Genomic DNA, 127,711 nt, shown 5'->3' with positions numbered 1-127,711 from the left:
CCAGGAGAGCTTCTACTGCTAAGGGTGTGTACTCCTGCAGATGCGTGTGAATGCCATTGTCACGCATCTCGCGTTCCCAAACCAAAGCCAGGAATCTCAGGCTCTGCTCCATAGCTAGGCTGACTCCATAGGGACGTATGGGTGACCGGCCCAGCCTTCTCGCCAGAGTAGGTAGCGCCTCACGCTACTGTCGACAATAGGTGTAGGAGCTATATCGATCTCAGGGATCGCCGTCCTGGATAGAATGCGTAAAAGAGATGCTGCTTGCATAGAAAGTAGATCTTTTCCGGATTTCTGAAGAGACAAGCTTATTCCTCGTATTCTTTGCCCTGATGCACCAGGAGCGGGGTGAACAACTTGTAGGGTTTGGCATCCAGTCAGGATATCAGAGTGACTCCTTTCGGGAGGGCAGCATGCTGAAGGGGTGTCTGGAATTACTAGCCAGGATGGAGGCATTAGCAAGTGTGCCCACTCCTGACTCCCACAGAGGAGTGCCACCCGGGCAGAGCTATAGCACGCCAGGGTAGGGAGCCATGGCTGAATCCAAGGTAACATGATCGGGGTGGCAGCAGCTGTCACGATCCCTAGTGTCTAAAGATAAACTCAAACATTTAGGGGCATATTTCCAAGCCTCTAACGCCACCAGAATGGAAAGGGGGGGCTCTTGGCCCCCCCGCCTGCATGGCGGTGCGGCGACCTCCCCCGGACCTCTCGGTGGTGGGGGCGTGTCCACTGGGGCGCGCCCCACCACCGATTGGCTGTTTACGTGACCCGGATGTCGCTAATCGACATCCGGGTCGGAGGGGAGGGGGGGCGAGCCACTGGGGTGGGATAAAGAGGTGGGGAGCGCCCAGGTGACCCCCTTGTTGCCTGGACGCTCCCACACACACCGGACGTGCCCCGTCCCGCCTTCCAAAGATACCACGTCTATGTGCTGTGTACGGGGGTGGTGCGGTTACAGGGGGAGGGTGGTAGCCAGTCACTGACCATGCGTCCCTTTTTTGACATTGTGATGGTGATACGGGCTTCGGCTCATTTACAAGGCAGCGTGAGGCCACTTAATGTGGCTTAACGCTGCATTGTAAATACGGTGCAGCACGGTGCCCCTTCCTGCACAGAAACTATAATTCTAAAAATGACGAGTTGCAACTTCTAGGTCTGCTGCACAAAGAAGCACACAGAGAAGTTACAAATCACCATTTAGGATTGTTTGCAGGAAGGGACACCTTCCTGCACATAAACAATTGTTAGAGTCGGGGATCTCTGGTTGGCGCAAGGTTGCCCTTGTGTCAAGCAGGAACCCTCTCCTCCACGTCAGGGCGCAGGATAACCCCTCGCGAATGACCCTTGCTCACCCTCTAGGTGCGTGGCGTGAGCAGCCAAGGCGATTCCTCAGGCGTTGTTGGTTAAGCACTTACAATCATACACACAGTAAATACATCAATCCCCCCAGAAACGGACACCAGACTGGGATATGTAGAAAAATACGCTTCTTTATGTAAAAATAGGTATATATATCTCAGCAGACTTATCACAAGACCAATAACGTTTTCGCTATGCCACCTGGTTGTAAAGCAGGCAAATGTTCTTTGTTCGTAGATTCAAATGGAGACCTTGTAGTCTCTTGCAAATGTTACTTGTGGTTCCAGTACTCACAGAGATCGACTCCTGCGAACGGGGAAATAAGGCGTTGCGGGCCCCGAGCCCGATGCTGGAACTTCTTTCGTGATGTGGAGAGTCGGCACAGGTCGGTGCGACTCTCAGCTTGGGAAGTGTTCTTGGGTCCTCAACTTTGTTGAGACATCTGCCGTTACTGCAACCATGCCTAGCTCACTCTCCGCTGGAAGAGCACTCTCTGTGATTTCTGGAATAGATGAGGTGGATTGGGAGAGACTGGAAGGCTACACGATGGAGCAATTGAAAGGCTACAGTGTAAAATTCAGAGTCCCCCATGCTGGATTCAAGAGGAAGACCCAGTACACCAAGGCGTTGAGAGCCTGGAAGGAGTCACGAGACCCACGGAATGCGGGGGACATCGTTCCACCCGACAACCTTGTGGAGCCCAGCAGAGTCCTGTCCCCAGAGGAGCTGGCAGACAGGGCAGCAGACAGGGCGCATGCAATGGAGATGGCAAAGTTGGCAGGACAAATGGAAATGGAGAAGCAGAAGTTGGCCTTGGAGGCACAACGACGCCAAATGGATCATGATCTAAAAATGAGGGAGTTGGATCGCAAGATCAAGAGTTTAGACCGCTCTCCCTCTGGTGGCAGCAATATTGAGTTTTACAGTGCTGAGAGAGTAGTACGCACACCCAGAGATGTGGCGCCTGACTTGAAGGAGGGGGTTAACATACACCAGGAGGATCAAGGGCATGAGGTAGCTCCAGTAGTGCGCAGTATCCCTGAGGGGAATAGGGTAACTGGCGCAGGGGTTCATAGTCCTAGTGGAGGGAGGGACACTCTACTGACTCTAGCTGAGAGGTACAGGGAGAGGGGTTCCCCCAAAATTGAAGTCCTGGTGGGTGAATGTGAAGACCGCCCAGAAGAGTGTGGGTTGTGGGACAGAGACAGTCCGATACTGTCTTGCCAGTCTCAGGAGAGTGGTGTGGAGTACGTGTGTGAGGCACTGGATGGTAAGGTGAAGGATAGTTTGGTTAACCCTGCTAGGGGGCTGTGTGATCCAATTGTGGGAGAGCATATTTTAAGTCCCTGTTTTCCAGAGCTATGCCAACACCTGTTGGAGAGTGAGTTCTCTGACCGCAGGGAGCTCACATTGGAGGCAGACCTTTTGGTGGAGTCCGGAGGGTCTGGAAAGGCATTGGGGAGTGATCCCACGATGAGTGGTCCAGGTATCTTCAAACCCAGTGTGGTGGAAGTGGCTCAGAGTAGCCCAGCTAGGTCCTGTAATAGTGAGAGGGGTGTAGGGCCTCACGTCCTGTCTGTAAGGGGAAGGAGTGAGAATGGGTTATGTCCCGGTAGTGCCCAACCTCAGTCTCAGAGCTTGGATGGTTCTTTGAGGGAACACCAGGTGGGGAGCCTAGTCTGTCCTGAGGGGCTGCCCGTCGTGCGGGATCCCCTAGTGTCTGGTGAGCTAGGAGTGTCTGTAATCAGACCTCCATCAGTTCTGGTGTCTGGCAGTACCGCTCCATTTGGGAGGGTGCAGAGGTCCAGATTGAGGGGTGAGAGGGGGAAAGAGTCCCCAGTGGAAGAACCAGTGGGTCAGGGGCCAGCCAGAAGGGCTGCGTCGCCGGTGAATGACCATGGTGACACCACTTCTGTCCTGGGGAATCTTCAGGCACTGTCGGATGGACAGGGGTCGGGAGATCAGCACCAGGCAGACTGTCACGCGACACAGGAGTTCTGTGTCACCCTCAGGGGGGGCATGCGTGCTCCCCGGGAAGTCCTGGTGCGCCAGGCGAGCGTTCAGCCGCATGGGTTGGTCCCAGGGTTGGGAAGCCAGGTTCAGGTGTTGTCTGACCTGGAGGGTGGGACCACTGTAATCAGTGTCCTGACCCATGTTGCTTCTGGGGGTACCACACCAATTGGGGGTGGGCAGTACTCTGGAAGGGGGTGCAGAGGGAGGGAGTCCTCACCTCTGACCCCGGCTCAACTGAAGGGTTTAGACCCTAGGTTGGAGGGTCAGGTTCAGGGTGTCCCCCCTGACCTGGACGCCCAGTTGCAGGATAGAACACCTGAACTGGTGGGCGAATTGCGCAGGACACCTGCCCCAGGTGCCCTGGCAATTCTGGAAGGGGGTACCACTCCAGGTGGGAGGGTACAGAGCCCCAAGGAGGAGAACCAGGTGTGGGAGAGACCACCCCAGTCTTTGGTCCAGCCGCCGGGTACAGTCCCGGGGCTGGTGGGTCAGTGCCAGGATGTCATACCTGACCTGACAAGGGGGAGAATGGACAAAGGGTGCCAAGCACCTGGGGCTACTGCCCCCCGCTCCCTGGCGCCACAGAGGATTGAGAGCCCTGAGAGGCATACGGCCTGGGTCTCATCCCTGACTACTGTCAGTGGCCACTGTAGCATTTTGCTGTCTGTCTGTTGGGACACACCTGTGGGCCAGTTAAGGTTAGGTGCTGCACAGGTGGTGTCCACAGGTGAGGAGAAGGGTTCCCCATGGATTGGCTTGGTGGGCCCTGAGAGTATGGACAGAGGGAGTCCGATAGGTTCAGATTGGCGTAGAAATGGAGTCTGCCCCTGCAGTTGCGGGCCAGGTCCTTGTTCTATCGCCCCAACCAGGGAAGACCATCACGGTGGTGATTGGTCTACCCTGCGTTTTGGCTGGAAGGGGGTTGTGTTGGACTTGGCCCTTTTTGCAGGGTCATCCCCAAACTTTTTGCCTTCCTCCTGTATTTTTTCTGACCTGTTGTTGGCTGTTTTATGACTCTGGGCACCTTACCACTGCTGACCAGTGCTAAGGTGCATATGCTCTCCCTATGGTAAAATGTATACATTGATTGGTGTCCATGTTTGGCTTATTCGGTTTACTATCAGCCCCTAGTAAAGTGCACCAGGAGTGCCAGGGCTTGTAAATACGAATGCTGCTGGTGGGCTTGCAGCACTGGTTGTGCCACCCACAGAAGCGGCCTAGTAAAATGTGTCTAAGGTCTGCCACTGCAGAACCTGCGTGCAGTCTGGTACTGTCATGCTGGCTGGGCAAGTGCACACACTTGCCAGCCTCCAAACCTTCCCTTACCTACATATTAGCCACCCCTCTGGTAGGCCCAAGGGCAGGGTGCATTGTAGGCATAAGGTAGGACATGCCCTGATGTGTGTGGCATGTCTTAGTAGTGAATTACAGCCATTTTCGTTTTTAGGTCGAGGACTACCGGTCTGCCGAAGGCAGAACCGGAAGTCGAGATTTAATGTTTCCTAGAGTGGCTCCTTAGCCCGCCTCTCTTTTTGCCTCTCCTCCATTGGCTGGCTTCCTAAACGGAGGCCAGGCATTGGAGGAGAGAGCCGTCCCTCCAAATAGACTCCGTCTTTTTCAGAATCGGGGGCGTGTTCCTTGCTGTTCTTTCCACTTTTTAGCCACGCCCTTTTAAAACAGCATGAACACGCCCCCGAATCCGAAAAAGTTACGATTCTTCCATCCGCCATTTTTTTGCTGTCCTCCGGCCGTGAGGATCTTCTTGCTGTTGTGCGTATAGGTAAGGCATTTTGCCTGTTTGTTCGTCCTTGCTCTTTTGTTGTTTGCCATGACCTTCTACGTTCGATGGGTATGCGTGGATTTTTGGACTATTGACTTGTCTCCTTTCTAGAGCTGTTTGTTGTCAGGTGAAAGAGAAATCAGACGTCCTGACAATCCAATTAGTTATTCCCTTCTCTGCTTTGATTTCCAACAAGTAATTGTTTCCACTTTGCACCTACTCTTTAATAACTATAGACGCACAAGACAGCGCAATACCAACTCAATACGCAAACGTGTTTTTTTTACAAAATTAGAAAGAGAAATAAATTGCACTCCGTTATATTGCGCATGCGTAGAATTTAAAGCACTAGCAAGCGCATGTGTAACACGTAGAACGACAGTTGTATCGTGAAGATAAAACTACATTTCTCCGCTCGTGCGCCTAACAGGCGTTCTGCAGGGGTGCGCACGCGCTTCGTGCCTTGACTTTTCTCCTGCATGCTTTAGAACTGCACTCAGATCTCTGCTCTGACGGCAGGGTGAAATCTGCACGCTGCATAGAGGACATAAACAGGGTGTTGTGATGGCCGCACTGCTCTCCGGCAGCATCGGGACTCTGTTGAGAGCCTTTGGGGGGCTAAGCTGCGGACAAGAAGCTCTAAGGTGAAAGCAGCGAGTGTGCCCTAGCTGGTGACGCGCGAGTCAGGGTTCAGAGCTGCAATTATATCACAAACTGTAAGAGGCACACACCTGTGCACTAGAGGGCTTGAGGTGCATGTGGTTGTCGAGGAGGAGACAGCGCAATACCAACTCAATACGCAAACGTGTTTTTTTTACAAAATTAGAAAGAGAAATAAATTGCACTCCGTTATATTGCGCATGCGTAGAATTTAAAGCACTAGCAAGCGCATGTGTAACACGTAGAACGACAGTTGTATCGTGAAGATAAAACTACATTTCTCCGCTCATGCGCCGAACAGGCGTTCTGCAGGGGTGCGCACGCGCTTCGTGCCTTGACTTTTCTCCTGCATGCTTTAGAACTGCACTCAGATCTCTGCTCTGACGGCAGGGTGAAATCTGCACGCTGCATAGAGGACATAAACAGGGTGTTGTGATGGCCGCACTGCTCTCCGGCAGCATCGGGACTCTGTTGAGAGCCTTTGGGGGGCTAAGCTGCGGACAAGAAGCTCTAAGGTGAAAGCAGCGAGTGTGCCCTAGCTGGTGACGCGCGAGTCAGGGTTCAGAGCTGCAATTATATCACAAACTGTAAGAGGCACACACCTGTGCACTAGAGGGCTTGAGATGCATGTGGTTGTCGAGGAGGACAGCTTTGCCAGAATGCACTTCTTTGGTCCCACTGTTTTGGTCTAATGAGAAATATAACCGCCTGTTTACCACCGTCCGACCTCTATACACCCAGTGCACCTTTTATTTCAACATTCCTTTTTTACAACTGTGCAATTAAACCGGCGCCTTTGTACTGTGACCCTTCCCCTTATGTGTACCCATGCTTTTCATACTTCCCTTGCGGTCTCATGATTCCTTCGCTCACTCTTTGATTTTGTTCATTGCCTTTTTTTGGGTGCCCTTGCAGTACTGCGCCGCTCCCCCTGCCACATAAATAACTTTAAACTGAAGAGGTCTTGAACGAAGAAGCGCTGTTCTCTGCGAACACTTCAAGAATGTTCTTTGGCGCTATACATGCAGATACGTGAACTCAGATGACGTGCTCTACAATACTGATTAAGTCGTCAACAACTACGTTAAAAATCCTTATGGCCATCTAAGTCCACGCTACAGGTCCCGTTTATATTTATCTTCACCTTAGATAATTTGTGTTTTCCATAACTCTCTCTACCTCACTACTCCACTCTATCTCACTACCTCACTATCTCACAACTTCTCTCTCTCAAAACATCCCTACCTCACTCTCTAGCTCACAACCTCACAACTTCACTCTCTCTCACTCACTACCTCAATCACTCTCTATCTCACTACCTCACTCTTTCTATCTCACTAACTCACTTTCACTCTCTCTTTCACTACCTCTCTCTATCTCACTACATCACAACATCACTCTATGCTTATATATCACTACCTCACAACATCCCTCTACCTCACTCCCTCACTACCTCACTCTCTCTATCTCACTACCTCACTCTCTATCTCACTACCTCACTCTCTATCTACCTCACTCTCACTACCTCACTCTCTATTTCAATACCTCACTCTCTCTCTCTATCTCACTACCTCACTCTCTCTGCTAATGCAATAGGTATCACATATGCAAAAAAAAAACTAATGCCAATAGAAATGACAATGCCATTTATTTAGGGATACAAAAATGACAAAAAAATAATGAGCAATACCAATAGCTCTACCTATAATATTGCCGAGACCATTGCATTGTAAATGCTTGTTCACTATTGAAGGCTACCTGCTCTCCATAGGCCAGAATGGGCTGCTGGAGTCACTACACGCTGTGACCCCAGTGGACTCAGAGAGCATGGTAGAATGTCAAGTTTAGTATGCCTGAGCTCAGAATAATAAAATACTTCTTGTAGTCAAGTTTATTTTAATATCCTGGGTTTGTAAATACTACTGTTAGAAAGTTAGTATTTACTGACCTGACCATTTCAGTCCGCCTCTGCTGTGTGTGTGTGTTCTGCCTAGCAACAGTAAGGAGCAGGGTTGGGGAATCCCCAGAGACAGGTTGGCTGCCAGGTGGTGGGTAGAGAGGTGACACCTGGATGGGTGGGAGGAGTACACCTTGACTCTTGAATAGCCCTGTGCTCTGCCACCACAAAGCCGGCGCCGCCCCCTGTGGAGCGGCTGATGTCTCTGCCCTGCTGCTGAAAGGAAAGAGCAGAGTCACCATAACAAAGTGCTCCAGAACTGGACTGAGCCAGGCCTAGGCCCCCTGGCGCTAAAGAACAAAAGAATCATGGTATAAAAGTAGGAGCCTGGCTCCTAAGAAATCAGAATCCTGTTTACCACAAAGAACCTCTGCCCGACTAGAGGGAGAAGAAGACGCCGGAGGAGCTGGCCTGCTGCTTGCCTTGCTGAGAAAGGAGAGGAAGAGACTTACTAAAAAGACTTTGCTACTTTGTGCTTAAACATTCTCCAAGGGCTTGATCTGAGCTTGCCCCCTGAACTGAACCCCAGGACCAGTGGGTTCTCTGTGCTTCTTGCTCATCCTCCAATTCGAGCCGTGTGTGCATCCCGCTGGAAAAGAGACTGCGCCCCTCATCGCCCCTCCTAGGGCCGTGACACTCAGAAGCTCGCCTGCCTCAAACCCGTGAGAGCCCCGCTCCGTCCCGAGCCGCTCTCTGTCCCCGGGCCAGGCCGCCTGCATCCCTGTCACCGCCTGCTACTGGAGCGCGCTGACCGGGCTATCACTGCTCCCGCCGGAAGCCGTCCGACGACTGTGATCTACGCCGGGTCATCCAGCTGCACTGACCGTGCCCTGCGACCCCGCTTCGCTATCCCCGGACATCTCAGGCCGCGCCGCCCCCGCTGTGGAGACCCCCCCTGCACCGCCGTGCTAAAGGGTCGCGGGCCGCGCCTGCCTACTTGCCCACACCTGCTGATTGAGGACCCAAGAACACTTCCCAAGCTGAGAGTCGCACCGACCTGTGCCGACTCTCCACATCACGAAAGAAGTTCCAGCATCGGGCTCGGGGCCCGCAACGCCTTATTTCCCCGTTCGCAGGAGTCGATCTCTGTGAGTACTGGAACCACAAGTAACATTTGCAAGAGACTACAAGGTCTCCATTTGAAGCTACGAACAAAGAACATTTGCCTGCTTTACAACCAGGTGGCATAGCGAAAACGTTATTTGTCTTGTGATAAGTCTGCTGAGATATATATACCTATTTTTACATAAAGAAGCGTATTTTTCTACATATCCCAGTCTGGTGTCCGTTTCTGGGGGGATTGATGTATTTACTGTGTGTATGATTGTAAGTGCTTAACCAACAACGCCTGAGGAATCGCCTTGGCTGCTCACGCCACGCACCTAGAGGGTGAGCAAGGGTCATTCGCGAGGGGTTATCCTGCGCCCTGACGTGGAGGAGAGGGTTCCTGCTTGACACAAGGGCAACCTTGCGCCAACCAGAGATCCCCGACTCTAACAATTGTTTATGTGCAGGAAGGTGTCCCTTCCTGCAAACAATCCTAAATGGTGATTTGTAACTTCTCTGTGTGCTTCTTTGTGCAGCAGACCTAGAAGTTGCAACTCGTCATTTTTAGAATTATAGTTTCTGTGCAGGAAGGGGCACCGTGCTGCACCGTATTTACAATGCAGCGTTAAGCCACATTAAGTGGCCTCACGCTGCCTTGTAAATGAGCCGAAGCCCGTATCACCATCACAATGTCAAAAAAGGGACGCATGGTCAGTGACTGGCTACCACCCTCCCCCTGTAACCGCACCACCCCCGTACACAGCACATAGACGTGGTATCTTTGGAAGGCGGGACGGGGCACGTCCGGTGTGTGTGGGAGCGTCCAGGCAACAAGGGGGTCACCTGGGCGCTCCCCACCTCTTTATCCCACCCCAGTGGCTCGCCCCCCCTCCCCTCCGACCCGGATGTCGATTAGCGACATCCGGGTCACGTAAACAGCCAATCGGTGGTGGGGCGCGCCCCAGTGGACACGCCCCCACCACCGAGAGGTCCGGGGGAGGTCGCCGCACCGCCATGCAGGCGGGGGGGCCAAGAGCCCCCCCTTTCCATTCTGGTGGCGTTAGAGGCTTGGAAATATGCCCCTAAATGTTTGAGTTTATCTTTAGACACTAGGGATCGTGACAGCTGCTGCCACCCCGATCATGTTACCTTGGATTCAGCCCTGGCTCCCTACCCTGGCGTGCTATAGCTCTGCCCGGGTGGCACTCCTCTGTGGGAGTCAGGAGTGGGCACACTTGCTAATGCCTCCATCCTGGCTAGTAATTCCAGACACCCCTTCAGCATGCTGCCCTCCCGAAAGGAGTCACTCTGATATCCTGACTGGATGCCAAACCCTACAAGTTGTTCACCCCGCTCCTGGTGCATCAGGGCAAAGAATACGAGGAATAAGCTTGTCTCTTCAGAAATCCGGAAAAGATCTACTTTCTATGCAAGCAGCATCTCTTTTACGCATTCTATCCAGGACGGCGATCCCTGAGATCGATATAGCTCCTACACCTATTGTCGACAGTAGCGTGAGGCGCTACCTACTCTGGCGAGAAGGCTGGGGCGGTCACCCATACGTCCCTATGGAGTCAGCCTAGCTATGGAGCAGAGCCTGAGATGCCTGGCTTTGGTTTGGGAACGCGAGATGCGTGACAATGGCATTCACACGCATCTGCAGGAGTACACACCCTTAGCAGTAGAAGCTCTCCTGGTGCCCTGTGCCCCACTGGAAGTACTGGCAGCCTTTAGTGGGGAGTCACCGTGTGCCACCGCCTTGGCACTCATGATGGAAGTGTGGGGCTTGGTCTTTCCTACTGGGCTGGGGACCGTGGTCTAACAGAGTCCCTTTCTGCGGTAATGATGTCACCGCCATGCCATACAAGCCGGACCTGGGAACCAAGACCACTGCATGGTATTTCTGGAGATAAGCTTTATTATCAGAGGGCTAAATGCGAAATGAACACTCTTAAACCGGTCCCTAGAGGACAGTAATGGTGACACAGTGTCTATGCTGGGTGCCCTTTGTGCTTAGATATGAGTCACATGTCAGCTGATATCTGTACATCCTCTGGCGACTGAGACACCAGCCTTCCACGGACGGCTCTTTCTTTGTCTGGACTTCTGTCCAGCCTGAAAGGAGCTGAGGGATCTGTTGTTGCTTGAGGACGCCTTGACGTCATTGAACCCTTGCACAGCACCTGTGAGGGGCTTGAATGTATGCAGGGGGCGCCTACACAGGTGTGATGCTTCACAGCAGTCTCTGAATGCACAGCCTTGACGCGCCTCCTTCATACACATCAAACATCATGAATTCCCCGTGAGGCTGTATAAAACGCTGGTGCGGTGCCAATGCAAACCAACACTCTGATAACATTCTTGGCATCTGTTCATAGAAATGCACCTGCTCCTATACATGATTCTAAATGCCAAATGCCATCTTCACTTCTCATAGGGTTTGTTTAACTTTCCATTGGCATAAACCTCGCGCACAGTCATGGTCACAGCAGAGCAGATCTTTCGATCACTTCATTTGCATCGGGCCTCCCGGCCTTATATAGGCGCAGCTCAGCTTCTGAGTGAAGCTCCCAGAGCCATGGCTGCCCTCACTCTGCTCTGCTCCCTGGCCCTGGTCAGCGCTGCCCTCGGTAAGTGAGGACAACACTTCAACACTGCATGACTGTGGCGAGCTTTCCCAACTGCCTGAGATCAGACACAATGATGGGATCCTTTGTGGAGAGATGGGAGGCCCTTCATTCAAAGTCCAGGGCGAAGGGTCCCCGCGCCTTTCGATGATGACAAACTCGATCATCTTTCTCTCTGATCAGGAGACCAGGCATGAACGCTGCCACCTCCACCCCTGGCCCTTCAGGGAATTCCCATCCATGATCCCAACTTGAAGTATGTAGAGTGTTGTCTTAGGCAAATTTCGATTAAAATGTACAACATCTGCCATCCACTTGGCAGCCAGAGAGCACCCCAAGGAAGGCGTTTCATTCTGTCTCAGTTTAAACAAATACTAAATGCACACACTGAGAGGACGTGGACATGGAAGCGAGGCGAAGGGAATAGGATTTGTGTACCTTTTAGCAAAACCCTTGAGAAGCACCCATGTTCCACATTGATGGCATTCACACCCTAAACACACCTTGCACATACAAAGCATTCCTCAGTAGAGCCGATGAACATTCACAGACTGCGAGGAGGACCCCGTGTGATAGCAGAAGACCACGAGCGACCTATAGGACAGTGAATATCCAGAAGAGCTTCCGCCAGACACATCTGTGAAGACTGAAGCAGGAAAGTAATTCAAGACTCTCTGGGGGCATAGGGGGGAACTGGTGGCAGAACACAAAATGATATCTCCCTCCCATGCAGAATGTGATGAGGGGCTCCTAACTCGCCCATATCTCAGATATTTACTGACCCTGGGTGGAATGGGGTCCCCCTGAAGGGTTGGGATCCCACTTGCACCCCAGGGGTTCAGCAGTCTGGATTACCCTCCCATTGCTTACTTATGATACTGAGGAGATGGGTGTTTGTCTGCTTGATTAGTTTGTCTTTCTGTTTACTGGTGCAGTCTCTCTTTTGATATTTATTCATTATCAATACATTATTCTTAATCCAGCTTTGAGAGCTTTAAACCGCTCCTATCCGTCTACCAGCCCTGGACATTGTCTCTTTTACTTGTCGTTTTGTATCTAAAGAACAACAGACGTCTTTATCTGTCACAATAAAGAGCATCGATGACCTCCTCTCCTCCCACAGCTAGAAGACAGCTCAACTGAGAAAGATGAAATATTTCAGCAGAACCCCCCCTCCAAGACCCCCCTTCAAACCTTTGAGAGTTAAAATCTTTTCCATGTTTCTAATGAATGCACTACTTAACAGTAACTCTCTGGTTTACTTTTATTGAGGAACCGCTCTTTTTCTTCCCCTTATCTCCATAACAGGATGCTCCTCTCTAGCTCCTCTCTAGCTCCCCTCTAGCTCCTCTCTAGCTCCTCTCTAGCTCCTCCCTAGCTCCTCCCTAGCTCCTCTCTGGCTCCTCTCTGGCTCCTCTCTAGCTCCCCTCTAGCTCCTCTCTGGCTCTTCTCTGGCTCCTCTCTAGCTCCTCCCTAGCTCCTCTCTGGCTCCACTCTGGCCCCTCTCTGGCTCCTCTCTAGCTCCCCTCTGGCTCCCCTCTGGCTCCTCTCTGGCTCCTCTCTGGCTCCTCTCTAGCTCCTCTCTGGCTCCTCTCTGGCTCCTCTCTAGCCCCTCTCTAGCTCCTCTCTAGCTCCTCTCTCGCTCCTCTCTGGCTCCTCTCTAGCTCCTCTCTGGCTCCTCTCTGGTTCCTCTCTCGCTCCTCTCTGGCTCCTCTCTAGTTCCTCTCTGGCTCCTCTCTGGCTCCTCTCTAGCTCCTCTCTAGCTCCTCTCTAGCTCCCCTCTAGCTCCTCTCTAGCTCCTCTCTAGCTCCCCTCTAGCTCCCCTATAGCTCCTCTCTAGCTCCTCTCTAGCCCCTCACTGGCTCCTCTCTAGCTCTTCTCTAGCTCCTCTCTCGCTCCTCTCTAGCTCCCCTCTAGCTCCTCTCTAGCTCCTCTCTAGCTCCTCTCCGGCTCCTCTCTAGCTCCTCTCTGGCTCCTCTCTGGCTCCTCTCTGGCTCCTCTCTAGCTCCTCTCTAGCTCCTCTCTCGCTCCTCTCTAGCTCCTCTCTAGCTCCTCTCCGGCTCCTCTCTCGCTCCTCTCTAGCTCCTCTCTGGCTCCTCTCTAGTTCCTCTCTGGCTCCTCTCTGGCTCCTCTCCGGCTCCTCTCTGGCTCCTCTCTGGCTCCTCTCCGGCTCCTCTCCGGCTCCTCTCTGGCTCCTCTCTGGCTCCTCTCTAGCTCCTCTCCGGCTCCTCTCTCGCTCCTCTCTAGCTCCTCTCTGGCTCCTCTCTAGTTCCGCTCTGGCTCCTCTCTGGCTCCTCTCTAGTTCCTCTCCGGCTCCTCTCTAGCTCCTCTCTGGCTCCTCTCTCGCTCATCTCTGGCTCCTCTCTGGCTCCTCTCTGGCTCCTCTCTGGCTCCTCTCTCGCTCCTCTCTAGCTCCTCTCTGGCTCCTCTCTGGCTCCTCTCTGGCTCCTCTCCGGCTCCTCTCTGGCTCCTCTCTGGCTCCTCTCTGGCTCCTCTCTAGCTCCCCTCTAGCTCCTCTCTGGCTCCTCTCTGGCTCCTCTCTAGCTCCTCTCTGGCTCCTATCTGGCTCCTCTCTAGCTCTTCTCTAGCTCCTCTCTGGCTCCTCTCTAGCACCTCTCTAGCTCCTCTCTAGCTCCTCTCTAGCTCCTCTCTAGCTCCTCTCTGGCTCCTCTCTGGCTCCTCTCTAACAGGCTGCTTTATTGCGTTCCAGGCTGTGGTGACCCAGACATCTATCCAGTCCTCAGCGACTTCGCAAGACTCACAAATGGAGAAGAGGCCGTCCCCGGGTCATGGCCGTGGCAGGTCTCCATACAGGTACCAGCTTCAAACAGTGCCCTGGCCCCACTGGTGCAATGTGCAGACAAGCATCAGAAGGATGAACTCTCGCGTGACTGTGGGCAGATGATGCTCATGCCGGATTCCCATCTGGAGCCTTTAGAAGGAAATGGAGCTCGCGCGGACGGTGGCTTTAAGGATTCAATAGAAAAACGCAATTGTCAAACTATCATTATTCAGGAGGGTGACGTCACCATCTTCCCTCCCCTGTGTCAACCTCATACATAGCGGTGAATGGATCATTTCGCCCCTGTCTGTCTTCCAACCATTCATTACAACGCAGGCCTTTTGAGAAGTCTGAGGACACGGCAAGGTCTACAAGGCTTAAAGGTCTCAGTTCACTCAATGCCAATATTGCGCAATCTCCTGGCGGATGGCCCACTCCCAGGCCTTGGATCCCCGAGGCTCTGCTGGCATTATGGGATAGCGCTGCTCAATCCCATAGGAATCTCCCCCCCCCCCATAGTATTAGTGACAGACCTTGAGAAAGATAATGGGCCCGATTCAGAGAACTAACTTAAGACAAAATCCTAAACTTACTACTATTTTGGCATTCACAGAAGGCACTTACTCATTTTGGTATTCACAGAAGGCACTTACTCATTTCGGTATTCACAGAAGTTAGGAGTCCTAACTTTAGGACTCCTAAATGCCTTCTGTGAAAACCGAAAGTCTTAAAATTAGGATTTTTCTCAATTTAGGAGTCCTAAAGTTAGGACTCCTAACTTTACTAATACTAAACTGAGAAAAATCCTAATTTTAAGGCTTTTGGTATTCACAGAAGGCATTTAGGAGTCCTAAAGTGGCAGTTCGGGCTGGACTGTTCCCATGAGGCACAGGGTCAGACTGATTTGCATATGGCCATGCCTGAACTGGGGTGGCAGAGTGGGCTAAAGAACGGTGATGGATCAAACCCAGATCTGTTGACTGGGTGTGAGTGTTTGAGGTTCTGATGCCCCGTCCATCACCACCCCCTTTTGTACTGCATGCAGCAGTAAGGCTACGTCACCACAGTAGGTTCATGACTCGTGGAAACTCTGCTGCATGCAGCAGTAAGGCTACGTCACCACAGTAGGTACATGACTTGTGGAAACACTGCTGGGTGCAGCAGTAAGGCTACGTCACCACAGTAGTTACATGACTTGTGAAACTCTGCTGCATGCAACAGTAAGGCTACGTCACCACAGTAGATACATGACTCGTGGAAACTCTGCCGCATGCAGCAGTAAGGCCACATCACCACAGTAGGTTCATGACTCGTAGAAACACTGCTGATGGAGCAGTAAGGCTACGTCACCACAGTAGGTACATGACTTATGGAAACACTGCTGGGTGCAGCAGTAAGGCTACGTCACCACAGTAGTTACATGACTTGTGAAACTCTGCTGCATGCAGCAGTAAGGCTACGTCACCACAGTAGGTACATGACTCGTGGAAACTCTGCTGCATGCAGCAGTAAGGCTACATCACCACAGTAGGTTCATGACTCGTGGAAACACTGCTGCATGGAGCAGTAAGGCTACATCACCACAGTAGGTACATGACTTGTGAAACTCTGCTGCATGCAGCAGTAAGGCTACGTCACCAAAATAGGTACATGACGTGTGAAACTCTGCTGCTTGCAGCAGTAAGGCTACGTCACCACAGTAGGTACATGACTCGTGGAAACTCTGCTGCATGCAGCAGTAAGGCTACGTCACCACAGTAGGTACATGACTCGTGGAAACTCTGCTGCAAGCAGCAGTAAGGCTACGTCACCACAGTAGGTACATGACTCGTGGAAACACTGCTGGGTGCAGCAGTAAGGCTACATCACCACAGTAGGTTCATGACTCGTGGAAACACTGCTGCATGGAGCAGTAAGGCTACGTCACCACAGTAGGTACATGACTTGTGGAAACACTGCTGGGTGCAGTAGTAAGGCTACATCACCACAGTAGGTACATGACTCGTGGAAACTCTGCTGCATGCAGCAGTAAGGCTACGTCACCACAGTAGGTACATGACTCGTGGAAACTCTGCTGCATGCAGCAGTAAGGCTACGTCACCACAGTAGTTACATGACTTGAGAAACTCTGCTGCATGCAGCAGTAAGGCTACATCACCACAGTAGGTACATGACTTGAGAAACTCTGCTGCAAGCAGCAGTAAGGGTACGTCACCACAGTAGTTACATGACTTGAGAAACTCTGCTGAGTGCAGCAGCAAGGCTACGTCACCACAGTAGGTACATGACTTGTGGAAACTCTGCTGGGTGCAGCAGTAAGGCTACGTCACCACAGTAGGTACATGACTTGTGGAAACACTGCTGGGTGCAGCAGTAAGGCTACGTCACCACAGTAGGTACATGACTCGTGGAAACTCTGCTGGGTGCAGCAGTAAGGCTACATTACCACAGTAGGTACATGACTCGTGGAAACTCTGCTGCAAGCAGCAATAAGGCTACGTCACCACAGTAGGTACATGACTTGTGAAACTCTGCTGCAAGCAGCAATACGGCTACGTCACCACAGTAGGTACATGACTCGTGGAAACACTGCTGCATGGAGCAGTAATGCTACATCACCACAGTAGGTACATGACTTGTGAAACTCTGCTGCATGCAGCAGTAAGGCTACATCACCACAGTAGGTACATGACTCGTGGAAACACTGCTGCAAGCAGCAGTAAGGCTACGTCACCACAGTAGGTACATGATTTGTGAAACTCTGCTGAGTACAGCAGTAAGGCTACATCACCACAGTAGGTACATGACTTGTGGAAACTCTGCAGCATGCAGCAGTAAGGCTACATCACCACAGTAGGTACATGACTTGTGAAACTGCTGCATGCAGCAGTAAGGCTACGTCACCACAGTATGTACATGATTTGTGAAACTCTGCTGAGTGCAGCAGTAAGGCTACATCACCACAGTAGGTACATGACTTGTGGAAACACTGCTGCATGGAGCAGTAAGGCTATATCACCACAGTAGGTACATGACTTGTGAAACTCTGCTGCATGCAGCAGTAAGGCTACATCACCACAGTAGGTACATGACTCGTGGAAACTCTGCTGCAAGCAGCAGTAAGGCTACATCGCCACAGTAGGTACATGACTTGTGGAAACTCTGCTGCAAGCAGCAGTAAGGCTACGTCACCACAGTAGGTACATGACTTGTGGAAACTCTGCTGCATGCAAAAGTAAGGCTACGTCACCACAGTAGGTACATGATTTGTGAAACACTGCTGGGTGCAGCAGTAAGGCTACATCACCACAGTAGGTACATGACTTGTGAAACTCTGCTGCAAGCAGCAATACGGCTACGTCACCACAGTAGGTACATGGCTCGTGGAAACACTGCTGCATGGAGCAGTAATGCTACATCACCACAGTAGGTACATGACTTGTGAAACTCTGCTGCATGCAGCAGTAAGGCTACATCACCACAGTAGGTACATGACTCGTGGAAACACTGCTGCAAGCAGCAGTAAGGCTACGTCACCACAGTAGGTACATGATTTGTGAAACTGCTGAGTACAGCAGTAAGGCTACATCACCACAGTAGGTACATGACTTGTGGAAACTCTGCTGCATGCAGCAGTAAGGCTACATCACCACAGTAGGTACATGACTTGTGGAAACACTGCTGCATGGAGCAGTAAGGCTACGTCACCACAGTAGGTACATGACTTGTGGAAACACTGCTGGGTGCAGTAGTAAGGCTACATCACCACAGTAGGTACATGACTCGTGGAAACTCTGCTGCATGCAGCAGTAAGGCTACATCACCACAGTAGGTACATGACTCGTGGAAACTCTGCTGCATGCAGCAGTAAGGCTACGTCACCACAGTAGTTACATGACTTGAGAAACTCTGCTGCATGCAGCAGTAAGGCTACATCACCACAGTAGGTACATGACTTGAGAAACTCTGCTGCAAGCAGCAGTAAGGGTACGTCACCACAGTAGTTACATGACTTGTGAAACTCTGCTGAGTGCAGCAGCAAGGCTACGTCACCACAGTAGGTACATGACTTGTGGAAACTCTGCTGGGTGCAGCAGTAAGGCTACGTCACCACAGTAGGTACATGACTTGTGGAAACACTGCTGGGTGCAGCAGTAAGGCTACGTCACCACAGTAGGTACATGACTCGTGGAAACTCTGCTGGGTGCAGCAGTAAGGCTACATTACCACAGTAGGTACATGACTCGTTGAAACTCTGCTGCAAGCAGCAATAAGGCTACGTCACCACAGTAGGTACATGACTTGTGAAACTCTGCTGCAAGCAGCAATACGGCTACGTCACCACAGTAGGTACATGACTCGTGGAAACACTGCTGCATGGAGCAGTAATGCTACATCACCACAGTAGTTACATGACTTGAGAAACTCTGCTGCATGCAGCAGTAAGGCTACATCACCACAGTAGGTACATGACTTGAGAAACTCTGCTGCAAGCAGCAGTAAGGGTACGTCACCACAGTAGTTACATGACTTGTGAAACTCTGCTGAGTGCAGCAGCAAGGCTACGTCACCACAGTAGGTACATGACTTGTGGAAACTCTGCTGGGTGCAGCAGTAAGGCTACGTCACCACAGTAGGTACATGACTTGTGGAAACACTGCTGGGTGCAGCAGTAAGGCTACGTCACCACAGTAGGTACATGACTCGTGGAAACTCTGCTGGGTGCAGCAGTAAGGCTACATTACCACAGTAGGTACATGACTCGTGGAAACTCTGCTGCAAGCAGCAATAAGGCTACGTCACCACAGTAGGTACATGACTTGTGAAACTCTGCTGCAAGCAGCAATACGGCTACGTCACCACAGTAGGTACATGACTCGTGGAAACACTGCTGCATGGAGCAGTAATGCTACATCACCACAGTAGGTACATGACTCGTGGAAACACTGCTGCAAGCAGCAGTAAGGCTACGTCACCACAGTAGGTACATGATTTGTGAAACTCTGCTGAGTGCAGCAGTAAGGCTACATCACCACAGTAGGTACATGACTCGTGGAAACTCTGCTGCAAGCAGCAGTAAGGCTACATCGCCACAGTAGGTACATGACTTGTGGAAACTCTGCTGCGCGCAGCAGTAAGGCTACGTCACCACAGTAGGTGCATGACTCGTGGAAACTCTGCTGCATGCAGCAGTAAGGCTACGTCATCACAGTAGGTACATGACTCGTGGAAACTCTGCTGCGTGCAGCAGTAAGGCTACGTCACCACAGTAGGTACATGACTTGTGAAACTCTGCTGCAAGCAGCAATACGGCTACGTCACCACAGTAGGTACATGACTCGTGGAAACACTGCTGCATGGAGCAGTAATGCTACATCACCACAGTAGGTACATGACTTGTGAAACTCTGCTGCATGCAGCAGTAAGGCTACATCACCACAGTAGGTACATGACTCGTGGAAACACTGCTGCAAGCAGCAGTAAGGCTACGTCACCACAGTAGGTACATGATTTGTGAAACTCTGGTGAGTACAGCAGTAAGGCTACATTACCACAGTAGGTACATGACTTGTGAAACTCTGCTGCAAGCAGCAGTAAGGCTACGTCACCACAGTAGGTACATGACTTGTGAAACTCTGCTGCAAGCAGCAGTAAGGCTACGTCACCACAGTAGGTACATGACTCGTGGAAACTCTGCTGCGTGCAGCAGTAAGGCTACGTCACCACAGTAGGTACATGACTCGTGGAAACTCTGCTGCGTGCAGCAGTAAGGCTACGTCACCACAGTAGGTACATGACTAGTGGAAACTCTGCTGCGTGCAGCAGTAAGACTACGTCACCACAGTAGGTACATGACGTGTGAAACTCTGCTGCATGCAGCAGTAAGGCTACGTCACCACAGCAGGTACATTACTTGTGGAAACACTGCTGCGTGCAGCAGTAAGACTACGTCACCACAGTAGGTACATGACTTGTGAAACTCTGCTGCAAGCAGCAGTAAGGCTACGTCACCACAGTAGGTACATGACTCGTGGAAACTCTGCTGCGTGCAGCAGTAAGGCTACATCACCACAGTAGGTACATGACTCGTGGAAACTCTGCTGCAAGCAGCAGTAAGGCTACATCGCCACAGTAGGTACATGACTTGTGGAAACTCTGCTGCAAGCAGCAGTAAGGCTACGTCACCACAGTAGGTACATGACTTGTGGAAACTCTGCTGCATGCAAAAGTAAGGCTACGTCACCACAGTAGGTACATGATTTGTGAAACACTGCTGGGTGCAGCAGTAAGGCTACATCACCACAGTAGGTACATGACTTGTGAAACTCTGCTGCAAGCAGCAATACGGCTACGTCACCACAGTAGGTACATGGCTCGTGGAAACACTGCTGCATGGAGCAGTAATGCTACATCACCACAGTAGGTACATGACTTGTGAAACTCTGCTGCATGCAGCAGTAAGGCTACATCACCACAGTAGGTACATGACTCGTGGAAACACTGCTGCAAGCAGCAGTAAGGCTACGTCACCACAGTAGGTACATGATTTGTGAAACTGCTGAGTACAGCAGTAAGGCTACATCACCACAGTAGGTACATGACTTGTGGAAACTCTGCTGCATGCAGCAGTAAGGCTACATCACCACAGTAGGTACATGACTTGTGGAAACACTGCTGCATGGAGCAGTAAGGCTACGTCACCACAGTAGGTACATGACTTGTGGAAACACTGCTGGGTGCAGTAGTAAGGCTACATCACCACAGTAGGTACATGACTCGTGGAAACTCTGCTGCATGCAGCAGTAAGGCTACGTCACCACAGTAGGTACATGACTCGTGGAAACTCTGCTGCATGCAGCAGTAAGGCTACGTCACCACAGTAGTTACATGACTTGAGAAACTCTGCTGCATGCAGCAGTAAGGCTACATCACCACAGTAGGTACATGACTTGAGAAACTCTGCTGCAAGCAGCAGTAAGGGTACGTCACCACAGTAGTTACATGACTTGTGAAACTCTGCTGAGTGCAGCAGCAAGGCTACGTCACCACAGTAGGTACATGACTTGTGGAAACTCTGCTGGGTGCAGCAGTAAGGCTACGTCACCACAGTAGGTACATGACTTGTGGAAACACTGCTGGGTGCAGCAGTAAGGCTACGTCACCACAGTAGGTACATGACTCGTGGAAACTCTGCTGGGTGCAGCAGTAAGGCTACATTACCACAGTAGGTACATGACTCGTGGAAACTCTGCTGCAAGCAGCAATAAGGCTACGTCACCACAGTAGGTACATGACTTGTGAAACTCTGCTGCAAGCAGCAATACGGCTACGTCACCACAGTAGGTACATGACTCGTGGAAACACTGCTGCATGGAGCAGTAATGCTACATCACCACAGTAGGTACATGACTTGTGAAACTCTGCTGCATGCAGCAGTAAGGCTACATCACCACAGTAGGTACATGACTCGTGGAAACACTGCTGCAAGCAGCAGTAAGGCTACGTCACCACAGTAGGTACATGATTTGTGAAACTCTGCTGAGTGCAGCAGTAAGGCTACATCACCACAGTAGGTACATGACTCGTGGAAACTCTGCTGCAAGCAGCAGTAAGGCTACATCGCCACAGTAGGTACATGACTTGTGGAAACTCTGCTGCGCGCAGCAGTAAGGCTACGTCACCACAGTAGGTACATGACTCGTGGAAACTCTGCTGCATGCAGCAGTAAGGCTACGTCACCACAGTAGGTACATGACTCGTGGAAACTCTGCTGCGTGCAGCAGTAAGGCTACGTCACCACAGTAGGTACATGACTTGTGAAACTCTGCTGCAAGCAGCAATACGGCTACGTCACCACAGTAGGTACATGACTCGTGGAAACACTGCTGCATGGAGCAGTAATGCTACATCACCACAGTAGGTACATGACTTGTGAAACTCTGCTGCATGCAGCAGTAAGGCTACATCACCACAGTAGGTACATGACTCGTGGAAACACTGCTGCAAGCAGCAGTAAGGCTACGTCACCACAGTAGGTACATGATTTGTGAAACTCTGGTGAGTACAGCAGTAAGGCTACATCACCACAGTAGGTACATGACTTGTGAAACTCTGCTGCAAGCAGCAGTAAGGCTACGTCACCACAGTAGGTACATGACTTGTGAAACTCTGCTGTAAGCAGCAGTAAGGCTACGTCACCACAGTAGGTACATGACTCGTGGAAACTCTGCTGCGTGCAGCAGTAAGGCTACGTCACCACAGTAGGTACATGACTCGTGGAAACTCTGCTGCGTGCAGCAGTAAGGCTACGTCACCACAGTAGGTACATGACTAGTGGAAACTCTGCTGCGTGCAGCAGTAAGACTACGTCACCACAGTAGGTACATGACGTGTGAAACTCTGCTGCATGCAGCAGTAAGGCTACGTCACCACAGCAGGTACATTACTTGTGGAAACACTGCTGCGTGCAGCAGTAAGACTACGTCACCACAGTAGGTACATGACTTGTGAAACTCTGCTGCAAGCAGCAGTAAGGCTACGTCACCACAGTAGGTACATGACTCGTGGAAACTCTGCTGCGTGCAGCAGTAAGGCTACGTCACCACAGTAGGTATATGACTCGTGGAAACTCTGCTGCATGCAGCAGTAAGGCTACGTCACCACAGTAGGTTCATGACTCGTGGAAACTCTGCTGCATGCAGCAGTAAGGCTACATTACCACAGTAGGTACATGACGTGTGAAACTCTGCTGCTTGCAGCAGTAAGGCTACGTCACCACAGTAGGTACATGACTCGTGGAAACTCTGCTGCGTGCAGCAGTAAGGCTACGTCACCACAGTAGGTATATGACTCGTGGAAACACTGCTGCATGCAGCAGTAAGGCTACGTCACCACAGTAGGTACATGACTCGTGGAAACTCTGCTGCATGCAGCAGTAAGGCTACGTCACCACAGTAGGTACATGACTAGTGGAAACTCTGCTGCGTGCAGCAGTAAGTCTACGTCACCACAGTAGGTACATGACTCGTGGAAACACTGCTGCATGGAGCAGTAATGCTACATCACCACAGTAGGTACATGACTTGTGAAACTCTGCTGCATGCAGCAGTAAGGCTACATCACCACAGTAGGTACATGACTCGTGGAAACACTGCTGCAAGCAGCAGTAAGGCTACGTCACCACAGTAGGTACATGATTTGTGAAACTCTGCTGAGTACAGCAGTAAGGCTACATGACCACAGTAGGTACATGACTTGTGGAAACTCTGCAGCATGCAGCAGTAAGGCTACATCACCACAGTAGGTACATGACTTGTGAAACTGCTGCATGCAGCAGTAAGGCTACGTCACCACAGTAGGTACATGATTTGTGAAACTCTGCTGAGTGCAGCAGTAAGGCTACATCACCACAGTAGGTACATGACTTGTGGAAACACTGCTGCATGGAGCAGTAAGGCTACATCACCACAGTAGGTACATGACTTGTGAAACTCTGCTGCATGCAGCAGTAAGGCTACATCACCACAGTAGGTACATGACTCGTGGAAACTCTGCTGCAAGCAGCAGTAAGGCTACATCGCCACAGTAGGTACATGACTTGTGGAAACTCTGCTGCAAGCAGCAGTAAGTCTACGTCACCACAGTAGGTACATGACTTGTGGAAACTCTGCTGCATGCAAAAGTAAGGCTACGTCACCACAGTAGGTACATGATTTGTGAAACACTGCTGGGTGCAGCAGTAAGGCTACATCACCACAGTATGTACATGACTTGTGAAACTCTGCTGCAAGCAGCAATACGGCTACGTCACCACAGTAGGTACATGACTCGTGGAAACACTGCTGCATGGAGCAGTAATGCTACATCACCACAGTAGGTACATGACTTGTGAAACTCTGCTGCATGCAGCAGTAAGGCTACATCACCACAGTAGGTACATGACTCGTGGAAACACTGCTGCAAGCAGCAGTAAGGCTACGTCACCACAGTAGGTACATGATTTGTGAAACTCTGGTGAGTACAGCAGTAAGGCTACATCACCACAGTAGGTACATGACTTGTGAAACTCTGCTGCAAGCAGCAGTAAGGCTACGTCACCACAGTAGGTACATGACTTGTGAAACTCTGCTGCAAGCAGCAGTAAGGCTACGTCACCACAGTAGGTACATGACTCGTGGAAACTCTGCTGCGTGCAGCAGTAAGGCTACGTCACCACAGTAGGTACATGACTCGTGGAAACTCTGCTGCGTGCAGCAGTAAGGCTACGTCACCACAGTAGGTACATGACTAGTGGAAACTCTGCTGCGTGCAGCAGTAAGACTACGTCACCACAGTAGGTACATGACGTGTGAAACTCTGCTGCATGCAGCAGTAAGGCTACGTCACCACAGCAGGTACATTACTTGTGGAAACACTGCTGCGTGCAGCAGTAAGACTACGTCACCACAGTAGGTACATGACTTGTGAAACTCTGCTGCAAGCAGCAGTAAGGCTACGTCACCACAGTAGGTACATGACTCGTGGAAACTCTGCTGCGTGCAGCAGTAAGGCTACATCACCACAGTAGGTACATGACTCGTGGAAACTCTGCTGCAAGCAGCAGTAAGGCTACATCGCCACAGTAGGTACATGACTTGTGGAAACTCTGCTGCAAGCAGCAGTAAGGCTACGTCACCACAGTAGGTACATGACTTGTGGAAACTCTGCTGCATGCAAAAGTAAGGCTACGTCACCACAGTAGGTACATGATTTGTGAAACACTGCTGGGTGCAGCAGTAAGGCTACATCACCACAGTAGGTACATGACTTGTGAAACTCTGCTGCAAGCAGCAATACGGCTACGTCACCACAGTAGGTACATGGCTCGTGGAAACACTGCTGCATGGAGCAGTAATGCTACATCACCACAGTAGGTACATGACTTGTGAAACTCTGCTGCATGCAGCAGTAAGGCTACATCACCACAGTAGGTACATGACTCGTGGAAACACTGCTGCAAGCAGCAGTAAGGCTACGTCACCACAGTAGGTACATGATTTGTGAAACTGCTGAGTACAGCAGTAAGGCTACATCACCACAGTAGGTACATGACTTGTGGAAACTCTGCTGCATGCAGCAGTAAGGCTACATCACCACAGTAGGTACATGACTTGTGGAAACACTGCTGCATGGAGCAGTAAGGCTACGTCACCACAGTAGGTACATGACTTGTGGAAACACTGCTGGGTGCAGTAGTAAGGCTACATCACCACAGTAGGTACATGACTCGTGGAAACTCTGCTGCATGCAGCAGTAAGGCTACGTCACCACAGTAGGTACATGACTCGTGGAAACTCTGCTGCATGCAGCAGTAAGGCTACGTCACCACAGTAGTTACATGACTTGTGAAACTCTGCTGAGTGCAGCAGCAAGGCTACGTCACCACAGTAGGTGCATGACTTGTGGAAACTCTGCTGGGTGCAGCAGTAAGGCTACGTCACCACAGTAGGTACATGACTTGTGGAAACACTGCTGGGTGCAGCAGTAAGGCTACGTCACCACAGTAGGTACATGACTCGTGGAAACTCTGCTGGGTGCAGCAGTAAGGCTACATTACCACAGTAGGTACATGACTCGTGGAAACTCTGCTGCAAGCAGCAATAAGGCTACGTCACCACAGTAGGTACATGACTTGTGAAACTCTGCTGCAAGCAGCAATACGGCTACGTCACCACAGTAGGTACATGACTCGTGGAAACACTGCTGCATGGAGCAGTAATGCTACATCACCACAGTAGGTACATGACTTGTGAAACTCTGCTGCATGCAGCAGTAAGGCTACATCACCACAGTAGGTACATGACTCGTGGAAACACTGCTGCAAGCAGCAGTAAGGCTACGTCACCACAGTAGGTACATGATTTGTGAAACTCTGCTGAGTGCAGCAGTAAGGCTACATCACCACAGTAGGTACATGACTCGTGGAAACTCTGCTGCAAGCAGCAGTAAGGCTACATCGCCACAGTAGGTACATGACTTGTGGAAACTCTGCTGCGCGCAGCAGTAAGGCTACGTCACCACAGTAGGTACATGACTCGTGGAAACTCTGCTGCATGCAGCAGTAAGGCTACGTCACCACAGTAGGTACATGACTCGTGGAAACTCTGCTGCGTGCAGCAGTAAGGCTACGTCACCACAGTAGGTACATGACTTGTGAAACTCTGCTGCAAGCAGCAATACGGCTACGTCACCACAGTAGGTACATGACTCGTGGAAACACTGCTGCATGGAGCAGTAATGCTACATCACCACAGTAGGTACATGACTTGTGAAACTCTGCTGCATGCAGCAGTAAGGCTACATCACCACAGTAGGTACATGACTCGTGGAAACACTGCTGCAAGCAGCAGTAAGGCTACGTCACCACAGTAGGTACATGATTTGTGAAACTCTGGTGAGTACAGCAGTAAGGCTACATCACCACAGTAGGTACATGACTTGTGAAACTCTGCTGCAAGCAGCAGTAAGGCTACGTCACCACAGTAGGTACATGACTTGTGAAACTCTGCTGTAAGCAGCAGTAAGGCTACGTCACCACAGTAGGTACATGACTCGTGGAAACTCTGCTGCGTGCAGCAGTAAGGCTACGTCACCACAGTAGGTACATGACTCGTGGAAACTCTGCTGCGTGCAGCAGTAAGGCTACGTCACCACAGTAGGTACATGACTAGTGGAAACTCTGCTGCGTGCAGCAGTAAGACTACGTCACCACAGTAGGTACATGACGTGTGAAACTCTGCTGCATGCAGCAGTAAGGCTACGTCACCACAGCAGGTACATTACTTGTGGAAACACTGCTGCGTGCAGCAGTAAGACTACGTCACCACAGTAGGTACATGACTTGTGAAACTCTGCTGCAAGCAGCAGTAAGGCTACGTCACCACAGTAGGTACATGACTCGTGGAAACTCTGCTGCGTGCAGCAGTAAGGCTACGTCACCACAGTAGGTATATGACTCGTGGAAACTCTGCTGCATGCAGCAGTAAGGCTACGTCACCACAGTAGGTTCATGACTCGTGGAAACTCTGCTGCATGCAGCAGTAAGGCTACATTACCACAGTAGGTACATGACGTGTGAAACTCTGCTGCTTGCAGCAGTAAGGCTACGTCACCACAGTAGGTACATGACTCGTGGAAACTCTGCTGCGTGCAGCAGTAAGGCTACGTCACCACAGTAGGTATATGACTCGTGGAAACACTGCTGCATGCAGCAGTAAGGCTACGTCACCACAGTAGGTACATGACTCGTGGAAACTCTGCTGCATGCAGCAGTAAGGCTACGTCACCACAGTAGGTACATGACTAGTGGAAACTCTGCTGCGTGCAGCAGTAAGTCTACGTCACCACAGTAGGTACATGACTCGTGGAAACACTGCTGCATGGAGCAGTAATGCTACATCACCACAGTAGGTACATGACTTGTGAAACTCTGCTGCATGCAGCAGTAAGGCTACATCACCACAGTAGGTACATGACTCGTGGAAACACTGCTGCAAGCAGCAGTAAGGCTACGTCACCACAGTAGGTACATGATTTGTGAAACTCTGCTGAGTACAGCAGTAAGGCTACATGACCACAGTAGGTACATGACTTGTGGAAACTCTGCAGCATGCAGCAGTAAGGCTACATCACCACAGTAGGTACATGACTTGTGAAACTGCTGCATGCAGCAGTAAGGCTACGTCACCACAGTAGGTACATGATTTGTGAAACTCTGCTGAGTGCAGCAGTAAGGCTACATCACCACAGTAGGTACATGACTTGTGGAAACACTGCTGCATGGAGCAGTAAGGCTACATCACCACAGTAGGTACATGACTTGTGAAACTCTGCTGCATGCAGCAGTAAGGCTACATCACCACAGTAGGTACATGACTCGTGGAAACTCTGCTGCAAGCAGCAGTAAGGCTACATCGCCACAGTAGGTACATGACTTGTGGAAACTCTGCTGCAAGCAGCAGTAAGTCTACGTCACCACAGTAGGTACATGACTTGTGGAAACTCTGCTGCATGCAAAAGTAAGGCTACGTCACCACAGTAGGTACATGATTTGTGAAACACTGCTGGGTGCAGCAGTAAGGCTACATCACCACAGTATGTACATGACTTGTGAAACTCTGCTGCAAGCAGCAATACGGCTACGTCACCACAGTAGGTACATGACTCGTGGAAACACTGCTGCATGGAGCAGTAATGCTACATCACCACAGTAGGTACATGACTTGTGAAACCCTGCTGCATGCAGCAGTAAGGCTACATCACCACAGTAGGTACATGACTCATGGAAACACTGCTGCAAGCAGCAGTAAGGCTACGTCACCACAGTAGGTACATGATTTGTGAAACTCTGCTGAGTACAGCAGTAAGGCTACATCACCACAGTAGGTACATGACTTGTGGAAACTCTGCTGCATGCAGCAGTAAGGCTACATCACCACAGTAGGTACATGACTTGTGAAACTGCTGCATGCAGCAGTAAGGCTACGTCACCACAGTAGGTACATGATTTGTGAAACTCTGCTGAGTGCAGCAGTAAGGCTACATCACCACAGTAGGTACATGACTCGTGGAAACTCTGCTGCAAGCAGCAGTAAGGCTACATCGCCACAGTAGGTACATGACTTGTGGAAACTCTGCTGCGCGCAGCAGTAAGGCTACGTCACCACAGTAGGTACATGACTCGTGGAAACTCTGCTGCATGCAGCAGTAAGGCTACGTCACCACAGTAGGTACATGACTCGTGGAAACTCTGCTGCGTGCAGCAGTAAGGCTACGTCACCACAGTAGGTACATGACTTGTGAAACTCTGCTGCAAGCAGCAATACGGCTACGTCACCACAGTAGGTACATGACTCGTGGAAACACTGCTGCATGGAGCAGTAATGCTACATCACCACAGTAGGTACATGACTTGTGAAACTCTGCTGCATGCAGCAGTAAGGCTACATCACCACAGTAGGTACATGACTCGTGGAAACACTGCTGCAAGCAGCAGTAAGGCTACGTCACCACAGTAGGTACATGATTTGTGAAACTCTGGTGAGTACAGCAGTAAGGCTACATCACCACAGTAGGTACATGACTTGTGAAACTCTGCTGCAAGCAGCAGTAAGGCTACGTCACCACAGTAGGTACATGACTTGTGAAACTCTGCTGCAAGCAGCAGTAAGGCTACGTCACCACAGTAGGTACATGACTCGTGGAAACTCTGCTGCGTGCAGCAGTAAGGCTACGTCACCACAGTAGGTACATGACTCGTGGAAACTCTGCTGCGTGCAGCAGTAAGGCTACGTCACCACAGTAGGTACATGACTAGTGGAAACTCTGCTGCGTGCAGCAGTAAGACTACGTGACCACAGTAGGTACATGACGTGTGAAACTCTGCTGCATGCAGCAGTAAGGCTACGTCACCACAGCAGGTACATTACTTGTGGAAACACTGCTGCGTGCAGCAGTAAGACTACGTCACCACAGTAGGTACATGACTTGGGAAACTCTGCTGCAAGCAGCAGTAAGGCTACGTCACCACAGTAGGTACATGACTAGTGGAAACTCTGCTGCGTGCAGCAGTAAGGCTACGTCACCACAGTAGGTAAATGACTCGTGGAAACTCTGCTGCATGCAGCAGTAAGGCTACGTCACCACAGTAGGTTCATGACTCGTTGAAACTCTACTGCATGCAGCAGTAAGGCTACATTACCACAGTAGGTACATGACGTGTGAAACTCTGCTGCTTGCAGCAGTAAGGCTACGTCACCACAGTAGGTACATGACTCGTGGAAACTCTGCTGCGTGCAGCAGTAAGGCTACGTCACCACAGTAGGTATATGACTCGTGGAAACTCTGCTGCATGCAGCAGTAAGGCTACGTCACCACAGTAGGTACATGACTCGTGGAAACTCTGCTGCATGCAGCAGTAAGGCTACGTCACCACAGTAGGTACATGACTAGTGGAAACTCTGCTGCGTGCAGCAGTAAGTCTACGTCACCACAGTAGGTACATGACTAGTGGAAACTCTGCTGGGTGCAGCAGTAAGGCTACATCACCACAGTAGGTACATGACTTGTGAAACTCTGCTGCAAGCAGCATTAAGGCTACGTCACCACAGTAGGTACATGACTCGTGGAAACTCTGCTGCGTGCAGCAGTAAGGCTACGTCACCACAGTAGGTACATGACTCGTGGAAACTCTGCTGCGTGCAGCAGTAAGGCTACGTCACCACAGTAGGTACATGACTCGTGGAAACTCTGCTGCATGCAGCAGTAAGGCTACTTCACCACAGTAGGTACATGACATGTGAAACTCTGCTGCATGCAGCAGTAAGGCTACGTCGCCACAGTAGGTACATGACTCGTGGAAACTCTGCTGCATGCAGCAGTAAGGCTACCTCACCACAGTAGGTACATGACTCGTGGAAACTCTGCTGCATACAGCAGTAAGGCTACGTCTCCACAGTAGGTACATGACATGTGAAACTCTGCTGCATGCAGCAGTAAGGCTACGTCACCACAGTAGGTACATGACTCGTGGACACTCTGCTGCATGCAGCAGTAAGGCTACGTCACCACAGTAGGTACATGACTCGTGGAAACTCTGCTGCGTGCAGCAGTAAGGCTATATCACCACAGTAGGTACGTGACTCGTGGAAACTCTGCTGCATGCAGCAGTAAGGCTGCGTCACCACAGTAGGTACATGACTCGTGGAAACTCTGCTGCATGCAGCAGTAAGGCTACCTCACCACAGTAGGTACATGACTCGTGGAAACTCTGCTGCATGCAGCAGTAAGGCTACGTCACCACAGTAGGTACATGACTCGTGGAAACTCTGCTGCATGCAGCAGTAAGGCTACGTCACCACAGTAGGTTCATGACTAGTGGAAACTCTGCTGCATGCAGCAGTAAGGCTACGTCACCACAGTAGGTACATGACTCGTGGAAACTCTGCTGCATGCAGCAGTAAGGCTACGTCACCACAGTAGGTACATGACTCGTGGAAACACTGCTGCATGCAGCAGTAAGGCTACGTCACCACAGTAGGTACATGACTTGTGGAAACACTGCTGGGTGCAGCAGTAAGGCTACGTCACCACAGTAGGTACATGACTCGTGGAAACACTGCTGCATGGAGCAGTAAGGCTACGTCACCACAGTAGGTACATGACTCATGGAAACTCTGCTGCATGCAGCAGTAAGGCTACGTCACCACAGTAGGTACATGACTCGTGGAAACTCTGCTGCGTGCAGCAGTAAGGCTACATCGCCACAGTAGGTACATGACTCGTGGAAACTCTGCTGCGTGCAGCAGTAAGGCTACATCACCACAGTAGGTACATGACTCGTGGAAACTCTGCTGCATGCAGCAGTAAGGCTACGTCACCACAGTAGGTACATGACTCGTGGAAACTCTGCTGCAAGCAGCAGTAAGGCTACGTCACCACAGTAGGTACATGACTCGTGGAAACTCTGCTGCAAGCAGCAGTAAGGCTACGTCACCACAGTAGGTACATGACTCGTGGAAACTCTGCTGCATGCAGCAGTAAGGCTACGTCACCACAGTAGGTTCATGACTAGTGGAAACTCTGTTAACTTGTCTCTGGAAAAAAGAACAGAAACAATGATATAAATATAATATCTCTGTGGGAGGAGAGGCTGATGAAAGATACAGCGAACAATCGCCCTGATTAGAAAGCTAAGGTTCGGGTTTTAATTACCCATTATTAAGGAAAGGTGGATTAATCAATGGACAGCGCTAATGCTTTTGGGTCTGTTATTATTATGATAACACCTACATGTCACAAGCACCAGTGAAATAGCTTCGATATCTTCCTTGTCAGGGCTACAGTGCAACAAAACAGGACCACATTGTACAGCAGGTTTATTTAGAATTTGTGGCAAGAAATGCAAATTATATGGCATATTGTGTGGCACTATTCTTTTCATCGATATGTGAGGGAAACAACATTTTTAGTGAAATCTACAAATTATGAGAATTACTTGACAAATTATGTGGCAAATGTGGTAAATGCATAATTATGCTGTAAATGCTGCAGTCATAGACCCACATAAATACTCCAGCTCTCACCATTGTGTGTTGATTTATTAATAATTCATTTATGAAACTTAAACAGAACCTTAAGCGTATCCTTCCAGTCAGTGCGCATTGATAGCTGCGCCTTGAAGAAACCATCTTATATATAGCTGCCTCGATGAAGGAATGTTGTTCCACCAAACCTGTCTTGTGACCAAGAGATCATGGAGGGGGCGATGAGCAGGTATTGTCTACTACACTCGGATTGCCTTTAGATGTGGTGTTGAAGCTCCCTGTATTCTGTTTGCATTTGCAGGAGATGGATGGATGGCATATCTGTGGTGGGACTCTCATCAGCGCCAAGTGGGTCATCACCTCTATTACGTGTTCAGTGACGTAAGTGGCCACCAACCGCAGTAATAAACATTATACCAATACAAATATGTTCTTGAAGTTGCACATATTTTGTGTCTGCCCTATCTTTGTAGTCCATACATATGCTATACGCCAGCTTTGAGGTCCTTTCTTATCAGATTGAGATCAGTCGCTATAGCTGTCACTTCTGGACTCCAGGGATGCTCTGCATTCTCAAAAGCTTCAAGAACGTGATCTAATGTGTCGGGGTCTGCCATTGTAGGGCCCTTGGGTCTGGTGTCTGACTTCTCCTGAGTGCCGCGGAGCCGCCATTGTAGGGCCCTTGGGTCTGGTGTCTGACTTCTCCTGAGTGCCGTGGATCCGCCATTGTAGGGCCCTTGGGTCTGGTGTCTGACTTCTCCTGAGTGCCGCGGAGCCGCCATTGTAGGGCCCTTGGGTCTGGTGTCTGACTTCAATTGAGTGCTGCGGAGCCGCCATTGTAGGGCCATGGGTCTGGTGTCTGACTTCTCCTGAGTGCCGCGGAGCCGCCATTGTACGGCCCTTGGGTCTGGTGTCTGACTTCTCCTGAGTGCCGCGGAGCCGCCATTGTAGGGCCCTTGGGTCTGGTGTCTGACTTCTCCTGAGTGCCGCGGAGCCGCCATTGTAGGGCCCTTGGGTCTGGTGTCTGACTTCTCCTGAGTGCCGCGGAGCCGCCATTGTAGGGCCCTTGGGTCTGGTGTCAGACTTCTCCTGAATGCCGATGAGTCCTCCGGTTGTACCTGTCTTGTTCTCCCATTTGTGCTATTTTCCGTCAGTTGCACGTGCCTATGATGAATTAGAAGGGATCAGAGATGCTCGACAGTGGTCCATTGTAGAGCCCTTGGGTCTGGTGTCTGACTTCTCCGGAGTGCCGCGGAGCCGCCATTGTAGGGCCCTTGGGTCTGGTGTCTGACTTCTCCTGATTGCCGCGGAGCCACCATTGTAGGGCCCTTGGGTCTGGTGTCTGACTTCTCCTGAGTGCCGCGGACCCGCCTTTGTAGGGGCCATGGGTCTGTTGTCTGACTTCTCCTGAGTGCCGCGGAGCCGCCATTGTAGGGTTCTTGGGTCTGGTGTCTGACTTCTCCTGAGTGCCGCGGAGCCGCCATTGTAGGGTCCTTGGGTCTGGTGTCTGACTTCTCCTGAGTGCCGCGGAGCTGCCATTGTAGGGCCCTTGGGTCTGGTGTCTGACTTCTCTGGAGTGCCGCGGAGCCACCATTGTAGGGCCCTTGGGTCTGGTGTCTGACCTCTCCTGAGTGCCGCGGAGCCGCCATTGTAGGGGCCATGGGTCTGGTGTCTGACTTCTCCTGAGTGCCGCGGAGCCGCCATTGTAGGGTCCTTGGGTCTGGTGTCTGACTTCTCCTGAGTGCCGCGGAGCCGCCATTATAGGGCCCTTGGGTCTGGTGTCTGACTTCTCCGGAGTGCTGCGGAGTCCTCCAGTTGTACCTGTCTTGTTCTCCCATTGGTGCTGTTTTCCGTCAGGTGCACGCGCCTATGATGAATTAGACGGGATCTGAGATGCTCGACACGGCTTCAAGTTCAGTAAAGTGTGTGACGGTCCTCTTGGTCACAGTGCCCTTGTGTAATGATGACATGATAGGCCAAATATCTCTGAGGAGAGGAGGCGGAGCAGTTCCCGCCCCTGTACTGGTGGTGCCTGGCCTGCACTGGGACTCCCCGGCCGCGGGCAGCGCAGGGCCGCACAAGCCATCCTAGGTCCGAATCGCTAGCTCTCAGTGAGGGTCTGTGTTGAAGCAGCCAGGGGCATTCATTCACGGCTACAGTAACAGTGTGGCATGTACCCATTGATCGGGCTGAGCAGTCAAATAAAAGTCAGGCTTACTACCCACCTGCAGACAAGTGGGGTATCCCCGGAGAACCAGATTGGACGACACAAGAGCTTGAGAGGGGACACACCTCCAAGATGGTGGTTCCCAGTGGGTGCAGTTGAGTGGTTACAGATGGTCATCATTTCAGGGTGAGGAGAAGGCCCCGCAGTGGGACCCGCACTGCCACAAGGATCTTCCGTTTCTAGGTGTGCCGCAATCTAATCAGCTCAGCCACAGGAGAGCCTCCCCTCGGTTCAAGTTCCCAGTCAGCAAGGGACAGGTCAGGCACAATCCCATCCCGAGGCTCGCTCGGAGGCAGCCATTAGCCCCCAAGTTGAGTCTCCCCAGGACCACCACGCCTTTCTCTCAACCCTGGGAAGTCCTGTTCAGGGTCCTCTCTGGGTTCAAGGCTCACCCAAGCTCAGGGCCACTCGATCTCAGCATCTCTGGTGCACCACCCACTCTGTCCAGTCCACACCCAATGAATGCTGCTGATCGCTGGCAGTGACTCTAAAGATGGGGCGGTCAGTGCCACAGATCACCGGCACAATCTCCAACCCCTGGCTCATGGTTGTGGTCAGGATCACCGGGCATTGGAGGCCGGAGCTTTGCTATTTCACGTCTGCTATGTTTAGCCACACCCCTTCCTCTAACGCACCTTGACGCCTCTTGGTGATGCAATGCTATCTAATGACCCTAACTAGACTTGATGAATGAATAGATTCAATTTGCAGGTTCCTTCCTGTCCACACTTTGGGCAGTCGAGCTTCCTGCGTAGAGTTCTCTGTGTAGGACTGTCCTGCAGTGCAGCCGATCTCAAGTGGACCGATCCCTTGATTTATTCCGCGGCGCTGTGTGGGGGTTTTCTTTGCGCGTCCCACAGTCCTCAATACCACCTAAACCCCAAGGGCTGAGGAGAAGATCAACATTCTCCAATAGATTTCAGTGAAAAACAATTCTTCCACGAGACCCACTTCTCCTCACACGGAACATCGTGTCCTGTGAGAAAGGACTTCTCCGGGGCATATCATCAAGGTCCCGAAATAAAATATTCGCCCCTTTAGCGTCCGTTTTCGGATGAAAAGCGGAGATAATTTTATCGCACTATCAGCAAGGACACGCTAACACGTGTTCCCATGCCTTAGCGCCCTTTCCCTTAACGTCCAGCTTTGCATCTCTAATGAGATGCAAAGTGGGTGTTCCTGACCAAAATAACGTGAGAAATGTCGCTGACCAACATTGCTCCACTTATCAAGCTGCACGCTAACCTGCATAGCGATGAGAAAAGTAGCGCTAACCGTGCTTATCGCTACTTTTCTTACGCCTGCTTTCCATCTGAGTTAGCCATGATATCCAATGGAAGGTGGATATTATGGCTGAGTCTGCCCTGCCCTATCAACAAGCTATCGCCTATGTTTGTGTGATAATCGCTGGATTTCCAGCGATAATCGCATATTTTGGAGCTAGCGCTTGGATTTTTAATCGCATTGGAGATAAGCGTTGCTGATAGCATGCTATCTCTGCGATAAAATCCAGCGGTAGCCGGCGATAATTATCCTCGCGCTAAGCACGCTTAGCGATAATTATCACAGGCCCTTGCTGATATGCCCCTCCATTCTTTGTGTTGTCGCTATTTCTTCAGTCCAATCAGAGAGTGCAGGACGTCCCACTTCGAAAGGCCTCTTTTTCTAGAGCCTGGGATGTAATTCACCGGACCAGGAGTCCGTTAAGATTGAATTCTCAGCATGTGGGAGTAGTAGAACTACCCCTGCAACGCCATATCTAACAAAGGGGTACTGAACATTTTCTAGAACATGGGGGCATATTAGCAAGGACATACGATGATTATCGCAAATGGCGCTTAGCGCGATTTACATTAGTCACCGTCTATTGCTGGATTCCTGCGCCAGGTTAGCGGCGTATTATCAACGCCTTTCACCGAGGCGATGTGAAATCCAGCGATAGAGGGTGTGAACCTGCATTAACGTGTGAAAAGCAGCGATAATTATCCTGTGGTCACAAAATCCTTGATGATAGGCAGGTGTGGACCTAGCCTTGCAATCCACCTCCCATCTCACAGCTAGCTAAGTAGAAAATGTAGCAGGAGTAAAAATCCAGCGTTAAGGGGCATTAGCGCAACTTTTATCGTCGCTTCGCGGATCTGGGGCATCCATCGATGCTGTGCTAGCGATGTTTTACAAGGATATTATGTGAGGAACGCCTACTTTGCATCTAATTAGCGATGCAAGGTGAGGCGTTCGGAAAACGGTAGCTAACATGCGCTAATGCATGTTCGCGCCGCCTTGATGATTGAGCGATATTAACATCGACACTTTTTCGGCGCTATGTGCCGGAAAAGCGGTGATATGTGTCTTGATAATATGCCCCATGGACTTTTGAACCATATCCTGCAGAAATATATTGGAATGATTTTTACTTGATAAGACTTGCACCCGTAATATGTAGACGAATGCTGCTAAAAGTAATCAGCTTTGTCGCAATAACAGGCGACACACTGCACTCCAGGAAAACAGAATAACCCAGTCCTGTTTTTAATAAAGGGGCCGGGTGAGCCTGTAACTATAGACCAACGTGCTTGGTATATTTGTCTGCATTATTATTATTAGCGGGAGCATTACCACATCAAACGGAGGAGTCGAAGAGGTGGCGGCAGGTAGGACTAGGAGTCCTGCAGCAGTGTATGCAACGGTCTGTTGAAGAAACAAACCTTGCCCAGCACAGACAGATTTTGCCTGCTATGGTATTTGTGAAGAAGATGACCTCCTTTACTTTGGAGATAGTGGTACATTATGGTCAGCCCTGAAGGGCGAGGGATAGATTCAGCTGCTTGGGGTCCAGCCCAGCTGCCTTTGTTAATTAAAAATTCAGAAAATAATTTTCAAATATGATTGCATTTGAAATTGACAAACATGCACAGAGTTTTTGAAGCATTCTGAGTACAGCACCTCTAGTACTGATATTCAGATATTCAGGGGCATATCATCAAGGGGCCTATCTTCGTTTTATTGGCTTAAAAGTGGAGATAAAACTATCCCCCTATTTACAAGCGGGTGCTAAGATGCATTAGCGCATGTTAGCACCCGTGTTCCCGACGCCTCGATTTGCATCTCTAATGAGATGCAAAGTGGGCGTCACTGGGCAGTACTGCTTTTAAATTATCGCTGATGTGCACATCGCGATATTTTCAAGGAGGCCCATGCATTGTAGCAGACGTTAGTGTTGGGCGAAAACTACGGTTTTCACCAAAAACTAACGTCTGCTAAAATGCTGACTTGCCTATACTTTGCATTGGGGTGGATTCTGCTGATACGACCACAGGGTCGTATCAGCAAGGTTATCGCCATTTTCCATGGAACATCGCTGGAAAACCAACAATGTTCCATGGAAAACACAGCTGTCGCTGGAACAATTATCGCCATTGCGCTATGCATTCTTACGACAGCGCTAGCATGGCGATAATTTCCAGCGATAGCCGGCGATAACAAATCTCACGCTAAGCGCGGCCAGCGATAAATATCGCTGCCGCTTGATAATACGCCGCTACATTTCTAGGAGGAGGTCCTTTCTCTCAAAATCCAAACCAAATGAGTAAACTGCAGAACAAACATAGATTCTATATGGAAAGAGACAGAACACATATTTCAACAGTACGGCTTTAGACTGTCAGCAATGTCCAAAGCTGGATGTAATTCTAGATCAATTTCCGAGGTAAGGAAGCAGATATAAGAAACCATACCGACGTACTTGAGAGACCTTAAGACATGTATAGAATATAAGACAGAACAAAAGAAAAAGAGGAAAGGAGAAGAAATGGGGACGGGAATAGATCACCATAAATAAAGAAACATATAGAATTGGCTAACATAAGAGCGTTTTAGTGATTTTTTTCAAAATTCAAACAGAAAAATCTCTCACACAATTCCTCGGAGACATTGCAGAGGACCGCGAGTTTGCTTAAGTATCCTGTACAGTGACATACACGTGACCAAGTTATTGCTACCTAATGTATATGTTGGCGGAGAGGAAACTCCATCATAATGGCGACAAACGTTCTCTCCCACCCATATAATGATTCGCCCTCCGGGTTTAGGGTTGGGTGGACATCACTTGACAATGGCAGAAACTATTTAGTCTCCGCAATGGTCAAACTCCATTAAGGGCCTGGCAGAGTAAGGGCTGTCTTGGTCAAACCCCTCTGACGGCCCGACAGAGTAAGGGCCATCAGTGGTTTGGCTATATGTCAGACCACTTGGTTTTGATGAACAGACATAGTCAATTTTCATTGAGCGTCACTAACAGGAGAAACCTGGCAGTGAGGGGTATTGAAAAGTTCTCAATGCCGCCCTCACCATGAAAGGAAACTTCCCATGGTGAAGGGGGGCATTGTTTATTTTTATTTCAATACTCAAATCCCGCTTTGAGATTTTTTTTTATAGGTTTATTTATTGACACATTAATACAATACCAAATATCAACGGCTGTAACAATCACAAATACAACAGTTGATGGACAGAATGCAGAACAATGTCATACATTCACCCCAGTACAGAGATCTGGGCCTAAATCCATCGTTTTTTTGCTCACCATGCCGCTCCGGTTTGAACCCAGCCATATGCATATCAGTCTTGACCCTGTGCCTCATGGGAACAGTCCAGCCCGAACTGCCAAGCCAGGTCCTCCCTGGACTGGAAACAAGCATCCTAGGACCGGTTTCGGGGTTTCACCCCTCTTCAGCCAGGATAGCTTGATTCCAGTGGCATGGAGAGCACGGGACCCACGTCTGGGCATACTCGTCCCACTCGGGGAGACAAATGCAAACACAACAGTTGATGGACAGAATGCAGAACAATGTCATACGTTCACCCCAGTACAGAGATCTGGGCCTAAATCCATCGTTGTTGTGCTCACCATGCCATTCCAGTTTGGACCCAGCCATATGCAAATCAGTCTTGACCCTGCATTCCGTCCATCATTTGTTTGCTGTAACAATCACAGCATGCAAGGAAATAGCCACAGTTATCTGTATGTACATCATTGGTTTCACCCTCCATCACCGACTAGCCCCCTAGATTGTAAGTTTACCCCTCTTGTGAACTGACCCCAGCTCTCCTGTGGCATCCTAGGTCCCTCCTTCATCCTCATTGTCATTTCTCACCCTTCCAGCGAGAGAGGTTTGCAGCAGGTCCCAAATGTTTTTAGGGCAGAACCCCCGCAGGCGTACCTATATTTTTGAGTTTGTGCTCAGGTCGCTAGGTCTGTAGCCAATTGTCTAATGTGGCTCGTGCACCCCTTCCCCACATGACAGCCACTCAATGCTTACCCAAGATCAGGGCGAGTCCAACAAATTTCCTACTGCATTTGAGTACACGTTTGACATAACCCAGTAATGCCCTCAGGGCCTCAGGCTGCAGTCTCAGGCCCACAATGTTGGTTATGGGGGCGGTGGAACAGCCCACTCAAGTATTCAGCAATCGCCTTCCATTCCCATGACCGATGTAAAAACCATCCTCAAGAGGTGCATCTTTCACATGTACTGCTGTCCCTCCCCTCGTATCTATACAGTCCGGCTGGAGTTTAGTAGACCTGGTGGAGAAACTTTTAATGCATCAGTCTATGTCTTCAGTTCATGGAAACTTCTTTTGTATACCGACAGCAGCATTCCCGTTGCGTGTCTGTAAGGTGTGTACCCAGCACCATCATCCATCTAGCTCTGTAATGATGCCCCCCCTTGGGCATGTCTCCTAGGGTTGTAGTGTACTTTGTGGTGATTCTTTTTGTACTTAATGCACCAGTTGCACCAAGGCCCAACAACCTACGACCCACTGGCTCCTGAGGATGATTAGGAAATGCCTTTCTTACCGCCACACAGAGCCTGGCATAGAGTTACATCACTAGTGGTGTGGAGCGGCCTTTTGATAGATATCCCTCAAGGGTCAGGAGTCTCCTCCCACATACAAATCTCCCAGTGTCCAGATTTGGCTGTCCTGTAGGTGCTGTCCCCTCAATGGCTCACTAGGAATTGTCAGTTTAGGGTTGTGGGACAGTGTAATACGCGGGGAGTATACAATTTCTATGCCAGTAAATCTAGCTCGTCGTTGCCATGTTGTGCATTGCACTACCTGAATTTCAGGCCCTGGTCTCATTAGAGGTTGCATGACAGCAGTATGAAGCTTGTAGGGATTTGCCAAGCCCATTTCTAAGTTTAGTTGTGGTACTTGTCGGACATTACGAAACCAGTGTGCGGCAAACCACGTTTGATCTATGTAGTAGTATATTTGTAAATGTGGTACGGCAAACCTCCCTTGATCATACGGTCCCCCTAGTAGTTAGTGAGTGTGAGAAGTTGGCCTGATGTATGATGTCACTAGTTCTAGTGTACACCTTATATCAGTCCAAATACCCTTATGGTGATTGGTTGTAAAGTCAACCTTATAGACCAGCTATCCTAGTGGTAGCATGGACAAGAGCAGTCTTAGGCTAAACTCTGAATGGCATGTGAAGCCAGCTGTGATACCATATATAATCCCTTGAATACCAAATGAAAGGACACCACAACAGATATATATATAAAATAAAGTGTATTTATTCTAGTCAAACCCTCAGCACTCTTTATGAGATTAGAGGTAAGTAAAACACAGTCTTATTTAAGCATACATTAAGTCACACAGGTAAGTAATACAGTTAGGCCCTAGGGGCCACGCAAACCATATACTAAGTAAGTGGTATAAGAACCACTGTCACGGAAATAGAATAGGCCTAGGCCTAGGGAATCGCTGGGGCTACACTACACTAGCGTTAGTTAGGAAGTGGGAGGCCCACGGGATTCGTGTGCAGAGTGGAAACACTCACGCGTAATGCGTAAAAGTCAATAGCAATAGTACAGTTTAGAAAACGGTAGATTTAGGACACTTCCGGAGTAGCTAGGAGGTTGAGACTTGAAAACTAGACCCTAGGATAGTCACTATCCTGATGAGCACCGGAGTACCCAAGTTACCTAGCCCACAGGCTGCGGGTGCATAGGGGTGAAGATGCATCGTTTTCGTCGTCGACTCCTATGGATGCCTGAAGAAAGATGCTGACAGGCAGTCAGTGAAGACCCAAGGCTGGGATCAAGAAGAGAGGAAACCTGCAAGCAGAAGGGACAGAGTCAAGGTCACTAGCCAGTGACCACGTGGAACCAGGAAGGAACCAGGCGATGTCGTGAAGATTGCAGGTGAAGGTGAAGCTTGTCGCTGCAGCCAGGAGGACCAGGAAGCGTCGAGGACGACCAGGACCAGGAGGCGAGCTGTCCCATGAAGGCTCTTGCTGTCGGCGGCGTCGAAGTTGGACTAGGACTCACCAAGCCTTGGCAAGCGGAACCCACGAAGAACGGAGGACTTGCTTCTGGTGCAGACCAGGAAGGTCTGGGGTGCTTCTTCTTTGCAGAGAAGCGGGAGCCAGTCTGGAGGAGCCAAACCAGCGCAGAAGATTTCAGGGTGCGTCGTCACAAAGGCCACTAGCCAGCGGGCAAGCAACCAGACAGACGCGGCAAGCAGGAAAATGCTGAAGGGCCCCACGCAGGACTCGTGGAGTGTGGGGGGCTGATCTTCGGTGCAGATGGTGCTTGGGGTTGGGGCTTCTCAATCCCCGGTGCACAACTTCGAGGGTACCTCAGAAGCTGCGCTTTAAGTTACTAGCCACTTTTTCCAGGTAGCCGGTCGCTCGTCGCCTCCACGGATCTCAGCTCTGCTGTAGATGTGGATCAGGGTCGGAGAAGTCTGGAAGTCAAGGCTCTGGTCAGGCTCTGCAGTCGGTTCCTCGTAGAACGTGGGCAAAGCAAAGGGTAGTCTCTTGATGGTGACTGTTTGCACAGGGTAGCCACTCCTTGGCTACAAGGGAGATTCTTCAGTCTTCTTCTTTCGTCGAATGTCGAAGGTCCAGAGTTTCTGTTCAGTTTTGCAGGTTCAGGATAATCTAAAGTCTTGAGGCCCAACTCCCAATCTTATACTAATCTGGGGGGCTGGGATACCTGCTAGGTCACGCCTTATGGGTGGGACCTGGGAGGGGGTGGTTACACCCACTTCCCTTTGTCCAGTTTCGCGCCAGAGCTGGGGCTGGAGTGCCCCAGCGCCGGTTTGAACTGGACTATGCAAGGAACACGTTGTGTGCCCCAGGCATGTCTCATTCCTTTCAGCCCACCCTGCCCCAATACACTAAAGGCTGTCTGGGGAGGTGCTAGCACCTCCCCAAGCAGGAAACCTATTGTCCAGGCCTCCCTGGCTGGGATCACTCCCAGCTGCAGGAGGTCAGACTTGTGTCGTGGCAGTAGCATCCATTTTGTGATGCTGAGGCTTTGGTCAGAGGCTAACAGTTGAAGTATGATTTTAACATGTCTTTCCCTCTAGAAGGGGGGAATAATATTCTCATGTCCAGAAATGGCATGGGGGTATTATTCCACAGTGTTAGACACCTTACACAACATGTTTCAATAAAGCCAAACCATAGTTACCATAACCGTCTAAGATTATAAGGCACTTTAAGAGTATATGGTAGGCTATATCATAGAACAGCTATAAGGACAAGGTTCCGAAAGCTGCAGACAGGCTCAGCTCATGCTAGAGCACCATCTCACATGTTACCAAGCACTCTGCCTCCAGGATTGTTAAGGCCTGCCATAGGAGTGACTGATAGGTACACATGTGTCTATATGTAAGTTAGGTATAGGAATACTACACCTAAGCAAGGGGTGATTACACGACCTTGCCCCAGCTGAGTGATCAGCCAGTTGTGTCAAAATGGAAGGCCAGGCCAGGGGTGGCATAATACATGCTGCAGCCCCTGGTAGGCCTAGGGTACACCTATGCCCTGGGTACCTAGGGTACACTGTACAGGGGCCAATAAGGTGATTCTATCCAAATGGGTTATGCACCTAAAGTACATAGTATTAATTTAGAGAGAGAACAGCAGGGCTGTGGGTCTGATTAGCAGGCCCACAGCCATATCTAAGTCGAAAACCAGTAAAGCAAAAGCAAAAAGTGGGGGTGAACATAGAAAGCAGACCCTACTCTCCTACAGTGAGGATTGTAAATGGTTAAAAACACTCTGGTTCAGCAGTATCAGGATATCTTGGAAAAGGTTTAGAGCTGGGGTAGTATCACCCTTTGATCATCGCAATGTTGCCTGTCGCTGTTATGGGCAGTTCAATCCATTCGTCAACATTGGGTTCCATTTTAGTCTGTAAAGTACCATAGTTCTCCCTCAGGGTCACTCTTAGGGCTTCATGGATCAGGATCCCAGGGTACCAGTTGTGGTCCTCCTGCCATTGCCATGGACACCTCAGATGTCTGTGAGCTGCATCATAAGGGGCTTGGACCAGTTTATGGCAAGACCTGACCAGCATCCCAATTTGGTGATCTCGTAAAGGATGGGGTCCAAGTTAGTGTTGGGGTCCTCACCAACAGCAGAATGCCGTTAGCATATAGCAATGCCAGCATCCTGTGTGGCCCAGACTGGAAGCCTTTGTTGTCGTGTATTTGCGGAGCTTGCTAACTAAAGGTTCCAATGTTAAGGCAAAAATTATCAGAGACAATGGGCAACCGTGCTTCGTCCTGCGTTGCATAGAGGGAGGGTTAGAGAGTTAGCCATTCAATCGGATGATGCCATCAGGTTAGTATAGAGCAGGTTGGTCCATTTGGTCACTGGGGCGCCCAGCCCCATTCTTCCCAACACTGCTCATAAGTATGGCCATTCTATGGAATCAAACACCTTGGTGGTGTAAAGAAACACCACTGCTGCCTTCAATCAGGAACAATTTGATGGAGAGCAGCAAACAGCGTGCGAAGATTGTCAGCAGTAGAGCGCTGTGGTATGAACCCCGGTTATTCCAGCAAATTGAGGCCTTGTAATAGTGGTACTAGTCGGGCTACTAAGATTTTTGCCAAGATTTTATTATCACTGTTTATGGAGGATAGCAGTCTATAGGAAGCACATTCCTGAAAAGACTTTCCAGGTTTAAGGAGCGTGATAACCACCACCACCGCCTGCACCGTGGCGGGACATTGCCCTTCTGAAGGGCTTCATCATATATGTAGAGGAGGTATGCGGCCAGGAGCTCACCATACTCTCTATAGAACTCACCCGGCCACCGCTAACCTGCACCTTGCCTTATGTGAGGTCCTTAACAGCACAGAAAACATCCTCTGTGGCAATTGGGGAGCAAAACAATTCCCACACTGCCACCTCCACCCATGTCAGTGTGACCTGCTCTGAATGTTCTGTGAGCCCCTCATCATCGGCTCAGTGTGTAGTGGTTTATAAAGTATGGTAGTACGACATACATTTGGCAAGAATATATAACAAATAGGCTTTCTTCTGGCCCTGTTTGTCATTATTAGGGCAATATGATTTGCAGCCCATTTGGGTTTCAGTAGTCTGGCTAATGTGCGCCCGGTCACTCTCGTTCCACGCATTTACCTAAGTATTTGAATCCTCCTCGCCATGGAACTTGCGGATTGTCAGCTGGATCGGTCTGTACACCACAGGATCATGATCTGAGCTGTATCAAGTAATTTTAATTTGTCTTCCAGTTGAGTAAGAGTGCCTCTAATCGGTTTGAGAAGGCTGTTCCTCCACAATATGCATTCTCCTTGTATTACAGCTTTAAAGGTCTCCCTCACTTTTCCATGTCCCTGCGCTGAGTCCTTATTCATAACAAAATATGTCACTACGGCCTGTCTAATTTCTTCCCTAAAAAAGAAGTGACGTTGCATGGTCGGCTGCAGGTGCCACATTCGATGCATCTCGCCCGCCTCCAGCAGGTGTAGTGTAATGGTTACCAGGGATTGGTCCAACACTATGTGGGGCATATGTGTGATGTCATTTGTCTGCTCCTGAACATCCCTGGCCCCTAGTCAAAAATCCAGCCCAGAGGCTGATCTGTGGACCACAGAGCAACGCATGTATTCCCACTTGGTACCAGAGCGTGTTGTCCGGATGTTAATCTAAGTCTGCATTATATCTAGTAGCACAGTTCAAGCAGCACCATGTTGTTTTAATCTAATATTCGAGCTAGAAGAGCCAAGAGAGTGGGACTTGAATGAACCAGATGGAATTTGACGTCTCACACAGGGATCTCGGAGTCCCTCACCCACTAGTGTATTCCGGTGGCATATTTCTTCACCACTGGAGTGCTCTAGTGGCATTTTTCACCATGTGGTCCAAACCCGAACACCTGGTGTTGGAATCGGTGATTAGGCCTTATAAGTATGGCAAGCTCCCTGGAGTAGTTTGAGTATGTAACAAACATTGTATGTGAGCTCCATTGTTTAGCCACATGCTGGCTTCTGTTGGGCAAGAGATGGTTTCCCTTCGATAGGAGAACATCAATCCAATGTTGCGGGGCATAAGCTAATACCTGGTGTATTTATTTGGGATTGGTTAGGCCTTGTACATTCCACATCATGAAGTTCACCAGAGGTGGCTTAGAGTCAGACTCTATGGTGGTAGTTGTATGCACTAGGCTAAGTTCTATGTAGGGCTTATCGTACACAAAGCGGTCACATACAGAAATGCATAGTGGCTTTACCCCATTATTTCCCCAGCCCACCTGCCCTCCGACGCCGAATCGTATCTGGTCAGTTACATTCCAACCCCCACCCTCCCCCTCTAATGCAACCATCCCCATTTCTCTCAGCAATATCCCCATAGTTCAGGCGGCTTGTGCCTGTGGGTGGCTAGTAGAAAACAGTATGAACTATAACAAGCATTATATGGAAAAAGCAAAAAGCTAATTTTATACTGCCCTTTTGTGTGTTTGTATGTAGCCATAAGAAAAAACACTGGGGCTCATTTATGAGTCCTTGCGTCACTTTTGCGCCGCCGGTGCGTCACTTTTTGTGACTCATCAGCGGCGTAAAAACTGGATCTTGTTGCACCATATTGACAAAGTGACGCATCTAGGTAGATGCGTCACTTTGTAAACCCCTGCGCTACATTATACCTGCGTCAGGTATAATGTAGGCAGGTTGGGCGGTCCCACGTAAGCAAGCATCGTAGAAGTAACGCAGTAAAATCTATGGGGCAGATTTATGTTCCCTGGCGCATCCCTGCAAATCAGCAGGGATGCGCCAGGGAAGATGCGTCACACAAGTTTGCCCTTGCGCCACCACAGATGCGCCATATTTACAATGTGGTGCATCGTGGCGCAAGGACAAGCAGATACGTGACGCATCTGCCGGCGTAAGGTTGGCGCAGTGCTGAAGTTGCGTCGCAAGCGCGACGCAACTCCAGCACTGTTCCAACCTACCCTATCCCTAACATGGTGCGTCAAGCCTTACGCCTGCTTCAAGCAGGCGCAGGGTTTTGACGCATCAGCGTTGGGAAAGTGACTCAGTGAAATCTTATAGATTTCACTGAGTCACTTTTCAGGGGCGTTCCTGCGACGGAACGCCCTCCCTGAGTAGAAACACCCACATGAAACCTGACGCAGGTTTCATGTGGCGCAGGGCTTTACACTGTGACGCATCTCCATAGATGCGTCACGATGTAAATGGGGCGCAACATGGCGCAGGGTTTACGCCGCCGCTGCATCACAAAAGTGACGCAACGGTGGCGTAAAAGTGGCGCAAGTCTGATATAAATCTGCCCCTATGAGATTTCACTGCGCCACTTCTAGGGTGCAAATGTGTCAATATCTTGCGCCTGCCTCACAGCAGGCGTAAGACTGACGCAGGCCCTTTCAAATGGGGCTTGCCCCATGTGAAAGGACACATTGCTGGAGTTGCGTCACTTTCGTGACACACTCCAGCAATGCGTCACTTTTGCACCTACAGATACGTCAGAAATACTGACATATCTGTGACTCCTTGTGACATGATGCGTCATACTGTAAATATGACGCATCATTGGAGTCGCAGGGAGGGCGCAGTGAAAAGTGACGCATCACTGTTTTCACGCAGTGATGCGTCACTTTTCATAAATGAGGCCCACTGAGTCCGGCATGACGTAGACTTTCCCGCAGGCCACGCACCATCCACCTGGGGAGTCCACACTGTGATATGCACATTACCAGGCCCTGAAGTGCTACTCACTGAGGCCTTGACTTTAGGCAGGTCCACTAGTGTTGATTCTTGTATATCTGTTTCTCCTGCGTTTTTAAGAGTTGAGTCGCAGCTTGGTGATCTCTAAAGACATGAGGTTTGCCATTATAGTAGGACCAAAGACGAGTGGGGCACAGCAGCGCGTATTGAATATTCAGTCCCTGCAGTTTCTTCTCACAGGCCCAAATTTCCGATGAGTGTCTTGCATCGCCTGGGAGCGATCCGGGTATAAGGGTAGTTTGTTAAGTTCACGTGTGATTTCAGTTTGATCCCTGGCTAAAGCATGTATGGTATCTCGGTCCCTGCAATTAAGCCCACCAGGACCGGGCGTGATGGCGGTTCTGGGACTGGTTGTGGACCCAGGTTGCGTGGGCTCTTTCCACCACAAATTGGGATGGTAATTTATCTCGGCCAAAGACATTCACAAGTAAATGTTCTATATACTCTTCCAGTTTCCTCGTGGCCGTTGTCTCCAGGAGACACAGATTGCGGATGTTACACCTCCGAGACCTCGCCTCCAGGTCCTCGTTTTTCCTTTCAGTTCAAGTGCCATGTGCATACAATGCTCTGTTACTGTGTGAAGGGTGTCTTCAGTGTCGTATATCTGGCACTTAGCCGCTGCCAGCCGTGGATTGGCTCCCTCCAGCTTTTCCTTCATGGAGTCTAAGCACAGCATAAGCTCATCGATACTCCCGTCAATCGTCACCAAGCTCCCTTGCATGGCTAGTCGTAGTGTCTTCACCCCTCATCAGTGCTAGGTTCCGGGAGTGAATCCGCTGCCACAGTCTCTCTCTGTCAGTCAGTCTCTCTCTGTCAGTCAGTCAGTCTCTCGCTCGGTCAGTCAGTCTCTCTCTCTCTGTCAGTCAGTCGGTCACTCAGTCCCTCTCTCTCTCTCTGGCAATCTCTCTCTCTGTCAGTCTCTCTGTCAGTCAGTCAGACCCTCTCTCTTTCAGTCTCTCTGTTAGTCAGTCAGTCTCTCTCTTAGTCAGTCAGTCTCTCTCTCTTAGTCAGACAGTCTCTGTCAGTCAGTCGGTCACTCAGTCTCTCTCTCTCTGGCAATCTCTCTCTCTGTCAGTCAGTCAGACCCTCTCTCTTTCAATCTCTCTCTTAGTCAGTCAGTCTCTCTCTTAGTCAGACAGTCTCTCTCTCTTAGTCAGACAGTCTCTCTCTCTTTGTCAGTCAGCCTCTCTCTCTCTCTGTCAGTCTCTCTCTGTCAGTCAGTCTCTCACTGTCAGTCAGTCTCTCTCTCTGTCAGTCTCTCTCTCTCTGTCTCTCTCTCTCTTTCTCTCTCTCTCTGACAGTCAGTCACTCTCTCTCTTAGTTAGTCTCTGTCTGTCAGTCAGTCTCTCTCTCCCTGTCAGTCAGACGGTCACTCAGTCTCTCTGTCTCTGGCAATCTCTCTCTCTGTCAGTCTCTCTGTCAGTCAGTCAGTCTCTCTCTCTCTCAGTCTCTCTCTTAGTCAGTCTGTCTCTCTCTCTTAGTCAGACAGTATCTCTCTCTTGGTCAGACAGTCTCTCTCTCTTAATCAGTCTCTCTCTCTTTGTCAGTCAGTCTCTCTCTCTCTGTCAGTCTCTCTCTCTCTGTCAGTCTCTCTCTGTCTGTCAGTCAGTCTCTCTCACTGTCAGTTAGTCACTCTCTCTCTTAGTCAGTCTCTGTCTGTCAGTCAGTCTCCCTGTCAGTTAGTCTCTCTTTGTGTCAGTCTCTCTCTCTCTCTATCTCCCTCTCTCAGGCTCTCTCCCTCAGTCAGTCAGTCTCTCTCTTCCGTAGTCAGTCACTCTCTCTCTCCCTTAGTCAGCCAGTCTCTCTCTCTTTCTCTCTCTCTTTCTCTCTCTCTCAGTCTCTCTCTCTCAGTCAGTCTCTCTCTCTCCCTCAGTCAGTCAGTCTCTCTCTCCCTCAGTCAGTCAGTCTCTCTCTCCCTCTCTCTCTCTCTCAGTCTCTTTCTCTCTCTCTATCAGTCTCTCTGTCAGTCAGTCTCTCTCTCTCCCTCTCTGTCAGTCAGTCTCTATCTCTCTGTCAGTCTCTCTCTCTGTCAGTCTCTGTCTGTCAGTCTCTCTCTCTCAGACTCTCTCTGTCAGTATTTATCGCAGTCTCTTAGTCAGTCTCTCTCTCCACTCTCTCTCCATTGTCTCTCTCTCCATTGTCTCTCTCCACTGTCTCTCTCACTCCCTCTCTCTCTCTGTCAGTCTCTCTCTCTGTCAGTCAGTCAGTCAGTCTCAGTCAGTCTCTATCTCTGTCAGTCAGTCTCTCTCTGTCAGTCTCTCTCTGTCAGTCAGTCTCTCTCTCTCTCTGTCAGTCAGTCAGTCAGTCTCTATCTCTGTCAGTCAGTCTCTCTCTCTGTCAGTCGCTCTCTGTGAGTCAGTCTCTCTCTCTCTGTCAGTCAGTCAGTCAGTCTCTATCTCTGTCAGTCAGTCTCTCTCTCTGTCAGTCTCTCTCTGTGAGTCAGTCTCTCTCTCTCTGTCAGTCAGTCAGTCAGTCTCTATCTCTGTCAGTCAGTCTCTCTCTCTGTCAGTCTCTCTCTGTCTGTCAGTCTCTCTCTGTCAGACTCTCTCTGTCAGTATTTAGTACAGTCTCTTAGTCAGTCTCTCTCTCCACTCTCTCTCCACTGTCTCTCTCTCCATTGTCTCTCTCACTCCACTGTCTCTCTCTCGCCACTTTCTCTCTTTCCACCCTATCTCTCCACTCTCTCCCTCTCCACTCTCTCTTTCCACTGTCTCTCTCTCTCCACTCTCTTACTCTCCCTCTTTCTGTCTTTCTGGGGTGCCATGGTTACATAACCTGCAAGGTCCGCCGGCTGCCATGAAAGGCCTGCCGGGCCGCTGGCGGCCCGCGGGCCGTACTATGAGTGCCACGGTGTTAGGTCGAATTCAACGATGTCTGAAGTAGATAATACTGGAACCCTCAACCGCCTGGACACATTGAGTCATTGGTGGGTCATGTTGGTCTTTAGTTATTGGCTGTATGTGTAGTTCGTTTCTGTAGGTCAGGTTGCTGGCACTATATTCTGCCTGTCAAACCCAGTGAGACTGGCGAGCGTGAACTTGGTAGCCATGTCTTTATTGCTTCATTTTATCCAGCACTGCACGTCGACTTCAGAGCACAACGATTAGAAAAAGATAACAATAAAGAAAAAGGGTAAGTTAAATTCCAGTTGGTAAATGCGGGCCCCAGCCCAATATTCTCAGTCACAACCCTATATGGTATGAGATCCGTTCTGCTCATTTCGAGCCAGTTCATTTATGAAACAAGTTTGTTCCTTCCCAAGAGATTGGTTTAAGGGTTCCATGTTTCATCCGTCCGAAACTCTGCAATAGCCAAATGTGCCGCTGTAGAGCCGTGCAGGCCGGGTCGGGCCATAGCGGGGCTAGGGGCTAGTTTCTGCAGATGACCCGGTCATTTCCTCCAAAGGGCCTTGGGGTGGTGAAACCAGCCTTGAATGTGGTGCTTTTGTCCACTGGGAGCCAATGGAGTGCTTTCAGGGCATGTTTTATCTGCCATCTTCCCCTATTCTACAGGAGCAAAAAGATGTGTCTCTTCAGTGCAGTGAAATAAATCTATGCTTAATTAATATCATTTCTGAAAATTACGTTTTATTTTTTTGTAGTGCATTATTGAAGTGTTTTTAATACATTTTTAAACTAGGTTCACCTATTTGTAAGGCTGGCGATGTAAATATATTTTTCATATTGGAGCGGCTTTGCCTAAATTGCTTGTGACCAGGTCACATCATCGTCCAAGCTTTGTGTGTACACAATGGGTGCTCACTCGGTGAAATGTCCTCTCACGCGAGGAACACGTAACCTGCCAAGAGCTCTGTAATAATATTCCCAACAATACTTTTTCTCCTCTCTCAGAACATCCCATGTTGTGGTTCTTGGAGAACATGACCTGGAAAATAGCAAAGAACTCACTAAAGCTGTATCTATCGCTGAGGTAAGAGCCATTACTATTCTTTCTTAACATTTGCTGTTTGTGAACACCGCATGCTTGTGAAAGGCGCTGTCAGAGCGCGCGCCAAGGTACACCACCCCCCTCTGTCCGCCTTAATGTGGAAAACAGACCTTGGGGCTCATTTATGAGCCCCTGCGTCACTTTTGCGCCGCCGGTGCGTCACTTTTTGTGACGCACCAGTGGCATAAAACATGCGCCATGTTGCGCCATATTTACAAAGTGACGCATCTAGGTAGATGCGTCACTTTGTAAACCCCTGCGCCACATTATACCTGCGCCAGGTATAATGGGGCAGATTTATGTTGCACTTGCGGCACTTTTGCGCCGCCGTTGCGTCACTTTTGTGATGCAGCAGTGGCGCAAATCCTGCGCCATGGTGCGGGGCATTTACAAATGTGACGCATCTCCCAGATGCGTCACGTTGTAAAGCCCTGCGCCACATATAGGCGTTCCAGGGCAGGTGGGGGCGTTCCGGCGCAGGAACGCCTCCTAAAAGTGGCTGAGTGAAATCTACAAGATTTCACTCAGTCACTTTTAGGCCCATGCTGCGTCAAAACCCTGCGCCTGCTTGAAGCAGGCATAAGGATTGACGCAGCATTGTACAGATAGGGCCCCCCAGATCATTGCTGGAGCTGCGTCGCGCTTGCGACGCAGCTCCAGCAATGCGCCACTTTTCGGCACAGATGCGTCACGCATCTGTGCCGTTTTTGCCCCATGGTGCGCCGCATTATAAATGTGGCGCATCCATGGTGGCGCAGCTGTGGCGCATAATAACTGGCGCATCCCTGCTGATATGCAGGGATGCGCCAGTCGTCATAAATCTGCCCCCTAGTTCCTTGTTCTGCCAGAGAGTTGGCTCTCGTTTCTTTTCGGGCGAGTATGTGCCCTGACTCACTGCAACCCTTTTCCTGCATGTTCTGCTCATTGCCGTGGAAGCCGAAGAGGAGGTGCATGTTGTAATAGTCACAGAAATTATTAATATTGGAAGCTGTCAAATAAAAAACACAGGGGCAGATTTATGTTAACTGGCGCATCCCTGCATATCAGCAGGGATGCGCCAATTATTATGCGCCACAGCTGCGCCACTATGGATGCGCCGCATTTATAATGCGGCGCACCATGGGGCAAAAACGGCACAGATGCGTGACGCATCTGTGCCGTAAAAGTGGCGCATTGCTGGAGTTGCGTCGCAAGCGCGACGCAGCTCCAGAAATGTTCTGGGGGGCCCTATCTGTACAATGCTGCGTCAATCCTTACGCCTGCTTCAAGCAGGCGCAGGGTTTTGACGCAGCATGGGCCTAAAAGTGACTGAGTGAAATCTTGTAGATTTCACTCAGCCACTTTTAGGAGGCGTTCCTGGGCCGGAACGCCCCCACCTGCCCTGGAACGCCTACATGGGGTGCAGGGCTTTACAACGTGACGCATCTCCCAGATGCGTCACGTTGTAAATACCCCGCACCAGGGCACAAGTCCTAAAAAAAGAAGTGGGGGGACGCTCCAAGTTAGGTGGTGTCACCGGAAGTGATGTCACGACAAGAAGTGACGTCACGAAATTTGCCGGCCTCCGTCTGAAATGTGGTGAATACATACAAGATACAAGTAGAGGTATAATACTTCAATAAGTGGCAGTCACTCAAAACACAAGAACACACTAATACACAGAACCCATTCCTCAGATTACACGGTTATTACAGACTCGGGCCGTAGGCACTACGGGCATCTGACGGGGTCCCTGGAAGTGACATGCTCGGCGTGTTGACTGCGCAACTCCTTGAAGCCTTGGCGCCCCGTCTGTGCTCTGAGAAAGGCTGGCAAGGGGAGGGCACGAGGTGGCAGGGGAGATTAGTCTGAGCCTCGGGTGCATTTGAAAGGCTATCATACGCTGCAGGTGCAGACTCGGGTACCGGCTCCATCTTTTGGGCAGGGGGGACGGCGTCCACCCCCTAAAATAAGTGGGGGGACGCCGTCCACCCGCGTGGTACCCCGACTCGAGCCCTGCCCCGCACCATGGCGCAGGATTTGCGCCGCTGCTGCGTCACAAAAGTGACGCAACGGCGGCGCAAAAGTGGCGCAAGTGCAACATAAATCTGCCCCACAGCCTCAAACACAAAGCACTCAGCCGTTCAAAAGAAAAATCTCCGCACATATATATTATTGGATTTAGGACCGTGTTCGGCTTAGGAAAGATCGTTGTATTTGATTTCACTTACGTCGCAGTCTGTTGCTTCTTTGGCCCCTTTAAAGCGGCATTCATTCAGACCTCAATATGTCAGGTTTCCTTACGAATGAGTAAGATAGTGAGTGTGTGTGACACCTGATCAGTCTGGTAAACTTATTGGGGCAGATTTCCGAGTTCTGGCGCATCTCTGCAAATCAGCAGGGATGCGCCAGAAAAGATGCGACACGCAATTCCCTCCCTGCGCCACCACAAATGTGTTGCATTTACAATGTGGCGCACTGTGGCGCAGGGATAGGGCGATGCGTGTCGCATCCTGTGGCGTAAGGGCGGCGCATTGCTGGAGTCGTGTCGCAAGCGCGACATGGCTCCAGCAATGCTCAGGGGCGCCCTATGCCTAACATGCAGCGTCACTCCTTACGCCTGCTTCAAGCAGGCGCAGGGTTTTGACACAGCAGGGACGTGAAAGTGACTCTGCGAAATCTTGTAGATTTCACTGTGTCACTTTTACGAGGCGTTCCTGCGACAGAACGACCACCCTGCGCCGGAACGCCCACATGAAACCTAACGCAGGTTTCATGTGGCGCATGGCTTTACAATGTGACACATCTCCCTAGATGCGTCACGTTGTAAATAATGCGCAACGTGGCGCATGGTTTACACCACCGCTGCTTCACAGAAGTGACGCAACGGCGGTGTAAATGTGGCACATGGGGCTTGTAGATCTGCCCCTATGTTCATTGATAGAATCGGGGAAAAAAGGGGGGGGTGAGTTGTAGATAACAGTGTGTTGAGGATGGCTCGAATTACGTATATTGTTGGGCTTTGTTGGCCAATTATTACACAAGAGAGAAAGAAGTGAGTAAGAAATGCATTAGAAATGTGCAGTGGTCTAACGTGGAGGTGAGGTTGTCTGCTGGTAAAGTTCCAGCGGATAAAGTGACCCAGAGTGCCTTTAGACTGAACCCCTGCCCTGGAGCCTCTTCTGCTGATCCCGCCAGTGAACACAGGAGCGGCACAGCTGACCTCCAACCTTCCTTGCTGCAGACATGGACTTCTTAAACCGCACCCTGCAATCTATAGGAAGAAAAAACAAGCATTGGCATAGTCAATAGGTCTCGCCTTTGGGATCTTATAAGTGTTTAGCCATGCAACAGTTGATGTTGTTGCACCAAGAATATTGTGCTGGATAACTAAACACTTATAAGGTCCCAAAGGCGAGACCTATTGGCTATGGCAATGCTTGTTTTTTGTGATAGCTGTGATTGCTTGTAAGATTTACTCCAGACTGTGGTTGTCATCAGGGTTTTCGGCATTAGTCGGGTTGGGGGGAAAAGGTAAAGACAATGTAGATAGACTACAGCAGAGGAACTATCACTGGACATTGTTTGACGGCATTGTGCACCGCACCCCCTGCTCATGTCCATGACCGCGTCGAGACCAGACAGCTGCAGAGGCAGGCCAGAGGCAGCAGCAGAAGGTAGTCAGTGGTCAAAAAACAAATTCACAGGGACCACTGGGACAGCTGAGCCAGCGCAGCGCCCCGACTTGACCCTAAGGTTCGAAGTACGAGCCGAGCCACCAGACATGTAAATCATGCAAACCACTTCATGCAGAAATATGATAAATTTATTGTTTTTTCATTACTTTATGTTTGTTTTTCCGTGGAGCACATTAGATTATTTCTGCCAGACATTTGATTTAGTTCCTCCTTGGGCTCTTGCCACCCTTTTTTCCCGTTCAGGTCAGATTCCCGCTTCCCGCCACCCACTTCCCACCGCACGCCTCCCCAGTGCCCCTCCCAGGACCTACCTAATGGAGGCCGTAACACGGCATCATTGGGCAGACCCTTACCAGGTCTCCCTCACTCAGGTCAGTGCTCCTTCCCTGCACTGCTGCTAGGGCTGCTCCTGCCCTCTGAAGGTCAGTCCTGTGCTTGCCCCGTCAGCCAGCTTAGTTTTATTGAATTTTTTTCCAGACACTTGATTTAAATCCTCCATGGGCTCTTGTCGCCAGCCATCTTTTGAGGTCGAGCATGGGCGGCGCATGCGCTGCTGCGAGGCATGCAGTAGTGGAGTTTGGAATAGAAGCCCCGCCCACTCTCCGCCCATATTTATAATTGGCTTGTGTCATTGTCCTTCATAAATGCTGGCTTCCAAGTCTTCAGTAGGCTTTTTAGTCCCTCCTTGTACCGCCTTGTCTGCATTTGTTACCTCTCAAAGCGACTGGACCTTTTACTGGTGTTGTTACATGGTCTTCTTTATAAGTTCACTCACTACCTTGCAGCACGTCGCCTGCTTTTATTTTAATGTTTACTAATGGCAGTCCACTTTAACTATAGCGGCCGCACTTATTTATTTTGTTTACTAACGCCCATGTGGTGCTTTCACATTCATGGAGTCTGTGCCCCTTTCTTTACACAAACCGCGTCTAAAGAAAGGTACGCGGCCGACATTAAAGTTAAAGTGCAGCATGGGCGCTTTTACCCAAAAAAAACATCTGTTTGTCAACTTGACAAATGGATGCTTTTTTTTTGTGAATGCCCTCATGCCACGGTTTCACTTTAATGTAGGACACGCCTTTCATAAATGTGAAAGCGCTGAATGGGCGCTAGTAAAAAAGCAAATATTTGCAATGCATTAGGTCTCGCATTTGCAAGAGTTTAAGCTATTCCATTGGCAATAGCTTAAACTCTCATTAATGCGAGACCTATTGCATTGCAAATGCTTCTCCTGCTCAGGCACCTATTCCCACCACCCACTTCCAACACCCACCTCCCCAGCGCCTCTCCCAGGACCTCCTTAATGGAGGCTGCAGCATGGCCCCATTGAGCAGGTCTGTACCAGCTCTCCCTCACTCTAGACCAGTGGTCTTCAAAGTTTTGTAAAGCTGCGACCCCTCCCCCCCCCCAATGAAAAAATAAAAATCATTGGGCCCCTCTCAAAAATGGCACAATTATTCTCTTAAATTGTAGCGATTAAAAGTATCCGCAGTGTGTGGCTGGGGGTTCTGAAGATTGTTTGGAGTTCCTTCCCGTTTGACACCTCCCCGCAGCTAGGATACAAATGACAAAAGATGTTAGTGATGGCCCATAAAGCGTCTTTTGGTCAGAGCCTGGAGCCCCCCCTAAAATCACCAGAAGCCCACATAGGAGGACCCGCCCCTCAGTTTGAAGACCTGTGCTCTAGAGCGTGATCCTTCTCTGCATGGCTGCTAGGTCTGCCCCTACCCTGTGCAGGCCAGTCCTGTGATTGCCCCATCAGAAGGCTAATCTGTCAGCCAGCTTAGTTCTGTCTATTTTTCTGCCATATCGTTGATTTAATTCCCCCTTGGGCTCTTGCCACCAGCCCTTTTTTACCGCTCAGGCATTGATTCCTGCTTCCTGCCACCCACTTCCCACCGCCTGCCTCCCCAGCACCCCTCCCAGGACCTACTTAACGGAAGCCTCAACACGGCCCCATTGAGCTGGTCCTTACCAGCTCTACCTCGCTCTAGTCAGTGCCCCTTCCCTGCACTGCTGCTAGGCCTGCTCCTGCCATGTGCAGGTCATTGCTGTGCTCCCCTCAGCCAGCTGACTTCTGTCAGCCAGCTTAGTTCTGTTTATATTTCTTCCAGACAGTTGATGTAATCCCTCCTTGGGCTCTTGCCACAATCCCCTTTTCCCCCTCTGGTGCTGATTCCCCCTTCCCGCCACCTGCTTCCCGCTGCCTGCCTCCCTAGTGCCCCTACCGGGACCGACTCAATGCAGGATGAAATGCCATGTGCACGGGTTCGCTTGTCTGTGCTTGGACTGCGCCCAGCCCCAGGAACCCTGGCCCTCCGGACACCTGCAGATACTCCACCGGAGATCTCTGAGCCTTGAACCCCGGGCACCGCATCAACTGCTGCCTCGCATCTCCTCGCTTCTCTGCAGGATCGTTCACCTGCCACCGATGTCAGTTCACCTGCAAACTAGTACTGCTCGTCCTCACAGAAACCCGCGCCACCACCACCCCGTCAACTGACTCCACTCTGGAACCACTCCGATGCCTCCTGATCAATGCCAAATCACTCTACAAACACACCACTGAAGTTTGGAAAACCATCTCCACCCTCGACCCCAATGTGACCTTTATCACAGAGACATGGCTCAACCCCATTTCAGCCCGACATTGTCACCACAACACCCAACGACTACAAGATAAAACACTGGAACCGCACCCTCAAACTGTAGTATCGCCCTCCTCCACATAGAATCAATCCACTGCACCACCATCGAAGACAAAACCACACCACTCATGAACACCTGAATTTCCAACTCTACAACTACGACAAAACAACCATCAAGGTCACCTTTGCCTACAGACCACAAACCGGCCTCTGCGACATTATCATAGTCTTCCTCTAAAACCTCAACTTCCATCTGATTGATCCCACAGACACAGACTCTGCCAACCTCCTGGAAGGATTGGACAACATTTTCCTCACCCAGTTGGTCACAGATCCCACACACACAGCAGGACACACACTAGACCCTATGTTCACGTCCAGTAACAGAGTCAATATAGCCATACCACAGAACTCACCTGGACTGATCACTCCATCGTTCACTTCACCATTGAAGGACCATTTGCACCACCCTCAACAATCCTAGCACCTCCTTCCGCAGCTTGAGCAAAGTAACAAGACGTGACGCCCTCAACACCACTCAGCCCCACACTGCAACCAACCTGAAACAGGCAGTCGAGAACTTCAACACCTGGATCACCAACGCTGCAAACCAAGTGGCCACCATCAAACCAGCCAAAACTCAAATCCACAAAACAAGCCAGCTGGAACTCAGCACATTGAAACACAGCTGTAAACCACTAGAAAGAAGATTGCACACCAGCAGAGACGATGCAGACCAAGCCACCTTCAAGTCAGCCCTCAACAAATACCACAAGCAACTCAAAGACGTGAAAAAGGTGCCCTAACCGATTGCATCGAGGCAAGAGCCAACCAAACAAAGGAAGTCTTCACCATCGTTGGAGTTCTCCTGCCTAGCAGCCAAGAGAACTCAATCCCTCCCTCACATCAGCCCCGTGATGTTCTAGCCAAACACTTCCACAACAAGATATCCACCATCTACAGGAACTTCAACCCCAAACCCACTAAGCTCTTCAGCTTCCCCCAACCAACATCTCACCACACTGGAACAGCTCAACACACCGGACACCACAGCCATAATAAACTCCATCCACTCTGGAGCACCCACCGACCCATGCCGCCACCTCCTCTTCAACCTAGAAAGGGACGAGATCAGCCACCAACTCACCACCATCCTCAATGCATTCATCCCACAGCCACCTTTCCCAACACATGGGAACATGCTGAGGTCTGAACTGTCCTCAAGAAAACCTCTACAGACCCCAGCAATCTCCAGAACTACCACCCCATCTTGTTGCTGTTGTTTCCCGCCAAGGTCCTGGAAAAGGCCATCAACTGTCAGCTCACCGAATACCTGGAGAGACGACCTGCTAGACCCCTCCCAATCAGGCTTGTGAGTCAACCACAGCACCGAGACCGCTCTGATTGCTGCCACAGACGACATCTGCACCCTACTTGACAGAGAAGAATTGGCAGCCCTGATCCTTCTCAACCTCTCTGCAGCCTTTGACACCATTTCCCACCACACACTCATCAAGAGACTGCACCAGTTCGGAATCAAAGGAGACAGATTTAGATGGATTGTATCATTCCTCACAGGATGCACAAAGGAAATCCCCCTTCACCTTGCAACCCAAAATCACTATCTGTGGCCACCAACGGTCATTCTGATGAATACAGGCCCCAGCTAGGCCCGCAAATACAAGGGTTCGCCCTCCTATGTACGAAAACTAGAAGGAAGTTGGCACGGAAACTGCAAATACAAAGACAGAGTTTATTAACCCTTAAGGGTGGTCCTACAACCTACACAACACTCTTCAGTATTGCATGGAGTAGCACACAGAACTTGCGTACACGGTCCCCTTTTATACACAACAGAGGGGCTCATAAGTGGGTGGATACAACATAGAGCAAAATTCATTACCATTTATGGACATTTTCGATACAGGATCAATATATGGGCGGAGTTAACAATTTCCTGAGCCCGCGAAAACATGGTCAAACAAGGACTGACTGATAACAGATGTGGTCAAGTCTGGGCATGCGCCAGACGGACAAAGGAGCTATTTATAGACTGTTACTAGGCAGTTTACAAGAGCAACTAGCGAAGAGGTAGGACTCTTCTCGTGCAAAGCACGTGGAGACATGGCAATACAAAATGGAGTCCGGACATTAGTCAATATAAGACAAGAAACACGTTTTGACTGTAGAGAATTCATGTCTTCAGTGAATGCTTAATCACATCGCTGTTTTAGTTTTCAACAATTCCTCAGCCCCACCCTCTTCAACATGCACATGACATTGCTGGCCGACATCATAACACACAACATCAACATCATATCCTACGGTGACAACACCCAGCTCATCCTTTCGCTCTCAGAAGACCCCACTGCTACGAAGAACAACTTCCACGACTGCAAGAAGAACATCGATGAAGGACAACTATTTGAAGCTCAACACGGACAAGAACAAAGTGCTGATCTTTGGCAACCAGACCTCCCTCTGGAAAAACACCTGGTGGCCCGCGGACATCGTACCGACACCAAAAGACCATGCCCGCAACCTCGGCACCATACTAGACAGTCAACTCACAATGAAACGACAGATCAACACTGTCTCTGTGGCCTACTTCCACACTCTGCATGGTCTGAAGAATCTTCAAATGGCTCCCCACAAGCACCAGGAAAACAGTCATGCAAGCCCTACTCACCTGCCGTCTTAACTACAGCTACACACTGTATAGGTACTACCATCGAAATCTTGAGCAGGCTCCAGACGATACAGAACTCAGCATCCAGACTAATCTTCAACCTGCCCAAACAGACCCACATCACCCAGCACCTGAGAAACCTCCACTGGCTCCCCATCCAAAAAAGATACCAGTTTGAACTACTGACACATGCCTACAGAGTCCTCTACAACCAAGGATCAGAAAACATGAACCACCGTCTGAACTTGCACCAACCATCCAGGACCCTTTGCTCTGCCCCTCTCGCCCTGGCAGCTACGTCGTGCATCCGCAGTAGCCACAGTGGAGGCTGCTCCTTCTCCCACCTCTTGCCATGTCCTGGAATGACCTTCCCCTCTACCTCCGAACATCATCCTTGCTGATGGACTTGAGGAAGAAACTCAAGACTAGGTTCTTTGACTAAGCCCATTAACCCAGCACCTTGATACTGTCACGGGTGATAAGCTGCACTCTACAAGTATTGATTGATTGATTGATTGATTGAGTGACCCCTTGACAATCACGGAGCTCTTCAGCCTCCCCTGACCAACCACATTGGAACAGCTCATAACACCGGACGCCATAGCCATAATGAACTCACTCCACTCTGAAGCACCCATTGACCCATGCCCCCACCTCCTCTTCAACCTAGGAAGTGACGAGATCAGCCACCAACTCACCACCATCCTCAACTCATCCATCACCACAGCCAACTTTCCTAATGCATGGCAACACACTGAAGTCAGACCTGTCCTCAAGGAACCCTCCGCAGACCCCAGCAATATTCATGACTAGCACTCCATCTTGTTGCTCTTGTTTCTCGCCAAGGTCCAGGAGAAGGCCATTAACAGTCAGCTCACAGAAAACCTGGCGAGAAACAACCTGCTAGACCCCTCCCACTCAGGTTTGTGAGCCAACTACAGTATTGAGACCACCCTGAATGCCGCCACAGATGACATCTGCACCCTACTTGACAGCAGAGAATTGGCTGCCCTGATCTTTCTTGACCTCCATGAGCCTTTGACACAGTTTCCCATCACAAACTCATCAAGAGACTGCACCTGATTGGAAAGACTGACTCAGACGGATTGCATCATTCCTCATGAGACACACAAAGAGAATCTGTATTCCCCCTTCACCTCGAACCCAACAGCACTATCTGTGGCATCCACCAACGGTCATCCCTCAGCCCCATCCTCTTCAACATCTACATGACACTGCTGGCCAACATTCTAAGAACACCTAACATCAGCATCATATCCTTCTCTGACGAAACCCAGCTCATCCTTTCGCTCTCAGAAGACCCCACTACTATGAAGACCAACTTCCACAACTTCATAAAGAACGTTCCAGCCTGGATGAAGGACAACTGTCTGAAGCTCAACACGGACAAGACCAAAGTGCTGATCTTTGGCAACCAGACCTCCCTCTGGAACAACACCTCGTGGCCTGTGGACCACATACTGACACCAAAAGACCATGCTCGCAACCTCAGCATCATACTAGACAGCAAACTCACCATGAAATGACAGATCAACACAGTCTCTGTAGCCTGCTTCCACACTCTCTGCATGCACTGAAATGGCTCCCCACAAGCACCAGGAAAATAGTCATGCAAGTCCTAATCACCAGTCATCTTGACTACGGCAACGCCCTTTATGCAGATACCATCATCGAAATCATGAGCAGGCTCTCGATGATACAGAACTCGATGGCAAGACTGATCCTTAACCTGCCCAAACTGACCCACATCACCCAGCACCTGAGAAACCTCCACTGGCTCCCTGTCCAGAAAAGATGCCAGTTCAAACTACTGTCACACGCTTAGAGAGCCCTCTACAACCAAGGATTAACATACATAAACTACCTCCTGAACTTCCACCAACCAGCCAGGAACCTTCACTCTGCCTCCCTCTCCCTGGCTCCAACACCACGCATCCACGGTAGCCATAGCGGGGGTCACTCCTTCTCCCACCTCTTGCCAAGTCCTGGAAGGCCCTCCCCCTCTACGCTGAACAACACCCTTGCTGACCGACTTTAAGAAGAAACTCAAGACCTGGCTCGTTGACTAAGCCCAGCAACCCAGCACCTGGGTACCCTCAGGGTTAATAAGCCACGCTCTACAAGTATTGATTTATTGGTTGATTGAGTGACACCTTGACAAACCTCTGAGCTCTTCAGGCTCCCCGACTAACCGCATTGGAACAGCTAATAACACAGGACACCGTAACCGTAATAAACTCCATCCACTCATGAGCACCCACCGATCCATGCCCCCACATCCTCTTCAACCTAGGAAGCGACGAGATCAGCCACCAACTCACCATCATCCTCAATGCATCCATCACCACAGCCACCTTTCCCGACGCATGGAACACTCTGAGGTCAGACCTCTCCTCAAGAAACCCTCTGCAGAACCCAGCAATCTCCAGAACCACCACCCCATCTTGCTTCTCTCGTTTCCCGTTAAGGTCCTAGAGAGGGCCATCAACTGTCAGCTCACGGAATACGTGGAAACCACCTACTAGACCCATCCCAATCAGGTTTGTGAGCCAACCACAGCACCGACACCGCTCTGATCACCGCCACGGACGACATCCGCACCATACTTGACAGAGGAGAATTTGCCGCCCTGATCCTTCTGGACCTCTCTGCAGCCTTTGACACCATTTCCCACCACACAATCATCAAGAGACTGCACCAGATCGGAATTGAGTGACTCCTTGACAAAGCCAATAGGCTTGTCTTTTAGTATAGTGATGTGGGGACCCCTTGAGAATGCCAGTAGACCTGCATCATTTAAAATGGCACCTCTTATTGGGATGCCGCTCTTATTGGCTGGCCGTGCACTGAGGATTGGCGGCCCCCATTGGTGTTGGGTGCTGGGCTTGTCTGCTACAGGCCAGTGACCTTATTATTAGGTATATTAGTAAGTAATACATTAGAAATTCATTGAAAAAACCAAAGGTCAAAATGACACTATTGTTAAGTAGGGTGATACGGTAAAAAAGCCTCAGAATCTCACACAAAAACAATAGTTAAATGGATGTTATAGTGAGGACTGACAATGATATCTTAATCTAAATTGAAAACAGTTACAAAATCACTGAAAAAGGGTTGAACTGACATTATAGTTCGGTGAAACTTTAGGTTAAAAAATACAATTTTAAACTCAAAAAACCCTGAAAGTCAGTAGTTATAGTTTACTGAGCTAACTATAACTTTTGCCCCCACCATCCACTGTTTGTGAACTCACGTATTACATCACTCCTGGTGCATTTCAGTTATTTTTGTTTAAAGTGTTTTTTAAACTGACATTTTCCCCTAACTATAGCATCACTTCTATCTATCTATCTATCTATCTATCTATCTATCTATCTATCTGTCTGTCTGTCTGTCTGTCTGTCTGTCTGTCTGTCTGTCTGTCTGTCTGTCTGTCTGTCTGTCTGTCTGTCTGTCTGTCTGTCTGTCTGTCTGTCTGTCCGTCTGTCCGTCCGTCCGTCCGTCCGTCCGTCCGTCCGTCCGTCCGTCCGTCTGTCTGTCTGTCTGTCTGTCTATCTATCTATCTATCTATCTATCTATCTATCTATCTATCTATCTATCTATCTATCTATCTATCTATCTATCTATCTATCTATCTATCTATCTATCTATCTCTCGCTGTGTAGGAATAGATCACTTAGATGATTAGAGGGAATAATGGATGATTAAGGATGATCAGAAGCGAGTCTATAGAAGTGCACCTTGTATAGCTAAGATGCCACTTATTTTCTGATTTGCAGAACAAAGGACAACAAATAGTGTACGGTGTGATTGATCACGACTAGCAGGAAAGACCGCTTTTATTTTTTGTTACGGCAGTCTATGAGCCTGGCCTTGACCTCTTTTATTATAAAGATATCTAATATCTAACACATGAAGGCGCCGAGGTTTAATTTAATAAGACTGGCAAGGGTACCACGTGTGGATCCTTTAGGGTGTGTGTAATCTGGTCAAATTTCCTTTGATGGATCATGCATCAGAATGCATGATACTGGTGAGCAGACCTGGTATTCATAAGGCAATGCTGTCATGCTGGTATTAGAGTCCTACGTGTCGGAACAGGTCTTAAAGAATGGCTCAAGTCTCTTTGCATGTAGGCGGTGCTTTATTTTCCAGAAGAGATGTAGCTGATGCCAAACTGCTTATGTCTTCTGTAATGAAGAAGTTGGTAATGATGGAGTTGAGTGATTTGGCAATATCAAACAGTAGGGGAGACTTGTTAACTAGGATTATGTATGTGAGTCAATCCTGGATTTTGATGTGCCTTTTGCTGTTGTCAATGCATATAAATTCTGTTTTTCTCAATGCTGAGCTTGAGGTAAGCAGCTGATGCATTCTTTTAGGCAGTATCACTGATGGTAGACCTGGCATCCTTGATGGAGTTTCCTCTGACTTTTCACCTACAGACCTCCTGTTTTTGCTGACTTTGTTTTTGCTGGCTCTACAACTCTGGGCAGTTTACCACTACTAACCAGTGCTAAAGTACACGTGCTCTCTGCTTAAAACATGGAAACACTGGCTTATCCACAATTTGCAAATTTCATTTACTTATAAGTCTGCGTTAACGTCCACTACATGTGCCCAGGGCCTGTAAAGTAAATGCTAATAGTGGGCCTGCAGCACTGATTGTGCCACCTACTTAATTAGTCCCTAAAACATGTCTCAAGCCTGCCACACCAGAGCCGCCTATGTGTGTAGTTTAAACTTCCATGTTGACCTGGCAAAGTTAACCCTCTTGCCAGGCCCAAACCTTGCTTTTTAATGCATTAAGTCACCCCTAAGGTAGGCCCTGGACAGCCCAAGTTCAGGGTGCATTGTATTTAAGAAGTAAGACATGTACTTTTTTAAGTTTCACATGTCCTAGTAGTGAAAGGCTGTTAAATTACTTTTTATCTACTGCAAGGCCTATCTCTCCAGTTGGCTAATATTGGGGTTACCTTATTACATTGTATAAGTGCAATTTCAATTGGCAAGAGATTGGACACCCATGTTTGGTTTTTCTAGAATCAGAATTTAAAAAGACAACTTATGGTGAAGTCTGATTTTAAATTGCAATTCTGAAAATGGCAATTTTAGAAAGTTGTCATTTTCTTACTTTAGCTATTTGGTGCCTGCTACCTGTCTCTGAATACACGTCAGGGGTGTGTGACAGCGGGTTTTGTGCATCTCCTCGAGACAGCCACACAAAAAGGGAGCTTAGGTGTGACCTATAATAATAATAATAATATCACTTATAAAGCACCTGGTTATACCAGCTGGTGTGTCCCCATGCTGAGACTAACTTTTCAGAAGAGGAGAAAAAAAGAGCCTATAGTTGGAAAAGCCAAGTTTTCATTTTTTTTCTGAAGTTAGTCTCCGATGGTTCAGCACTGAGAGAGAGTGGATGTGCGATCCTGATATGCAATCCTGGGCAGGATGGGAGGGAGAAGTTGGACACAGCCTCACACTTACACATGAATAGACGGGGTCCTGTCCCCACACAAAGGGCTGCATGCCCCCCTGTAGTGAGACTGGAGCCAGGGCAGGAAGGGCTGGGACTCTGTGCACTTGTAAGGCATATCATTGGAATCCCTCCCCCACTTCAAAGGCACAACTAGGGATACGTACTGGACCTCAGACACCACCACTTCAGTACCCTTCTGGACCTCTGGATACTTTGCAAAGAAGAAGGGCTTCTGTGCTGCTACAAGGACTGCCAGTTTGCTGGACTGCTGCTCTGCTGGACTCCTCCTTTGCTGTACTGACCTGCTGCCCTCTTGCCTGGGAGTGAGAAGGACTGGACATGCATCTCTGCAAAGCAGAACCAGAGTGACTCCAAGGGCTTGCTGTCTTGCCTCCTGATTAAAGTCTCAGGGACATAAAATACTTCCAATCATCCTGCACCTGGACTCTTCCATTTGTGAGTCTGCCCTTCAAAATGGGGCTGCTAAATTCCTGGACCCCAGGAAGTTGGCCTAAGATATTTTGCTCCAGTGGAACTAATGCATCCCCTGCTGCAAGAGCAGAATTGACTCATCGCCTCTGTTGTGGAAAGAAGAAGATTGGTGCACTGCCCTCAGAACTAGCACATCAATTCCAGAGCGCCACTTCAGAACCAACGCATCGCTGCCACTGTGTGGCCAAGATCGACGCATCGCTTCTACTACGTGGAAAACCTGTTGCATCACCTTCGAAGGTGCCGCATCTCAGAAGCGGTGCATTGCCCCTGGAACCGACACATCATTGCCGTATTGAGGAGAAAATCGCCACATCACCCCAACTTTGTGGGGAACACCGACGATCACGTGGTTGCACCCGGCATCTTAGTTGACGAAACCAGGATTAAATTACTTCTATTCAGCAGTTTTCACTGGGTCCCTGTATTCGGCCTGTACTCTTTACTTTGTAACGGTCCGGCACTACCAGGTAACCCACATACATGCATATTGCTTCTAAGTCCTATTTCACTGTTTATTCTTTAAAAAAATGTATGCATCAAGATCAACTTATTGGATTTTTGTCGATTTGGTCTTGTTTTATTTATTAAACAAAGCTCTATTTTTTTAACCTGCCGTGTAATATTTTTGTGTGATGTTTTCATGTGTTATAATTTGAAGTGTTACACAAATACTTTAAACAGTGCCGCTCAAGTTAAGCCTGATTGATCTTGCCAACCTACCAGGGAGTGAGCACAGGTTAATTTTAGGGTGTGTTTATGACTTACACTAGGATGGTGGTTTTGGTTTCGACGGGGAGCATACCTCGGCCAACCAGAAACCCAATTTCTAACAACCAATATATGATATTTTGAAGTAAAGCGGAGTATTTTCAGCTTCGTTTGCCAGGATATTCTGAGTGGTTGCTCTGGAGGTTGAACATCTCTGTAGAGATGCTTGAACCTCGGGTATGCTGTGTGCCACTGATACTCGGAGGTAGTCATTTGAGCAAACTGTAAGTGGTTTAAAAGGTGAGTTAAGGACATTTCAAGTACGGTGCTAAAGAATGTTTCGCTGTGCTTGATAGCATGCCCCTTAGAATGTGTTGGTTTAGGCGGGTCCAACTGTGCATTTGTGTGTGCACAGGACAGTGTCAGTTCTCTGATAAAAACCGAACCATCACAGAGATAAAATGCATGAGTGCTTCAGTCCATTGGTTCCCCCCTTCGAGCTTGCCTCTGTAAGCCGCGATGGCAAGCAGCTGCTCTGTGCACCAATAAAAAAATGCTTTTAAGCGCAATAAATGTCACATTCACTTAGTTGCCAACATTTTCCAACCAAAATAGGTAGGATGTTTGAGGATTTAAAAGCACTATTTACCAAACGTATGACGTCACCGGAAATGACAATGTGTGTCCCTTGACGGGACATCAGCACTGCAGGAAACCCTATAATTTGAACTGGGATCTCGGTCAGAGGGAATGACTTTATGGCTTTCGACCCAGAGGCCATAAAGAAATATCCACCCCGTGCCCTGTATAAGTATGCCTTGATGACTGTAGGTCCACGCACACTGTGCAGGTATCTCCGGCAGTGGCTACGAGGCGATCCTTTCCAAACTCTGCCCAGCCTCCGCAGAGGAGTGGACATTCACCTGATGACTGGCTCCAGCCACTGTTCCCTCAGATTCAGAAGGCAGTCAGTGAGATGTGTGGGAGGCCGACTGGCTGCATGTCTTCAGTCAGGGCCGGACTGGCCGTAGCGGGCACCGGGCAATCCCCCGGTACGCCGCACAATTGGGGGCCGGTTTTGGTTCCCAGTCGGCCCTGTCTTCAGTTGGCCAGAATGCATTGAAGGAGGTGAAATGAAATGTGGAATTTTGCAGTATTGCACTATTTTGTCTTGAAAATGTTTTTGTTTGGCCTTCTGCAGGTGTTCACACATCCCGACTGGGATCCAGAGACCAAAGAGTTTGACATGGCTCTCGTGAAGCTCGCCAGGCCTGCTGGCTTCTCTCAGACTGTCAAGCCTGCCTGCCTGCCCGCTGATGGCGAAGTGTACACAGGCCAGGAGCTGTGCGTCACCACCGGATGGGGAATGACGAGAGCCAACTGTGAGATGTTTCTTTGATTGGGGGCAAATGACGTAGGATACAAGTGTAAGGCGTGCACACACACCACCGCCACGGCCTCCATGTCACTCAGAGAGGCGCTGCTCCGTTTCTAGTCCATGTGGGCAGTGCCAGGCGGCTTTGGAATGAGGCCCCCAGTGGTTCTAGTGTTGCCATCGACGCTGATTGTATCGATAACTGTCTCCAGTCTCTGGAGATTTCAGAGGCCACAGCTGCTCTTATGAAGATTTAGGGGCATATCATCAACAATGGCCGATAAATATCGCCAAACGCGTATAGCGCGTTTCTCAATATCGCCGTATATCGCAGGATCACATCGCCTGTTTAGCGGCGTATTTGCAACGATTTGCCAACAGGCGAATGTGAATCCGGCGATATATGGCGATTTCAATCAACATCGCCTTAAAACCAGCGATATCTGGACAGCGCTGTTTAAAATGTTGATGATAGGGAGAAGTGGAGGTAACCTTACAATCCACCTCCCATAGTGCCAATATCGGCAACCGTTATCATAGCACACATCAGTACATAATCATAATAAAACACATGACACTGAATGTAAGTGGAGAAATATTGCTGCAGGTTTATTAGCATAATAAATATGCAAACACGGTGGGTTATCTTACGGGCGATCCCAGGGCAGGCCAGCCCCATGCCGCCTGCCCGTCTGATAAGCCTAGAGTCACCATGGCAACGCCAATTGGTGACCACCAAATGTTGGGAGGGTCCCCCCCTCCCATCCGTGGACCTCCAGTCCACATGCTTCACCACGCCCCCCCGTGATGGGTGGGCGGAGCATACATGGCAGCCCCCGGTTGCTCAGACCCACAACCGCCTGTCGGTTAGCGGGGCGCCGTAGGTCTTCCAGTGGACACGCTAAAAGATCCCTGGGTATCCTGGCTTAGCACCACACGGTGCTGCTGCATGCTATACCCCTTGGTATGTGCAGACCCTGGATCGCCCTGTAACTCCTCCTGCAACACAAAAGTGAAAGTTGTTAGAAAAACCTTCCCCCCCCTTCTTGTCCCTCCTGATGCCGGGTAAGCGGATGGGCGGGCAAGGCAAACGAGCGGACAAGAGGGCGAGGAGGGGGCGGGGACCGAATATGTACCCCCCCTTTGGCTCCTCCCCGCCGGAAGCAGCTACCTGACTGGGGTCTCCCTAGGTCAAGCCCAGGGACACGACCTCCCACCCCTGTGCCTTCCTGTGGCACTAAGGCGGCCGCCCTCAAGGGGGCGGGCCGCTGCGCAACCCCCACCCCGGGCAGCCTTACATAGTGCCAATATCGGCAACCGTTATCATAGCACACATCAGTACATAATCATAATAAAACACATGACACTGAATGTAAGTGGAGAAATATTGCTGCAGGTTTATTAGCATAATAAATATGCAAACACGGTGGGTTATCTTACGGGCGATCCCAGGGCAGGCCAGCCCCATGCCGCCTGCCCGTCTGATAAGCCTAGAGTCACCATGGCAACGCCAATTGGTGACCACCAAATGTTGGGAGGGTCCCCCCCTCCCATCCGTGGACCTCCAGTCCACATGCTTCACCACGCCCCCCCGTGATGGGTGGGCGGAGCATACATGGCAGCCCCCGGTTGCTCAGACCCACAACCGCCTGTCGGTTAGCGGGGCGCCGTAGGTCTTCCAGTGGACACGCTAAAAGATCCCTGGGTATCCTGGCTTAGCACCACACGGTGCTGCTGCATGCTATACCCCTTGGTATGTGCAGACCCTGGATCGCCCTGTAACTCCTCCACAGCCTTGGGAGTGGCCACCGTCACTACCAGGGCCCCCCCACCAAGGTAGCCTATTTCCTTACAACCTGCTGCAGCCAAAGCTTCCCCTCGGTCCACAGGAAAGGATCCATGCCTACACTAGAGAGGTGCACCCCATCTCCCTCCAAACACCCTGTGGACTCGGCGTGTATAAGACCATGCCTGATGAAGCCAGAAACCACTTATTGCCGGGCTTCTCCCAGGTCCAGCCAAAACAAGTCTTAACCAATACCCTACCAGAGGCCATCATGCCCCAACACGACATGTGCCCCCATCCATTCTAAACTCCCCATGGGTTTATGACTGAATAGACCTGCCTAAAGATAGGCAGCGGTCCAATGATACATTCGCCTGGCTGAAGAACAAGACCTATTCCAAGCTACTCCAGCCAGGAAGTGCCCATGCGAGTGTAGTTAAGAGTTGACAAGCCCGCTCTACCTCCTCTTACCTCACATGGCTGAAGCTAGCACTAGTCGGAGTACAACCATCACCTTCCGACAGTCACCACCTTAAGTGAAGCCTAGCCCTCCCAAACTTCTGCTCGCATACCAGGGAGCAGACAGGACAGCGTGACCCAGGGGGGAACCAGAGCGTACCTGTCCAAGCAACCAAACGCAACCCGACAGAATAATGTCACTGATCTAGTCTGAGATATGTATGCGCTACCTCAGGGATCTTTCTCATGATTCGCCTATCTGTCAGACACCAATCGCTCAACCTGTGCTTTGTGTGATCTTGGCCCACGTTGGTGTGAGCAGATCCCTGTGAAGTATTTCTTGGCTTGTAGGCCAATAATGCACATGTGGTAGGTGAAAGATGAAACCCTACTTGCCGACCCCAGGCCAAAACTGACAACCATTTTACCATCTGTCAACAGTAGAACATGCCTCAATAAGACATTGATAAGGGGCCACCTGCATACCTCCTGGAGGCCAAAAGCCTTGTTGGCCAAGCAGCGAAATCTTCGCTCAAAGCAAAATACGAAAAAGACTTCACGCGGCGTCCGCCACCCATGCGCCGGACAGGACACCGAGGATTCACCGAAAGTCCCAGATTACCACAAGCCGAACCATTGTCAGTCGATACTTTTATTTCCATAAGGTAACTAGGCCACAATTAAAGCGACGTAGCAAGCCAAACGAGGGCCCGCCGCCTACATCCCTAGCTGCCAAGGTTTCATATTGCTATGTATGACATTTTCATAATGACCGCGCCCCTGTGGGTGACATTCCAAGACTATAAATGACACTACAGTGGGAGCGAAATCCGTCAATGATACGGCGCATGTCCAACCTACCCATGCACATTACTGAAACAAGTTAGGGCGGCGGGACCTGTGATGCTGACTGCCGGTATAGTTCAAATTGTCTCGCTGGCTCCAGAAGTCAACCCCATCATGGGAAAGAACTCTCCCTCAGTCTGTGCCCCTAACTGTATTTGCATTGAGTGGTCCTATAATGAAATTAATCAAATTGTGTGCTTGTGTGAGGCGTCTGCGAAGCATGGCTCATGTCGTGGCTGCTCAAACACGTGACATATCCTGTGCTGACCTCGACACTGTGGGACTGTTGTTCAATGGACATGCTCATCTATGGCCTAATATTGGTCAAACAGTGCAGCACACGACAACGGAAATAAATTCCACTGTATCACACCACACTTACGTTGAGGGGGCGGGGACCGAATATGTACCCCCCCTTTGGCTCCTCCCCGCCGGAAGCAGCTACCTGACTGGGGTCTCCCTAGGTCAAGCCCAGGGACACGACCTCCCACCCCTGTGCCTTCCTGTGGCACTAAGGCGGCCGCCCTCAAGGGGGCGGGCCGCTGCGCAACCCCCACCCCGGGCAGCCTTACATTATGCACATAGCATAGTTGACAATTTTGCAGACGTTAGTTTCCTGCGATGCCCGCGGTTAGCGCGGCTTTTTCCATCGCTACGCGTTATCTTGGCCGGCTTGTTAATACCGCGATGTGCGGTTATCGAGCATTTTCATGTTGTTTCCTGAAGGTACGCCTACTTTGCATCTCATTAGCGATGCAAAGCAGGGCGATACCAAAACGGCTGCTAACATGCGCTAATGCATGTTAGTGCCAGCTAGTTATTAGGGCGATGTAATTTTCGCCGCTTTTTTGGCTTTTAAAGCTAAAAAAGCGGCGAAACGGCCCTTGATAATATGCCCCATAGTTTAGTGACATTACAAGGAAACGTTTGTTGCTTTCATCAGTTTGAGTCGTTGGAACAAAGATTGTTGAATGAAGACGTTAAATTGAGTCATATTATAAGAGCAGTTGGTCTACCCAGGCCTTACATAAAATGACATCATTTTAACCTATTTCCCACCACAGGATGTCAACATCTTGAGACAAACTTGGAGGTCGGGCCGTGGGGCATCGGTGCAGCAGCTGCGCCGCTTCTTTCTTCTGCTCTATTTTTTAGCTCACAATGACAAGCAGACAGAGCAGGCCTATGTGTTTGCACTCCTCAAAAGCTAGAACCTCTCTGTGAGAAGTTGGCCTGATGTATGATGTCACTAGTTCTAGTATACACCTTATATCAGTCCAAATACCCTTATGGTGATTGGTTGTAAAGTCAACCTTATAGACCAGCTATCCTAGTGGTAGCATGGACAAGAGAAGTCTTAGGCTAAACTCTGAATGGCATGTGAAGCCAGCTGTGATACCATATATAATCCCTTGAATACCAAATGAAACAGATATATATATAAAATAAAGTGTATTTATTCTAGACAAACCCTCAGCACTCTTTATGAGATTAGAGGTAAGTACAACACAGTCTTATTTATGCATACATTAAGTCACACAGGTAAGTAATACAGTTAGGCCCTAGGGGCCACGCAAACCATATACTAAGTAAGTGGTATAAGGACCACTGTCACGGAAATAGGATAGGCCTAGGCCTAGGGAATCGCTGGGGCTACACTATACTACCAAAGGTTAGGAAGTGGGAGGCCCACGGGATTCAGGTGCAGAGTGGAAACACTCACGCGTAATGCGTATAATCGATAGAAATAGTACAGTTTTGAATTAGATAGATTTAGGACACTTCCGGAGTAGCTAGGAAGTCGAGACTGGAAAACTAGACACTAGGATAGTCACTATCCTGATGAGCACCGGAGTACCCAAGTTACCTAGCCCACAGGCTGCGGGTGCATAGGGGTGAAGTTTCGTCGGGTTTCGTCGTCGACTCCTATGGATGCCTGAAGAAAGATGCTGACAGGCAGTCAGTGAAGAGTGTCCGGTGGATCCCGAGGCTGGGATCAGGAAGAAAGGATACCTGCAAGCAGAGGGGACAGAGTCAAGGTCACTAGCCAGTGACCACGTGGAACCAGGAAGGAACCAGGCGATGTCGTGAAGATTGCAGGTGAAGGTGAAGCTTGTCGCTGCAGCCACGAGGACCAGGGGACGTCGAGGACGACCAGGACCAAGAGGCGAGCTGTCCCACGAAGGCTCTTGCTGTCGGCGGCGTCGAAGTTGGACTAGGACTCACCAAGCCTTGGCAAGCGGAACCCACGAAGAACGGAGGACTTGCTTCTGGTGCAGACCAGGAAGGTCTGGGGTGCTTCTTCTTTGCAGAGAAGCGGGAGCCAGTCTGGAGGAGCCAAACCAGTGCTGAAGATTTCAGGGTGCGTCGTCACAAAGGCCACTAGCCAGCGGGCAAGCAACCGGACAGACGCGGCAAGCAGGAAAATGCAGAAGGGCCCCACGCAGGACTCGTGGAGTGTGGGGGGCTGATCTTCGGTGCAGATGGTGCTTGGGGTTGGGGCTTCTCAATCCCCGGTGCACAACTTCGAGGGTGCCTCAGAAGCTGCGCTTGAAGATACTAGCCACTTTTCCCAGGTAGCCGGTCCCACGTCTCTCGTCGCCTCCACGGATCTCAGCACGGCTGTGGATGTGGATCAGGGTCGGAGAAGTCTGGAAGTCAAGGCTCTGGTCGGGCTCTGCAGTCGGTCCCTCGTAGAACTGGAGCAAAGCAAAGGGTAGTCTCTTGATGGTGCCTGTTTGCACAGGGTAGCCACTCCTTGGCCACAAGGGAGATTCTTCAGTCTTCTTCTTTCATTGAATGTCGAAGGTCTAGAGTTTCTGTTCAAGTTGCAGGTTCAGGGTAATCTAAAGTCTTGAGGCCCAACTCCCACTCTTATACTAATCTGGGGGGCTGGGATACCTGCTAGGTCACGCCTTATGGGTGGGACCTGGGAGGGGGGTGGTTACACCCCCTTCCCTTTGTCCAGTTTCGCGCCAGGACTGGGGCTGGAGTGCCCCAACACCGGTTTGAACTGGACTATGCATGGGACACCTTGTGTGCCCCAGGCATGTCTCATTCCTTTCAGCCCTCCCTGCCCCAATCCACTAAAGTCTGTCTGGGGAGGTGCTAGCACCTCCCCAAGCAGGAAACCTATTGTCCAAGCCTCCCTTGCCGGGATCACTCCCAGCAGCAGGAGGTCAGATTTGTGTCTGTGGCAGCAGCATCCATTTTGTGATGCTGAGGCTTTGGTTAGAGTTAAACAGCAAAGTAGGATTTTAACATGTCTCTCCCTCTAGAAGGGAGGAATAATATCCTCATCACCAGAAATGGTATGGGGGTATTATTCCAAAGTGTTAGACACCTTACACGACATGTTTTGATAAAGCCAAACCATAGTTACCATAACCGTTTAAGATTATAAGGCACTTTAAGAGTATATGGTAGGCTATATCATAGAACAGCTATAAGGACATGGTTCCGAAAGCTGCAGACAGGCTCAGCTCATGCTAGAGCACCATCTCACATGTTACCAAGCACTCTGCCTCCAGGATTGTTAAGGCCTGCCATAGGAGTGGCTGATAGGTACACATGTGTCTATATATAAGGTAGGTATAGGAATACTACACCTAAGCAAGGGGTGTTTACACGACCTTGCCCCAGCTGAGTGATCAGCCAGTTGTGTCTGATTGGAAGGCCAGACCAGGGGTGGCATAATACATGCTGCAGCCCCTGGGAGGCCTAGGGTACACCTATGCCCTGGGTACCTAGGGTACACTGTACAGGGTCCAATAAGGTGATCCTTACCAATTGTGTATGTACCTAGGGTACATGGAGTCCATTTTAAGGAGAGAGCAGACAGCCTGAGACCCTGAATGGCAGGATCTCAGGCCAACTAAGTCAAAAAACCAGCTAGACACTAGGCAAAAAGTTGGGGGTAACCATAGTCAGATATCCACCTTCCTACACTCTCTGCGTGTTTCACACACTCTGAGCCACTGCAGCTTTTTACAAATACCTGACTTGTATTGAACTGTTTCTGATATCTGTTAGCAACAAGTATCCGACAGGTTTTGATCTACTTACTCATGCACGAGAGGTTTTATGGGGCATATCAGCAAGGCGAGGCGATAGAATTATCGCCGCTTTTGCTGCCGTTTTTGGCCAAAAAGCGGCGATAATTTTATCGCCTAATTAGCAAGGCCACGCTAATGCGTGAAAACTTGCTTTAGCGTCGGGATTCCTAACGCCCAGCTTTGCATCTCTAATGAGATGCAAAGTGGGCGTTCCTGACATGACAGGAGAAATGTCGCTAAGCGACATTTCTCCTATCATCAACCCCACGCCATGAAGCATAGCGGAAGGAAAGGTAGCGATAACCCCTGTTATCGCTACTTTCCTTACGCCTGCTTCAGGACTGACTTAGCCATGATATCCTATGGAAGGTGGATATCATGGCTAAGTTTGTGAGTCCCTATCAGCAAGCTAACGCCAAACTTCGTGAGATTATCGCTGGGTTTCCAGCGATAATCTCACGTTAGGCAGTTAGCGTGAGGATTTTTATCGCTTTTGAGAAGCCGGCGATAATTGTCCTAGCGCTAAGTGCGATTAGCGATAATTATCGCCGGTTGTTGCTGATATGCCCCCAAATTTGTTCTTCATGTCTTCACACATGATTGCTCATTCATACGCAAGAGCCACGCACCAAGGTTTGAAGTGTTTTGTGGGACAGGTGATGGTGTGGCATGTATTATATGGCACAGAGCACCTCACTTTGGTGTTCCATCACCTTATAAAAGAGCTTCGGTCTCGTTCTTCTGTGTGATTACGGAACTCCTCAGTGACTTGCGACATCCTTATAATGTGCGGCATGGGGTGCTTTATCTCATCATGTTTACCCCATTCTCTCCTCATAAAAGCCCCATCGCTCCCATTAGATGCATCAATGCCACGGTTGATAGTTCAGGAGCTTGTGTCGCTGAGGTTCACGAAATGTAAGAAATGAAGTTGGGATTAAGGTGAGAGTGGCGATCCTGGTGCACCAGTGAGCAGAGGGCGCTGAGAGCACGGGTTGAGGTGGTGAGAGACGTCAGACATTGGAGGGGTTTAGAAGAGCGTAGGAGCGCGGCTGGAGGAGATCGGTCCCTGTACTACAGAGATTGCACTGGTGGCCCTTGAAGTTTGCCCCAGAATCTGCAGATTGCAAAGTTTTAGGGCTATATCTTTATTTCTTCCAAACTAGAGGATGGAGTCTCGAGTGTGGAATGATCCGCCGCCTGGAAGCACCACTATCGTGTCTGCTCTGTAGAGACAGGTTTAGGGGCTGAATCTTGGGATCTGCTGGTTCATTTGGTCATCAGCCGTCTGATGAATCAGGAAAGGTCTTTGACCATGAAGGAGCCCGGGCACAAGGCAGAGGGTCATCACCTTCAGCACTGGTCGATAAACAGTGATGCGTCTTCGGTGCAGAAGTATTGTGGGTGGTGATCCTCAGTCCAGCAATGAGGCGAGCAGTGTAAATGTGACTTTTGGGAGATTGGCCGTCTTCTTGGCTTAGAAGCCAATTTATATTCCACTTCAGGAGTCAATTCTGCAAATCCTGTCTGGCAGCACCAGGGCATAGATTGAGGCAGAGAATCAAGAAGGCCACGATAGATTGAAGAAGGCATCACTGGAAGAAAGCACATTTTGTGGCCTTGTTTAGCTCGGGATCATTGACATGACTCATACAGTCTTGCCTTTAACACAATGGGGCAGATTTATGATAACTGGCGCATCCCTGCATATCAGCAGGGATGCGCCAGTTATAATGCGCCACAGCTGCGCCACCATGGATGCGCCGCATTTATAATGCGGCGCACCATGGGGCAAAAACGGCACAGATACGTCACGCAACTGTGCCGTAAAAGTGGCGCATTGCTGGAGTTGCGTCGCAAGCGCGACGCAGCTCCAGCAATGTTCTGGGGGGCCCTATCTGTACAATGCTGCGTCAATCCTTACGCCTGCTTCAAGCAGGCGCAGGGTTTTGACGCAGCATGGGCCTAAAAGTGACTGAGTGAAATCTTGTAGATTTCACTCAGCCACTTTTAGGAGGCGTCCCTGCGCCGGAACGCCCCCACCTGCCCTGGAACGCCTACATGTGGCGCAGGGCTTTACAACGTGACGCATCTCCCAGATGCGTCACGTTGTAAATACCCCGCACCATGGCGCAGGATTTGCGCCGCTGCTGCGTCACAAAAGTGACGCAACGGCGGTGCAAAAGTGGCGCAAGTGCAACATAAATCTGCCCCAATGTTTTTACACTAACATAAGAGGAGGGGCAAGGAGCTAGTTTGAGGGAATGAAAAAAGGTCATGTGCCAGTGCTCCTAAGAAAGTCAGTATCAACACAAAAAGGTCACAGTTCCTAAAAGGGGAAGGATAAGTGCTCAACAATCTAATTATGATTGTGAGGCATAAGAGATTGTTTCCAAAAGGTAGCTGGGGTGTGCTCAAGGTGGGAGTATGCCTAGAGGCTGCCAGCGTTACCTGACCGAGCGCTAGTTTCTCGGACACCTCAACAAGGGAGTTTTGCTACCCCCGGCTGCCAGACTTTAATGCTGTTGCGGCCGCCATATTATTAGGAGAGGGTCCACCCACACTGTGAACTCGGACAATACGGTTCTCAGACGCAGTGACGTCCCCTTCATTTTGACCTTAGCTGACGTGGTAGTATAGGGCTTTCCCTAACTCCCAGTCTTTTTATCTCATATATTCCCCTTCACACACGGTCCTGAAGAAGCGCACTAGGATCCATTAGGGACCACAAGGCTGCGTGAAACATGTCGACCAGTATAGACCCTTAACACACCACACACCCACGGTTTGAGAGCTGGCAGGACAACACCTATCCCTCCCCTCCATTTTTAGTTCAAAGAAGAGTCTCCAAACCAGTTCATTATTTTTAATTTACCTCAAGGACCTTTCATTAAAAAAAAATATGAGGTACCAAGAGGTAATTTTATTTTCACTCACTGACACCACTTTGGGCCACCAATCCACATGCACAAATACAGCACCTCCTTGAAAAGATCTCCGACAGAGAGCCCTCTTGAAGGGTCCGTGAGGGACTGCAGTGCCACCCCTACGAGGAGCACCGCCCTATGATGATGCTTACACTTGTATGAGTGTGTGAGGGCACATAACAACAAGGAGGCATACTTCCACCTTGAGCACACCCCAGTTACCTTTTGGAAACAATCCCTTATGCCTCACAATCATAATTAGATTGTTGAGCACTTATCCTTCCCCTTTTAGGAACTGTGACCTTTTTAACACAATGTTGCCTTTCAGTTGTTGCAGATTAACATCTCGCATTTGTCCATCAGAGCAGATGCTGCTTCAGGGCTTGTTGGCAGCTGCACAAAGTCTATGGGCCTCATTAAGAGATTAGTGGCCAGGGATCTCCATCACAAATGTGGAGGATTCCCTACTCCATTTAAAGACTGGGGGAGAGCAAAGTCATCGAGGGTGGAAGCTACTCCGGCTCTGTCAGTGGAAAACTTGGACCAAATACCCCCCTGGTAATGCGACATCATTCGAGTCCCCTCACGCCGCCCGTCCTATTTAAGGTGGGTGTTCTGTCATACTTTTTTTTGTTCCATACCACCAGGGAAAGTTTGGTGGTCACGAGCAGAAACCAAAGTTATGGCCTCCACACACTGGGAGCAAATGGAATGCCAGGGCAAACAAAATCTGAAGAACAAAAAACTTTGCTGAGCGGGTGTTAGACGTAGCTCTTACTCAGCAAAGTCTCAGTGCCTTTTGCAATAGAAGCTGAGCTGGAATCAGAGAGAGAGACGCCTACCTTGAGATCTCTAAGCAGAGTAGTTGGCCTTCTGCAAGGACAGTGAAGTACATCTCTCCACTGCCCTGGTGGGCCAGCACACTGGTCACCATGTTCTATACTGTTCTATACAATGCAAAGTTAGGGGCATATCATCAAGAGGAAGCGATATAATTATCGCTGCTTTAGCGTCCGTTTTCAGGCAAAAAGCGGCGATAATTCTATCGCACTATCAGCAAGCGCACGCTAACGCGTGTTCCTATGCCTCAGCGCCAGTTTCCCTAACGCCCATCTTTGCAATGCCAATGATATGCAAAGTGAGCGTACCCTACTAAAATAACGTGGAAAATGTCGCTAACAGACATTTCTCCAATTATCAAGCAAATCGCTAACCTGTGTAGCGACGAGAAAAGTAGCGCTAACCGCGCTTATTGCAGGTTTCATTGCGCCTGCTTTTAAACTGACCAAGCCATTATAGCCTATGGGTGGTGGATTCTGAGGATGAGACCACCCTGTCCTATCATCAACGTATCGCCTATCGCTGTGCGATTATCGCTGGATTTAGCAGCTATCGCTGGATTTTATCACATTGGAGATAAGCGTTGCTGATAGCACGCTATCTCTGCGATAAAATTCAGTGATAGCCGGCAACAATAATCCTCACGCTATGCATGCTTAGCGATAACTATCGCCGGCTGTTGCTGATATGCCCCTTAGAGAGGCGCAAGCGCAGGATCCGTCATCTGTAAATGACAATGAACAATGACACCAGCAGTCGATGGCGCAATCCGTGTTGTCCAGTTGTAGGATAGCACAGAAAGAAGGGACAGAGAGGAGGTCATGAACAAACAGGAGACTTGGCGTAGAAGAGGGGGAGAGAGAATGAACACACAAGTGAGATTGTGAAGGAGACTGAGAGCAGTAGAGGGGCAGAAGAGAGAGATGTGAGTGGGAAGAGAACAGAAGTCGTGCTTGAGTCCAAAGGCGAAGAAGTACATGACCGGCCCGCGGTGGTAAACGGGGGGAGATAAGTGTGATGTGGAGTAAGGGCGAGAGTGTCAGATGGGTTATGAGCCTTCTAAGGTCTTCCAGAGGGCGCCTGCAAAGGCTCAGCTCGGCTCTCTCCATTCAACTTAGGCCCGGTAGGACTATGTGTGTAGAGTAAGGTTTAATATAAAGATGCCATGTCCCTCTCAAATACAGGGCAGTCTCCTCCGATGGAGCTGGTATAAAAGCATGAGACATGCGAAAAATACGTCTTGTTGTAATATTGGGTTCCTGTGAATTTATTGTTTTACCTCTAAGTTGTTGGTGTGTTAATGATTTTGAACACAAAATAGGGAGCCCTGCTAGGATGTGTGACAGGAACAAATCCCACAGTGTATCTTTTGACCCAGATTCACCACAGACCCCAAACATAGCCCCATGGACTCTAAGGGGCATATCAACAACAACCAGCGATAATTATCGCTGAGCCGATTTTTATCGCTAAGATAGCGTGCTATTAGCAACGCTTATCTCATCAGCCATAAAAATCCTAGCGCAAACTGCCTAACGAAACCCAGCGATAATCTCACGTTACCTTGTTGATAGGGACTCGCAAACGTAACCATGATATCCACCTTCCATAGGATATCATGGCTAAGTCAGTCCTGAAGCAGGCGTACGGAAAGTAGCGATAACAGGGGTTATTACTTTTCCTGATGCTATGCTTCATAGCGTTAGGCTTGCTGATAGGAGAAATGTCGCTTAGCGACATTTCTCCTGTCATGCCAGGTCAGGAACGCCCACTTTGCATCTCATTAGAGATGCAAAGCTGGGCGTTAGGAATCCTGACAACAATGAGTTGAAGACCCTCTTAGGAGCCCAGGGAGAAAGCTTATAAATAACTGTTCTGCTGTTCCTAACACTTGAAATGAGGGGTCCCAGAGCTGCACACAGGCAGGAGGCATCCCACATCCAAGGTCTGCACACTTCAGACATTCTCACCCCAGTGGCATTGTTTAGCGTTTAGTGTAGGGTTGGTGTCTTACGCTTTGTTTAAAAATGTGTACTCATTATTTTCTGTATCACTCATGGATGTTTAATGTGTGTATTCATGTGACAAACCGTTAAAAATGTGTTGGAATTGTGCTTTGTTCTTTTTGATGACAGGACTTAAATGCATCCAAAACATTTTCTCTAAAGGTTTAAAAGATAAGTGCAATAAATCCCACGAGCCTGCGGATTAGCAACATTGGCTCGTCATTTGTTTAACTGTTGAATGGATTTATGCATCCAGATGAATGTTTCCATAGTTACGCATGCCAACCCTAGTTGTCAGAAATGACCTGCAATAAAGTAAAGAGACGCCTGAAGTTTGTTTTAGTAATTCTGTGTTTCTGGAGGAGCCTCTGTCTCTTTAACGTCTTTTGTTCTTTTCTGTTTCTCTTCCACAGCATTGTCCTCACCCAACAAACTTCAGCAGGCAGTTGTGCCCCTGGTGCTGCATCTGGACTGTGAGATGCACTATGGCAGTGCCCTCACTGACACCATGGTTTGTGCTGGAGGTGCCGGCTCTTCTGCCTGCATGGTGCGTATCTCTACTCATGCATCCATTTATAAACAGATAGACATGCATCCATCCATCCTGCGGTTCACAGTCTCTTTCTGACTGCTGGTGGTGGTGAGCAGTCCCATCAAAGTTCTCTCTCTCATTAAACATAGTATGGACAACCTGACGCGAGGGAAACTGTGACGTCACCAACAGTCCTTCTGATGTTGTGGTTTAAGATCGGTGGGGAGTCTCAGGTGTAACATAATGGAGAGGACAAACTGGGAGCGAGCATATGTTCCTGCTTTGGTCCTGAATCTTGGAGCTCTTCACTTTAAGGGCATTACCTTCAGCAGGGGGACGTGGCAAAGATGGCAGCCATATTGAATGGCCTTTAATTGAGGTCCGTGCTCGGGACGAACAACATCCTGTCGAACCCATGTGAACCGACCTGCTGCAGCCGTAATCCGCCCCGGCTGACCTCCCAGAGGGCGGGCCCAACCAAGGTGAGCCACGGCGACGGTGAGATCCCCACACCGTGATTACAAGAGTACTGTGGCGAGCCCATCCACGAGGAGGCCGTAGGACCGCACAGCAGATGCAATGTGAAGACAGCACCAGAATCGTGGGTGGGTTCGTGCTGGAAGACTAGTCCAGCCCACCAGGGGAAGCCCGTGGCACCCGCTGCAGAGCTTGGGGCCACAGTGGCTCTGGACACCACGAACGGCAGCTACTAAATGGTCTAGAGTTACCTGCAGGGGGAGAGCAACTGGGACCCCTCCCCCAAGCATGCGCAAGTGATTGTAGAATATAGGGGGCCCTGGAGCATGCTGCTTCTGTGATAGGGCCAGATGTGCTCTGGAAACCAGTTGCCCTGCCTGCCAGTGTCCATGCTCCCCTAAGGCCTGGACATGCCACACACATCAGAGCCAGCGCACATTGCCCTGAAGCGCTTATTGTGACACGCCACGTATGGGGATTGAGAGTAGGCCATGCATGATCGTCGGGGGCCTAACCACCTAAATACCATGAGGCACACATGAGGCCCTGGTTGTCCGAGACTTCTCAGCAAAAGGTGGGACCCCAACTGTGACCCTATGTGGATTGGTCTGCTCAAGAGCCTCGAAGACGGGGGCCCACATCAGCGTAACACATGTGAAGCCATCCAGCCAGTGACTACTTGGGCCTGCCCTGTGACAGCCAAACCAGGCCGGTGAGCACCATATTACTGAGCGGACACCAGCACCCAGGATGTGAGCGTAGGGGTAGCTCTGACAGCAAGTGTATTGCGCATTCATACAGTGATGCAAAGCCTCGGACATAAGCCGCCCTCAGACACAGTGCCGGAGCTACAGTCACAACTGAGTGCCATGAAAGACGAGTTGGCTTTACTGCACCGGAGAGCAGACAACGCTGAGGGACGATCATGACACAACAACATCCACTTCCAGGGATTCCAGGAACTATCGAAAGGCCTAAGCACTGAACTCTTTATTAAGATCTGTCTGATGAACACCATGCTGGAAATCAAGGTCCCGCAGCTGTTCTCCCTGGAGCAGGCACACCATTACCCTGGCAGGCCACCACCACCTGGGGCGCCACCACAACCACTTATTGCCTGGTTCCTCAATTACTGGATTCATGTTCTGCAGCGTTTCAGCACAAAGTCCCCCTGATGGTACGAGGACACAGACATAGCACCATATCCTGACTTCACCGCCAAGGTAAGCGACTCAGAACTTCCTACACGAAAGCTAAACAGCGTCTCCGGGAGTTGCCGCTGTGGTACGCACTATTCTTCCCTGTGACGTTGAAGGTCATGGATGGCAAGGCCTCCCACATCTTCTCAGTGCCCGAAGATGGACTTGCATCATGGCTCATGCCGCTGCGGAAAATCTAACAGAGAGCAAGTGGGTGGCCCCCCACCCTAACTGCAAGAAATGCAGGAACGCTTGAGCAAGACCTACCCGAGACCAGGCTGCTGCGGAATAAAGCACGAGCAGTGGCGATGGCTTCACAACATAGCACGAATCCTTTCAACCTTCTAAGGACCAACCACATGCTGGGCTCCAGTTTGGAAATAGGAGATTCAGAAGCTTCCAATACAAGCACCACTCATTGTCTGAAATGTACACTATGGTTCACTGATGACTTACTGTGAAAGTCCCCCTACTGCTGAGAACTGCACCTTAACGAGTGGAGGGGAAGTGGCCAGGCCTGCCTCTGTGCAGATGAATGTGTACGCTGCAGCAGATGACATGTGCAGCAGACGCCCACACCCCATACAGACTCCAAGGAGGACTCATTGCAATGTTTTTATTTATCATTTATGAGTTGGGGACTTATGGTTGGGGACGCAGGAGTCCCCTGACCTTGGGGGAGCTTCCGTCCAGACTTGTTGACATACTTGTTCTTGTCACTGCTCTCAAGGAGTTACACTCTGGATTAGACGTTTTGACGCTACAGTTGTTCTTGCTTTACATGGAGTCACTTTCTGGAGCCGCTAGATGCCGTTACGTCATCACTGGAGTGGATGGCCGTAAGGTCAGGGTCACCTGGCGCAGGGGAATGTATGCATGGAACACCAACACATGTGGGCACGACACACGAGACACACGACTACCTTGTAACATGGGGACAAACACACAGTCACACCCCACAATAGAATGTACTAACGTGGAATGTGCGGGGAATGGCCATCCCTGCCAAGGGCTACTGCTTTCATGCCTATCTCAAAAACTGTCACATGCCAAGCAGCAAGAAACACACCTTACACTAGCATAACTGCAAAGGCTCTGCACAAAATGGAGGAGGCAAGTGTACGGCGCATCTGCACCAGCTAATACCTGTGGAATACTCATTCGGATTGCCTGGGGGTCCCGTATGTAGTGGATCACCAAAGGGAGGACATCGGGGGTATTCTGTTATAACAGAATGTAACCTTAAAAGTGCTCCCCACACACTGGCGGTGGTGTGTGCCGCCAACATTAACCAATCGTGCCTGCTGGGCACGCTTTTGAGATCCTTACTCCCCAGTGCTATGGAGGGGGGACTTCAACTGAGTGCCGGATATAGCCCGCAAATGCTCTGTCCCCCCTCATAATGCTGCATGCGGAAGCACAACCCAACACTTCAACAATCGGCTCACACAGTGAGGCATATATGATGGTGGAGGCTTTGGCACCTGCTAGATACTCAATTCTCATTTTTCTCCCCGGTCCATGATATTCACACTCGCCCAGACCTCTTTCTGTGCACTGAACAATTGGGCGCACTAATGCTGCGATCGGAGTACTTGGCACGCACCCTCTCGGATCACTGCACGCTACAGGTGACCGTATACTAGGGTACCCCCCTGGAGGATGCCGACAGAAGCATTAACAGCCCACTATTTAGGGGCGACCTGGTGAAATACGTTGCCCAATATTTTAACTTGAACAAAGGTTCTACCCACTTCTGACCACTAGAGTGGGACGCACATAAAGTGTTCATGTGGGGCCAATGCGAGGCAGCTGCATGGGGGATATTCTGTATCCTACAAGGGAAATTGTTGACTCTAGATATGGAATTGTGGCCTCTGGAAACGGGTGGCAAACCGGCTCATGACAGCCGATAGGGCTTCAACAGATGTGTAAAAAACGCAACAAAGTGGAGGCTTGACTGGGAAAAGTCGATTACTAGCACCGCATATCCACGTAACATGCTGAGGGAGACCTCTTGGGGAGTCTACTAGTTTGGCTGGAAATGGAGGACCAACAGAGGTACCCGGTTGGTACGACTAGGACATACGAGGGATCTCTGATCACAATGCATTGGCCACCAGTGTTGCGTTTCGTGATTAGCATCAATCGCTATCCAGGACGGTGGACACTCCTTCTCTGGGTTTTTCTGAAACTTTCCACTGTCCAAATTGTCCCCCTCTGCAAATAACCGACCTAGATGAACCTCTTCAATCGTGGGAAATATGGGCTGCTAGACGCAGATGGGCTGCCAGTCAAGTATTATGCCACCTTTTCCGGCCTCATTACTTAACATTTATGGGAGAAGTTCAACGAGGCTAGAATGACAGGACACCTCCTGGACTCATTGAGGGAAGCCTTGATCATGGTCCTGCCCGAACCAGGCCGGGACCCATCATACGTCCACTCCTTCGGGCCATTATCGCTGCTGAATTTGGATTATAAAATTTTAGGCAGGGTATGAACGACCAGATTGCTCTCTCTACTTGGTACACTTGCACACGAGGATCAGTCGGGTTCATACCTGGCAGCAGGACCTTCCTCATCAGACGGTTGATACGTCTAATCCAGGACACCCTCCAAGGACCACAGCCGGGTGGCAGTGTCCCTGAACATTAAAAAAGCATTCAACACCTGCAATGGGATTTTCTATTGCTGACCCTTGAATACATGAGATTCGGACCTGGATATCTAGGGTGGAAACGCATACTGTACAAGAGCCCGACAGCGCAAGTTTGGACAGGACAGGAAATATCGGGCAGTTTCACAATTCAGAGGGGCACTAGGCAAGGGTGTCCTCTATCACCGTTGATCTTTGCCCTGGCTGACTTGCGACTTGAGACAACACGCCCACCAATGGGGGACAGAGGAATTGGACACACAACACATCATCTTGATATATGCGGATGGCGCTCTGGTTTTTCTACGGGTGGTGGAACCTTCCTTGCTGGGGCTGATGCTCCTGTGTGATGAGTTTAGGGGCATTTGAGGACTGTGAACTGATACAGGATATAGAGGAAAAGAAAAATATACCGTGGCATGTCATCCATACACCCTTGTCTCCCTCACCTGAACAAAGTGCTATCTCCCCAAGCCACAACCCTACCCCAGCTTGGTTTCACAGGAAACTGTCATACAGAATCTAACAGGAAGCGAACCTGATGACCTCGATCACACGGTAACTCCAAAGCCAATAGCAATACAGACGACCTCCTTAAAAGGTGGAACACAGAAGCAGGAAGAAAGATCCCAACAACCCACAACCCGGAAGCGGAGAAGGACCAGAAACCAAGACCCACCTGGTTCGTTTCTTGGGAGTGGAGAAGAGGAGGTACACAAGGGTTCCCCACTTCGAACCCCAGCCGAAAGGACACTCTGTACCTCACTAAAAGAGGAGAAGAAAAGGCCGACACCCTCTACGGATCACCGTCGTTGCGGCTAGATGGAAGAGAAAGCTCCTGACAGAACCCATGGTACAGGTACAGGGCCGGATCTGGGGCATCCGGGAGGGAAGGATAATTTTCCTCTTCTCTAGAGAACACCCGCGAGGTTGTGTCAAACGCAACCTCAGAAAATACTGCACATATCTTGATTGAGAGATTCTAATTTGTTACTTCCTTTGATGCCTTAGTGACGGTTAACGAAGTCTATGTTTCCTTGACGTACTCCTTTATTTCTATTCTCGTTTTGGAATCTTCATTCTGGCACACTATAACCTTCTCATCACATGTATCGGTTTAACAGAAAGATGAGCGGCAATATAGTCTTAAGAGACGTCCAAATTGCAATGATATTCAATCCACTGTTTTAAGTGTGAGCAGAAAGTTCTTTATTTTATTTTCTTCACCATCAAGTGGGCACAGCCAACGCGTTTCACCCTAAAAGGGCTTCTTCAGGTCACTGTAGTGTGCTGACACTTTTTGTGGATCTCAATAGGAAATGCCAGATCACTGCCGCAATTCTTTGATTCCTCTCAGTATTCCTATTCTTTTTTGTCCTTAGATTGTAGAATTCCTATTCAATCAGTTATCAGCACTTTTTCAGTAGAGACAGGCCCGCGTATGTGGGAAAAAAAGGCATAATTTCAAATGTCATGTTTCTGTGTCAAAGGTTTCTGTAACCGGTTTCTCCAGATCGTAAGTGTCGTCTGACTCTCACCGCTTCCCTTCCTTCCTTAAGGCGTTCCGTGTATCGGTATCTTTGGGGAAGAGAATTCTCCCCATTTATCTTTATTTAAGAAAAGGGACTTACCCCTGGCATCTCTATATCCTTTGAGGCTGTCCAATGTCCAGGGTGTGAAGCACGTTATGCCTGTTCCCTCTGCTGCGGACCCCTAAACGGATCAGGTTTGCCCCAACGGAATTCCATCTTCAGTGGCACTACGACTCATTTAAAAACCTAGGCATCCAGACATACCATTCAGAGAAAGACATAAAAAAGGTTAATGTGGATATGGTGCAAGATCTCTTCGCCAGTTGCTACCCTTTTGGTAATCGCTGCCACTCTCTCTACTGGGCTGGGTGGCGATCTCAAAGATGGCGATGCTAGCCCAGCCGCTTTACTTCTTCGCAGCACTCCCGATCGTACTTCCCTGGTGCTTCTTCCATGAACTTCACAACCTCCTACTGGAACTGATGTTGGGTGAATGCCGCTGGCTGGTGGCTCTCACAACCCTACAATGCCCCCTACTCGAGGGCAGCCTAGGTGCATCCAGCTTTGAGTTGTACTATGCAGCGGCGCAGCTGCAGTGGCCGATGTGCTGGCTTCAGGCATCTATGGGCCCTGAAAAGCAGTTATTTGTGGCATACTAGGGAGGAGGAGTATTTGCACATGGTTTCAGACCCAGACAAGTGCCCACAGTAGGAAACGCGCCAGCTGACAGTGGCACAACTATGCTGGCGCAGATTTGTGCATGGCAAGAAACCCCAATTTCCATACTCCCTTCAAATAGAGGTAAGGCGCCTGCCGAGACATCACAGGGAGGTGCAGATATTGGAAAGTGACCCATGGAGGGGGACGGGGATCACCCAACTAGGAGCCCACTACCAAGGTGGCACCCTTATGTCACTTTATGACATCATGGAAATTTATATAAGAGGTACCAGTCACTTTCTGACATTCCATGTTATACAGCGCGTGTTACATGTCACATGGAATAAGGGAGACGAAGAACCACCTCCATCCCCAAACGTTACATGCACTATTAACATATGGTTCCACACAACATGCCATTACTACACTCTACACATCCCTCAAATCCAGCCCCATATGCGGATGGGGTGCGGACCAAGTGGAACGGTGTCTGCCGCAACCACTCTCGGACAAGGCCTGGTCCAAGACACTTCAGCAGGTGGAAGAGGGATCTCGCAACCAGTGTTCCCTGTGCCACTCTTGGACAAGGCCTGGTCCAAGGCACTTCAGCAGGTGGAAGAGGGATCTCGCAACCAGTGTCCCCTGTGCCACTCTCGGACAAGGCCTGGTCCAAGGCACTTCAGCAGGTGGAAGAGGGATCTCCCAACCAGTGTTCCCTGTGCCACTCTCGGACAAGACCTGGTCCAAGGCACTTCAGCAGGTGAAAGAGGGATCGCCCAACCAGTGTTCCCTGTGCCACTCTCGGACAAGGCCTGCTCCAAGGCACTTCAGCAGGTGGAAGAGGGATCTCGCAACCAGTGTTCCATGTGCCACTCTCGGACAAGGCCTGGTCCAAGGCACTTCAGCAGGTGGAAGAGGGATCTTGCAACCAGTGTTCTCTGTGCCACTCTCGGACAAGGCCTGGTCCAAGGCACTTCAGCAGGTGGAAAGGGATCTCGCAAGTCGCAACCCTAGATTTCGCTTCATGCAATTTAACTATGCACATCATGCCTTCTCTCTCCGCAACGTATTAGGCGTTTGTTTTCAACCCTGGAACGCTGGATTCTACCACTTGGTATGGGAGTGCAGTATGATGCAAGTGGTCTGGCATGAGATCACCACTATCGTTGCCAAACTTGCAGACTGCCCCCTCGCCCCTGCCTATTGGGTCTTTGCCCCAAAGCCAAGAGAGACAAACATTTTCACAGGTTCAATGACCTTGCATTCGTCCTGCTTTAACGACAAATAGCAATGTCATGGAAGGCACTCACGGCCCCAGACCCCCAATGGTCAACCACATTACTTACATGGGCATGCGCACAAGCAAGTACCCTTAAGCTTCTCCGGATGGGGGAAACACTAGAACAGGCAGTGAATGCTGGGAAACCTCTCACTAACATTGAGGTGAAAAACTGCACGCGCCCATCCTGAAGCACATTCTACTTTACGTAGCCAGGGAACCTTTCTAAACCAGGATGTGGGCTTTCTAGCCCTGGGAATACCAGCGGGCGAGGATCCACTCGCTGATGGATGCCAGCCCATCCACTTCTGCTCCTGGGGCGCCCCAATCACAGCGAACATGAGAGGCCCAAGGGGCAGAGCACAGCAAACATAATGGAAGCAAGCACCAACCTGGTCACCGACACACAAGGATGCCCCCCATGCCGACTCCCCGAATCAGCCCACAAGTGGAGGCGCCCCACCACTCGAGGCGGCGCCCATAATATTCCATTGGATACAAATCCTGAAGAAGAGAAGGTTACCAGGGGGCCTCAGTAATTACACATTATGTGCACCACCCACTTCATGAACACACTTCATGGTTGCAAGGGTTACGGTCAAGTTTCCTTTGTATTGTTGAATCATCGTGATATGCTCTCTGTTCTGGGCAACCTCGAACGAACATATTGCTATGTCCATGCTAAAGCATTGTTTTTTCTTTCATGTGAAAAATCTATAAAAATATATAAAAGTCATTCCCTCCAGCAAGCGTGATGTCATGAATTTTGTATGAATGTATCTGTAAAAGAAACCTCCAGAGAACGCCTGGTCTCCAGGATTCAAGGAGCTCGCTTGTGACCTTTCTCCTGTTCTCTTGCTTGCAGGGTGACATTGGTGGCCCTCTGGTCTGTGAAAGATACGGCGCCTGGTACCTGATTGGTGTGTCTTCCTTCACCAGTCCCGCCTGCTCGTCCTCTGTGCCAGCTGTCTACTCTGCAGTGACAGCCTTTCGACAGTGGATTGACGAGATCGTGATTGGCCACTAAGTGGACCCCGACACTCAACTGTTTACTGTTTCTTAATTCAGAAGTACTCGATGCTGGGCATGTTGTGTGATCTGTCTTTGTACAGCTATTCGACTTAAATATACAAACCTGCAAGATCTCAATTTTGAGTTTGCGCTTTTTTTCTCCATTTCTTATATTTCCAGCTTTTCCAGTTTGAGAATTAGTGTCTGGAAAGTGTATTATGCATTCAGCATTCAGGTAACGCTTCAGCACAAAGGCTTCCCTGGGCACTAATGCCCCCCCCCACCCTGCGTTAAACGCAGAGCAGGTGGGGCTATAGAATGGCTACAGAGGGGGGGGGGACATCGAGCCAGAAAAGCGAGATGGAGTGGCAGGAGCTTCAAGACTTGGCCAGTCACGGGTATCACGAGAGACAATAAAAGAGAAAAACATCCAGAGGAACGCGAGACAGTAAAGAGACTCCTTCTCCAGACAGATCAACATACACCTCGCACATCACCATCTGCCCAATCAATCAATCAATCAATTAATCAATCAATCAATCAATCAATCAACCAGTCATCTGTAAAGCGCACTACATACCCGCGAGGGTCTCAAGGCGCTGGGAGGGGGGGTGCTACTGATCGAACAGCCAGGTCTTGAGTAGCCTCCTAAAGGTCAGCAGGTCTTGGGTCTGTCGTATGCTCAGTGGGAGGGTGTTCCATGTCTTGGCGGCGAGGTGGGAAAAGGATCTTCCTCCGGTAATAGTTCTTCGGATGCACGGGACGGTGGCTAGTGAGAGGTCGTCGGAGCATAGCTGGCAGTTGGGCATGTAGAAGGAGAGACGACTGTTGAGGTAGGCAGGGCCGGTCTTGTGGAGTGCTTTGTGTGCGTGGATGAGGAGCTTGAAGGATACCCTCTTGTTGACGGGGAGCCAGTGCAGGTTTCTCAGGTGGGGGGTGATGTGACCGTGGCGTGGTACGTCGAGGATCAGTTGTGCTGAGGCGTTTTGGATGCGTTGTAGACGTTTGATGAGCTTGGTCGGGACTCCCGCATAGAGGGCGTTTCCGTAGTCGAGTCTGCTACTGCCCCGCAAGCCAGAGTGGGACAGAAAGAACATTAAAGGGTTTCCTAAAGGAAACAAACAATTGATTCACCCTTCTTGGTCTCACCATCTGTGACTCGTTCTCGTACTCCCACAATCATCTGACCATACATAGTGCAGGATTGTAAAGTGTGTGTAACTCAAAAACGGGATAAAAGAACTTATCTTGGCTGCCGTAGGCAGCAAACAGAGAGGATGGAGGAAGTATTTGAGGACTGGCACATTGACTGCTGGTTGTTCTAAGTCATGCGTGTCCTAGTTCTGTTGTGGTAAATATTTTAATTACCTGTACTATTTTTGATGCGGTAAATCTAGTAAGAATAACTCAGTAAAATAAGAGGCAGAATCCGTGGTATTAGAGGTTCTGAAAGGGCTTTATTCCTCTACAAAGGAATTTACAGTTCGAACTGCAGGCATCATATTCCATCACCACGGGGGTTCAGGAAGGGAAGGCAATACATTATTGACAGGTAATCATATTTATATGGAAAGGAATTACATTAAGACAGATGCAGGAGGCGTAACAGTTGATAAAATAGATAAGAATATACATACGTAATAAAAAGAGGCGTACATTTGGGCGTAACTAGAAACGTCATTATACATGATGTCACAAATGGGTGGATCCATAAGAGAATCCTGCAATGTCAGCAGAAATAATTGGCAGAGATGCGCGCGCAGCCGCATGACGTGTGATTGACGTGCAACTAGAGGGTGAAGGGGACTTGACATTTAGCTCTACATATGGAGACAGAAGTCTGGGGGGTCTGAGGAAATTTGAATTTTGTGATCAGTTATGTCCCCTATCTTAGACCCCAACGGCTCCATGTATAAGCTACAAGTACATGTATGTTCCCTCCAGTTCCAGTTATGAAGACGCAAACACCTGTGCGTCCACCGTCAACATGTCCTCTTTCAGATCCGCCATGAATGGGCCGGATATTCCATTCCTAAGTATGAAAGGCCACCGACTTTATATGGTTCATTTACTCCATTTTGCAGTTCAGGCGAGTAGGCCCTGAATGCTGCCATCAAGCCTTTCCCTGCTTTCTACCTCTGACAGCTCCAGTCTGAGCTCGCATCTGTATCCATGAACTTTGTCCTACTCCCTGCGCGGCTAACGGTGCCTGACTCGGCCTGTCTGCCTGCCAAAAACTGTATTTCACCTTCAAGATTATCTGCTCCGCTCCTCATCCAATGCATTCCTGTCTAGTAGTTTAAGTAAACATCCTTCCAGCTACCGAGCAAAGGGCCCGGCTTCTCTGTCTTCATGCAAGTAATTCATGGCCCTGTTACTATGGAAGATTTCTGCCCCTCGCATCTCATGTAGACACTTAGACGCTTGTACACGCACTCACAGTCAGTATAGAATAGATTTTCGTTCGAGAGACCTTTCCCTTGGGATAACATAGTTCTTTAAACATAGGATGTTAGATATGATTTGGGATTAGGTTGACTTGACCCCCCAGACTTCTGTCTCCACATGTAGAGCTAAATGTCAAGTCCCCTTCACCCCCTAGTTGCACGTCAATCACACGTCATGCGGCTGCGCGCGCATCTCTGCCAAGTATTTCTGCTGACATTGCAGGATTCTTTCATGGATCCACCTATTTGTGACATCATGTATAATGACGTTTTCTAGTTACGCCTAGTTACGCCTATTTCTAGTTACGTATGCATATCTTTATCTATTTTATCAGCTGTTACGCCTCCTGCATCTGTTTCACTGTAATGCCTTTTCTATAAAAATGATTACCTGTCAATAATGTATTGCCCTTCACTTCCTGAACCTCCGTGGTGATGGAATATGATGCCTGCAATTTGAATTGTATAAGGAATAAAGCCCTTTCAGAACCTCTAATACCACGGATTCTGCCTCTCATTATACTGAGTTATTCTTAATAGTTTTCCGCATCAAAAATAGTATCGGTAATTAAATATTTACCACATAAATTGGCGCCCGAACAGGGACACTTTCTCATCTCACGCGCCGGAGGTGCGTTGCAGGCCCGGTCTCCTGCCACAGCCGGACGGACAACAACGCGTACCCGCAGGATTTCCTGTATCTCCCTCCTGCCAAGCGGGGGTGACTGAGGCTGCGATCAACACCCAGACGAGGCGGTGAGAAGTGCGAAGTATCCCGACCAGAGCCTAGCTGAGAGAGCAGGATCCGAGGTATACAGAGGCCCACCAGGTTCCGAAGTTCCGCGTCGAGTCGAGTCCAGTCCGGTCCAGTCCAGTTCCAGTCCAGTTCAGTTCCGAGGCCTTCCGTTCCGAGCTACCCGGTGAGTACCATTGCCGGGGAGGCATTTAGACGTGCACATAGGTTGTGCCGGTCAAGACGGGTTTGGGTACACAAATCCGGTCTGCACTGTTTCAGCAGTGTATCTGTACTGTTTAGCAGTATATCTAGTATGTCTAGTATATAATTCAGTATCACCTAGTTAGTGTCAAGTATTATGTTAAGTAACTAGTTCCCTATAGTCATTATTGTTCGTTAAATGTTAAATGTTAAATGTTTTAAATACTTTCTACTTATTGTGGTGTGAATGACTGTTCCTTATTGTGTTTATTGTATCAAGTGTGTTCAAGATTAAGTATCGAACCAGATCTCAAAATGCCGCTCTTTTCGAAATTAAGACAGATCAAAACCAGAAAAGGGGTACTCGAGGAAGCTGTTCCCATTCCTCCTAGGGACACTCCAGGGTACTTCATGTATCATAAGCATGGCCTAGATGCCGTATTATTTCTTGATTTATGGGTGGACTACACCACGGATTTACCAGAAAGTCAGAGGTGGCCCGCAGCCGGGACCTGGGATGCAGATTGCATCATGAGAGTAGAAGAAGAAGACACGAAAATGAAAATGCTAGTTGCCCAGTCAGTTCCAGCTGACGGTCATAAAAAGGGTATGACACAGTCCAGTGATTCAGCAGGTCCTGTGAAAGGGACATGCAACTATTGTAAACAGCCAGGTCATTATATACACGATTGTCCAGTCTTAAAACATAATATCGCCCCAGGTATAACAAAGGAAAGACCACGGCCACCTAGACAGGATCAGAACCAACAAGGAGTCCCTCAGCATGCACAGTCCATGCCAGCTCCACAACAGTCCATGCCGGCTCCACCACCGCAGCCTATTGCTGCCACACAAACAACGACACGACAGATGTACCAGTATGCACAATATGACTATCCTGATTATCAACGATACGCATGAAACAGCCTAGAGAGGGAAGTTGGCTTACCCCTTATCGAGGTCCCTGTAGATCAAGAGGGACCTTATGTACACAGTGAACTATTAGGTCAAGATAGAAAATTTTTACTTGATACAGGGGCAAGCAGAACAACAATACGACGCAGTGAAGTTCCAGGGGCACCCCTCTCAGGCTCACAGAATATTTCCCTTGGCTTTTCAGGAAAACCTATCATTAATGAAGTATCACAACCCCTTCCACTTACGATTGGTCCCTTGACACGAACTACAGATTTATTGCTTACTAAATCATGTCCAGAAAACCTGTTAGGTATAAAAACATTGAAAGCTCTAGGAGCTATAATATGTTGTTCTCCGGAAGGAGTAAGATTGTTTTTACGTGATTTCAAAGGGCACTATGTGTCCCGAGACATGGATCACCGACTGCAGAATTTACCTACACACTTATGGGCACAAGGCCCCACTGATGTTGGTTGCATGAACATTACACCATATCGAGTCACACTAAAGACAGGAGTGGTACTACCACGAATGCGACAATACAAGTTACCTCCAGATGCTGTAGTGGCTTTACTACGAATCATTGACGAGCTTATTGCCCAAGGAGTGGTTGTGGAAACTGACTCCAATGTATGTAATTCCCCGATAATTCCGATTCTTAAACGAACTGATCCAAAGGCCCCGCCAGTATGTCGATTGGTTATTGATCTACGCGAATTAAATAAATGTATTGTACCACAATACCCCGTGGTCCCCGACATCTCTTCATTACTGACAGCCATTGACTCCGAAGCAACATTCTTTACTGTAATTGATCTCAAGAATGCCTTTTTCAGCGTCCCAATAGATCCGGAAAGCCAATACTTGTTCGGATTCAGTTTAAATGGACGAAGCTTTAAATTCACACGCGCACCTCAAGGATTCACAGAAAGCCCCAGCATCTATAGCCAAGCACTGAAACGAGAACTTGACAGTATACACATGCCAGTCAACACTGCACTGCTTCAATATGTCGATGATCTGCTGATCACCGCTCGAAGCGAACCTGAATGTGAAAAAGCATCACTGACGGTTTTACAATTTCTGGCCGAAAAGGGGCACAAGGTGTCCCCTTCTAAGCTGCAATTCTGTGTCCAGCAAGTTGTTTATCTTGGGCACTCGCTGTCCAAGGAGGGAAGACAGCTTACACCTGACCGCATCCAGTTAATTGCTAACATGCCAATACCCAAGACACAAAAGGAGGTGCGGGCTTTTATAGGCCTCACTTCATACTGTAGGCAGTGGATCCCTCAATATGCATTTCTAGCAAAACCACTCATTCAGTTGACAACACAGGAGGCAGCCACATCGACTGTTCTTCCTTGGACTCAGGAGCATACACAAGCCTTTGAAAGCTTAAAGAAAGCTTTATGTCAAGCACCAGTTTTAGCAACACCATGTTACAATAAACATTTTACACTCTTTGTTACAGAACGCGAAGGTACTGCCTTGTCAGTACTCACTCAGGGACAAGCAGGATCACACAAACCATGTGCCTATTTTTCTAGTACATTAGATCCCGTAGCTCAGGCTTTGCCTGCGTGCCTGAAATCAGTGGCAGCGACAGCTTTAGCAATCAGACAAAGCGATGCTATAGTGTTAGGACATCCATTGACAGTACAGGTACCACATGCAGTTGAGGTTCTTGTGAATCGAACGCAAACACAACACTTGACTATAGCAAGACTTACCGGTTATGAATTAACATTGTTTCAGCCACATATAGAGATCAGACGTTGTAATACATTAAATCCTGCCACACTTTTGCCAGTAAACGGAACAGACCCACTGGCACATGATTGTAGTGAAGTTATTACTATCACGACGAAACCCAGACAAGACTTGACAGATGTCCCATTGTCAGATCCAGACCTGACGTTGTATGTAGACGGTTCATGCATGAGAACAAGTACAGGAGAGTTAGTGGCCGCGTATGCAGTCACAACAGACACTGAAGTCATCGAAACAAATTGCATAAATACTTTGTCAGCTCAAGCAGCAGAGCTCATCGCTCTGACACAAGCCTGTATCCAAGCCACCAATAAGAAAGTCAACATATACACTGATTCACGTTATGCATTCGGAGTCGTTCATGACTTCGGCGTGCTGTGGCGAGAGAGAGGTTATTTAACTTCTCACGGTGACCACATCCAGCACGGACCACTCATTCATGCCTTATTAGATGCAATACATCTACCCACTGCAATATCGATTATGAAATGCAAAGCTCATACGAAAGTTACCGATATCATTTCTCAAGGCAATGATCTAGCTGACAGAACAGCTAAACAAACTGCTCAAACTCACACGACTGACACGACAAAGACAATAGTTCCGACACCAACACATTGCATGACGGTTAAGGATCCCGCTCTTGACGTAATTGACATACAGACACATGCTACACCAGATGAAATAAAGAAATGGACTGAATTAGGAGGGATCCAAACGGATCAAGGATGGATGACGAAGGAAAAATCTGTATGGTTTCTTCCTGACTCTATGGTTCAAGTTATCATTAACACAATACATAGTCCAGCGCACCTAGGAGAGAAAGCTATGCTAGACAGCATTCAACACATTTGGTTTAACAAACATTTACGAGCAGCAGCTAAACAAAAAGTCCGTACCTGTATGATCTGTTGTCAGTTTAACCCAGGTAAAACCATTCCCGTGGAACAGGGTGGATTTCAGCCTCCTGATCACCCTTTTGAAGTCCTCCAGATGGATTATATCCAGATGGAACGATGTCGAGGATTCAAATATGTTCTCGTAGTTGTCTGTGCTCTTTCCCGTTGGATAGAAGCCTACCCGGTTTCAGATAACACTGCCCCGACTACTGCCAAACAGTTAGTTCGAGAATTCTTCCCACGGTATGGTTTACCACGTGTTGTCTACTCAGATAACGGCCAGCCGTTCTCATCCGAACTGATGAAACATGTTTCACTTCTGTTAGGTTACCAATGGAAATTCCACTGTGTCCAACACCCCGAGGCAGCAGGTCTCGTGGAACGCCATAATCAAACTCTGAAAATTAGATTGTCAAAAATATGTAGAGAGAAAGGTGTCGATTGGGTAGTAGCCTTACCAGTTGCACTCTTTTACATGAGAATGGTAGCACATTCTCGAACAGGGCTATCCCCGTATGAGGTGATCTTTGGTAGACCACCAAATATGTGGGGGACGCCTATACCCCGTAAATTAACTGATGTTGACTGTAATATGCTGACAGATTACCTGGCTTCCTTGATGTCTGCACTACGATCTTGTCGTTCACAGGTAGCTGCAGCCTTTCCCGATAACACCGAGGTAAAACCCCATGACGTAGTTCCCGGGGACCTGGTGCTGGTACGAAATTTTGACCGGAAGACTCAGCTGGATCCTAGGTGGAAATCGCCTCAACTCGTGCTGCTCACAACAAGGACAGCCGTGAAGATCGAAGGTCGAAAAGGGTGGTTACATTCGAGTCATATCAAGAAATTTCATGGACTACCATCTGATGTGAACATTACGCCCTGCGTTTCTTCACCGATTGATTCAAAGCTCCCCTTGGTTGAACCGTCGGATAAAGAACTTTATAAACTGAAATTAAGGTCTAGCAAGTCAGACAATTTGATTGTTTAAGTCCTCTCCAAGGTGAATCGGTTGAATTTGTCTCTGACATGTATCCCCTAGACCTGAATAGAGAAAGAAATCGAAAGATGCAGTTGAAAAAGCATGCGTATTGTAAATCACTGCGTAGTCATTGCACAGTGACATTATTAATTTTGTTTTTCTTAAGTCTTCTGATTATCGCTGCAAGTATACTGTTGCACATATATTACCCTATTTCTAAACCTGCTTACAATGTTACTGCTGAACATTCTTTTAGTGAATTACCCCCGCATGAATTGTCCTATAGATTTGCGCTGCGCAATAACACTTTCATTAGTATGTTACATCATTCCCATCAGACCAGCAATGCTACCAATTGTTGGATATGTGGCCGACTCCCTCCCTATCAGAACTATAAGGGAATTCTGCCTCTCTTTCCGTATCCGTTCACACACAATGGCTCCTGTGGAGCATGGTTTAGTTTAATTAATTCCTTAGATTCAAATTCAGTAGTTTATCAAGATAATTGGGTATGGGGAAACCTGAACCTAGTTTTACTCAAAGTCTGCTACCCTAACAAGGAGGGACTTCCCAAGAGAACAGGAACTGATTTAGAAAATGAAGTATATGGATTAGGTAATTTTACGCTTAACCTCATGATCCTGAATGTTGAATCCGAAGTTGCACCAATTTTGCCTGCTATGTCAGTATTTCCAGTTAAAGGTGAATTGTGTGTAAGAAAGAATGGTTCAATACATATGGGCCATAGTAAATGCACCACTGTAATAGAATTCAGTGATCAAGGCAAGTCTACTTTTAGAGCTTCTCGCCATTCCTACTTCGTATGTGGTCAGACTGCATATATACGTCTGCCTTTAGATTGGGGTGGTACCTGTTACATCGCATTCCTCTTGCCACCTGTTTTCCTAGCCCCTCCTGATTATCACAGAAATACCCATTTAGTACACAATAGAGAACGGAGAGATCTCCCAATTGTCGATTACACTGAGACGGCATGGGAAAAATATACAGATTTCAATAAAGGTCTCTTTCCCTATATAGGTACAGTCACCAATAGTAAGCTGATACGTAGATTAACTAGGACCCTTGAAGCCGTAGTAAATGAAACTATTTCCGCCTTAGGCAACTTAACAGAGGAGCAGTCTGCGATGCGGATTGTTGTTCTTCAAAATCGTCTTGTCCTTGACGTCATCCTGGCTGATAGGGGCGGAGCTTGTAGGGTCATCGGATCAAGTTGCTGCGTATTCATCCCAGAAAATTCGCCATCTGTATATAAAGCTATAACTCGCCTTCATAAGATTGTAAGCCAGATACACCAGAATCCAGGCACCTGGACTTGGTCCGGTTGGTTTTGGAGCGTGTTGTCAGCCTGGGGATGGAGGATCTTATCCTTCCTAGGTATTGGCTTCCTCATACTATTCAGTTGCTGCTTATGTCTACAATGTGGGCCAGCGATTTGTGGTCTGTGTGCCACATCGTGTATTCCACATCAAAGTTTTCGCTCAAGATCCCGGATGAAGAAAGAAGAACAAATGATGCTATATGAACAGATCGATGGATTAATGAAGATTGATATCTCCTGAGGGTCCGTAGGGGACAAGGAGGGAATGAGGAAATATGAATTTTGTGATCAGTTATGTCCCCTATCTTAGACCCCAACGGCTCCATGTATAAGCTACAAGTACATGTATGTTCCCTCCAGTTCCAGTTATGAAGACGCAAACACCTGTGCGTCCACCGTCAACATGTCCTCTTTCAGATCCGCCATGAATGGGCCGGATATTCCATTCCTAAGTATGAAAGGCCACCGACTTTATATGGTTCATTTACTCCATTTTGCAGTTCAGGCGAGTAGGCCCTGAATGCTGCCATCAAGCCTTTCCCTGCTTTCTACCTCTGACAGCTCCAGTCTGAGCTCGCATCTGTATCCATGAACTTTGTCCTACTCCCTGCGCAGCTAACGGTGCCTGACTCGGCCTGTCTGCCTGCCAAAAACTGTATTTCACCTTCAAGATTATCTGCTCCGCTCCTCATCCAATGCATTCCTGTCTAGTAGTTTAAGTAAACATCCTTCCAGCTACCGAGCAAAGGGCCCGGCTTCTCTGTCTTCATGCAAGTAATTCATGGCCCTGTTACTATGGAAGATTTCTGCCCCTCGCATCTCATGTAGACACTTAGACGCTTGTACACGCACTCACAGTCAGTAAGGAATAGATTTTCGTTCGAGAGACCTTTCCCTTGGGATAACATAGTTCTTTAAACATAGGATGTTAGATATGATTTGGGATTAGGTTGACTTGACCCCCCAGGCTTCTGTCTCCACATGTAGAGCTAAATGTCAAGTCCCCTTCACCCCCTAGTTGCACGTCAATCACACGTCATGCGGCTGCGCGCGCATCTCTGCCAAGTATTTCTGCTGACATTGCAGGATTCTTTCATGGATCCACCTATTTGTGACATCATGTATAATGACGTTTTCTAGTTACGCCTAGTTACGCCTATTTCTAGTTACGTATGCATATCTTTATCTATTTTATCAGCTGTTACGCCTCCTGCATCTGTTTCACTGTAATGCCTTTTCTATAAAAATGATTACCTGTCAATAATGTATTGCCCTTCACTTCCTGAACCTCCGTGGTGATGGAATATGATGCCTGCAATTCGAATTGTATAAGGAATAAAGCCCTTTCAGAACCTCTAAAACCACGGATTCTGCCTCTCATTATACTGAGTTATTCTTAATAGTTTTCCGCATCAAAAATAGTATCGGTAATTAAATATTTACCACAGGTCAAGTCAACCTAATCCCAAATCATATCTAACATCCTATGTTTAAAGAACTGTGTTATCCAAAAGGAAAGGTCTCTCGAACGAGATCTATTCTATACTGACTGTTAGTGCGTGTACAAGCGTCTAAATGTCTACATGAGATGCGAGGGGGGCAGGAATCTTCCATGGTAACAGGGGCTATGAATTACTCGCATGGGGACAGAGAAGCCGAGCCCTTTGCTCGGTAGCTGGAAGGATGTTTACCTAAACTACTAGACAGGAATGCATTGGATGAGGAGCGGAACAGATAATCTTGAAGGTGAAATACAGTCTTTTGGCAGGCAGACAGGCCGAGTCAGGCACCGTTAGCCGCGCAGGGAGTAGGACAAAGTTCATGGACACAGATGCGAGCTCAGACTGAAGCTGTCAGAGGTAGAAAGCAGGAAAAGACTTGATGGCAGAATTCAGGGCCTACTCGCCTGAACTGCAAAATGGAGTAAATGAACCATATAAAGTCGGTGGCCTTTCATACTTAGGAATGGAATATCCGGCCCATTCATGGCGGATCTGAAAGAGGACATGTTGACGGTGGACGCACATGTGTTTGCGTCTTCATAACTGGAACTGGAGGGAACATACATGTACTTATAGCATATACATGGAGCCGTTGGGGTCTAAGATAGGGGACATAACTGATCACAAAATTCATATTTCCTCATTCCCTCCTTGTCCCCTACTGACCCTCAGGAAACATCAATCTTCATCAATCCATCGATCTGTTCATATAGCATCATTTGTTCTTCTTTCTTCATCCGGGATCTTGAGCGAAAACTTGGATGTGGAATACACGATGTGGCACACAGACCACAAATCGCTGGCCCACATTGTAAACATAAGCAGCAACTGAATAGTATGAGAAAGCCAATACCTAAGAAGGATAGGATCCTCCATCCCCAGGCTGACAACACGCTCCAGAACCAACCGGACCAGGTCCAGGTGCCTGGATTCTGGTGTATCTGGCTTACAATCTTGTGGAGACGAGTTATGGCCTTATATACAGATGGCGAGTTTTCTGAGATGAATACGCACCAACTTGATCCGATGACCCTACAAGCTCCGCCCCTATCGGCCAGAATGACGTCAAGGACAAGACGATTTTGAAGAACAACAATCCGCATCGCAGACTGCTCCTCTGTTAAGTTGCCTAAGGCGGAAGTAGTTTCATTTACTACTGCTTCAAGGGTTCTAGTTAATCTACGTATCAGCTTACTATTAGTGACTGTACCTATATAGGGAAAGAAACCTTTATTGAAATCTGTATATTTTTCCCATGCTGTTTCAGTGTAATCGACAATTGGGAGATCTCTCCGTTCTCTATTGTGTACTAAATGGGTATTTCTGTGATAATCAGGAGGGGCTAAGAAAACGGGTGGCAAAAGGAATGCGATGTAACAGGTACCATCCCAATCTAGAGGCAAACGTATATATGCAGTCTGACCACATACGAAGTAGGAATGACGGGAAGCTCTAAATGTAGACTTGCCTTGATCACTGAATTCTATTACAGTGGTGCATTTACTATGGCCCATATGTATTGAACCATTCTTTCTTACACATAATTCTCCTTTAACTGGAAATACTGACATAGCGGGCAAAACTGGTGCAGCTTCGGATTCAACATTCAGGATCATGAGGTTAAGCGTAAAATTGCCTAATCCATATACTTCATTTTCTAGATCAGTTCCTGTTCTTTTGGGAAGTCCCTCCTTGTTAGGGTAGCAGACTTTAAGCAAAACTAGGTTCAGGTTTCCCCATACCCAATTGTCTTGATAAATTACTGAATTTGAATCTAAGGAATTAATCAATCTAAACCATGCTCCACAGGAGCCATTGTGTGTGAATGGATACGGAAAGAGAGGCAGAACTCCCTTATAGTTCTGATAGGGAGGGAGTCGGCCACATATCCAACAATTGGTAGCATTGCTGGTCTGATGGGAATGATGTAACATACTAATGAAAGTGTTATTGCGCAGCGCAAATCTATAGGACAACTCGTGCGGGGGTAATTCGCTAAAAGAATGTTCAGCAGTAACATTGTAAGCACGTTTAGAAATAGGGTAATATATGTGCAACAGTACACTTGCAGCAATAATCAGAAGACTTAAGAAAAACAAAATTAATAATGTTACTGTGCAATGACTACGCAGTGATTTACAATACGCATGCTTTTTAAGCTGCATCTGTCGATTTCTTTCTCTATTCAGGTCTAGAGGATACATGTCAGAGACAAATTCAACCGATTCACCTGGGAGAGGACTTAAACAATCAAATTGTCTGACTTGCTAGACCTTAATTTCAGTTTGTAAAGTTCAGGTTCTGTAGGTTCAACCAGGGGGAGCTTTGAATCAGTCTGTGAAGGAATGCAAGGCTGAATGTTTACATCGGGCGGTAGTCCATAAAATTTCTTGATATGACTCGAGTGTAACCACCCTTTACGTCCCTCGATCTTCATGGCTGTCCTTGTTGTTAGCAGAACGAGTTTAGGTGCTTGCCACCTAGGCTCCAGCTGGGTCTTCCGGTCGAAATTCCTCACTAGCACAAGATCCCCTGGAACCACGTCATGGGGCTTCACCTCAGTGTTATCGGGAAAAGCTGCAGCTACCTGTGAACGACAAGATTGTAGTGCAGACATCAAGGAAGCCAGGTAATCTGTCAGCATATTACAGTCAACATCGGTTATTTTACGGGGTATAGGCGTCCCCCACATATTTGGTGGTCTACCGAAGATCACCTCGTACGGGGATAGCCCTGTTCGAGAATGTGCTACCATTCTCATGTAAAAGAGTGCAACTGGTAAGGCTACTACCCAATCGACACCTTTCTCTCTACATATTTTAGACAATCTAATTTTCAAAGTTTGATTATGGCGTTCCACGAGACCTGCTGCCTCGGGGTGTCGGACACAGTGGAATTTCCATTGGTAACCTAACAAAAGTGAAACGTGTTTCATCAGTTCGGATGAGAACGGCTGGCCGTTATCTGAGTAGACAACACGTGGTAAACCATACCGTGGGAAGAATTCTCGAACTAACTGTTTGGCAGTAGTAGGGGCAGTGTAATCTGAAACCGGGTAGGCTTCTGTCCAACGGGAAAGAGCACAGACAACTACGAGAACATATTTGAATCCTCGACATCGTTCCATCTGGATATAATCCATCTGGAGGACTTCAAAAGGGTGATCAGGAGGCTGAAATCCACCCTGTTCTACGGGGATGCTTTTACCTGGGTTAAACTGACAACATATCATACAGGTACGAACTTTTTGTTTAGCTGCTGCTCGCAAATGTTTGTTGAACCAAATGTGTTGAATGCTGTCTAGCATAGCTTTTTCTCCTAGGTGCGCTGGACTATGTATTGTGTTAATGATGACTTGAACCATAGAGTCAGGAAGAAACCATATAGCTTTTTCCTTCGTCATCCATCCTTGATCCGTTTGGATCCCTCCTAATTCAGTCCATTTCTTTATTTCATCTGGTGTAGCATGTGTCTGTATGTCAATTACATCAAGAGCGGGATCTTTAACTGTCATGCAATGTGTTGGTGTCCGAGCTATTGTCTTTGTCGCGTCAGCTGTGTGAGTTTGAGCAGTTTGTTTAGCTGTTCTGTCAGCTAGGTCATTACCCTGAGAAATGATATCGGTAACTTTCGTATGGGCTTTGCATTTCATAATCGATATTGCAGTGGGTAGATGAATTGCGTCTAATAGAGCATGAATGAGGGGTCCGTGTTGAATGTGGGCACCGTGAGAAGTTAAATAACCTCTCTCTCGCCACAGCACGCCGAAGTCATGTACAACTCCGAATGCATAACGTGAATCTGTGTATATGTTGACTTTCTTATTTGTGGCTTGAATACAGGCTTGTGTCAGAGCGGTGAGCTCTGCTGCTTGAGCTGACAAAGTGTTAATACAATTTGTTTCAATAACTTCAGTGTCTGTTGTGACTGCATACGCGGCCACTAACTCTCCTGTACTTGTTCTCATGCATGAACCGTCTACATACAACGTCAGGTCTGGTTCTAACAATGGGACGTCTGTCAAGTCTTGTCTGGGTTTCGTCGTTATAGTAATGACTTCAATACAATCATGTGCTAGTGGGTCTGTTCCGTTTACTGGCAAAAGTGTGGCAGGATTCAATGTATTACAACGTCTGATTTCTATGTGTGGCTGGAACAATGTCAATTCATAACCGGTAAGTCTTGCTATAGTCAAGTGTTGTGTTTGCGTTCGGTTCAAGAGAACCTCTACTGCATGTGGTACTTGTACTGTCAATGGATGTCCTAACACTATGGCATCGCTTTGTCTGATTGCTAAAGCTGTCGCTACCACTGATTTCAGGCACGCAGGCAGAGCCTGAGCTACGGGATCTAATGTACTGGAAAAATAAGCACATGGTTTGTGTGATCCTGCTTGTTCCTGAGTGAGTACTGACAAAGCAGTACCTTCGCGTTCTGTAACAAAAAGTGTAAAACGTTTGCTATAACATGGTGTTGCTAAAACAGGTGCTTGACATAAAGCTTTCTTTAAGCTTTCAAAGGCTTGTGTATGTTCTTGAGTCCAAGGGAGGACAGTCGGTGTGGCTGCCTCCTGTGTTGTCAACTGAATGAGTGGTTTTGCTAGGAATGCATATTGAGGGATCCACTGCCTACAGTATGAAGTGAGGCCTATAAAAGCCCGCACCTCCTTTTGTGTCTTGGGTGGTGGCATGTTAGCTATTAACTGGATGCGATCGGGTGTAAGCTGTCTTCCCTCCTTGGACAGTGAGTGCCCAAGATAAACAACTTGCTGGACACAAAATTGCAGCTTAGAAGGGGACACCTTGTGCCCCTTTTCGGCCAGAAACTGTAAAACCGTCAGTGATGCTTTTTCACATTCAGGCTCGCTTCGAGCGGTGATCAGCAGATCATCGACATATTGAAGCAGGGCAGTGTTGACTGGCATGTGGATACTGTCAAGTTCTCGTTTGAGTGCTTGGCTATAGATGCTGGGGCTTTCTGTGAATCCTTGAGGTGCGCGGGTGAATTTAAAGCTTCGTCCATTTAAACTGAATCCGAATAAATATTGGCTTTCCGGATCAATTGGGACGCTAAAGAAAGCATTCTTGAGATCAATTACAGTAAAGAACGTTGCTCCTGAATCGATAGCTGTTAGTAATGAAGAGATATCTGGGACCACTGGGTATTGCGGTACAATGCATTTATTTAATTCGCGCAGATCAATAACTAATCGATATACTGGCGGAGCTTTTGGGTCCGTTCTTTTGAGAATCGGAATTATCGGGGAATTACATACATTTGAGTCGGTTTCCACAACCACTCCTTGTGCAATGAGCTCGTCAATGATTTGCAGTAAAGCCACTACAGCATCTGGTGGTAATTTGTATTGTCGCATTCGTGGTAGTACCACTCCTGCCTTTAATGTGACTCGATATGGTGTAATGTTCATGCAACCAACATCAGTGGGGCCTTGTGCCCATAAATGTGTAGGTAAATTCTGTAGTCGGTGATCCATGTCTCTGGACACGTAGTGACCTTTGAAGTCACGTAAAAATAATCTTACTCCTTCCGGAGAACAACATATTATAGCTCCTAAAGCCTTCAAAGTTTTTATACCTAACAGGTTTTCTGGACATGATTTAGTAAGCAATAGATCTGTAGTTCGTGTCAATGGACCAACCGTGAGTGGAAGGGGTTGTGATACTTCATTAACGATAGGCTTTCCTGAGAATCCAAGGGAAATATTCTGTGAGCCTGAGAGGGGTGCCCCTGGAACTTCACTGCGTCGTATTGTTGTTCTGCTTGCCCCTGTATCAAGTAAAAACTTTCTGTCTTGGCCTAATAGTTCACTATGTACATAAGGTCCCTCTTGATCTACAGGAACCTCGATAAGGGGTAAGCCAACTTCCCTCTCTAGGCTGTTTCATGTGTATCGTTGATAATCGGGATAATCTGTTTGTGCATACTGATACATCTGTTGCGTTGTTGCTTGTGTGGCAGCAATAGGCTGCTGCTGGGTTGTAACTACGATCTGTGGTGGAGCTGGCATAGATTGTGGGGCTGGCATAGACTGTGCATGCTGAGGGATTTGTTGTTGGTTCTGATCCTGTCTAGGTGGACGTGGTCTTTCCTGGGTTCTACCTGTAGCGATATTATGTTTCAAGACTGCACAATCGTGTATATAATGACCTGGTTGTTTACAATAGTTGCATGTCCCTTTTGCAGGACCTGTGGTATCACCCTTTTTATGACCGTCAGCTGGAACTGACTGTGCCACAAGCATTTTCATTTTCGTGTCTTTCATACGTCTTTGTTCATGTTCTTGTTCCTCTCTAATTCTATTGTGGTGATATTGCAACATTTGTAACATTTGTGACGGGGTGTTACCTTGCCAGGTACTCTCGAATTTTAATACTCTATTCTTAACTTGGGGCAGGGAATTTTCAACTAATTTTGTCACAAACAGATGTGGATATGACTCGCTACTTGCTTTTATGCCACTATTTATACCAAAACATTTTTCAAATCGGGAATAGAAATCACTAGTGTCTTCATCTTGCTTTTGTTTACAGGCTGAGATTGCACCCCAGTCTTCCTTTTTCGTACTTAATAAACGTGGCAGTACCTGCACTAATAATCCTGGTAGTGCTTTAGTCTTGTCCCCAAGCCCTGAACCTGGAGCTCGGGCCTTCTCTTCTGCTTCCAATGCTGTCCAATCTATCTTTTGGTCTCCCACCTCCCAATCTTTTTCTTTGAGCTTTTCGTAAATGCCAGCAGGCATTAATACTTTCAATATTTTCATAATGTCGGGGTAGGTATATTCTCCCATGAGTAACATGTCTTTGATCTCACGGTGGAAACCCGCTGGGTCTTTGTCATGGCTAGGTACTACTTTCTTCATTTCTAATAATTCAATTTTAGATATAGGCGTGTACACAAACACGCGTTTGAAATTGTCATCGTCAAGTTTGATAGGATGTACTTCGCGTAAGGGATTCTGTCTGTCCATGTAATACGTCGTTCTTTCCTTGATGGGAAGTGAGACATGTTCTGGGCATACGAAAACAATGTACTGGTTTCTGAATTCTAGAATTTCTTTAATTAAATCAGTACCTGAACCTCTCCATCTATTCGTGAGTAATTCAGTCAATATGTCAGGTAAGGGACCAGGATCGGAGTGTTGGCTTTTATATAATATAAGGAGTTGTTGAATCATGTATATACCAGCTAAACGTTGTTCGTCTGGGGTAAGGTTCAAAAACGTGTGTGCTAGTGCATCATCACTGTATTTTCCGGGACTGTCAGCCCATAGGACTGCTGACCTGGCTAATTCTTGTTCGTCCATAGAATCGAGCATATGATACCCCCTTCGTTCTCGGAGTAAATTATCAGCAGCTTGAAATAGGTGTTCAGGAGACCTTATATTTATTATAGGGGTTTGGAAATTTCTATTACATTCTGGGCGGGTCGGACGTATTGGGTCATTAAAGCATCTGTTATTATTATGAGGTCTTCCTCTACCTACATAAGCCATCGTTTCTAATTGTCCTGCGGCTATTTCTGATTCTTGCTCCTCCTCTCCCTCTGATTCAATTCTGACTGCTTCTCGTCTTTCTTTATGTATTCGCTCTACTTCCTTGTGGATCTTTCGGCACATAGCTACTATACACGCCTGTCTATCATGTTTCTCTCCTGATATGTTCTGACCCCATTTGGCCAGTTGTTCCATGGTATCGTGATCTGCCCCGGGCCTGTCTTGATTCCTGATCACACAGTTTATAAAAAACCGTAGTAGTTGTCTTTGTACATCCACTTTCTGGTATTCCATAGCTTCGTTAATACATTCAGGGCCTCGCCCTGTTTGGACAAAGTGATATATATTGTCTAGGTGTTCGACCATTCCTGGTATCGTCATTAAATACAATGTAGCTCGTCGTATACGTAGTGATGACAGTAGCAGTCTATCCTGCTTACCTGGCACTGGATCATATCTACAATCCACAAGATGCTCTTTAAATAGGTCGGGTGTTGCTAGTTGGGGCGTACGTTGGAGTGCTAAATCTCTAAGGGTCTGTTTATTTCGTGGCGGTGTGGCAAACATGTCTGTCGTACCTCCTGTAGCACCATCTGAGGTGCTGGCCAGGAAAGGATTTGTTGGATGTAAAATAGAAATTGTAGATGCGGGAAAAACGGTAGAAACGGACGGGCCGGCGGAAATGGGCGTAGGAGTTTGTTGTTGCGGGACTACAGTTGGATGATCTTGGCGTTGAACATCATCGGCAAGCGGTGTGTGTGGTGCGGTATTAACATACTCGGGAGCTACGTCATCTAAATAGGAGGAAAGGAAAACATCTTTTGCGGTTTTGGGATGCCCTTTGGGATGTGCTTTTATCGGGAGCAATGGAGGTGGCAAGTCTTTAGGTATTTCCGGGGTAGCCTTAGGTAACCCTTCGGCCAAAAGAGGATACATACCGTTCATAAGGGTATTTCTTTGTCTATCTACTTGTTCTGATTTTACTCGGGTACCTTCCTCCATTAATATATTTTCTCGGGCTTTATTTGAATTCTCCTTACTTTTCTCTTCCTGTCTGAGTGCTTTTTCTGTACGTCTATATGATTCTTTACGCCATAATTCGATGGCATCTTTCTGTGACTGTCTGGCTTTCTTTTTCCATAATTCTTCTTCTACTCTCATGATGCAATCTGCATCCCAGGTCCCAGCTGCGGGCCACCTCTGACTTTCTGGTAAATCCTTGGTGTAGTCCACCCATAAATCAAGAAATAATACAGCGTCTAGGCCATGTTTATGATACATGAAGTACCCTGGAGTGTCCCTAGGAGGAATGGGAACAGCTTCTTCGAGTACCCCTTTTCTAGTTTTGATCTGTCTTAATTTCGAAAAGAGCGGCATTTTGAGATCTGGTTACTTAGTCTTGAACACACTTAATACAGTAAACACAATAATGAACAGTCATTCACACCACAATATGTAGAACGTATTAAAACATTTAACATTTAACATTTAACGAACAATGATGACTATAGGGAACTAGTTACTGGTATAATACTAACACTAGATGATACTGAATTATATACAAGACATACTAGATATACTGCTAAACAGTACAGATACACTGCTGAAACAGTGCAGACCGGATTTGTGTACCCAAACCCGTCTTGACCGGCACAGACTATGTGCACGTGTAAATGCCTCCCCGGCAATGGTACTCACCGGGTAGCTCGGAACGGAAGGCCTCGGAACTGAACTGGACTGGACCGGACTGGACTCGACTCGACGCGGAACTTCGGAACCTGGTGGGCCTCTGTATACCTCGGATCTTGCTCTCTCAGCTAGGCTCTGGTCGGGATACTTCGCACTTCTCACCGCCTCGTCTGGGTGTTGATCGCAGCCTCAGTCACCCCCGCTTGGCAGGAGGGAGATACAGGAAATCCTGCGGGTACGCGTTGTTGTCCGTCCAGCTGTGGCAGGAGACCGGGCCTGCAAAGCACCTCCGGCGCGTGAGATGAGAAAGTGTCCCTGTTCGGGCGCCAATTAATGTGGTAAATATTTTAATTACCTGTACTATTTTTGATGCGGTAAATCTAGTAAGAATAACTCAGTAAAATAAGAGGCCGAATCCGTGGTATTAGAGGTTCTGAAAGGGCTTTATTCCTCTACAAAGGAATTTACAGTTCGAACTGCAGGCATCATATTCCATCACCACGGGGGTTCAGGAAGGGAAGGCAATACATTATTGACAGGTAATCATATTTATATGGAAAGGAATTACATTAAGACAGATGCAGGAGGCGTAACAGTTGATAAAATAGATAAGAATATACATACGTAATAAAAAGAGGGGTACATTTGGGCGTAACTAGAAACGTCATTATACATGATGTCACAAATGGGTGGATCCATAAGAGAATCCTGCAATGTCAGCAGAAATAATTGGCAGAGATGCGCGCGCAGCCGCATGACGTGTGATTGACGTGCAACTAGAGGGTGAAGGGGACTTGACATTTAGCTCTACATATGGAGACAGAAGTCTGGGGGGTCAAGTCAACCTAATCCCAAATCATATCTAACATCCTATGTTTAAAGAACTGTGTTATCCAAAAGGAAAGGTCTCTCGAACGAGATCTATTCTATACTGACTGTTAGTGCGTGTACAAGCGTCTAAATGTCTACATGAGATGCGAGGGGGGCAGGAATCTTCCATGGTAACAGGGGCTATGAATTACTCGCATGGGGACAGAGAAGCCGAGCCCTTTGCTCGGTAGCTGGAAGGATGTTTACCTAAACTACTAGACAGGAATGCATTGGATGAGGAGCGGAACAGATAATCTTGAAGGTGAAATACAGTCTTTTGGCAGGCAGACAGGCCGAGTCAGGCACCGTTAGCCGCGCAGGGAGTAGGACAAAGTTCATGGACACAGATGCGAGCTCAGACTGAAGCTGTCAGAGGTAGAAAGCAGGAAAAGACTTGATGGCAGAATTCAGGGCCTACTCGCCTGAACTGCAAAATGGAGTAAATGAACCATATAAAGTCGGTGGCCTTTCATACTTAGGAATGGAATATCCGGCCCATTCATGGCGGATCTGAAAGAGGACATGTTGACGGTGGACGCACATGTGTTTGCGTCTTCATAACTGGAACTGGAGGGAACATACATGTACTTATAGCATATACATGGAGCCGTTGGGGTCTAAGATAGGGGACATAACTGATCACAAAATTCATATTTCCTCACTGTTACTCATGGCTTTTTAGCTTCTACTCTCGGCTGCTGTGAGGTCAGTAAGAAGAGTTTCAAGCCTCCACTCCTCACATTGAATGACTGAGCAGCTACACCAGGAGCCTCTTGACACTGGGCAGAACCTCCTATTTAGAATTTAGGGAAAAGTGATGAGAGTTGACATCACTTCCTGTAATGAGCTTACAGCAGCGTGGATTAGGAAGTGAGAAAATGCGTTATTTGGAAATTTGTAAAGCAACCTGATGTGAATTCCCTTTGTTGTGGTGGAAGTGGGGTCACTCTCTTGAACTTAGAGACCTGATAGAGGCTCACCAGAGCCCCACATCATGACAGTGCCCAGCTCAGGGTATTGTCGCTGTCTCACCTTCAGCACAGTCTCTCCATATGTGCAGTTATACATTTCATTTCATGGAAAGAATGGTCCCGCATGGGACTCGCAGCAGCTTCTCCCCTGCAATAATGTATAGTTTGTATTATGTAGCAAACATCGCAGTCCCTTCGGGCTCCCATCTCCACAGGCTGGGCCAGGGCGCGGTGACCGGAGCTCAACGCCCGCTGTGTGCCTCAGCCCAGCTCAGACCACCCTGCTGAATGTGACTGCTGCTCCTCCACATCTGCATCTTGTACAACTGGCCCACGTTCTGCTCATCTCCCAGCACTTCTGCCACCTTCTACCTCCATACATGTCATTCTTCGTAAAGTCTGATGCCTGCCTTATGCCAGTCCCCTGCTCACTGCGCCACCTCTTCCTTCCATCGGACTTGCCACCAATGCTCCTCTCTGTTCTTAGCAAAGGGTGTTTAGGTTGGCAGTTGCCGCCCATGCTTGCCCAGTGGCACAGCACCTTGGTGTGCATGTATGTCCACATCAGTCTCCCCACGGCACCCTCCGTGATCACATGGGCCGTGGTGTTACCATGAAGACCTATGCAACAGGAAGACACAGGCAAAGTGAGTACCATTGCGGAAACATCTCCCTCGCGGAAGAGCGCCAGACCAATGGTGGCACGCGGTCTTAAGCAAGGAAGCGAACACATGCCCTGTATATTGAAATGCAAACAAAGAGGATTCCAGTGTCCAAACATCCGAGACACATATTCCAGCAAGAATACCATATGCCTCGCCTTCTGATGGGACTTAGACCAATGGGTCAAGTGCGGGATCGGCTGCCACTCCTCCCTAGGACCTGACTGGGAGAACCCTACAAGGGAAGTGCTGGCACTGCCACCCTCCGGTATACAGCGCCGGCCCTGGGGGAAAGCTGTGTCTGCAGCAGCAGCCGACCAGCAAATGTCTGGCTAGCTCAATGGCCACCGCCAACTAACCTCTTTGCTGACCTTTACTGCCCCTTAAAGGGCTGATCCTTTAAAGTAGACACAGCAAACACACGTGTTGTGGCTTCTTTGAATTGGTATCATGGCTCTATTTATAGCTACTTCACTGAAAAGAAGACCCCTTTTGGGTGGAAGTGTTTTAGAGCGGTTGTAATACTATGAAGCCGCATTGTACCCACACATCCCTCATACATACAGCGCCAAAAGTTAGCAGTGACTGTACCAATTTATGAAGGGCTCTCGGCCCCAAGAACCAACAGTCAGTGGTGCTGGGACAGGTTTTAGAGTGGGGGGGCTGGCCAGTAACGTCACATCCCTAAAGGCATAAGGAATATGTGGCAGTCTGTCTTTGGAAGGACAACGAATGCTGGTAGGCGAAACTCATCAGAATGGCCCCCTATTGCTCCTTCTCCATTCACAACCCTTCCAGGTATTTCATGGGCGCTGTGGCACCTCCCGCACCCATAGTTCCAGAACCACTGCAATGGGGAAAAGGGCAAGTAAGTTCAATTCCAATTCAAAGAGACTTTATTTGATTGCTTTTTAAGACAATCATAAAAGCACATATAGACAGATTCAATCATTACAACTATAAAATAATATAAACAATACATAATTACGCTAAAAATGTGTCATACAAACAATCATATTAGTCTCCATGAATACAAAATAATAGTTTTCCTGTGGTTAAGTATTTTTTTCAAAAACATGCCTATCCTCCAGGCTCTTTGTACATCGTCCAGGAGCCGCAGCGCAAACAATGCAGGGCAGCGTTGTCTCAGACCCAGCTCCTTTAAAATCGGGACAGTCCAAACTTTCCTCAGGTTACTGCCAAATCTACAGAATAAAAAGACATGTATTGTCGATTGTTCCAAACAATTGTCACACGGACACAGTCCTAATGTTCACGACCAATCGGTCATACCTGGGAAGCTTACTCGCCTGTGGAAAATATTACATCTGAAACTGGTTAGTAAAAACCTGTCATAGCCACCAGGTACAAACAATAAATAAGACTGAATACAAAAAGAGGATAAAATCAATTGATTGTACTGGACAGGTGGTTTTGAACTCTCGTTGCCAGTCTTATAGAATCCAGAAGAAGGAGTCCCTGTTTTTTTTAATTCCTTTCTACTGATCGACTGCATAGTGCTCGGAGTATTGCATACTCCAGGCGGCCGAGATCAGACATGACATTTCTAATAAACCTCAGCCACGGGGTCAGTAGCGCTCCTTCCAGTTTTAAACTGTCTGCTAAGATGTCCTGATTTAGCTTGGTCTCGGATTTAGACTGTACTCTGTGCCATAGGGGAACTGGCTCCATTTTTATCAGGTCTGAGATAAACGGCCGACCCAACTCCGTGTGACAGACATACGCAGACGTACTACTAGGAACAGCTAAAATGTATCTCAGAAAGATGTTCTCCAACATCTGAAGCGACTGAAGGACCGCAAAACCCCAAACTGCCGCTCCATACATGGCCGCAGAGACACATTTTGCTTTATAAATCTGTATTTGTTCTTGGGGTGGGCTTCTCCCAAGTTTCCTCTCAAAATTTGCGAGGGCCGTTGTTGATCTAGCCATTATAACTTGTTTTGTCATGATGGCTCGTGTCCAAAAGTCACTACGATCAAGCAATATTCCTAGGTATGAAAAGCTAGTAGTGTGCTCTATTATCTGGCCCTCCAGGAACATATCCCTACATATGTGACTCTCAGGCCCACATCTCAAAATATAAGTCTTAGAGATATTCACCTTGAGATCCAAATGGCCCATAAACTTGGTAAAACTATTTAAAAACCCGTTGTGGACCTACTTGAGTGCGGGACATTAAAGCTGCAACGTCTGCATAAAGGAGTGCAGGAATGGGGCGTGCGGCTATTTGTGGGAAGTCATGATTGTCCTTAATCAGCTCCTCACATAGACCATTAATATAAAGATTAAAAGGGAAAGGGGCCAGGACACATCCTGGCCTGACCCCCTTCCTCATGGGAAATGGGGCCGTGCGCTCTCCACCTAAGCCAAAACGTACTCGCGCCTTGGCATCACAGTATATGCGTCTGAGGAAGTGGATAATTTGTATATCTACCCCTAGCTCTTGTAGGATAGCCCACAATTCCTCATGTCTCACAGAATCAAAAGCGGCGGTGAGATCAACAAAGGCTAAGAACAGTCTACCTTTTTTCACTCGCGTGTACTTCCCCACTAAAATAGATAAAATAAACTCTGCTCCACTGTCCCCAGTCCAGCACGAAAACCATATTGTATATCGGACAAAATATTGTTTTCCTCAGCCCCTTCATTTAGACATTCCAGTATTATACGTCAAGCCACTTTTGTCAAAGCATCTAATAAAGAAATAGGTCGATAACACTTCGGATCCTGACAATCCCTCTTTTTAAAAATTGGAGCAATGGTAGATTCCACCCATGTAGTAGGAAAGGGGGCAAAGCAGCTAGCGGTTAGAACCTGGGTAATAATTGGTCCCCATAGTTCCATGTTGGATTTAAAGCGATCTATGGGGTCCCCATGCGGGCCCGGGGCCTTCCCCCCTAGACCTCGCAGAGAGCGCACAAGTCACCTCCTCCAAAGTAAGCCAAAGGTCAGACTACAGGGTCTCAGGATTGGTAATAGTTTCCCTATGAGTACTCTCAACATTGGTGACAGAGTTTCCATCAGTATTGTCCACCCTCGAGAAGTAGTCAATCCACTGATTTTCGGCTATAGCGACCTCTACTGACGGCCCTCCCCAGAATTCAGAAAGGGTGTTTTTACCACCCTCCAAAAGCCCGAGATATCACCCCTTAGAGATGCTTCATAAAGGGATTCCCAAGCCTCATTTCTCACTGTGGCTTTTCGTTCCCTGAGGGCCATTCTATATTCCCCTCTTACCCTCCTTATATTGTCGGCATTTTTGGGAACCTTGTGTAATTCCCTTTTTAGTTTGGAATAAACCCTAGAACACTTTGAATCAAACCAACCACGAGGGTTTTTTTGTTTTTCAATGAGACAAATAATGATTCTCTTACGTCCTCAGATATTAACTCAAAGGAGGGGAGATTACCAGCTGGGGTAACTGCCTCATCCAAACATGCATCAATGGCTGAGCTACACTTGCCTATCACTTTTCTATTCATGGCTACGGGGTCCACTTTCGACCATCGCAGGTTATAGCCATTTGTTTTATTAATAGAGATGTCTGATAATACTTGGTCTGTTACATCTTGCCTGTGTAGTTTGTTAGGTGGTGTTAAAACTGAGAGACACAACGGGAAATGGTCACTGAGAGAGTTATCATCCACATGAAATGAATTCAATCTATGAGCGTAACTATTTGATATAAGAATATAGTCTATGGTAGTATGACAACCCCTACCGTTAAAAGTATGGGGCATAGGTGCGGGTTTGTTGGTTAATTCATTTGCAAAACCCAGATTCTTACCAAAAATCAAGTCATTATACAAATCCCCCAGTGGGGAATGACGGGAATGGGTGTTGCTAATACCTTCCTCTGACACAACACCACAGGTTTCACCTCCTTCACTCAGACAAAGTGCACAATTAAAGGCACCGCCCGTGACCAACATCCTGCCTCTGTAATCTCTCCTATGCAAGGACGGCAGGGTGTTATATAGCTGCAGTAAGACCTCTCTCACTAAGGCCAGAGGTATGTTACAGAAATTTATCAATAGTATGCAATAATTACCATCAACGTGGATTAATATTAGCTGGTATCTATCTTTTTCGTTTCCAGCCTCTTTGATATGTACGTTCCAAGTCCCCCTTTTGCTCCACCGCTGAGCCCTTCTATGGATGGAGTATGGAATGTCTTAAAACCATTAATATGGCCTGGGTCCCTTGCCCCCGTTTCTTGTAAGCATAGGATATTAAAAGTCATTATGAATTCCCCAAAAAGAGGACTCGAGAGTTTAGACAGCAGGCCAGCAACGTTCTAAGATACTATTTCGCAACATACCTTCTCTACAATAGCGTGTTGGACTGGTGTGTCTAATAAGCGCACTGATCCACTATCACTACCGATTGGGAACCGTTCTGGCATGGCTATACCTCTAGGTTCATAAGTAGTCTTAATACTTGAATTCATAGAGACCGTATCCTGAACCTTCATAGTATAAGGGGTCTCTTGGTCTTGGGCTGCAGAATTGTTGTCTCTATGAATCTTATCGCCACAGCGATTATTTTCTAGGGAGAGACTTAAAGGAGAAGTAAGTCACTCGTGTTCGTTTAACATCCTAAAGATGCCAAAGCGATTACTAACTGGAATAGAATGTCTAGGCCAATGGTTCCTTAGGGGTAGTTCCCCCACAGGGCTATTTCTCGGAAATCCACGAGGAAATCCGCGCTGTTGATAAAAATACCCTAAAGGCAGTATACTTATGTTATGGGGGAGAGAAACTGAGTCCCTGCTACATCAAATAGACTGTACTAATCTAGGTGATCTGAAAGTTAAGACCACACAGTCTCCTTCCAGGGACTTAATTGATTTGCCAACCCAAGGTATTCGCCGAACCATTTTGAATTCTGAAAAGAGAGCATTGGTCAACCTGTTCTAGCTGACAATAAATGCAATGAATTATTCCTTAGAGTAGACCAGTGCTCGCCATCATTATAAGAAAGAGGCGGAACATTAGCCAATACTATCGTACATGGGGTGGCTTCGGGTGGGAGATCTAAATTCAAATTTATATTAATTTGGTTACCCTGGTTATGGCCGGAAGTATTCTTAGGTGCAGATGCTCCCACCTCATATGTCAATGCAGTTCCTCCTGTAGTTGTAGGAACCATAGTGGCAGGTTTAGGGCCCTAAATGCTTCCAGGATTAAGTCCACCAGACTGTGGCAGTGACCTCGGCTGATCAGGTAAAGGGGGTACTGGATGCAAGGATCTTTGAATGAGGGGCTGACTCTGGGGCTGATCTCTATTCATGTCCATATTCAAATTGGGGCTTAGAGTTAGCTGCTGGTCACTAGCCGGGCCCACCGCGTGATTATTTGCCACTAAACTATTTACTGAATGTCCCCTAGTTGTCCTAGCGCCCCCCCCTTCAACTATCTTATGGACATCTTCAACGATACTCATAACGGGCCCCTCCAATTTCATAAGACTATCTTCAATTAGGGTCAGTTTTTGGGCCAATGGGTCCAGCAAAACAGATATCGTCATCTCCATCCTCTTCCAGGAATCATCCTCCTGTGACAGGGATTCAGAGCTGTTTGTTATCATTGATCGCAGTGGGATAGTAGGTCCCTGACTGATATCTCTAACACTATTTCTTGTTTTCCGTCTCGTAATCCTTGGGCTATCTGCTTTAAAGTTTAGTCTCTGTGGGCCCCTTCCCTTCTTCTTCTTTGTGGGGGGCTCATGGGTGGTATTATGATTTATAGCAACGTTCTGCCCTTGTAGCTGTTACAGGAGGGCTGTTACGTATGCTTAATGATTCTGGGGAAGAAGTGAGTTCTATTTCAATATTCGGCACAGGGTTTAACCGAGGGAGAATTTCATTGTTAAACTGCAGAAAAAGAGAAACAGAGACATCCCGAGTTGTCTGAATTTGGAACGACTGTGGCTCTAACGATAGCCTACGTTCCGTTAACTCAATCCCATGTATCAATGCTGATTCGGCTTTCAGTATGAATGCATCTAGAGTCCCCTCCACCCCCTGCCCTGCAATGTATTTGCGTTTACTCATTTTCAAATAGCTGCACAAATAAAGATACAAAACATAAAATGGATCTAAAATAGCTCAAGTCCCAGTTCTTAGAGATGTGGACCAGCCCAGCCTCTGCCAGTCTCTGACGGGCTCGGACGGGCCCGCCCTTGGCCCGGCCTTTGAACATTCAGAGATGGACGGTCTTCCACATGCACCCTTTGACTGGGTACGAGCTGTGGTTCTGTGATCCAGGAAGGCCCGGATTCTCACCTTGACGAGTATCAATCTGAGGTGTGCCAGTCGACCCCCGCGCACTGCATGCCGGTGCAGGCCCCAGCACTCAATACAACGGCTCCACCAAGCCTGAAATGTTAAACAGCAGCCCATATCCATCAGCCCAAATGGAACCATCCTTGTCCAAGAAGGCTCTGACATCGTGTCCAGTGACCCAAAAGAATACCCCAACATTCCTACAATGTGGCTCAAATACCGGGAACAAATTGGCCATGTAACGTTTCCAGCTCTATTTATAATTTCAGTTTTAAATTACAGCCTTCAGAGGCCTGATGTAACCGGATTTATGGTGTCCCTTCAGCATAATGCCCCACTGCCCCACTCCTGTGTCAAGACGGCCATCTGACCATCATAGCCTTCATGCTGCTGCTTATCTGGTAAATGGTCACTAGTCTTCTTCTTTGTTCTTCTTCTTACTTCTTCTTTCTTCTTCTTCTTCTTCTTCTTCTTCTTCTTTTTCCTCTTCTTCTTCTTCTTCTTCTTTTTCTTCTTCTTCTTCTTCTTCTTCTTTTTCTTTTTCTTCTTCTTCTTCTTCTTCTTCCTCTTCTTCTTCTTTTTCTTCTTCTTCTTCTTTTTCTTTCCATTACCTTACCCAGATCACCATCATCCACTTCACTAGAAAATCTACAGCAATTTATTATTACGCCTGATTTTGGCTAAGAAATTCAGTGCTGCTAGTCCGTTGGCCACCCATGTTTTAGCGTGCCTGTCTTTTAAAGTCCACCTTATGAAAGCTGTAACTGTCCCCTCAGACGATCAATGGCTCCTAGCTCCCAGTCTCCTATGCCAGTTCATGTCCGTCTCTATTGATGCTTCATAAGGATGAATCAACGTTGGATACTCCAGGAACCACTGAAATGACAACCCTGACCCTCCAGCGATCATGGAAACAGTTCAGAGCCTTTCCGCTCAGTCACTCGTGGTTACTTATTCACAGAGAAGTATACAGAGAATATACAGTGGGACATTTTCAATAAGTTTATTGAACCAACGTTATCTTTGTATAAAATACTTGTGCTGCAATGATTAACAGTCAGAAGCAGATAAACATGATTACAAGCACCACAATCATAAATATTAGATATATTTCTACCATGGTGCTAAAACAGTGTATAAATGTAGGGACATAAAACAAGGAAGTAATTGAGCATAGTCTTACAATGTGAACCCTACTCTAAGAGTACCCAGAGTGTGTGTTGGTGTGAAGCCAAGAATCTCCCCAAGGGACGATCCAACCCCATTGCCTGATGGGATAGATTGAAGGACCCCGTTTTGTTCACAAACTGTAGACCCCTCACAAGATGCCAGACCGCATGGTGGTGAAATCTCAGCATGTAGGGACCCTCGGTGTCAGCGGAAGTGCCTCCTCTCCCAGTCTATCGGGATGCTCATCTTTCATAATAGAAAGCACCCTTGGGTTGTGCGTATAGATTGGTGATGTTATGGATATGTAAGTAGCCGTCACCCCGTGGATAAAGATAGAGATGACATTTGTATATAGTGCGAAAAGATATCTTGTACATGATGTTCAGGGCATTGTGATAATGTTGTGTGAAGATAGATGTGTAACTAATCCAACATTGTCGTTCATGCAAATATATGCAAATGTTCACAGCTGTAACGTTATTGTGAGGACAAAGTAAGAAATTACCTGCTATGCTGCATGGGCCTAACCAGGGAATAGAACAAGGTTCCTAGGGAGCAGAAACATCCAGAGCATCTCACAGAAAGACCTCAGCGCATCCCAAAGCACACCAACAACTCCTTTCTGTGTGAAAGTAAGCAGGCATGCACTTTGTGTGGACAAAGCACCTTGAAACAAGACAAGCCAAATCCACTGCCGTCCTCTGATATCACTCAGTCCTCACAAATAGAAACCTGCCAAAATCTTGGATCATGGCGCTTAACAGAAAAAGAAAGTACAAGTTTATGGATCCTGAGCTGAATGCCCTGGCCAAGGAGGTGGTAAGACTTCATTACCGTATCATATGCCAGCTCATGCTAGATACCACCAAAACCAAACAAGAACATGCCTTTGGAAGGAGTATTGAATCAAGGGTTTCAAGCCTTGAAATGCACAAGCACTAAAGCAACTGGCGGCAGTCTTCAATCTCAGCTCTAGCTCTAGCCGTGGAAAGGAAAAAGAATATGACCACCCTCAGCATGTCTAGTGTGGAGGATGTAAAACAATGTCTCAAGGTTGGAGGAAACCAAAGTAGGAGACATAAGAATTGTAATGGAAGGACATGTGGTTATTAAAAAGATGACAAAGAATCATCTTTGTTGTAAAGAGTGATCAATGACATTTGTATACTTGGGACACCATGGCCGAACGTCTTAGATTGACTTTTACAAATGCAGACATGGACTCCATACTCTCAGGTCCCCCGCTTCTGAGCGACATCAACATTACCTAGACTGTTGCATATGTGGATGACTGGGATTCACCCATTGACATAAAATGGAAATAGATTAGAACAGTGACACATGGGGTGAGCATGACTGAATATCTGCGAGTGAATAACTGAATGACGCACCTAGGGGATTATGCGTAAGCAACACACCACACATTTTTCTAGAAGGTCAAGCTTGCAGGAGAGACTGGTCCGTGATATCTTGGTGCTGCACACAAGACTGGCTGGCACTGATTATTAAAACAGCCAAAAGACTATTTGGCTTCACAATTAAGATCCAGATCACTGAGAACAAATTAAAATCTATGGTCCAGATGTAAGGGTTCAAAAAGAAATTGGAGGAGATCCTAGATTGAACCTCTATGACACAAGAGCAGTGGGATAACATTTCCCATGAGTGACTTGGCACTGTTTTATCCCTTGTCATCGGAGCAGTTTATATTGACAGTTTTATTTTTAATACTTCATGTATGCCCATTCCACGGATGTGATTGTCACTGATCCAATATGTCTGTGGAGAAGCAGGGGTCCTGGCACTGGGCGCGCTCCGGACGCGGACGGGTGCAGACGGGCTTGCCTTTGGCGTGCCTTCGGCGCGCCACCGGCGTGCCCGCTGTGCGGATGTCCCAGCGCCCCTTTTGTGTGCATCGGGCAACGCCCCCCAGCTGACGCGTCAACCCAGGTGCCATGCGGACCCGCCTACAACCGGGTCTGCTTGGGTCGAGCGCCAGAAAGCAAGCAGAAAAGAAACAGGACAACGAGTGAACAGTCTCCTCCAATCTAGCTACCGATTAAAAAGTAAGGCAGTATTTTAGCCCTCGATTTTAATATGTGCAAATGACGCTATGTGCAACGTTTGAGCAGCAATTTTAACAATAGACAGGAATACAAGGTATAAAGAGCAGCAAGTTAAAATATTTAAAATAATGATGCAGGTTTCAATTTTCCAAGTTCGACATGTGCAAAATAACGCAGTGTGCGGGATTCGAGCAGCGCTTTAGAGCAGTGCGGGAGAACAGGCTTAGAGAACCACGAAATGAGGACAACGAAAGCCCCCTCTGCTTAGCCCTTAGTTTCTCTTCAGACCTTCTGTCCCTTGACCAGAGGTCTGTCTCTGGTGCAAGCTCCTGGGAATCAAAGAGCTCGCACTCTAACAGGTGTTGGCGCAACTCTGAAAACTGATTACCAGGCCAGGGCTCCCTGGGGCCCAAATTGAGCAATCCCTTGAAATCATTTGCCATGCTAACCACCACCCAATCATCAAGTGCACGCGTGTATTCATTCACACCCCCACCCAAAGGACTGGATTTCAGTTTCTTGAAGTTCCTGAATTTCTGCCTGTACTGGTCAGGTGTAAGCCCATACCTGAGGCATAAAGCCTCCTTCATGTTGGCGTAGGTCAGGGTTCCTGCCCTCTCTAAAGGGGGTAAAACATCCCTCCCAGAAGCCTCAAAGTGTTTCCGTAGGCCCGCCCCCAATGCTTCTCAGGCACCTCATTCATCCTCAATGCGATCACATATGCCGTGAACCATGCATAAATATCATCACCCTTTTGGTAATCTCGCACTAAGTCTTTGGGAATGTACACCTTACCTGCTGGCACTGGCTGTGCGCTGCCACTATTTGAACTGGACCTGTTAAGCCTTAATGTCCAGTTCTCTCATGCTTAACTCATGAGCTAAGAGAATCTTCTTCTCTTCTAAGGCAAGAGCGTTCTTGCTCTCCTCTGCTCGCTTCTCACTTTGAATGAGCAGCTTTTTCTCCTCTGCTTGAGCTTTAAGTTTTAAAACCTCCAACTCATGCTCTCTGACCCTTTGGTTTTTCTCCAGCTCCTCTGGGGAAAAGCTCCTCCCTGAATGGTTACTGCCAGCCCCTGAGGCTGGTCCTCCCACCTGTGGACCAAATCCATTCCCTGGGTCCTCCTCATCCACCTCAGCATCACCCGTCTCCTGAGCTTCTTTGGCTTCCCACCAGGCCCTCAAGGCCGTTTGCAGCTCCTCCTTCTTGGCGCTACTTTTCATGGGACATCCCAAAGCTCTGCAGAATTGTCTCAATTGATCAACTTTGTAGGTAAGCAATGCCTCAGGGTCGAATTCCAATTCTGCAAACTCACTGGCTTCTTGACTCCTTTGAGACATGATGTGCGGCTTAAAGGTCGCTCTGAAATAGAACCAAAAATTAAAAAACACAATATGTGGCTAAGTCCTGGTCTGCACTAAAACTAGTGATGTACACCAATCACTGTGAGTCAGTTGCAAATACAAGTATAAATCCCCAACTGCTCACCACCAATGTTAGAACTGGGGTTCTCTAGTTGGCTGAGGTAGGTACCTCAGTCCACATAGGGACCCTGGCTTCTAGTCAGGGAAAGGAGGGATACATGGCCTTGCAACAGTGAAAAACGAATTTGGCCGTATTTCACTGTCAGGACATGGTACACACCTCAGTACATGTCCTACTTTTCACATCTTTTCACTCTTTGCCTATAGGGAGGTACCACAAAAGGGAATTGGCTTCAGCCCCTTTGAACTCCTCTATGGCCATCCTGTGTCTCATTGCGGTGAAGGATGGGTGAGAGCAAGCTACAAAGAAGCCCTCTCAGGATGTGGTTAGCCATATGCTAGCCATACTCAACCAAATGCAGAAGTTCTGGAGAACTTAGAAATTAGCCAGGAGGTAATGAAGCAATGGAATGGACGGAAGGACACTCTAGTAGAGTTTCTGCCTGGCCAGAAGGTGTGGGTGATGGAGTCTATTGAACCAAGTGCCTTTCAGGATCCTCCATCTCAATCATATTAAACCCCACTCTGAGAGGTCTGAGATTACTGCGTTGTTACGACATTTCTCCCATTATCCTGGGGAAGAACGCCCACTTTGCATCTCATTAGAGATGCAAAGATGGGCGTTAGGAATTTAGGCGCTAATGCAAGGTTTCACGCGATAACGTGACCTTGCTGATCAGGCGATAAAATGATCGCTGCTTTTCGTCCGAAAACGGACGCAAAAGCGGCGATAATTTTTTTATCGCCTGCTTGCTGATATGCCCCTTAACCGTTCCATTAAGATGCATGATGCGCAAAATTAGCAGCTTTTGCCAGTGCTCGAGTTCGCGCTTGATGAACCTAGAGGATGGCAACTGATGGAAGCGTATAATTAGCCGGGCTGATTTCCCTCTTTGATCAAGTGCTTAGTAAAAATATGGCTGGAGCAGCAAGCCGCAAATGTGTGCACCGCGAAGGCGCAGAGGTAACCGGGTGCATCGCGACCAAAGATGACCTACTAAGGGCCCTTACACTCTCTTATTCTTTGTTCGATTCAAAGTTACACAAGATCCGCGTTATACAAAAACAAATGCATTCATATAAAACCATTCAAGAGAACACATGAAACTGGTTTTGCAAAATGGCAGTGATATCTGAAAAGCAGTAAAGACCGAGGGGCATATTATCAAGCACGGCATTAAAATTAACGCTAAAGCGGCGATTATGGGCTTGATAATATGTCGCAGAGAATTCCAATAGAAGCCCATGTTCACACCGGAACCTGGGCTTCTATGGGAATTCTCAAGGGCATATTATCAAGCCCATTATCACCGCTTTAGCAGCAGTTTTCTGCTGCTAAAATGGCGATAATTTTAACGCCGTTTCTTGATAATATGCCCCCAACAAGTAACTGGCTTGAAAGTTCATTGCTGATGTTCGATGGCATAGGGTCCTATGGCCAATCGCTGTGGTGGGGGATACAGAACAGCAGCCCCACGGCCGCTCCGAGTTCTTTGGTGTTTTGACGCCAACGCTGGAGTTCTGGGTGGAGTGAGCAATGCAATCGTTGGCCATCACGACGGTTGCGGTAATGCATTCTCCCTGCTTCTGAAATCGTGTCCCCCACTGGGCCATTAGATCGTTTTTAACGATGATTTCCGTGGCATTTAGAAGTTTTACCAGGCGACAGCTTAGTTGAACGTCGTCGCCGGAGAAGCTTGCCAGCACTGCTTGCCTGCAGAATCGTATATGTTTCTTGTTAAAAAGTGGTTTTAGAAGGGCCTGGTGCTCCCATATTACCTCCCGACATATCGTGATAAGGTGCACTATATCTTCCTCAAGTTGCTGGCTGGGAGGACGTAGCCACAGTGGCAGATGATGAGCTGAGGGCAGTAATCTTAGGCGAAATCTCAGGAATTTCTCCTTTGAAGTTTTTGTGAAGATTGTGTGGAGATATGCTTGAGGCGCAGCATTCGTGTAGGACTGTGAGGTAAGCCAGCCATGGGCCCGCTCTGTCAGGGAGGCTTTGTGTTGCGTGAGGGATTCTTTCTTGACTATGTTATTTACTGTTTTTTTTAAGCTTGCATGAGTCACTTTTTGTTTCCAAAGGTACTGTAACCCCAGTTGGTCAAGCGCGGCATCCAGGTAGCATCTGGCGGGACAAGCCTCTTTGGCCTGTAGCTCTTTCCAAAGAAAAGCGTTTAGCGATTCAGGTTCTCCTCTTCTGATTTTGTGTCAGCTTTTGATGAAAGCACCTTTTCGTGCCAGCTCTTCTTTTAGTATCCCAAATTCAAGCCTCATTTGTGCGGGGATGTGTATCCTGGTAAGCCGTAGATCATTTGCAGCGCTTTCACTATCGTGCCATCTAGTATTTCAGTGTCCCATCCTCTCATGGCTTTGCTACCATAGGTGATCGATGGTATTAGTGGAGGTCCCAATATTCCTACAGAAGCCTGTTTGGTTAAGTGGGATTGTTGTCATTTCTGTGGCCCACTCAATAATTCTTGAAGTAATATACCTGCATAATATTTGGCCTCGTTGTCCAATAAGGCTACTAGGTGGTATCTTTTTGGGTTGGTCCTATTTCCTTTTTTGTATATGGGTGAAATAATCGCACCCCTCCAAGATGATGGAATCGTTGCGGTTTTCAGGATTTTTCCAAAGATTGGCTTGAATACCGAGGCCCAAAATTCCAGCTCTTGCTTAAACAGTATTGGGGGGATCCCGTTTCGGCCCGGAGCGCCCTCGCGTCTGTCCTTAGTGATTCTTTTGCAGATTTGTGCAGTCGTGATTAAGACGTCTGGTTCCGTTACTGCATTGGGGACAGTTTGAGTTGGGCAAGCTTCTGAGTCAAGCGAGAGGTTGTTTGTACAAGTTCAGCTTTCTCGATCTTTGTTCAAGTGTGAGTCGAGGAAGGTAATCCCGGCCTCCTCCATTTCATGTGATTCTATGCCCTGGCACTGCAGATTGGTCAGAGTGTTGATCTTCTGCCAGAATTGTGCACTGTTGTTGTCTTTAATATCATGAAGCAGTTTAGCCCAAAGTGTCTCGTCTGCTTCTTTTCTAGGGCGCCAGGTTAATTTCTTACGGGTGGCTTTTAACTGCCTCAGTTCTGTCAATGCCGCAGGATCTTCCTTCACTCTCCGAAGCACGTGATTTATCGGGGCTTTTACCTTTTTCAATTGAGCGTTATTGCTGATGTTCGAGTGGAAGCATTGATTCGCCAGATGGACCATCCCTTTGTTTCGGGGCTTCCCCTTTGTTATTCCAGAGC

General features: G+C 48.4%; 1 protein-coding gene across 1 annotated transcript; it reads left to right on the top strand.

The window, feature by feature from the left end:
- Positions 1 to 11,317: 11,317 nt before the first annotated feature.
- LOC146813609 (chymotrypsinogen B-like) lies at positions 11,318 to 91,061 on the top strand. Its single transcript, XM_085610089.1, has 7 exons — positions 11,318 to 11,449; positions 14,157 to 14,260; positions 32,613 to 32,692; positions 51,464 to 51,542; positions 68,482 to 68,662; positions 81,988 to 82,121; positions 90,778 to 91,061. Exons 1-7 carry the CDS (start codon positions 11,398 to 11,400, stop codon positions 90,937 to 90,939), a joined length of 792 nt encoding a protein of 263 aa, XP_085466215.1. The 5' UTR covers positions 11,318 to 11,397; the 3' UTR covers positions 90,940 to 91,061.
- Positions 91,062 to 127,711: the final 36,650 nt, after the last annotated feature.

This window comes from Triturus cristatus, chromosome 6 (genome assembly GCF_964204655.1).
Source record: "Triturus cristatus chromosome 6, aTriCri1.1, whole genome shotgun sequence".
Lineage (NCBI taxonomy): Eukaryota > Metazoa > Chordata > Amphibia > Caudata > Salamandridae > Triturus > Triturus cristatus.
Note: the sequence above shows the minus strand (reverse complement) of the source record. Positions and strands in the feature narration are given on the sequence as shown.

Excerpts from the sequence above, each read along its gene's own strand:
- LOC146813609 (XM_085610089.1), top strand. The coding sequence starts at position 11,398 with ATGGCTGCCCTCACTCTGCTCTGCTCCCTGGCCCTGGTCAGCGCTGCC. Across the intron at positions 14,261-32,612 it reads CGTGGCAGGTCTCCATACAG|GAGATGGATGGATGGCATAT; the intron begins GTACCAGCTTCA and ends TTGCATTTGCAG. Across the intron at positions 82,122-90,777 it reads CCGGCTCTTCTGCCTGCATG|GGTGACATTGGTGGCCCTCT; the intron begins GTGCGTATCTCT and ends TCTTGCTTGCAG.